Source organism: Brachycentrus maculatus, unplaced genomic scaffold (genome assembly GCF_059751285.1).
Source record: "Brachycentrus maculatus isolate JH-2025_06_01 unplaced genomic scaffold, ASM5975128v1 h1tg000107l, whole genome shotgun sequence".
Classification (NCBI taxonomy): Eukaryota; Metazoa; Arthropoda; class Insecta; order Trichoptera; family Brachycentridae; genus Brachycentrus; species Brachycentrus maculatus.
In genome coordinates this window covers 74,488-218,666 of record NW_028280860.1, presented here as the reverse complement: position 1 = coordinate 218,666, position 144,179 = coordinate 74,488, and the positions used below count along the sequence as shown (strand labels likewise).

At 29.6% G+C, this 144,179-nt stretch overlaps 2 protein-coding genes across 10 annotated transcripts in view; both read left to right on the top strand.

The window, feature by feature from the left end:
- The first annotated feature begins 36,623 nt into the window (after window positions 1-36,623).
- Window positions 36,624-139,538, top strand: LOC148310089 (uncharacterized). 8 transcript variants are annotated; one of them, XM_088259025.1, is made up of 7 exons: window positions 36,624-36,771; window positions 39,383-39,670; window positions 115,457-115,668; window positions 117,697-117,832; window positions 133,486-133,748; window positions 136,146-136,287; window positions 137,472-139,538. In XM_088259025.1, exons 2-7 carry the CDS (start codon window positions 39,619-39,621, stop codon window positions 137,564-137,566), a joined length of 900 nt encoding a protein of 299 aa, XP_088115151.1. In that variant the 5' UTR covers window positions 36,624-36,771; window positions 39,383-39,618; the 3' UTR covers window positions 137,567-139,538. The 8 variants fall into 8 exon arrangements, with proteins under 8 accessions (XP_088115151.1, XP_088115152.1, XP_088115147.1 ...); XM_088259026.1 differs by having other exon boundaries at window positions 39,367-39,670; XM_088259021.1 differs by having other exon boundaries at window positions 39,328-39,670.
- A 1,787-nt stretch (window positions 139,539-141,325) lies between these two features.
- The window catches only part of LOC148310088 (leucine-rich repeat-containing protein 40-like), a 15,647-nt gene continuing 12,793 nt past the window's right edge, over window positions 141,326-144,179 (top strand). Inside the window, exon 1 of one of the 2 annotated variants that reach the window (XM_088259030.1) lies at window positions 141,326-141,465. In XM_088259030.1, coding sequence (XP_088115156.1) covers window positions 141,456-141,465 — 10 coding nt within the window. In that variant the 5' untranslated portion in view covers window positions 141,326-141,455. Of the gene's footprint in view, window positions 141,466-141,759; window positions 141,897-144,179 lie in introns of those variants that run through there. The other variant, XM_088259032.1, reaches the window with a different exon arrangement.

Sequence of the window (144,179 nt, the reverse complement as noted above, 5' to 3'; positions counted from 1 at the left end):
CTAAATTTTTTCTGCTCCTTTTTCTAACTCAACTAGCCTAATAAATTCATTTTACCGTTTTTTCCTCACTTATCTACTCATTTTTATTTTTTGATTTGCCAAATTAATAACGTATAAATCAACCGTAATGTGTACTAATGTTATTTATAACCCTTATCCGCACCCAATGGTGCATAGGGCACTGCATCGAATTGACGCTGTGTTATCTTGATCATTACTTACATGAAGGCAAGGTGATCACTCTTGCGCTTCAGGAACCAGTCCAGGGTAATATTAAATAAATATTACAGTGTAAAATCAATAATATTTATTTTCACCCCCCTGGGAATCGAACCCGGGACCTCCAGCACGGTAGCTAAACACACTGACCATTACACTACGGAGGCGGACACTAATGTTACTGGTAAGTAATGTGACGACGGCATAGAAGTTTATTATTGTGAAAACCTGAATATATCTGAGTATATTTCTACCTTAAACATGTATCACTATGTGTTTAGTAAGATGTATTCCGTAATACATGATACGAATACGTGGTTCCAATAACAATTTTCAATCTCTAAGAATACTATCTTATTCCCGATAACCGTACGTGTTTTAATAATAGTTACCGGCCGTAGGTGTTATACGTTAAAAATTCCCAAGGCGCCGTGTTCCCATCTACCTCTAAAGTTATTAAGGGCAGATGTACACGTGTGATTGGGCAATCAAATAAAGGGCGGACTTCATTTTCCGACTGAATTGTTTCAATTAAGAAGCCCCGCTCTCTGCGGCCACGTCGGAGCATACGTACAATGCGAATGTCCACCATTAGAGCCGGCATTTCACTAGAAGTGCTCCATCTATTTTTTCCCTGGTGTTAATGGAAACTCGGCGGGGTAGGTTTGCTCATGAGATGGAATTAATAACTACTACAACACGAGGGAACGTTGGACGTATTCATTTTTCACCCTTTTTGTAATCGTTTAAGGAAGAAAAATGTTGTTACGTTACATATGATTTGTAAAGACGTACTATATGTATATTTTATGGTATCATCTGTTGAAATCTTGTTGACTTCTCTGCATTAATACAAATCGTAAGGATGATGTTTTATTTCTCGGTAATTTTATTTTTATTTTTTAGTATGAAGTCGTCAGGAACGATTTGAGTTATGAATATAAATTTATATTTTTATTTATACAACAAAAAGAATTATGCAGTCGGTTATTCATGTGAAATTTTTTACAAAGTTGTTATTTTATTCTATGAAATAGCAGTTTCACCAAGAATTGTAAGTACAAAACATTACATAAATATTATTACACATTTAATAAATATTTTATTGATATTAATATTGGAATAGATTTAGTATGTAAATAATTTTTTACAATATCCTGCTGTAAATTTGAGAATATTATAACTATTGTATAAAAAATAATATAATAAGAGTTTTTTCAATAAATATTTTTTACATATATTCTATGTATGTATAAAGATTTAAATTAAAGATGACATTTGTATGTGTGCTTCAATTATCCATGTACGAATTCGATTCTTTTCACCTCTATCGGTTAATTTTATACTGAGCGAATAGAGAATACATCTAAATACATTTCAAAATGTTTTTATTGAAATATGATTGTTTTAAGAGGAAAAAAGAAAATAAATAATGGTATTTGCGTATTTGGAAATTAATTATTCAATCAGAAGTAAGAATTTTTCAAGATGTAGCAAAATATAAAATTTTACTTCTATACCTTTATTTTACATTAATGAATATGAATTGAAAATTATCTCATTACTTCACCCAAAATAAAAAAATGGACACTACATGAATATTTCCACGATAAAGATATCAAAGATGGTTATATATCCTAGAAATATACTTATTGCCTGCTAAAGTTCCACATATTACCTTGTGACCGTAATTAAAATAAAGTGATATGAGGTTGAATCGTCTCAGCGGAGACAAAATAAACAATCTAGTTTACTCGAGCTTTTAGACATATAAACAAGACAACGTTCCTCTACGCAAACTCTTGGGAAGTATTAAAAGCCTCTTCAGACGGAAGAAGTTCCACTCTGCTTCATACAGCTAAGCTTTAATAGCTACTCGACAACGTTAAACACGGACTGACTGAAAAAAACTTTAAATGATCGTAATTTTCTTTTGCGTTTATCAACTTATAAAACGAAAAGAACCATGTGATAAAAGTTAACATTCACAAAGTTAACATAATTGCCAAAATACTTAATCTTAGAATTAATGACGGAATTCCAAATTATGGCAATCTTTTTCACTTAATTAGTAAGTAAGTTCAGAAGTTTTGATTCAAACGCCATAATGTAAAGGACAATTATTAAAATTTACAAGTGAAGGTGAATATGATTAACCTTGTAATTTTAATTTTAATTATTGATGTATTCCTCTTTTTTTAATTAATTTTCCCTCTTTGGTTTCATGTCTTAAATACCAATAATTATCTTCCCTCTAAGTTTCTTAACTTGTGTCATCTATATGTCATGAAATATATTCAAATACTCAATCTAATAATATGGACAGCAAGACTTGTCTTCGTTGTAATAAATTAAGAAAAGAGAGTAGAGTAAAAACACGAACTAGGAGAAAAAAGAATATTTTAACACAGTAAAATATTTATTTTAAAGAAAAAAAAGACACATCTAGAGTTGACGGTAGACTAAAAATATACTTTTATATACATAGTCAGAACAACCATAATCGAATTATACAAAACAAGGTAAAAAATAAAGTACCTACATTTTGAATAAAAACAAATAAAGCACAAATAGGTATAAAAAATAGAAAAATCTTTGAAGAAAAATAAGATTAAATATTTCAAGACGACTTTCACGTAAAAGCTTGTTTTAGAAAGACGTAATTTAACATTTATTTGGATTTTCATGTGACATAATTAAAATTGATACCATTAATAAAAAGGAAATTTTTTTTTTTGAAGTATAACTTGCCTACATACGAGTAAGTCCATTATTCGCATTTTAACAGCACGGATATTCATGCATTTATACGAAAATTTAAAAGCCCAAATTAAAAACTCTCGCTTCAAAGGTATAGAGAAAATTAAATTACTTGCAGTAAAAGCCCAGCTTAAAAGAAACTCGAGGGAAAATCAAAAATTCATCCCGTGTCATGACCAAAAATACGCTGGCCCTGGTTTCGAATATTCCGGCGTTTGACATTAGATCGGGAACATTTTAAAAGTCGCTCAAAGGAGGTCTCGCTTTCATTTATATCGTTTTCTTTGGGATAATAAAAAAACATCACAGTTTCTTCGAAGACGTGATCTTTTTTTTTAAAACAACTGTTTTATCAAAGCTGACTCCAAAGAAAACATTATTTCATTACCGGCTAGCTCATTTGCAAGAGAGTGCCTTAATGCGTCATTCGGAAGAAGCTTTATCGAATTCGCCATATAGGCGAATACAAAACTCCCAGAAGACTTTACGTATGTTTATGAATCTCTTTCAGCGCATATATTTTAAAAATATAATCGACTGAAATGTGTGGCAGGAAGAAATGATTCGGTAAGGTATGGAATACTTAATGTAAGATTTCAAAAATGAAATCGTTGTTATAAGGAGGAAGTAAGCAAAATTATGCGAAGAAGCCCGATTTTCATAAATATAAAAGGTCAAAGTTTTGGAGTAAAAATATCGGATTTATTTAAACCAAATGATGTTGACCTTTCCTGGCCAGCCGGTAAATGTCAGGAGACGTAATTTTTTTATTGCCTCTCGATATTTTTTTGGTATTTTAATTATTACCTTACTTCGTTATAATTAACGTTAGATTAATTACATTGGCTTTTGCTTCATAGAACGTAATTAATTTTTTTAACGGAAAATTTGATACGTACCGACATAAATGGGAGTCATTACTGGGAGCTCGGAAAATATTCGATTAATTTCACGTGAAAAATAATTCTTACAACCTCAAATAATTATTTAGAAACAGAAAAAAATTGGAATTAAAAAAGAAAGCGATTTTAAATAATATTTTACCCTGAATAATAATTCATCCACTCGAATTAATTAATGAAATTAAAAAGCAATCATAAAAGCTATGAAAACTTTGCCTCGTCTGTTTTCTTTTATTCCTTCCCTCTTGTGTAACGCTAACAGGCTTTACCTGCAATATCCGCCCTCTGGATTAGGCGGGCTCGGAGGGCGGGACGAGGAGAGAGGGTAGCCCCTCGGCCACATCTTTCTCACCTTTTCCCGACATCACAGAGAACCGCCCATAAAAAACGAATTTATTGCGGAGTAATAACAGAAAAAAAGATGAAGTAGCTTTCCAAAGTCTCGCAAAAATATATTCCCAGATGCTTTGTCTTCATATTGGAATATTTATTTTCATTTGGAAGTGTTGAAGAAGAAATTAAATTAATATACACACAAGCAGTGTTACTTTGTGAAGGTCGTAGAATGGAGTAATACGATTTTCTCTTTTTTACGGAGCTTTTGTACTTCATCTCGCCCTTTGTTAATTAATTTGAGTAAAAGTATTTTTTGTGCTGAGTAAGTGTAGATTTTGGGAACATATTTATCTTGCTAATTTACTGGCGTTTTACGTCAGGTGTAAAATACTTCAAAGGAAAGATTTTTCTAAACGGACAGTGAAATTTGTCGTCAGAAATACCACGAAATATTCAACTTATTTTCTCACTTTACAAAATGGTGATATTATTTTAGGATGTTTAATGGAAGAATGGTCCGAGCCCTTTGTATCTCTACCCTTTAAAAAATAATTGAGTTAGTACTTACACAGAATCCTATTTTTAGAAACATTGTTAAACAAATAATTATTTCTGAGGTTGTTATTTTTTTCAATTAAGTGGTTTAATACTAGTGTTCATTTTTTTTAATCAACATATCGTTCCACAAAGTTAATGCCAAATCAAAAGATAATATTATTTCTAATGTTGGATTACAAAATAAAAATGTTTTTAGTGAACTACATGCCAATAGAAAAAAAGGTAATTAAACAATGGATGATAAGGAGAGTGTATATAAATAAAAGTTTTATTTTAAGATGTTTTTGTTTGTGCATTTGATATACAAACGGAAGGTTATAATGCAAACATAAGTTTAAAAAAAAAATCTCGCGTCGCTAATGCGAGACGGAGCTAGCGGGATGGAATGTCACATTTATCGGGTGATAACTGCTAGTTGAGCTTTATATGCTTACTGTAGAAAATAAATATTTTTATTTATGTTACTAACGTACCATTCCCCACATTTCCCCGCAGGGGTAAGCAGAGAGAATTGAACGCAACGCCAATCTTTCTTGACAAACAATCTTTGACTGTTCCAAATTCATACATCTCCTCATACCGATTATTCCGACTTCTGATTTAACCAGTTTTAAGTATTTGATATTCTTGATCATGCCAAGTTTTCCTCATTCTTCCTTTGCTTCTATTACTAACCACATTCGCTTCGTAAATTTGTTTAACTATACCCAAACTATCTCACCAAATCAATCTTAATTTTACCGATAATGTCTACTGTATTTTCTGAAGATATCAACAAAAAATATAATTTACCGTTAGTTTATCAAAAACGCCTTTTTTACATTTCATACAATTTAATAACTTGAAGTAGGTATATAATAAATAAATAAACAGGTACAATTTTATTTTCAAGTTATTTTTGTAAAGAAAATCAGACCCGAGTGTATTTAAGCTGAAATAAATATAAATCGTAAAAAATTCAGATTTTCTTAAGATTCACGTTTTATTAATTTAATTTAACATTCATCCGAATTTTTTGGTTTTATTGATGTTGAGGTAAAACACGATGACGCACAATAAACTGTTTTCAATTCTTAAAATTCTAAGAAATTTTAAGAATCTGAAGACCCTTTTTTCCATGAACTCCAAAGCAGATTTTAAAGGTTGCTAGATTCCAAGCATGTAAAATTCTTGTAACGTAGAAATAAATGACATAAATAATATTTCACGTAAGTAATAATTGAATAGCGCAATATTCCAGTAAAGAGGGCAGGTAGAGTAGTTAGATTTCATAACTCTACCTCCCTTTCGCAATTAAATCTGAATCTGGGATTCCCGTGACATAGTGCTGTGCTCGCACCTCTGAGGGATGTAGAATTTGTGATATTTCGAAATCTCCATAAATCTGTGTTCATAATTCTCAAGACAGTCGGAATATGTTAGGATCCTTTACTGGATGTGATGGGTGGACTGAAAGTAGGCGAGGGGAAAATTTAAATGTGAAATCGGTAAGGGACATCCGTGAGCCACCCGCTGGTATTGGTAAATCCAATATCCGCCTTAATTTGTCAAGCCATGGGGTGGCCGCCGGGCTCCCATTAACAGTCGCGGGCCGGATTGTCAGCGATCGTACTGCGTCATCCAGTATTAATCGACAAAATCGCTTCGGTGTGGATACAATCGATCTAGTAGTGATGCGAACTTTAAAATTTTGAAGTCGAAATATTTTTTCGAGTTTGTTTGTGATCCGTGATGACGAAGACATTCGGGGAAAAATAAGAACAATTTTTCCATCAAAATATACTAAAAAATAAAGTGATTTCTCAAAACGAGTTCATTTATATACGGTTTTGGATGATTGTTCTATTGTTCTGGCAAAAAGAAAAACCAATACATTTATCTCACCATAGATTAAGTAAAAAAAATTAAGTGGTTTGTACGGTTGAAACACACTTATCTCAACCATAGATGATGCCAACAAATAGCGTGTGAAATAAGGTATCAATTGAAGAAATAATCCAAATTTTGAAATTCGTTATTGTCAATCATAAAATCACCTTAACAAGTTTATGATAGGTCGTTAACTGGTTAAAATGATTTATACATAAACCCTGTAAATACCCAGATTTCCATTTTATTTATTTATGTTGAGATATCACTATGAATAACTCACAAACAAACCCAGATTTGTGAACAAGGGTTTGGACACTCAGATTGACAATATATTTTTTTTAAATGTGAGTTGTGTATACCTTGCCTTGTAATTTTTTTGATTTATGAATATGAAATATTTAACGAATTTATTTTATTCTTCACACATATTGAACTTAACCCCCAAATCACCTATCACATGCAAAATTAATGTTCAAAAATAAAATTTATAAATAATTAATGATATATAAATAACCACAATTATTACCTAAGCTCTTCAATGACAGTGTTGTTAGCCCGGTAAATGCCATTAATTACATTTTACCTATATAAAAACAGACTTTTTTCCCACTGAGACATACGAGTATATTGATCGTTTCATTGTTGGTGAAGGGACTCATACGAATAACCGGTGGCTAGTGTATGGTAAGGTACGAAATTTACAACACCGAGTACGTAGGCATTGCAACTTTTTTAAAATTATTTTCTCAATAAACAAAAGATATAAAGATAAAGTGGTACTTTCCGAGTGAAATTGAAATAAAAATGGGAAGATGTTACCTACAATATTAATTGATGTTTTTTTTTAAATAAAAATTAACTGAATCATTTTAAAACAACGAAAAATGATACGGACTGCATCAAAATATGTATCAGAATTTTTTTAAGACATAATGGTATTTAGTAAGTTAATTTAAAATAAAATTGGATATATATATAAAATAAAGTTATCAATTAATGAAATTATTACTCTTCACCCTGATTTCTTTTATTTGGGTATATTTACATATGTCGCTCACTCCTTTCAACAACGTCATACATCAAAAATGGTCAATTTTCAATTGTGTATGTTTTCAGAATGCCCAGAAAATGTACTATATCCCAGCAAAAGCGGCATATGTGTAACATAATGTTTTCCCGCTACAGGGCAAAAAGTGTTGTTTTTGCATTAAGAAGAAAAGGTATACTTTTTTTAAATATACTTAATATTTTTCGAATGGAGAAAAAACATTCATGTTTTAACTAAAAAGACGCGTTGCACAGTAAAAAGTTCAATTATTTATTTTTAATAGATTTGATTATATAATATATTTTAAAAATCTCCGGAAAAATCAAGTTTTTTGATATATTACGTTGTTGAAAGGAGTGAGCGATATGTCGAATGCATTTAACGTCTATTTACAATATTTTTGTGACCAGTACCAATGATTTTTCATATAGTGAGTGAGATGATAGAGTTGATACAGCGTAGATCCTATGCGGTGTCATATGCACCATTGGATGTCAAAATATAATATTAAGTCATACATAAAGGCATGATTCTAAGCTTAAAATTCTTTTCATAATGATATAAATACGAATTCAAACAATTATTTTGGAAGGAAAATATTTTAAGTATTTTTTTTTACTATCATAATTAAAATAAAGTAGGTATATATTCCAATATAACACTTTAATTTGAATGTTTTTTTTTCAAATATCAAAGCTAAATTTGAATAAAGAGCTAACACGAAATTATTTTACCTAATGATGTTATCAGCGTTCCCTTCTATCGGCGCTTTTTTTCCAAACGATCGGTTTTTGCTTCACATGATTGGGAAATTCGCTAATGCCTCCGCGAACACATTCATTTTCTCCCTTTCTTTTCCCTCGAGTTTTGCGATTGTCTCAGACGACATCGTTGATGGAACGCCATAGTGTCAATCACAGGTCAATCTCTTTGACTGGGACGAGATGAATCTTCGGAAAAAAGCTGATCCCGACAAAATGAGAAGAGGGAAAGAAATGATTTAATTTTTCCGTCCGATATCGCCTTACTTCTTATTACCGATCGATCGTCAAGTCGTAGAGGGAAGATTAAGACATGGAAAATATAGTATAAATAACAGAGTCTTCATAAATTGATTGAGCCATCGACTATGGATTGTAAAATGTCGATAAACTTTAATTAATTTTTACGAAATTAATAAAATTACGCTTTGATTTGAAGCTCGCCGGAGGTAGCATTTTATAAAAATGGTAATGCATGTAGTCTATTATGTATAGAATGTATGCAATGCATCCAAATAAAGGGTCTCTACTTAGTAAAAGCTTTCTCTATCCAGCATTGATGACTCTTGTAAACTCATGTATACTGTGTCCTAAGATTGATAATATATCTAGGAGTTCTTTAAATTTAAGTAGAGTGATTGTTAATCATCAATTTCGCACATGTCTAAAGTGGTTATTTAACCAGCCTATGATATATAATTAGCCCTGTAAATACCTTGACTTCCATATTCTGCTTCATTTATGATGAGATTTCAACAAAAAAAACTCATATGTGGAGAAATCCAGATTTGTGAACAAGTATTTAGACTTACCAACATGCGAAATTATCACTTTATTTTTTCACATCTCAACAAAGATGAAGAATAATATGGAAGTCTGTGCATTTACATAGATTTCAGATTATTCATCCATTCATTGAGATGTCAAAAAAATGCTAAAATATCTTGAATTTAGAGAAAACCCAGATTTGTGAACAAGTATTTGGACAACAAAATGTTAATACAAATTTAAAACTTATTCAAGAAAAAAATTAATTTTATTCGATAAGCAAAAAAATTAGAGAATGATTTCAATTATTTAAATTTATATAATTAATTTTAAGTAAACACTACAAATTTAATATTAGAAGATACGAACATGTTAATTAGATAAATAAATCGTATTAATTTTCTGCCCCAAGTGATTAATATTGCCGTTAATTATAATGCCGTTTATAATAGAGCCTCTTCATTACATAAGTGGGCTAGAAATAATAGTTTATATCACGCATAGAACGAACGATAAACGTATTGGGGGCGATGGAGGGTGCAAACTTAGAATAATACATAATGCCAGTAATTTATTAATGTCACTGTCCGATTCAGGGAAAATCGTCCTGGTTAATATTATGAATTCCGCTCGGATAGGGAGATATGCCAAGAGATTGTTGGCGACCAGTGGATGAACACACCCCATTAGAATGAATGTGTGGGGCTGAAACATCCGAGTAATATATTTCCATATTAAAAAAAAGTGAAAACATATTTTGGGCATTGTGGAATGAATGAGTGAAGAAAGAAGGTAAAAAAATTATGAAGTGAATGGAGTTAGAAAAAGGAGCATAGGAAGACCGAGAAAAATTTGGCATGATCAGGTACCCGAAATATTTGAAAGCGGTCGATAAGAAGTTGAAATAATCGGCGGGTATGTATAAAGAGATGCATGAACGTGGAAGATAATGAATGAAGAATGTTTGCAAAGACTGAGTGGTGTGGCGTTCCATTTTCTCTGTCTACCCCTGCGGGGAAGCGGCGTTACGGTTAGTTAGTTAAGAAACATCATAAGCTTAAGTTAACTTTAAGTAAATCAAACAATAGAAAATGATCTAGTTTTTCTTTCAACATTTCCATCGAAAACATTATTTTCATTAAAAAAAATATTGAATTTTAACTAACACTGAAAATTTTATTTAAAAATCTTATAAAGGGATGAAAAATAAAATTTATTTGTATAATTTAAGATTTTTCTCATAAATTTCAACCATAGATGTCACTTCTTCAAAGAAAATATTAATTGTGTCGTCACTGAAATATTAAGTTTAATATGTTAATTAGTAAGCAACGAAAAATTGCATATCAAAAAAAGATAACTTGTTAATAATATCAAAAGGCAATTGTGATGGTATAACATCCAATATATAAATGTTTCGAAATTTTTAAGCGATTTTTCAAGAATTATGTGAAAGTACTTCGTTAACAATATTTTAGATGTATGCAAATATTTACTTAAAATTCTGGATTTTACTTTACCTAGGGTTTGTTTATTTAGGTTGCATAATACTATAATCATAAATTTTGAAGTTACAACTTGTTATTGGCAAGTTTTTGTAATCATTTTATACATTGTAAAACATGTACCATTCTGCCCATAATTGACGACCTCATTTTTTTTGTTGATCTATGTGTTAACATCTTGGAACTTTTAAAGCAGTTTCTAAGTATGATAAAATCCAGCATTGTGAACAAAAAAATCTTATGCGCACCCAATGGTGCATAGGGCACTGCGTCATAAAAACGCAGTGTTATCTTGATCGTTTACACATGAAGGAAAGGTGATCAGCCTTCCGCTTCAGGTACCAGTCCAGGGTAATATTGAATAAATATTACAGTGAAAAGATCACTTATATTTATTTTACCCCCCTTGGGAATCGAACCCGGGATCTCCAGAACGGTAGCCGAGCGTGCTGACCATTACACTACGGAGGCGGATGAACAAATTGTTGTGAACAAATATATCAGCAAAATGGAACAGGTATAATAAAATTCACAAATATTTATTTTTAGAAGTTTCCAAGCATATGCAGTGGCTGGAGATTAAAAATTCACTTTCGAGATCAAAGGTTTCTGATGTCAATTTTCATCCACAGATGTCTGCATCAAGTTTGTATTTTGAAGAATATGTAAAGTGTTTCTGTCACTTGAAATATATCTTACTTTTCAAAATTGTAAGAAAAGTGGTATGGTTGTCAATCATGGGTGGAATCGTAAATGTCACAGTATGTAAAATGATCACTTAAATCAGATATGGGTAAACAGTAGCGTATAACATGATAACAAGTATTGGCTTCATAACTGAATCTATCTTCATCACCAATTTGATCTGAGTACTGCCTTGAATTTGTTATATGTATTTACAACATTTTGAGTTTTTTTAACTCAAAATGTTATAAATAAATTATCTGGTCAAATTATAAGCTTAATAATAAAAATGAAAATGGTATTTTCTGGCGTTTCTCACGTGTGTGATTATAATCCAGGATTCGGATCTCACATACTAATATAAGAGTTTCTGCTTAGTAAAAATCTTCTTTACATCTCACCAATAGATGTCTCTAGTGAAGTTCTAGTGATTCATGAACAAGGTTTCTAAATTGGTTCATATATATAGAACTTCCAAGAATTTGAGTAGTGTGGTTGTCAATAATGGGTGGAATTGGTGAATGTTACACGTGTGTAAAGTGATCACTTAAACCAGCCTATGACGGTCGTAAGCCCCGTAAATGCCCAGACTTCCATATTCTTCTTCATCTTTGATGAGATGTCAAAAAATAATTGTTATATGTACGTCAAAGATATTATTCTTATTTTTTTTGTAGATAAGTGCCCCAAAAATATGTGTTTTTTAAATGGAGTATATTGTTCAATTGAATTGCGTGATCAAATTAAACAATATCTGGTCATCTCAGACATCAATATTGCCCGTTTAAAAAAAAAACTTTTTATGAATATTGAGACGTTTATCAAATTTTTGGTAAATAGCTTTAAAAAATCTCCATGATGCATTGAACATGCACATGATAATTTTGTATTATTATGATTTTTGTAAAGAATTAACACAATTAGACTTTAATTAATGGTTTTATATTTTCTTTCTACTTTAATTAAGGGGTCGTATATTTCAACATTAAAAATTATCATGTTCGAAATGGTACTTTTTGTTTCAAAACCACGTTCGGTAAATTAATATATTGGTTGTAAAACGCTTTCATAAAAAAATATTTTAATAACTGTTTTTATCTAAGCTCGTAATGGTCATTAGCAAATCGTTAATATTGTATTGAATCAATAAGGACTCAACAACAAAATATAAATATTCCTTTAATGTTACTTTTAATCAAAGCACGATTTCATATTTAAGTATTTGCTTATCTAAATAAATAAAATCTGAAAACATTACGGAGAGATTTGATATTGTACACAACATCAAATGTAAATATAAGGGAAATTTCGTATTTATGTAAATAAGAAAGCAGAAAATTATTAAAAGTTCGGAAAGTTGAACTGCGCGGTAACCGGTTGAATGCCTTCGCGATGAAAAGTGGCTGTCATTAACATGTGAGGGGGGTGAGAGAGAGGTACGAGGATGAGACGAGGGAGAATTCTGAATCCAAGTTAGCTGAGGCCGGGGCTAAAGAAGAAGTTAGAGACACCCTCAGGGTGAGGACTTTTTCCACCATTTATATGAAAGCGACGCTTTCGACAGTCTGCATAATTCACTCAAGTCTATTCGGATTAGCCGGGACATGAACTTGCGCTATTTCCAATATTCGAGGTGAAAGTCGAATTTTTCTTTACGCATTATGAATGAAAAATTACAAAATAGCTTCAAACCCTTATCCGCACCCGATGATGCAAAGGACATAGACTCGTATAAACTCGTATGAAGAAAGGGTGATAAACCCTCCGCTTCAAGTATATGTCCAGGGTGATATTGAACAAATATTAGAGTTAAAAAATTACTTTTATTTATTTGACCTCCTCACCTAGCATATATTATATATATATATATATATATATATATATATATATATATATATATATATATATATATATATATATATATATATATATATATATATATATATATATATATATATTTATATTTACACACATATATATATATATATATATATATATATATATATGGGTTTATACATATGTGTGTTTAAAATTCAGCTTGTTCATTTTATTTGATCAATCACAACCATAAATCCTAAAAACCTATACAAATATTGTGATAACTTGCGTACAATATGGATTTGGAGGACAGTGTCCTAGCTGGCCTGCGGCGGAATTCATACGTATGTAGTATAGGCAGTTGGGGTGGCACGCAACAGGCTTCTAGTTTACTAGGATTACAGTGTTTGCGATAGCCAAATTTATGCAAAGCTTCAGAGCGGAATCTCTCAAAACTTAAGGGGCGACCTAAAAATACAGGAATATTTCTCCGTGAACATGATTTTTATAATGAAAGAAAGAGGTTCCAAATAGAATGTCAACAATATTGTAGATATAATCACGATGCTTTCATTTAAAAAATCCTTCTTAAATTTTCATGTTATTTATTTTAAATGTTTTATTTTTAACTTTTTTTAAAAAAAAACAAAAATACAAAAACTACAGATAAACTGCTGATGAATCAGTTCGTCATCAAGTTCTTGTAATCGTTCAAACGTTTAACACATATGCGAGGAAAACAAAAGAAATATATAACATCCGTCCCTCTTGAAGTAGTATTTTACGAAAATGGCGCTTATAAATTATCCAAATTTATTGTTATTATTATTGCTAACATCATACCGTACTTGACCTTTAAATACATATATATACACATACATATACAGGCGTATGCACATAAACATATACATATCTTCTTTCAAATGCCGTAATAATAAAAATAATATTATTAAAAATATTAATACACAGATATAATCTTTCCCAACCAATCTCGCAACAAATGTTTCATTCAATTTAAATTTGCGTATATTTTTATGATCCTCGTGATTCAAGTTCATAATAAAATAAACCTTAACAAAAAATCTTAAAAGTTAGTGAAATTTTATGTTGTAAAGCAAATAACGATGATTTGCTTTTTTTTAAATTTTTTTATATAAAGTTTTTTTTATTGTTAACATAATAGTGGAGCATTTTTTGTTAATTCATCCAAGATGGAAGATAATTTCTGTTACTTAATTTTTCTGCTTTAATATTTCGTTTGGGCACTAATGACCCCAATCAACCATTAAATGGAAAATAAATATTCACTTCTAAAAAACTGTGATAAAAAAGGTGCTTTACGTGATACGCAGAAACTTTCTTCGTGAAAAGTAAATAAATGATAATAACAAAATTTAAATAATTTCCTTGATTCTTCAGTAAATTGTGCAGTTTCATTTATTTTGCTCAACCCAACTCAAAAAGTAATCACAGTTTTTGTTATGTAATTGCGAAATCAAAAATTTCAGCTGAAAAATGTACGCGATGAAAAAACGATTAAGAGGTCCGCGGTTTGTCTGAAAAAGAAGACCTCCCGTTGGTTGGTTTTACTTTGTTTTGTTGCCGAATTATCTTCCGAGCTTCCGGCCTCGGCGGATCCGGGTTAATAATTCAACAATTATTCCGTGGAAAGAAAAATGCCCCTGATACAAATTCCCTCTATAAACCGAGAGGGGGTGAGATAGAAACGTTTCAGGAATTTTTATTGGAAAATGTGGGATTTGGAGCAAACTTCTGGATATTCTGTGTGATTTGAAAATTTACATTTTAACGGTTTTATCTAAATTAAGCATTGAAATCAGAAAAAAAAGTCCTTGATGCATATTTAAACACTTCTGCCGATACCTTCGCAACTCTCTAGAAATAGTGTTCTGAATATAAAAATAATTGAATGTTAACTACCTTACAAAATTATTCAATGTTAATAATACTTAAATTTAATTTTCATTGCGAGAAAATGATGAACAAAATAAGTTGACGGAAAGTAAACGACTTACATAAAACCAATTCTTTATTTTAATAGTTCCTTCTTTGGTTCAACGGAAATAATTCAATCTAAATATATACTTTACGTGTTAGTATGTTAATTACTTATCATATAAATTCAAAATTTACATCGGTGAATTTCAATGATGTATTTTAACAAATTTTACAAATTATTATTTTTTTTTGCTCATTCATTCTGTTACTTGGAATAAATCAATGGATTACTAATCAGTTGACTGCCCTTTATTTTGGTTAAAAAATATTCTACCGTCAAATTTTTCGAGCACCATAATGCTTAAATGATCGCCATATTTTAGCAATTATGTAAACGGATACGTAAACATTCCAAAAATATTGATAATCGATTATTGTTGAAAACGGTGGTGTATTCGATTTTTTAATAATATGTTTCGGTAAAGCTCAGTTCGTTTCATGCTTAGTATAAACAAACATTGTGAGTGTGAACATTATCGGCAAAAGTAGGTACAAAATCTATGAATGTCATTTTTTACATTCTGGATTTGAGACTTCATAAAACGAGGCGCTAACTTTTTGATTTGATTGATATCTTTTTTCATATTGTAAATCGTAAGTGAGATGAACAACACTTCTACTTAAAAATATATATATATTTATTTACTATATAGTACAATGGATTATTTACCCTACGGATGATTTCAATTTTAAAGGACAAAAATTAAAAATTGACATCCCTTCCATAGAGTGAAGAATCCAGTATCCGATGTAATAAATAATATTACTTTAATTAATAATTAACTGGTTAAAATAGAAGTATCTAAATAATTGAATAGTTTTTTCAGGCTGTTTTCTTGAAAAAACAAATGTGAAATTATAAGGAATAAATCTCATCTGTGTTTCCAAAAGGAATAAGCTAATATTTCACAAATCCCACAAATGATAAAATCAAACGTAACAATTGGCCGACTTCACGAATGTATCGAAAACCTTATCGGTATGCGGAAAAATCTAAGATGCATGTATACTCGTATACAGGTTTCAAGAATTAATGCAATATGGATGTCCAATAATGGGCAGAATGGTGAACGTTACACAAGTGTATAAACGATCGCTAAAGCCAAACAATTGGCAGGTCGTAAGCCCTAGGATGCTCAAACTTTCATATTCTTCCACGAAGAATGATATGTGTTCAATTTCAAGTTGAGACATTTTTAAAATAAACTTGTACTTGTTGCGTGTAATTCGATTTATTATTTCGGAAATCATGGTCCTCGGGTGGCCAGAGAGGTCAAGAAGGGAACGTGGGATATTTTTAATTTACGGTACTGAGCGCCTCTGGGAGCGGGAAGTTGGTAAGTTACTGCGCTGGGTATAAATGAAACGTGAATAATGTAGCCGAGAGGGAGAGATCTTGGAGCAAAGTAAAGTGAAATAGAACGCACTGTCTAGGGTGTTACAAATTGGGCTTAGCTACGAAAGCCGGATTTATCCCGCGGTCTTCCCTGGACCCAGCTCAGAAGATGCAATAAATGTACAGCTTCGCAACTGTATATTATATAGCTTAATGAAATACATAGAAGACCCGGAAATACGATTGAAAAGTAGGAGTGTCATATAATCAGTAATATTTTATGAAATTTGTAAGATTGTGTTCTGTACAACGTTGACATTGACGTTGACAACGATTTGGTGATATGATAGATATGGAAGAAGTAGAAAATGTACGAGAACATAGAATCATAATTGGCAGTAAGAGTTTTTAAAACTGGACACTAAAATAATTCAGACGAAAAATATGACAAATCAAAATTACGATTCATATTTAAAAATGTTATAATTTTTTTAATAAGTACTAATATTTAACAATGTGATAAGATATTTCACCAAGTAGTGATAAAAAAACAATATTTATTTAACAATTAGCTTAAAGGTGGGTAATTCCACCTTTCCATTATAGTTCCTCAAACTGCATTTACTGCACGGTTCTGAATATAAATAATTCTGTTGGGGACCGAAGCTATTAGCTACAGATGGTCAACGAAGCATGTTCACTTTTAATATACGCTGATAGTGTCTATATTGTGTGAACATTATTATGGAATAAGGGATGCAAGGTTTACTACTTGTAAAAGGTGTAGATAACAATTGAGTTACCCTTGTCCATTGGATATATATTTTTAAAAGCGGGGCAGTTTCGCTTCCGATTCTTGATGTAAATTTATATATAGGGTGAATCGTTAAATGAGTCAGAGGGCTAATCGATAATTTTATTTGTATGTATCTCGATTTCAACAATGCGCCTTTATTTTATTATTTCAATTTAACATTAATATTTTAGTAAATCCATATGTGGCATGCTTTTTTTAATAACACGAAAAGAGATATATTTATTTTTTAATTTTTTTGAAACCGAATCATATGTCTGGTTAAATGGATAAAAATTAAAATATATGGCACACATTTTTTTAATATGAGTAATTTCACAATGCTTCTGAAGCGATGAAAATATTTTAAATATGCTAAAATCCGCCATTATATACTTGTTCACAAATCTGAATTTTCTCCAAGAGTTATCTTAACATTTTTTTTATATTTGTTGAAATGTCAAAATTTATAATTTCGTTTGTATAGAAAACAAAAGAAAACATTGTTTCAAAACACAAAGGCAATTTAATTTTGTATTTGTTTAAAAATTTTCAAAGTATTTGTATACATGAGTTTCTTTACACATATGTTTTCAATTAGAGTTGCTAAATCTGCAGGAAAAGAATTGATTGTTTATTTCAAACGGAATTTCTCAAGAACACATCAAATATATACATGTGTGTTTGATACTTGAAAGATAATTTACAAATTATTAACTTATTGCCATGCTAACCCAACAACACATTTTGTTGAGTTAAAATTCAAAACTGAAAAGATTCACAACTAAATCTTTGGGATTAGTTCGAGCTGGCAATTTATAAACTCACTTTCCTTTAGTCTACCTGAGTTCAGTCATAACACTGAAGTGTTTTGGTATGCTCACTAGTAGGTATATGCAACTTAAAAGCTCTCCAAGTTCTTTAAATTTATAATTACAGCTTCCCTAATTACCGGTTTGCTTTTACAACACGTATTTGTATATTTTTCAAATAAACTACTCTTGAATTAATTGGGTATAAAGTAAACATAGAATCACCTTTTGAAAAAAAAATATGGTGACGTTTGTGTAAGCATATAAATCACAATCTGAATAAAATCAACATTTTAATTAAGTTTTTATTCTTCTTCTTTGTCAAACCCTTATTCGCCCACAATGATACATAGGGCACTGCATTGTTCAAAAAATGTATTTTATTAATCGTAAAATATATGAAATATAGGTTTTCAGCTCTGCGTTTCAAATACAAATGTGTAATAAAAATTAGAATTAAAAACTACTTTGAATTATATTGCGTCCCCCTAGTAACAGCACATATATTTTATTGCATATATGGATATAATTTTTAAAAAATCAAATATCCTTTAACATTTTTAATGTATTAACTGGGCTTATTTTCTAAAGTGTTTAATGTAACATTTAAACAATTTTTGATATTTCAAATTAAGAAATTAATTAAATAATAGAAATAATGGTATCGAGTATTCAATAGAGTAATAGAGTATTTAAATAATAGAAATAATGGTATCGCTATGTTTTTTGACATGTGTATGTTAATATGTAACATAAAAAACCTTTATGCGAGTTTTAAAACTAATGCATTTAAATATATTTAAAAAGAGTGTATACTAAATTATTTGTGTTCTATTAAAAGTTGGCTGAATAAGGATATTTTTTGCCTTTAAAATAATAATTAATGTCGTATGTCACTCATAAAGACTACTGCTCCTCATACGATATATTTTAGTAACGCGCTCGGGACCGGCGTACGAAGGCATTAAATCATTTCTTATAGGGGAACTGTCAAATAAGGTGTCACGGGTGATTTTAAAAAGTAATTGGTAGCACGTTTCAAAGTCCCATCTCTTGTTTTCATAACGTCAAACCGGGTTCAATAACGAGCGGACAAAATGGTTTTTATTATCATACCTCTCTTGAGCACACAAGTACTACCTTTTGCGTACATTTTTGCAGTTGTAGCGGATTTCAATTTTTATAATATTTATATTTGCAAAACTAGGAGAAATCTAAAAATTAGAATCAAAGAACATCGATGTGGACTTTTTGGACACACTCAAAATGTTGTCTTTGGCAAATTTTGCATCAACAGCTGATACTCAAAATGTTCTCTTTGGCAATTTTTACTTGAATAGCTGATATTATTGATTTATTCGGCACTTACTTTGTGGAAAGACATGTTGATTATTTAAAAAAAATACTTTTATAATACCACTTAAAAAAATTAATATCCCGCGAAGCGTCTTTAATGACTTTTATTTCATTACACACAACTTAATTAAAAAACTACAGATATTTTCTTCCACGGTTTTTTTTCACCTGAATATGAAAACATCTGTAGTTTTCGAAACTAGTCGTGTGTGATGAAATAAAACTCATTAAGTGGCATTATACAAGTGTTTTATTAAAAAAATCAAATCATAACATTACACTATTATGAGAATTTTAAAAAAAAGTTCACACTGCTTTGGTATCGTCGCCTTTTTTGCTGTAAGGAGATTTAATACTTGAAAGTAGCTAATAAATTGCAGTTTGTGTAGCCGTGGTGCAAGACTCAATGTTGAGCTCCCTATCTCCATTGCAGAGCATAAAAATAAACCTAATCAGATTAAATGTAGCGCGCAAAGTGTTTCCGTCTAGCGTCTGGCTTTTCAACCGCATCGTACCTGTACTATAATTATTGGAATGCGATATTGAGTAGTGTATTTTTTCAATTGAAAGCTTTCGATTGAATTCCGTTGCAATACTCAGTAAAAAAAGTTTATCGATTGAATTCTATAAAAGTAGTAAAAATTGAAACAATGTTTCATTTTTTATTCTTCTTCTTCTAACCCTTATCCGCACCCCAATGGTGCATAAGGCACAGCGTCGTATAGAAGCAGTGTTATCTTAATCGTTAAATACACGAAGGATAGCCTTATAAATAGCCTTGCGCTTCAGGTACCAGTCCAGGGTCATATTAAATAAATATTAGACCGAAAAATCATTAATATTTTTTTGACCCTCTTGGGAATCGAACTCGGGATCTCCAGCATGATAGCCTCGCGCTTACCACTACACTATGGAGGCGGACAAAAACTACTTACTAAATTGAAAATTTTCCTCCACTCTTAATTTTTTTTTGTGAAAAGTTTATCTCTTGATATTTGCTCGCGTAAGGTTCTTATGTTATCATAACGATGAGATAGGAAAGGTTGATTTTTCGACGTAAAAAAATCATAATGTTCGTTTGTTGGACAAAAAAGGCAAAGTGGAATAGAGTAATCTTAGGTGAATGAAGGCAACATTTAATGGAGTCCTGAGCATTCATGACAACCTTTACATTAACAAGGACATAATTAATGAAGTCGGAAGGACTAAAATAAAATAAAATTAGAAATAATCTGATTTATCACAGCCTTTTATAATAGGAAAACTTATTTTTATAGATGAAAGATAGAAAGAATTTAATTAAAACAAGAAATATTTAATTTTATCATAACTACGCATTTCGTATCGTCAATATTAAATTTAAAAAAAACAATAATGTGCCAATATTTTGACTTATTTTCTGTTTTGGTGATACAAATATTATGAATAAATAACGTTAGTGCAATTATATTAAACCTATATTATATTTCATGATCCGCTTTTGAAAAGATCTGTGTTATTAGTTAAAAAATTCAAAGTCATTTTTTTTAAATATGGTGGCAAAGTATCTGCCATCTGCGTACTAACTAATTATTTATTAGGTAAACTAACCGCCCTTAAAATTTGTGTAGAACAATGTTAATGGAGGCCATTATGAGACGCCGATTTATACAATCGACGGTTCAAACTGCCATTTTAAAACGAGACCTTTTACTTGGAAAAAGTTGGTTCATAGCAACGTTCAGATTCATTGGACGGCGGCAGTTTGGGGAGCAACTTTGCCCATTTCTGTTACACTAATGGCCGCTAAGTATCGCATTTCCTGCATAAAGTATATGCGCCCTTTCATGTTACTCCGTGCACCGCCGCGTTATTTTCACACTGCCAGGGTACGTACTTACACCTGGGAAGAGCTGTTTTCCTGGTCGCTCTTAACATTTAATGAACTTTGAGATGTAAAAAAGTATACCTTTGTGTCAATATGATATGAAATAAACATATATAACGACATTTTCAAACTTTACTTCATTTAAAATTGTGTTTCTACGGCCCATCATTAAAAGTGGGATAAAGAAAAGGTACATTTTGTAATATATAATATTAATTTCTGTTAGGTACCTACTAATGCGAAAAAAACGGTTTTTAAATATTCAAATTATATATATAAATAAAATAAATATAATAAAGGCATTCTATACATTAAAAAATAGATTTTGACATTACAATTTATTTAATGTAAATTTAAATACCTTAAATATGGTAAAAATATAACGGGTCTACAAAATGAACGCTTTCAAGTATTTCATTGTATCTGTATATTTTTAAAAACTTTAAACAATGTGTAATTTAAATTTGCGCATATTTTATCATTTATTTTTATACAACATTTATTTAAATGTTATTTTTAACATTATTTTTATTATTTAATAATTGTTTCGAAATTGTGCATAGATACATATTTTATATTAGCTTCAAAAAATATAAAAAAAGTTTATAAAAAAATACGAAATTCAATTTCAATGTGATTTAAAAAAAAAGTAGGTTAATATTAAATAAACATGATAATTAAGCTTTTTTATAAAATTCTGCTTTTAATTCGTAATGTGCCCTATCAATATATTTATATATTTTTAAATAGTATGAATTATCCATAATAAGTTGTGACAGAAAAAAATGCAACAATATGAAGTAATAATCACAGAAAAAAAGAATAGTTTTTTTTCCTCCTTATGTTTTCCTCTTTCAAAATAGTTCTTACTTGTAAAACAACGTATTAAAATTAGAAATCTCGTGTAAAGATATAGATAAATTACAATGAAAAATTGACAAACACCGAAATACTGTGTTGAAATTCTAACTCTGTTTTTACGTTACTAAGAAATAGTTTCAACATATATATGTGGCACAAAGAATTTCGCAATAAAGCTTATTGTGTTCATTTTATTTTGGGATCAAAACCTCATCTAAAGAAATCATTAAAACTTTGATTTCAATAACATGGAATATTTTCATTGAAGTATTTTAAGCGTATGACAAAAAAAAGAGAAATATTAAATATAAATAAAAAGGCGATTAATAATAATTTACAAATAATAAATATACAAGTAAATGATTTTGCTAATAGCCCGTTATTAAATATGTTTCCAATCACTTATCATCCCTGATCCCTTTTGACTGTGACTGCCAATCAACACAAAAAAAAATAACTTGAGATCTACCTAAGCTTCTTTTCCTAACCATCAAAATATTTTGAGTATTGTTTAGTAGATAGTGTTTTAGTATTATATATAACGAAGCGGTTAACGTCGAAACCGGTAGACATTATAATTGAGTTATAATAAAATATTTAAAGCGATTTTAAAACAAATTTACATTTTGATCATATTATTTAATTATAAGAAATATTTGAGTTCTTATTAATTACAAAAATATGTTTATTTCATGCTATTTTTAAGGGATAAGTAGCCCGTGTTAAAAATAAAAAACAAGTGAGACCAAACTCAGAAACGTTGACTTAGAATCCGCGAAACTAAACACTGGACCACAATTTGATTAAACGATACGCTAAAAAAAAGATATTTTATCATTTTTTTACATCTCATCAAAGATGAAGAAGAATATGGAAGTCTGGGCATTTACAGGGCTGACGACCGTCATAGGCTGGTTTAAGTGATCACTTTACACACGTGTAACATTCACCAATTCTACCCATTATTGACAACCGCATAACTCGAATGCTTGAAAGCTCTATATATATATATTTTTTTTTTTTTCAAACCGATTTTGAAACATTGTTGAAGAATCACTAGAACTTCACTAGAAACATCTATTGGTGAGATGAAAAGAAGCTTTTTATTGAGCAGAAACTCTTTTTTTAGATGTCAAAAAGTGATATGAAAATAAATCTTGTTGGATTGGAGATAATCCAGATTTTGTGAACAAGTATTTGGAAACACTCAAAATGTTGTGGGAAGATATTAAGTTAATTTAAGAGCGTATAATTTTAGCAACTCGTGTAATTAACCTTTTGTTAAGAAAATATTTACAGAAATGAATATTCCTATTGACATTTTATCCTTTGTATCCATCTGTCTTAAAGTAAGTAGTATAATGTGTCTGGTAATAATTGTGAGGTGTCTATTAGTACACACATTGACTGATCGTGTGCTGCCCGCGTACGCACTGAGCGCAGGTTAGGTACCCCCCATTAGTCAACGCTTAGCTGATGGATCGCCTACACTACTTCTGGGCTCCTTAGCATTGATTTACTCCCAGAAAAAGACTTTTCTATTCCATTCGACGCCATCTGGAAGTGTCGGACAATTGATATTTAACAGCGCTCGAAGACATTTATCATAAAACTCATAATATGATATCCTGTTAGAAAAATCCCTGCGTATAAAAATATTCCTTATGATAATTTGAAAAACTTAATATTTATCGAGTAAATCATAAAATTTTTTCGTTAAAAAGTACATTTATCCCCAATAATACTTATTTTTTTCGAAAATGAACAACCGCTTGGATTTATTCAAAGTACTGAGTGGCCTAAGAAACAGAAATTAATTGAATCATGCCTTTTTTGCTTGGAAACTAATATTGTAAATGGAAAAGGTTTATTTTAATAAAAAAAATTAAAAAATGGCCTTTAAATATTTTAATTCAATAATTTTCTTAAAATCATCACCATATTTATATAAAATAATAGAGAAACACAAACACACGCATACACACACATACACACACATTGTTCAATTAAATTAAAATGTAAATTAAATGTAAATTAAAATAAAATTACAATGTAAATTGTTTTATTTTATTTTTTTATTTCTTGTTTGCATTATTATTGTATAACATATAAGTGTGTGCGTCTATCTGTCTAATGTACCTTAAATATCAAAATAATCGTTTCGTTTACAGTGAAATAAATTTGATACATTTTTTTTCTTGTTATTAAAAATGATCATTAATACATGTTTCAAATATCAATATCTAATGCTGTAAAGAAAAACACGTCGGTTTACAAAGCCCCTGCGTACAAACATATGAATCAGAACGAGGTATAATTCACTACGGGAAAAACTATTAACGTTTACCTTATTCAGTAGACCCATTAATGATTCATATGATATGGAAGTACGTTTAACTCCACGAACTGTTGTACTGAACACAAAATATGGGAACACGTTTTTTATTGCCTGCTACGTTAGTCATGTTAACCCAATCATCCAAAATGGCTTTAAATGCTATTAAATAACTGAACGGGGTAGGTCACCCCACTATTATTGGGTATATATGGTATACTACAAGCAATATTTACATGGTCTTTCGCACAGGGGTGATGATTTTTTTTTTCAAATTGATATTTTTAATTTTCATGTAACGGATGATAAAGGTAATTTAATATGAATTAAAATTATCAATCAGTGTAACATGCTTTTTGTAAAATATTATTGTTTTAATATTTATTTTCAGTTAGGTGAATCGAGGACCGTCGAGACGGTATTTAAAGCTGCCCAAGACAAGGACAATTACTCTCAAGTGATAGTCGACGTCAGGTCACCTGATATGACACGAAAAGAAGAAAAAAGATGCTTTACTTATTTTTGAAAATTCTTGTTTTAAACAAAGAATTTTGTTTTCATTCAATCCATTCAATTTGACTAGTTTTTAGGAACATATTTTTTTCTTGAGATGCATAAAATACAATATTTCAGCACAAAATGTTTTTAAAACATAATACAACCCCAAATTAATTTTAATACCTGATTCTAGAGACTTGTATTTATTTTTAAATAAATACAACTCACTTTTACATAAAAATTATTTCATCTTTGTGTCAGGATTACAGGTCTCTGGCCTAAAATCTCACCACCAAGTCAGTTAACTTTTCCATTCCTATAAAATGGTATGTTGTCTGTCTTCTTCCTCAGTTGCACTGTTCAGAGCCCAGAGATACCCACCTCCTCAGTTAATTGTTAGATCTTTTAGTGCTTACACGAAAACTTTTCATAGACCTTCAAACATTTCAGGCCTCGCGACGTCATTAAACAAAAGCAAAAAACAAAGTATCTTTTCCTCAAAATTGAGATTTGACTATCTAGTTATTGTGATAAATGTCATAAAATATGATGCCATTGTAACCTTTTATTAAATTCCATTATAATTAAGTCCAAATTATTGCATCATACGATGTGGTGTACGTAAATTAGAGAACAAAAACGAGGACTGCCAAAAAAGACTTGGCACGACCAGATCAATCAGAACCTTAAGTTCGGTGTAGTCAAAATTCTGTGTAATTAAAGGAGATGAATGACTTGATGTATGGATATGAAAGCATCTAGAATTGTATGTCAAGTCAGATGAGTGTAGCGTTCCATCCTCTCTACCTACCTTGCCCTATATAATTGTAATATTTTGAGGATAATTTAAGTATTTTTGTATTATTTTTCATAAACAAGCTTTTATACAAATACAATATTTGATAATTTCTTAAATGAAATTTACTGTTAATATTTACTGTTAACAAAATAGTAGATAGGAAAGGCTGGAAATTAATTAAAGACTATCAATCATCATTTCAGGGCAAGCAATCAGCTCAATTTTCATTACATTCCGAAAATCAAAGCAGTAAATTCATTAATTTAAAAAATGCCCATTCCTTCAATAGATCTAGCATTTTCCTGTTGGCGGACCGCCAGCTATACGGAAAAGCTATTACATACATCAAAGTTTTATAATAGCCTAATGATACAGTTTGCCAGTCGTGTCACTGTTGTGTATTGTGCCTTCAAACCGGCCGTTATTAAATTTCAAAGTGAGCATCGGCATTGGCTTCTGCCCCACCGAAACTTCCGCAAATGAAAACGAACGAAGGGAATTTAAACATTAATGAGAGAAAGTTTTAATTTGTATTTAATAATCCTAGCAAACTTTTAATGAAATCAATAGCTTCGTAAACGTTGTTTTCTTTTGTAGAATTCCGAAGGTACCTGAAGCACAGCCCTGTAATTTTACTCGTCACTCTTGTTCAGCCTTGTTTACATTAAGGTTTCGATTGTTTCCTTATTTCATAACGGAACGAAGAGGCGGGTATAATGAATTATGATAATTAATTCAGCGGAAACAAACAGAAGTAAATTTGGAAACAAATTGTTTATCTGAACAAAAGTTCGATCATGTAATTGCCTTCGTTTTGTATTTCGAGGCCATTTTATGGGAGTAACTAATTGAAAGAATGAAAGAAACGAGGAATTTCAATCAAAAGTGAAAGAATCCCGAAAGCGTTTTTTCAGTTGATTTTAATGAACATACAATGAAGAACATTGCTGCTGAAACGATGTATTAACAAAGGTTTATACGTTGCTGTTGACGATGAAACGAAAATAAGATTTAATTTCAAGCTTTGCCACTAAGTTAAGAGGTTTCCGTTACTTAAACGGAATGTTGAATAATCATTTTGCAAGATGAAAAGGTGAAAGATCATTAGTACAGCTTTTCACTTAGGAAATTTGGAAGTTTCAAAGCGATGGTTATTAGAGTAAAACTTTACACTGAAATAAGAAGAGAAAATTTCCCCTAAAGCTTCTCGCTTGAGTTCAAATTAAAGACCGTAAGTCTAAATTTTGCTTTAAGATAAAATGAAAATTAATATAATAATTTAATAGATAAACTATGTAAGATAGCTAATATAAGAGTTTCTGCTTAATAAAAAGCTTCTTTACATCTCACCAATAGATGTCTCTAGTGAAGTTCTTGTGATTCAAGAACAAGGTTTCTAAATTGGTTCATATATAAAGAACTTCCAAGAATTTGAGTAGTGTGGTTGTCAATAATGGGTAGAATTGGTGAATGTTACACGTGTGTAAATTGATCACTTAAACCAGCCGATGACGGTCGTCAGCCCCGTAAATGCCCAGACTTCCATATTCTTCTTCATCTTTGATGAGATGTCAAAAAATAATGTCAAAAAATAACTATGTAAGAGATGAAAATACTACTTAGGAAAATATATATATATTTAAGTATATTTTACTAATTTATTGATAAATTTTTGGTTTCTGAGTCCGTTTTATTTTTATATTTTTCAAGACTTACTTATAGTTAGATTCATATCAGACAGTTAAGGGGTACAAACTATTTTCTGAGTCACTGGCATAATTGTTGTGAATAAATACAGGCACTGTATTTAATAAGAAAACTTCAACTTTTGTCAAACATGCTTACCTACATTTTTAACAATATCTTTTTTTTACTTATCGCATAAAAATAAACGCATCATGTTTTTTTTTTAAATGAATATTATTTAATTGCATCATGCTTCTAGGGTTTAACTGAAAACATGATATGCATTCTTCAAGTAATACTTTGTCTACGACATCTATGGTTGAAATTAATGAGTTAGTAGAGACTTTCATGAAATACGTGTATATGTGGGGTTGATTTTCTAATTATTTAAGATACTTTTTCTTCTTCATCTTTTTCAAACCCTTATCCGCATCCAATAGTGCAATGGTCACTGCATCATATAATTTCGTTTTTTTTCTTCATAAAATTCAAAATTTAATTACACCAATTCATATCTGCACATTCAAATTATCGTTTTTTTATATTTGGTTAATATTTTCAAAAATAAATTAATGACATTAATTATATTTTTTAAACACTCACATTGTCTTTTATGACATACAAATTTAATTTATAAATTAAGGCAATCATTTAAACAAATTTTATTATTTTTACATGTATATGACCTGCGATATGAGAAATTAAACCTTTTAAAAACGATCTTCAGATGCACCCACAAGTTGGGCCATATCGCTCCCAGCCATCTGGCACCTAATTGTGAGCCACGCGATTACTTCCGCGCGAATGCAACAAATGACTTTTTTGTTGCATTTCAAGTTACAAGCCTCTCGCGTGACAAAAGTTCGCTTTATCACAAGTCATGAGTCAAGCCCGTCCTGTTTGACTCACTGTTGATTTTGTCCTGGGCGTGACGTCATCGCGTGTCTGCGACTCTTGAACTAGACTGTTATCGGCGATCTGGTACAAGGCTGATATGTAATTTACGAAGAAAAAACAAATACATCAAATTATATGGGGAAGACATATAAGTCTTTTAAAAAAATCTTCTTTTTTCTACAACAACCAAACATGTTAGACCGCCATGAGGTACGTATAATCTATACAAGAAATTTCATAAAAAGAAAATTTAAATATTTAACTGTTTGAAATATCTTAATTTATATGTTATTGTATCGCTTAAGGAAGCAGATATTCTTTTGAAATTCAATATGTGCAAAAACATTTGTAAAAAATGTATATTAATTTTCAGTTAAATATGGGAAATACTTGTCTGGAATTTAATTACACATATTAAGTTTTAAAAAAATCTTGTACAAAAATAAGAGTTTTTCTAAGTAAACTGTTTTTGATTTATTATATAATATTTTCTGATGAAAACTTGTCTCGGTTTTTACAGTAAACTGATAATAATGTATTTTGTGTTGTACGTTTTTGTTATCTGATTAAAAAATAATAATTCTCTCTTGTCGACAACAATAACACTACAATGTAGCAACATCGGATAACAGTTTAATATGACAGTATTTGTTCACAACGTTACTGATAAAATAAACTAAATACTTTTGAAATATTATCCTACAAAGCCGATTTTAATCTCGGTTTGTTGGAACATTTTGCATAAGTTTAGCTGAAATCTTGTTAGCGCGATCGTTTACCGTCCAGTACTCGGCACTGTATGCAGTAACTCGCGAGTTGCCTTCGATTCACTTTGCTCTGAGATGGGCTCCAGATAACCGGGTTTATTCTTAGTCCTTGATTAAAACGGAATGGCAGCCAGCTTCATCCTCTTTAATGGGCAAACAATGGCCGCGCTCCATTTTCAATAGGTTTCCAGAACTTTGTATCGGTATAAGGTACTTACAGCGAACACCAGCGCTGTGCAAACTATGGCTCGCTTATGGCCCGCCGTAACCGCGAACGTAACTCACTGGAGATTTATTTATAAAATAAATATATTTAAAATAAATATCAAACTTTCGTTTTGTTTTCATTATAACCACATTATAAGCAAAGAGAATAAACACATCGCTCACTCCTTTCAAGAACGTGATAAATCAAAAAACTTGATTTTTCAGGAGAACGTTTTTAAAGTTTAAAAATATAACACAATGTATTAAAAATAAATATAAAGTCACTTATTGAACTTTTTACTGTGCGACATTTTTTAAGGTAAAACCTGAAGGTTTTTTCTCCATTTGAAAAATATTTCAAGTATTTAATAAAATAATAAAACAATACCTTTTCTTCAAAATGCAAAAACAACATTTTGTGCACTGTAGTGGGTAAATAGTAAGTTGAAAATATGCCTCTTTTGCTGGGATATAGTACATTTTCTGGGCATTCCGAAAACATGCTCAACTGAAAATTGACAATTTTTTATTTTTGATTTATGACTTTCTTGAAAGGAGTGAGCGACATGTGAAATCATAAATTTTATCTCAATTTGTTTAAACGCCAATATAGGTTTTACAGTGTAAAATGAAAAGTCACACTAAAGAAAAATAAAAAAAAGAAGTAATGTTACTAACCACATTGGGAAAAATATTAAAACAAAATGCTAAACAATAAATGCATGTTATTTAAATTAACTTTTTTTTTCTTTTAACCGCTATCCGCATCCAATGGTGCAAAGGGCACTGCATCTTATAGAAACAGCTTTATTTCGACCGTCAAGTACTTGAAGGAATGACGATCAGCTCTGAGATTTTAAAACCAGCCCAGGGTAAAATCAAACAAATATTTAAGAGTGAAAAATTACTTCTTATGTAACCGAAACATCGGGATAATTAGATTGATACATGCAAAATACACACACATAATCATAATCATGCAATGTATTCCATGTACAGTGTGACAAAAAAGAAATTTTATGAAATGCCTTTTACCTTGGAGCATATTCTTTCATGCTAAACTTTTCAAAACGGCTTGTAACCTGAAATAATTGCCTTGGGATTTTTTTCCCCATACGGTTCTTTGTTCACGCATTTTGGCTACCATTCAATCCATTTGATTTTAATGTTTTCGTATGGCGTATAATACTTTTTCGACTTCATTTTAAATTGTTGATTTTCTGTATTGTTTTTCTAGCCTTGGTTAAACATACTTGTTTTGAGCGTTCAAAATTAAATAAGTAAAAGTATAATAAAACGAAAAAAAAAACATACATGTTTTTAGTAGTAGGAACTTAAAAATGTCAAAACTTGCATCGAAAACATTCTAAAGTAAAGTGAAACGATTAGATCTAAATACTTAAAATAAAAATGCCTATTAAATACTTCTTTCTAAGAATGTTAAAGATTCGTACTAGCACATGTTTTCATAATAATGAAATGTCTTCTCTCTAGTAAAAAAAAAGAAGGTTGGATGAGTTATAAATACATATATATTTTAATATTATTTCCAATGGGATTTATTAATAATAATATTCTCTGTTGAATTCAGCATTAAAATTGGATCGTGCTATTAACTCTTACACCACAAATTAATAAATCTTAGTATAACATACAAACCTTAATAAATTTTGACTTGTATCGTTTTATGGTACAAATATAGAATATAATAATAAACTCGATTTCATTTCTTATTATAAACTAGTTGAGCCACTCGTTGCTGTAGCTTAGACTGTTTAAATGAGAAACAAAAAAAAAAGAAAACACACATTTATAATGTTTTATTTCCCAATGCTTGTAAAGCAAAAAAAGATATATTTTTTTTAATCTTTGAAATCACAATGCAATCGTTTTTTTTTTAAATGGTAAACATCAGCAGCTGTCAAGAAACACATTGTAGGTATGCTCTGGGCAATCCTTACTGTAACGTTCAACAGATGGCGTTGCCATTCCGGTAAAAAAAGTTTTTTTTATGAATATTTATATACTGATGTAAATTTATACAAAGCAACAGCAACGTTGAATAAAACGATACGAAAATCGGTAAATAACCTAAGGACATTAAAGATTTTTAACAAACAAACATTGACGTTGTTATTTATGAAGTGAGTATTTTTTTTTATATGCGAGGATATTGATTCATATCAATGACATTCCGGATCGTAATTGAATACAAATATTGATGATTCCTCCGCAAGCCAGAAAGCGGAAACCATATTGATCACGGTTGAAACGATGTGTACAGAAAGCATTTACATTTTACTCGTACCAGGGGAACAGACAACCACACACGTATCGGAACAGCCACTATTCGCCAGTAATCATATTTTACCATTAAGTGTCGGTAAACAATAACGGAATCATGGAAACTTGCTGTTGAAAGCTGTAAACTATTATAGCCATATAATTAAATGAATTTTACTGTCGCATTTAAATTATGATTTACTAGCTATTGAATTGTGGTAAACGCAATCTAATTTACCGCGCAATAATGAATCTTTGTATTCAATTTTTAACGTTTAATTTGTATATTAATACAAAATAGTTTAGAGTTACTAAAAGTGGTTAGTATAATATTCAAATATCAAATTGAAAAGTTAATAATACCAATTTAAATTCAAAGGATTTATTTCAATTGACAGTTAGCTTTATTATAAAAATGAATACTCCCAAACTGATGATAATTAAAACAAAGATTTGTAAAAACATTGATTTTTTACAAAGCATGGATTTTGGAGATTTTATTAAAAATCTCCAAAGTTTTTCATTATTTTTAAATACATCTTCAATTAACGCTGCTTTTTTTCGATCGCTTTTTGTTCATCGACAAGTTTTATTTAAAAGAAATAACCTTGTATTATTTCCGCTTCTTAAATAAACAAAAATCATAAACTTTAATTAATGTATACACACGCACATGCACATACACACGTACTTATACGAGCTTATGTAAAATTTGACACATCGTGTATATAGTATATATGTCAATTCTCTGAGGAAAATAATATGCTTTTCTGATAAAAATCTTGGTTAAATACCATTATTTCTTCAAATCTATTATGACATCATTACGTATCGTTTTCAAACACCGTATGTATGTAAAGTAAGTCTCAATTTTAGAGTCGTGTCCCTGGAACGTTAAAAGATGAAGAGATTTTAAGAAATAGTGGTATTTACCAAGTAAAACTTCCATTCAAAAATTATAGATATATAACAAGGTAATTAAATTAAAGAAAATAATTTTCGCAGATACACCACTTGTAAATATATTGTAACTTTTTTCTAAATGTACATATGTTTTTTATATTGTATGACATGTACTTTTTTCACATAAATTTAATAATACCGTAGCATTTCAGCAGTAACAGCTAACCAGGAGCGAAATGATTTCATTTCCGTAAATGTTCCCTTTGCGACGTCAAATAACAACGGAGATGCGATTAATATCGGACTTCACTCTCTTGAAAGGACGGAACGTGGAATAAGAGGGAGACGGAACTCAAGTCTAGGGACGGAATGATTAATTGAAACACATTGATAGAATAATCTTTTCGATCTCGAATAAAAATAAATCTCGCCTTTTCTTGTACACACTGTATTGAAATATATTTTCAATGAAATTTATTCATTAAAAACGCAGTGAAAATATTATTAACAATGTTACCCTTTAATGATCGGGAATTATTGTAAAATAAGGAAATATATTAATTTATATTTTGATGCATAAATAAGAAATCACAACTTAAATAATAAATTTTGTTTATTTAAAAGCATTAATAACATTGTAGTATGGTAATAAAACACTCTCCTTATAATACATTGCTTACATTTATCGTCAAATTTATTCATTAAAAACGCAATGAAAATATTATTAACCATTTTACCCTTTGATAATCGGTTTTTATTGTAAAATAAGGAAATATATTTATTTAAATTTTGATGCATAAATAAGAAATCACAACATAAGTAATATATTTTGTTTATAAAAAGCATTGATAACTTTGTGGTATGGTAATTAAACACTATCCTTATAATACAGTGTTCACTTTGTGTTATACCACTTTTATAAGCACTTAAATAACAGTCCACTTCCTAAAATAGGAACGTTTATATAGCTATTTTTTTCTTAGCTATTATGCTAGTTACATTGGGTTCGATTTTAAAGGGGTCAAAATAACTAAAATTGATTATTCATTATAATCTTCTTAGAATACCGAAATAACAAAGCTATTTTTCAAACAATAATTTCATTATGTGTATTTACTATCAATATAGATACAAGATAAAAAGCTAGAAATACTATCGAACTATATCTTTATATAAGTTCAAAACACAATTGTCACTTATTTTGATTAAAAAAACTTACTCATACCTATATTACAATCATTCCTGTGCGTCTGAAATTGTTCATGTTATATTTGTAATAAATATAATAATTGGTTTATTAGAACACCGAGAAAATGAAGTTTTTTGCAAAGGTTTTGTGAAGTTTAGTATTTTTTGTTAACCTACACAAAACATGAAGGAGAAAAAAAAGTTATATACATTTAAGGCATAGTTTCAGTCATCTAATAATATTTTCGTTTTGTCCGTGACAATTGTAGTTGGCTAATATTTTCACACGTTGTATTAAAAAACCTAACAATGTCTTCTATTCAACGTTTTTGAACAATCTTTTTACGTTAGTTTTGTACGTACTCGTACAAATAAGTGTTCCATTATACAGACATTCTCGTTATTCAGCGAAATAGCATTAACTTTTTTACTGTGAGAAAAAGCAGATAACTATCCAAGAAACTTGTGCTGCCATGGATAAAAGTATCATCAACGGAACGACGTCGTTTCCGCGTGATTTGTTAAATCATACGATAAGCAAGATGCATTCATCCAACGAAGCCATACAAAAAGGCGCTTTGTTGATATGAAATCAGTAGATTACCGCTTTGTCGCTCCGTAGAGGGCTATGATCATTAGCTAATGAAATACACAAAAAAAACAGTCGGAAAAGTTCTCTTTAAAGAAAGTTGAATAATTGTGTTTTCCGGCGGCCAGTCTTTTTCTTTATTTTATTTACGGATAATTTAACAGTAATTAAGTTCGGAAACTCGAGATCTCGATTGAGCAGTTCCTTTCTGTGCGTAGAAAAACGGATCTCGCCAAAGTTATTTTGGTAGTAATAAAGAACGTTATTCGCCTTCTTTTGCAAATAACCTATTGACGATTATTGACGTTATTAATTTCTCGCTATTATTTTGTTCTGTGAGATCGATCGTTGATATTGCTTCCTGCCAATATTATTTTATGTGATGAAATACCACCCTCATAATAATAACTTATTGAATCTGTATTGAAAATATTGAACGACTATACCAATTCCGTAATAGACTAATTTCTATGTCCAAATTAAAATTGTTTCTACTAATACGGGTATGCAACTCTGGGTGCCCTAACCATTTCTGATATTTTAATATTCCTGCATTGTATTCCCCTCCATTTCCTTTATCATCTGTTTTTTTTCACCTGAGCTCCTTCGCTTACGTCATCCGTAATTATTCGATAGGACTTTATTGTTCAATATCACTGATAACTTTTGATTCAAATAATAAACGATGAAACAAATAACGCGTGTATTTGATGCGGTGCCCTATGCATCATTAGTTGTAAAAAAGGTCGAACAAATATTAAATGTAACTATAAAAACAAACAAAAGTATCAAAATTATTATAAGAAATTATTTGTGGGGATGTATGTATATATCAACATTTTTCATGTTAAAAATATTCAGTAATTTGTTTGAAAATCAAACAGCTTTAAATAATAAACAAATGGCTATTATACACAAAAATAAACTTGGTGCTTTAAATGATCTCTATTTTAAACTAAAATAAATTCAATGTTTTATTAATATACTGGCAAAGTTTGAATGAAAATCTGTTTTTGTATTTATAGTTAGCAAATGAATATATTGTTTCGGGTTTGAAAAGACATTTATCCAGATTCAAATTCCGATAAACGTGACTAGAAATTGTGCAATTCCAAAGTTAACTATACAAACAGATCACGTAGTAAGAAAACGAGAAACTAATTTGTATAACAAATGTACCGGAATAGCGTTCTGTCTTACGAAACGCCTCACCCCCGCTGTATGCAACTGCATCACCCCGATTCGCTTTTCATCTAGAAGTCCGCGGACCTGAATAAGTTTTCCACCCTCTCGTTTAAAGAAATTGATGGTGAAAAAAATCCCGTACAATCGATTTCCTGGCTTATCTGAAAACATGAAAATGTAAACAAATATTTTTTACAACATTTTGAGTGTGTCCAAATACTTGTTCACAAAATCTGGATTATTATTAAGTAATAACAATGAAAATCGTATTTTCTGGCGTTTCTCATGTGTGTGATTGAAATCCAGGATTTGGACCTCACATACTAATATAAGAGTTTCTGCTTAGTAAAGAGCTTCTTTACATCTTACTAATAGATGTCTCTTGTGAAGTTCTAGTGATTCAAGAATAATGTTTCAAAATTGGTTCATATATATAGAACTTCCAAGAATTCAAGTTGTGCGGTTGCACTTCGTAGGACACAATAACAATATAAATACATACTACCTCGTCCTTAAACTAACTTAGGTGAACATCGTAAAAAAACTAACATATTATTTTTAAACCAGCCTAGAACGGTCGTAAGCCCCGTAAATGCCCAGACTTCCATTTTCTTCTTCATTTTTGTTGAGATGTTAAAAATATGTATACCATTAAAACACGTCAAAAAATAATATGAAAAATAACTCCTATAATTGGAGATAATTTTTTTGACACACAAGTAGTTGGTCACACACAGAACGTTATATTTGTATACATATTTAAAATAAATAAAAAAATATAGGCGGATGGGTTAAATGTAACGATTTGTACTGTTCTTCGAAAATAACGTTCACGATAAGAAGTGCTACTGCAACGCGGCGAAATGCACGCGGGATAAGGACGGTGAGGCCGGTACGGTAGGTGTGGGGGGCACTTTATACGTTGGAGAGAGAAAATATGCTTTTGCGGTCGGTTCTGGAAGCGGTAGAGCCGGGTGGGGGTTAATTCGGCTCGGCGTGGATAACGCCGTCAGTCCGATGGCGAACACGGCGCGGGAGAGTTGGCCGACCCGTGTCACAAGTCTGCCTCTAGATGTAGTGCCTGACAGGACGCGCGCGCGCATGACGAACCGCTGTCGGCTGTCCACGCTGCTCTCGCGGGTACTTTAAACCCACGCCGGTACTGACGCCATACGTCAAAACTTTCGGAAAAAATCAAACTTTCATTAAAAAAATGTAAATTTGTTTTTTTTTTATCAAAGCAAGCACGTGAATCATACTATATATATAAAAAAATAATCAAATAGTTTTTTTTCTTTTTAAGTTACAAAATTAAAATGCGAATAGGGGTGGGTTATTGTAATTAATAAAAGTGCAACGAATAAGAACTCCTCTTTTGAAACTGATAAATATAATGTCTAAACAATAATAATTTTAAAAAAATCTTTAAAAAATCAATTTACTGAAATATTGTATAAATGATTTCTTTTGCATCAGTACACTTACTAAATTGACTAAAATATCATAATAATATTATTTTAAAAAAAATACTGAATCATTGAATATGACATTTTATGTTTTATTTTATTTTTCTTTTTGTACTTTGATAAAGTTCAATTTAAAAAAATATTTGTATTTTTATGATTAATAAAATATTTCAATTTGTTTTTGAAATATGAAACAATTTGTGGCAGAGTAAGGGTCGGACAAGGAGCTTCTAATTTCGACACTAACCGCGGGAGCACACTCCAATCGAAATATAATAATCGAAAAATAACTTTCAACCGCTCAAAATATTTGCGATTAGTATCTTTATTCTATGACTTTTATAAATAAGCAGATAAAGCATTAAAAAAATACTTTTGAACTATAATAATATAAAATAATATGCAGGAATATGTTAGTTTCTACAACATTTTCAGTGTGTCTAAATATTTGTTCAAAATCTGGATTATCTCCAATTATAGGAGTATTTTTCATATTATTTTTCATTTAATAATACGAAAAATACTTCTATAATCGGAGATAATCCAGATTTGTGAACAAGTATTTTGACACACTCAAAATGTTGTAAATAAATTATCTAGTCAAATTATAAGCTTAAATAATAAAAATGAAAATGATATTTTCTGGCGTTTCTCATGTGTGTGTGTAATCCAGGATTCGGACCTAACATACTAATAAAAGAGTTTCTGCTCAATAAAAAGCTTATTTTCATCTCACCAATAGATGTCTCTAGTGAAATTCTAGTGATTAAAGAACAATGTTTAAAAATTGGTTCATATATATAGAACTTCAAGAATTTGAATAGTGTGGTTGTCAATAATGGGTAGAATTCGTGAACGTTACACGTGTGTAAAGTGATCACTTAAACCAGCATATGACGGACGCCAGCCCCGTAAATGCCCAGACTTCCATATTCTTTTTCATCTTTGATGAGATGTCGTAAATAATATGTTAGTTTTTTACGATGATCGCATAACTTAGTTTAAGGACGAGGTAGTATGTATGTATATTGTTATTGTGTCCTACGAAGTGCAACAAGGATGTTCGCCCAATGATTCTCTAATCACCCTGTTAACACGTTGCACATTGGATGTCGACATTGGGTACCGAGTATATTTATGTTGTGCGTCGCTACTACTTTATGCACTGCGATACTCAGCTCCGATCTCAGCTGATGAAGGACACTTATCCTATTGCCTAGGATGACATTTATTAGATTGGATAAATACAACGTAGGTGGACTATCGTGCTTAATACTCAATGTGGATGTGCTTTAGGTACAAGATTTGAGACGGAGACACACGGAATATAAAATTCATAAATATACTTTGTGGTACCATAAAACACTAAATTAAGTTTCATTAACGGTATTAAATTTTAATTTAATCAAAATTAACAAGTATTTAATTTAAAAACATTAATAGTATTTAAAAAAAATATTTTCGATTTGTTTTTTTTTAAATAATTTTCATTATCATTACCATTTTATAAAATAAAAAAAACATAGATTTAAAAAATGTTTGCTTAAATAAAATAGATGATACCTAACATGTATTAAAAATCGGCCATTATACAAAGAAAATTAACGAAGCATATATGGTATATTAATTTTCATATAAGATTTTTTTTTCGTTCACATTACAACTCAATATCAAGGACTATATTTCAGTTATTAAATTAAAAAAAACAGTGGCTCGCGTTATAGTATGGTTGTTTATTGAAGTGTGGTCATTGTTATCAAGTTATAACGTATATATTTTTACATTTAATTTGAGATAATTTTTGTGTAAATTTGCATCACAATATTCAAAATGTTGCCTTGATCTTGTACCGGAAGCGAAAAAGCCATTTTTTTCATTCATCGTGATAAATCTAAAAAATGCTTATGAGTCATTTTAAATTTTACTAATGAAAATATTAGAGATTTTTTGATATACAAGGACTAATTAAACCATATATTTTTTAAAATTTAATTAAATTATTTGGAAAATAATTGACCGCGCCCACCTTTTCATATCGTACATACTACTCTATTGATATCGATGAAAAATATTTTGAATACATATCTCTTATCATTCACAAAGTAAGTAACTATTAAATTACAACACATAATAAGTCATCTTGACATCTCAAAGGTTTATCCTAATTATTTAACTAGATTCCAAATTAACTACTGACGTCATCACTTCTCTGGTCTAAGCTATTAATTGTATAATTAAAAATGATTAAGTCGAGAGCTGAATGGATTACTTGCGTCTTTTAAACTAAGCGGTTTGAAATAACAGTGTTGACATAAAAAAAAACAAACGTGTCTGATACAAAACGTGTCCAATACCAACAAGAATGTAAAAAGTTTAAAATAAACTCTATTTAAGTATTTGCATGTTGGTGTAATGTAATGGAAAAGTGGTAAAAAATATAAGTGTTGCAATATCGAAACTATGTGGAAGGAGTCATAAAGTTCAAAAATAACTGAATCTGACTTGGTTATTCCTGAAAAGGAATATTCCATGAATCCACCATGGGGCGTTTCAGCATTTGGATATTTGGCCTGGCAGTTTTAATGCAATTCGGTAAGTTTATAATAGAATATTTTATTTATTTTTGCCTTATATTTTAACACATCAGGAAAGTTTATTTTTTTAACAAAACATTTAATAAAAAAAAAGTAGATAATATGATAGTATAATCATAAGTAAATCATTAAATATTTATGTTTAAAAAGTACATATTACTGATTAATTGAACCAGCTAATGGCAGGCCGCTATCTCTGTAAATATTTAAAATTATATAGTTATAATTTTAATTGCAGATTAATCTCCGTTAAGATGTAAATTATTAATTTTTTTTTAAATTTACGACAGTCATAAAATTGACTTAAAACTAATCAATGATTTAATTACATTATCGGGCTTTGGAATGTATTTTCAGTTATAAAACATCACTGTTGTATTTTTGGGTGTAAGTGTTTTACAACTTTTGTACACTTATATATAGTTTTGATAATTTCCTTAAATTTAAAGACAATTTTATTTTATAATTTATATATTATAAAATAATTTTTTACCCGGAATTATCAAACGATCACAAAATTGTATTCATAAAACTTGTTTATCGATGCAATTGAAAAATACAATATTTTAATATGCATACAAAGTATTTGTGCAAAACTATTTTAATCTCTAATATTATATGCTAAAATCAAAATAAATATAATTTTTAACGTTATATTCTTCACATGTAAAAAAAAAACATAAACACGGTTAACATAATGGTCTACATTACCTGTTTTCCGTCAGCGAGTCAACGGTTGAAAAATCAAATGCAGACATTTCCGAACCCCATTTCGTAAAGAAAATCAAATAAGAATCTATTGATTTATCCATTGGACTATTTCTATATGCTCTTCCAACATCTAAGTTTATTTTGCGGTTGTATAACTGGTTCAGTGTTTTTGCTTTTCTGGAGAACTACCATTTCCCGTTTTAGAGACAAGCATTTAAACTAATTGCATTACCTAAAAAATTAAATTATATTTGTCTCAATCTTATCACTTAAATGTGAATGTTCCCTAAAGTACAACATGAGAGAAACTAAATTATTCACATGAAAATTAATAAACCTAATTCAAAATGTATGCATCCTTCAAATAAAATTTAAATTTAAACTAAAATCAACATTTGATTTATTTTCAGACGATAAAGTTCAGTCGAATTACCCGAAAATCATATTTAATCATTTAAAAAAATTATTTTCATGATATTCGTCAATGTTAAATAACTATTCATAGAAAAGATATATCTATTTTTAAATAATTTTTAAAAAAAAATAAAACGTTTATTTGTTTTAAAATCACTGTAAATATTTTATTATAACTTAATTATAATGTTTACCGGTTTCGAAGCTAAACGTTTCTTTATCGAGACCGATTAATCGGTCCTCAAATATAAATTATATGAAATATCTTTTCATTAATTGATTCGGCAGTCACTTTGTGGTAAAATCTATCCATTTTTAATTAATGTTTTACTTAGTAAATATTAAACACGATTGATTGAAGTAAATATTTAAACACACAACTCTGTGTTTAAAAATGATGCGGAATGCATCGAAACACGTGTCACAGTAGATTTTAAGAAAAAGTGGTATTTACTAAGTAAAACATTAATTAAAAATGAAATATTTTTGACTATTTTAGTGCCTCAAATATAAAAATATGGAATATTTTTGACAATAACGAATATATTTAACTATTTTAAGTAGAAAATCAACAGTTAAGAGCAGACACAGTAATTAAAAATATAGGTTTGTCTAGAATTGAACGTACATTTTTCGATTACGCCGTCAATTAACAATTAATCGATTTTATAAATTTTTCATTTTTTTATTTAAACCAATTATCTTATTAGAGAACTACTTTTTAAAAAAAATATCCGTATGAATTTCAATTTTATAAATTAAAATACAAATATTTATTATATTTAAACATAAGAAATTTAAATGTCGTAAAAGAAGCGTTGAGATATATTAATTTGATGAAATTTAATAAAAATAAACGAAATAAAAGTGAATGCGAAAAATACTGAGAAAATGTCTGATGTAACGTTTTATGACAAAGCACAGTATCAAATTTCATTTCAACAAAATAAAAGTTTTGATTTATAAAATATCATAGGAAGTTAAACGGAAAAGAAAAAAAATATCAAGTATGTGCTTTTGAAGAATTTGACCAAAGTTTGTTCAAAACATGCCATATTTGGGAAACCGAAGGACTTACAAGTTTCACACTTTTATAGTTTTTTTCCTTTATGACAGCTGGCTTAGGAGTTTGCGGGTACTTTGGGGTTTAACAAAAGAAAAACTTGAAAGGAATCGAAACAGTATATATCCTTGTTGTACAACGCCATTAAAAGTATTATAAAATTACAACAAGATAATTATTTATTAGCAGACGCTTCTACATTTATTAACAAAATTTATTAAAAACTATAAAAATACAGTCTAATCTGTTTTCTATTGTATTTGTTTATTCTTTTTTCTACCTTTATCATTAAACATAGTTCATGATTTTTTTAAACTTTGGGCTTTCAAATGAAAAAAATACTAAAATATTAATATAATTACATTATTAATTACAGAATTTTCACGGACAACTGTTAAAACAAACCAAGTCTATGATATGTTTCAAAAAGTTTTTATTTTATTTTTATTAATATGTTCGAAGTGTGCCAAAATATCTGTTTTGCGCAGTTGACGCCATCATCCGATTTTCGATTATCGAACAGTATTATTTTTTCGGAAAACCTATCACTCAACTTCACTTCTGAGTCAATTTAAAGTTTTACTTTTCTCCTCTATTTTCAGCGCGTTCAAATTTGACAAGTACTGGAAATATATTACGATACGGAAGTAAATAGGTTCATCCTTTTACATTATAAAATTAAGAACGTTTTAATTTTTTTTCTCCTGGTAGGTTTTTTTATTAAAATCCGATGATCATAAATTTTAATGAGCACTGGAAAAATATTCTGATATGGAAATAAATAGGTACATCTATCTATATTTTAAAATCTAGAACTTATTTAAAATATATTAACTATCCAAAAATCATAAATTTGAACGTATCCATAAGACACTCTCGCTACATTAATCTACTTTTTACCGATTCTTATTTACGTGTAAAGTATAAATTTAACGAAAAACATTGCGCTTGACAAAAACTAGCGACTGTACATACAAATAAAATTTGTTTTTTGCACTGCAAAGTACTAAGATAAATTCCATGGTATTTTTCGCATTTTAATAAAACTTTATTTCGACTGTCTCGTTTTAATAATTTTTGAAGTCTCAAACCGATAAACTCTGATTTAGAGTCCACGACACAAACCACAGGACCAGAACCTGACTAACAAATGTATTAAGTATTCGGTTTACGTTATTCACGCACGCACTCATTTCATTCGAATTCACGAACACGTATTTACGAACCCCGATCACATCGGTAATCTAAGAATAAGTAAGTTCAAAGGGCCATCAGTGCATTCATACACATGTAATCGTTATCTCGTGTCGTGAAGACGGAGTACCAAAGTCACCGTCACTAATTTGGCGGAAGCTCCGGACCCCTCCCCCGACATACGAGGGTTGTCACGTTAGAGACGGGGATGATTTATGTTTCGCGGTGATTCATTTTTATCTCCTCGTCATGTTGAACGATCACGTTTTTTATCTGTAAATTTAACCAGATACCGGTTGAAAAGGACACCTCTCGCCTTGTCTTGCGATACTTTCCCAGCCTATAATGGCGGCAGGCGACAAAAACCAAAATGTTATCAATCAAAAATTGAAAAGTCAGTTCTTATAAATTTTACGTCGATGGCAAAGCGATGATAGATCAGTATTTTTTCCTCAAATTATTATTAATACTTTATTATTACATATAAGCAGAGGCGGACAGTGACTGAAACTGTCGTCAGTACATTTTACTTCGTAATAATAAAATTCTCTCTTGAGAAACATGAAATATAAACAACATATTGAGTGTGTCCAAATACTTGTACATAAATCTGGATTATCTTCAATTAGGAGTTATTTTGCCTTTGTTTTTTACGTCTCAACATAGATGAAGAAGAATATTGAAGTCTGGGTATATACAGGGATTACGACCGTTGGTTGCCAAGCCTATGATGATCGTAAACCCTGTGAATATCCAAAATTCTATATTCTTCTTCATATTTGGTGAGAGGTCAAAAAAGAAATTTAAATATATAAAATTACACCCGATTTATCATTTCAGATTGTCTTAGAAACTTCTTTGAAAACAGTTGCTTTCTGAAAATGTTTCTTCTTAGACAAAATTAATTTCAGTGACAAAATCTATCAAACGCACTCTTTCTTCTCTTTCATCGTGTGCTCTTAAAGCCAAATCATTTTTATCTCTACTCATTTTTAAATAACGATTAATTTTGAACAGCTTGTCACATTGATATGTCTTAGTATATGTACTGTCCGTCTTAGTTTCGCAGATATTTTCTACATTTATTAAATTCCTATCTATTCTGTATAGTTAATGTCACCATCCAAATGAATGGAAACATTTTCGTTTCATGAAAGTACAGAATTATATGTAAACTAAAATATGCACCGTAACTCGTATAGAATATAGTTTGGCAATAATTCTGGTTGAAACATTCTTTATACAAAAAAAATACTATATGTTATAACTGAATCTTAGATATTAGTTTATTAAATTTGTGAAAAAATAGATAGCGGGTAGGCCCCAGACAAGATGGTCTGATTATATTTAAAAAGCGGCCGACCTGCACTGGAAGAGAGTCGCGTCCAACAGGGAATTGTTGAAGTCCAAGAAAGAGGGTTGTTCAATACTGGACACAAAAGAAGGCTGAAGTAAGTGAGGAAAAATAATGCACAAATTCACACAATGAGAGACTAAGTTCGCAGAAAATTATATTTATTACTCTTACCTATTTTCTATCTCATTCTATGTTTATTTTTAGTTCAAAATGTATCGTTACAATTTAAGAAGATGTAGATTGCAAAGTTTTAATATAATTTATTAATACCTCTATGCATATCATTTCACGTCATGCAAAAAACGGTGAGTATATTTCTTCACTGATAACCAGCGACTGACCCTCGTAAGGTAGGTAAAATTTACATAATGGTAACCACCAAGGTGTTACAACTTATTAATGGATAAAACCTTCCGAGCTACGTTGGTTTCCAAGTAAATAGTATTTTTACACAGGGGCCATAAAAACGTAATTTTTATGAAAATAAATATTTTCTTGAAGGCGCGGATAGCTTTTCTTGAATCCTGTAATTCTTAATAAAATAATAAGTGCAATAAACATACGCAAAAAAAAAATATATTAAAATTCGAAACAAAACAAAACACACCATTCTTTCATTCTTTTGTTCTTCGTAACAGCGATTTTAAGTGTAATTAACTTATCAAATTTAACACACTTTTTTTTCTTTTTATAAAATGTACCATTAAATACGTTTGTTTCACTTGTTGAAATCAAAGCATAAACTGTTTTTTTTTGTTCAGAAATATATGGATATAAAGTCATATTTTTATTTTTTACATTTATTTCAAATCGTACGGTGATGTGTGCAATCCATAACATGAATTATTTAAAGAAATAAATGTATACCATATATATAAATATATATTTAAAGCATTTTTTACTCTCTGATATAGTAATAACATAATAATCTCCTTATCGGTAATCCTTCACTTTGTGTAATACCACTTAAAAGTTGTATTACACAAAATGAAAGATGAGTCATAAAGATAAATAATAGTCAATCGATCAATCAAATCATGTACTTACGTAGATACATTCTAGGTTTTAAAAAAAGGCAGTTTGAAAAATTATTTACCACTTCTTTTTTAAATTTTCACCTGAATAATCTTTAAGAAGATTTTTTCTTTTATGCTGAGTTCTTAAAAAAAATAACCAGTGATTACTTTAATATTTTATCAAAGTATGTAAATTACGAAATAACTCACGTATATCTCAGCCTCGGTATAGTTACAACGTTTAGCAGGTGGTTGTCTAAAACCAAAGGGCGATATTTCCTATTACTCGATTTTCCACTCCATAAACCTTGAAGTTGTGCCCTTCCAACAGCTTCTTTATTGGCCCCAGGATATGATCAGACTCATACTTCATGAAAAAATTCTAACTGGGAAAGTCTCGTTTCGGGCCGTATTTTCTCGTGAAATTGCTGTCGAATATCGGTTTCCATTTTATTTATCTTCCGAATGGTTGTTTCCCATAATTGATATTTCTAGATTATTCCGACAATATTGCGGCACGCGCAATAATCGTTTTAGAAACAGAATAAAAACGTTTTATAGGTATTTTTGGGAGCTGACTCAAGGTGGCAAATGGCGATACTTATTATTTTTATTTTTATTTTCAAATAAAGCTCTTTGGTTGGATTATTGCGAGTTTTACAATTTCTCTTTTTTTGTATAAAAATATTGCGTTTGTGGGTGAAGTTTTTATTACATTTAGATCATAGTTAAATTGTTATCTTTGTGTTACGTGAACTTTTTTTCTGTGAAATCAAAGGTTGAAAATAGATTTTTACACTCAATTGTATATGAGGCGCTACATCTGAATAATGGTCAACTGAATCGAGAATTGTTAAATAAATGGGAATCAAATCTTTTTGTATGTAAAATTATTATTTATATTCAATACAAAGTTTTATTATACAATGATTAAGACTTTCTACGAATAATATTTTTTTCCCTTATTTATTGATCTGTAGTTTAAAGTGGCAATTTACAAGTAAGAGCTAACCCCTTTATTAGCAGTGAAATGATCTTTTGTCCTTCTATGCAGTTAATTTAAAAATAATTATTGTGCAAGGCCTCATTTTGATCATAATCTTGTTAACTAATACAACCACATATATATATATATATATATATATATATATATATATATATATATATATATATATATATATATATATATATATATATATATATATATATATATATATATATATATATATATATATATATATATATATATAAACTCATCACAATACGGATGGTAGCAGTGTGCAAACTCTATCCTGTTAATTTCCCTAATGACTACAAGTTTGTGTTTTTAAAGAGCAGTTTTGTGTTTGTGAGCTTCTCGTATAAAAGTGGAGCTAATGTAAATAGTTTGCATTCACAAAACCCAGTGGTCATTCGACAAAATGGCTGCTTCCGTGATTCCTCGCCTCACAAAGCATCTGGAACATCCTCTTGTATGAAATGCAAATCACTAGCCGAGCGCTGATATAAACGAATAATGAATATATTTTCCCGAAAAGAGTATCAACGCTGTTCTTATTCGGAAGAAATGTTATACTTGTTTTATAGCTGGGAAAAAATGAATAATTTAGTCATTAAATCCTCTCATATTTTAATAAGGGATGTTTATGTATACTTAAATAAAAATATAACACACTGTATATTATGCCACGAAGCTTTTTTCACTTATAAATATTTTACGTAACATTATACGATAAAAATAATAAAATAAAGCCTTAAAATAATTAAAAATTAAACCATAATTTTATTAAAATCTTTAAAATTTTACATTAATTACAATACACAAATCATTAAGAGCAGAATTCACGAAGTCTTAATATATTTCGATGCTTGAACTGTTAAATAAGTTATTATTAAATTTATATAAATAAACTTGTTTTTTAGATAAAAAAATCTTTTCACAATTGTAGTGTATGTTCTGTTAGAAACTGCAGGGAAAGCAGAGAGGATAGAATGCCTTTATCGATTATACTGACATACATTGCTAGCTTCCTTTACATATATATAGTACCTTATCATACATATAGTAGCCCTCCGCTTACGTCAACTTCTGACGCAACCAGACTTTATCTTTTAATTATTTCTTCCATTTAATATTTATTTTCATTCTTACTTTGAACGCACAAATCTTTCAAAATTTCAGTTAAAATTTTGAAATACAAATTATAATGATTAATTAACAAATAACACCATCTCATGACTGACGTCAATGGGTCATGCTGTCTCTGTTGCTGAAATAAACCTTATTTGAAGATAAAAAACGTCATGAATATGTATCGTACGTAAGTATTGTTTTTCCTCGTATTGTATTTCTCTGAAAGCATATTTATGACCTTACATTTAAACTGTAAAATGCGGGAAAACCAAACATTTCCATACAACCACCCAACATACCGTTTTCATGCATTCGTAAATAAATAAAGGATCCGCGGTTAAGTTGAACGTTTCCTTTTACTACAAAGGGTAGAGAAAATATTCATCGTACTATCACTATGGAGACAGACACGTGACTGGGTTACTTATAAACTGCACTGTTCATTGGCGTGCTAAAAAAAAAACGCAGAAATTTATATTTGACATTAAACCATTCAATAATTTTGATGTAATAAATTAAATATTTGGAGCACATTTACCTACTTATATCTGAGAAGGGGATTCAAAATTCACCTTTTATAATATATCACTTAAAAACTTGAAATTGATTCTATCAATTGAATTCATATTTTTGTTCATATTTCATTAGTTATACTAGTTATCATAAATTTATTATTTTTATACATGTTCCCGCGTTTTTCGGTTGTCCATCGATTCTTGATACAATGTTACCGGACGTTATTTATGCTTGTCCGAGATATTTTATTTATTTACCTCTAACTACTGCGCGCCACAACTGTTGCGGAAACAAAAGAGCAGTTATGAACTATGTTCTTCCGATCATTCACACTATGATTTCCACATTCAATTTATGAACATGCCACTGATCGCACGTCGTTTGTCGCAAGCTGCATCTTATTATTACATACAATACTACTAAAAATAAAACTGGGTCTTTCAAATACGGAACATGTGTAATTTTTAAAAAAATTAAATGAAGAAAATTAATATATATAATTAATACATACTAAACATTTTTTCAAAACGGTAAAAATAACCCATTTTTTAAAGTGAACTCATTTTTTATTATTTTCTTTTACACATTTTACTCTTAAAATTGAGTACATTGCATTTATAACGTATTATTATTAGTTCTTTGTGTTGTGTTGTGTTTGACTGCTTAATTAAGAAAAAAAATACATTGAAAAACATAAATAAAATAATGTGGTTTATTATTTGCACAATAATACGACGGCTTTACTTTCCCCCCCTTCAGACTCAGCCGATATACGACGTTTTTCTCAAATATTTTTTAAAATAAAAAAAATATCTCTTATTATCATTTTCATATCATAATCCACATATGTATAAGCGCCCTTGTGGTAGTTTTGTTTTTACGAAAATGGCGCTCTATGAATTATCCAAAATTATTATTAGTATTATTTATATATTCCTGTTGCCACCTTTTTTGTGTGTCCAATGAAATTTCTCGCAAATATACATAGATTAGGTAACTTAATTTTAGATAAATATATTATTTTGCATATAAAATGACACATCGCCCAGTAGTACCGAAAAACATATTTTAAAAAAAATTTGATGTCCTCAGGCATACAGTAATTATGAACACTTTTTTAAATATTTTCCCTAAAACAACAATAAACAAATTTAGATTTACCGTTTTATGTACTTATTAACTTTATAATCATTATTTTTGTTTTATAAAAAATTAAATTTCCGATTTTTAACCTCCCTTAAAATTCACAAATTGTTGATAAGGATAATTAATGTACTGTACATATTATCTATCCATTTATGTGTTAACATAATAGTATGAAATATTGGATATTTTACATTTTAAATCTGATAATTCAGTACCTGCCTATGTTTTTTTTACTAAGGGTTGAGGCTTTCTTGTCTTCATTTCATGAATTCAATGTATTCGTAATGCTTATTGTAGTGTGTGTATTGTAAATATCTGGTTTGGCACCACATCGCAATAGTTTATATTTACAAAGGTCTGTGTAGTATACAGTATGTACTGAGGTTTTGTCTTACCTCCCCCTACATCTTGAGAGATGTATTATTTATAAAGTGGAGTATTTTCATCGAATTAAACTAACGAATTTACGGTAACGAGATAGGCAGAGAGAATAGAACGTCACACCAACCCGCCTTTGCAATAAGTTTTCACCTCTTCCACATTTATGCATCTCAAGTATTTGAAAAACTTGATCATGTGAAGTTTTCCTCGGTCTTTCTATTTATAATACTCGCATAAAAATTTAGAACAAGTAATTTTCACTGGTTGCTTTAATTATTACCTACTCAATGTAAACACATTTAATTTATTACAGTAACGTGTAAACTTCAACATTCTTTAAAAAATTGTCTTGAATACTATTAATAACGTTTTTTTTTATTAAATTATAACTTCGTCAATATAACTATTTCTTAAAATCTATTATGACACGTGTTTGCACTAATTTTAGATCATTTTGAACAACCGTTTTTGAAAATGATGAGGAATGTATCGAAACACGTGCTACAATGGATTTTAAGAAATAGTGACATTTCCAAGTAAAACTTAGATTGAAAATGGATAGTTATTACCAAAAAGAGACTGCCGAATCAATTAATGTAAATAATTTGTTTGGAATCAATTAGTCCCACTTTTTTGGTTTTAAAATATTAAGTGTATAGGCTTTTAACACTTTCTTTCACATTCATAAAATATAAAAAATTATATATCCAAAAAAAAAAATAAAAGGCTTTTTACTAAGGACTCTCAATATAAAACTCATTTTAAAGTCTACAACTTTTTTTAAACAGTAAAAAACAAGTAAAACGTACGCCAATGAACAAAAAGGATAGGTTTATCCTAGGATAATAGTAGCGGTTCCTATACCTTTCAGTTCATATGTTCAGTGTTTCCATTTATGTGTCTGAAATGGAGTGACATATATGTATGTACATAAAATAGGAAATATCGTTTTGAGAACAATTTCGTTTCTCAGATATCAGATAAAAGCCTCAATACGTGTCGGTCATATAGAAGGAAATTGGGACAATCTATTGCTTTTTCAGTAACTCTTTATCACAATGGAGTCCTCCTTCGGTTCTATTGAATTTCAGGCTCCCGAATTCAGCCATTGAAACATGTAAAATATGAATCGACTTTAAAAACTTATGAGGTATTTTTTAGGTGTTTTGTCGGTTTGGAGATCAAATTTACCAATTGAATTTTACGGGGTGAGAAAATTATATAGTTTTCCATCCCATAGTGTTAACCTCTTCAAACGCGTATCTGCACTCCTGTGGTAAACAGGGCAGTGCATCATATAAACGCAGTGTTATCTTAATCATTAACACATGAAGAAAAAGCGATCAGCCTTCCGCTTCAGGTATAAGTCCAGGGTAATATTGAATAATTATTACAGTGAAAATCTTTTGAATACTATTGAAAAAAATAAAAATAATAATATTAGTTTCTGCTTAATAAGCTTCTTTACATCTCACCAATAGATGTCTGTAGTGAAGTTCTAGTGATTCAAGAACAAGGTTTCTAAATTGGTTCATATATATAGAACTTCCGAGAATTAGAGTAGTGTGGTTGTCAATAATGGGTAGAATTGGTGTGTAAAGTGATCACTTAAACCAGCCTATGACGGTCGTCAGCCCCGTAAATGCCCAGACTTCCATATTCTTCTTCATCTTTGGTGAGATGTCAAAAAATAATATAATAATAATGAGTTTGTATTAACCTCACTTGCAAAAAAAAATCTGAAAAAATACTTAAAAAATAATTATTGATCACGTATTTAGTATATTACAAAATAAGTCTTATTGATAAACTAACTGGTGATTGTTTTTTTTCAATTTGTTTAAAAAAAATGAGTTACTTCTTCAAGGTGCATCAAAATTTGCTAAAATGGAGATTTTCCACATCCAATCTAAGCATGTAATTTTGCAATGTCAGACATGGTTTTTTAAATCTTTTTTAAATATTTATTTACACTTAGGTATACTGTAATACTATTAATTTCGATGTATATTGTATCTGCAGGACTTTAACTTTACCTCTATTTCAAACAAAACAGCACTTAAACATGGTGTCCGATAAATGAATAAATGAATTGAACGAAATATTTAAAAAAACTTATCTTAGAAAATGATAATGAAATGATTTATTTTAAATATTATGGTTGTTTTAATTTGAGATGATATATCTTTGGTTTTTATAAGAAAAAAGGTAAAACTCCGACCACCCTCCTGCGTAACGTTTAGTATTCTGCCCATTTTGAGCGTTCATATTGCACTTATTTTTGAGAATTGTGCTTTGCCAATAAAATAAAAATATGCAATGTACGTAAATTCCTTATAAAGCGTTTAGTTAATATGGCTGATAGTTGCACTATCAGTTGAGAAATCTGTGAAGCATACATTGCTCACTTTAAATGATCCCAAGTTGAGACACCTTCAATATAGTTATATCCATAATCCCGAGTTTGATAAATGATTAATAATAAACCGTTAATTTAACAATTACAGTTTTACAATTTTACAACACAACCGTTAATTTTTTCGTCCACCTCCGTAATGTAATGGTCAGCACGCTCCGCTACCGTTCTGGAGGTCCCGGGTTCAATTCCCAGGGGGGTCAAATAAATATAAGTGATTTTTTCTCTGTAATATTTATTCAATATTATCCTGGACTGGTACCTGAAGCGGAGGGCCGATCACCGTTCCTTAATATGTAAACAATCAAGATAACTCTGCGTTTATATGACGCAGTGCCCTATGCACCATTGGGGTGCGGATAGGGGGTTTATTATTTTATTTATTAATTTTAACCGTCTAGATTTTGTGATGTTCAATTTATATTTCATACCTTCTTTCATAATCCTATCTTTCTTAACTGCTAAATAACCCATACCGGTGTCGCGGATAAATCCTCAAAAAATACCTTCGCAATGTGAAACAAGAAAAAAATGTGATTAAAATTATCGTAACATTTTTGTACAAGATTTTCTTACGCTTAAAAAAGGGAAAAGCTTTTAATTACAGCCATAAATTCAAAACTAAAATCTATGCAAATATTATCTCAACTTCATAAATTTACTCACGTTTATTTTAATTTTATAAGGTGAAATAGGAGTTAAAAATATATCTACTATACTACTTTCTTAAATAAACTTTTTTGGGAAGTAAAGTTTGAATATAAGTTCATAACTTGAACTAAGAATAAAGTGATTCTAGCAAAGTTTATAATGTTTGAGTTTGTAATTTAACAAATTTGGAAAAAAAACATTATGAATATTTTAAAATGTTTTATAAAAATAACTGCTTGATGAATTTGTAAATGCTTCTTCTTATGTGTGTTCAAATATTTTTTTTTAATTAGTAATTTTTTTTAATGAAAAAGAGAAACATTTATTATTTACACAAATATTTCAATTTCATACTTTTGTACGTGGCTCATTATTAGAAATAGGTATTAAATTGTAGAAGAGCTGGTTCGAACCGAAAAACTCTGACTTGAGTCCGCAACACTAACCACGGGACCACAACACGACACAGTTTTGTTAACCTAAACAAGTATTTCGTTTAATAAGAAACGTCCCATATTTACCTTAAAAGTTAAATCTGTAGTACATGTATACTTTTTTTTCCTTAAGTTTAAAATCGATTCATAAAATCGTATATTTTAAGTGGAGTATACGTTTTGTTATTCATCAATGAAACATAAACAGTGACACAAAAATAATGTTAAAGAATAATCGAAATGAGGAGATTGGTGACATTGGATAAGTTTGGCAGAGGGGGAAAGTGCTGGACAGGTGCTAAAAACAAAATCCGGATAACGAAGTATCCTCTCCCTCTCTTCCTCGCCAGGCTACCAAATAGTCGTTCTATGCTATCCTCATTGCCACGGACAACGTTTCTAAAGAACTGAAGAATCAGTCGTATTCAGACATTGGCCAGAGTCAAGCCATTCAAGTGTAGTTCCTAGTGACGGGACTCGTTGGTGCATCTAGGTGTCCATGGAATTCGAAGTGTGCGCCTCCTACACCATATTTCGAAAGCGTCAATTTTTCTCCTAACTGCTGCTTTTACGGTCCACGTTTGAGCAGCATAGATGAAAATGGAGTTAACCAAACTCCTGACAAGCTTTATATTGGTATCGTTTCTCACACCCGGTCTTTCCAAATTTTGTCTAGCTTAGAAATGGCACTTTCGGCGAAAACGATACGACATCTGATCTCTCCTTCGCATACAAACACTTCGAACCGTAATCTGCACCCGATGGTGTATAGGGCACTGCACCATATAAACACAGTGCTATCTTGATCGTTAACACATGAAGGAGAGGTGATCAGCCCTCCGCTTCAGGTGCCAGTCCAGGGTAATAATAAATAAATATTAGAGTGAAAATATCACTTTTATTTAATTGACCTCCCCCTGGGAATCGAACCCGGGACCTCTAGTGCGGTAACCGAGCGTGCTGACCATTACACTACGGAGGCGGACGGAGGCGGAACTCGGGAAGAACAAACATATATGTTAAAATGCCATTTTACGTCTTATAATAGTCTTGAACAAAGATTATTGAATATTAAATACATCAAAGTTCGTTGTATCTCTCTATCCCACCAAGGAGTGATGCATCAATGGATAGTGACAAGTGTCATTTGAAATTCACTAAAATAAAGAAAAACGATAATTTAAAAACTTTTAGCGTTATAAGCGACATGACAGGTGACGACCGACAGTTCATCTGTCAGCCAATCACAGCCTTCATTGACGCGTGTTTCCGGTGCGCGAAATTTGAATAAAAAACTAATTCAAACTGATACGCTCTACTGAACGCCGAAACAAATTTGTTAGTGGACTATATGTGTGGGTGTAAAAAAAGTATTTAATAAAAGCTCATTTCAAATGTCACTACTATTTCAAATTTCATCAGCAAGGTTACATCGTCCGTATCTTTTTTAATTAAAATTAATAATATCAGTTAACGCGGGGAGAGGGAGTTAAAATACAATGGATTTATTCAATCGCTTTTCCATGATAAAATTTTAATCACAAAAATAAAATTTGGAAGAATGTCGAATCAGCATTTTAGTTGTCCGTTTATTTTTGTAATTTTCACCTCTATAGTATGAACAAAGGTTATCTCGTTAAGTTGGCATACATTACATCTCGAGTTATTTACACCTGTATAGTAATATAAATTGCAGATAGTAGTAAGAGAAAAAAAAGATCAAATTGTCTAGTGTCTAGTGATCTATTTCAGAACAACTAACCTCCATTATCCATTTATGAATAGCTTATTTCTATTTATAAAGACTTTATAGATAAAGTAAGCAGGTTATACAGCTGTATTGCAGAATAATCTAAGTTCTTTTAACCAAAAGAGGAAGGTGCCCATATATTTATATATATATATATATATATATATATATATATATATATATATATATATATATATATATATATATATATATATATATATATAATATATATATATATACAATGTATATATATATATATATATATATATATATATATATAGTCGAAAAATTGTTAATAAAATTTTTAGGTAACAAATGAAAATGAAACTGTTTAAAAAAAAAATGGATTTTGGTCTCGTATCCGGAAACTAACAAATTCAGCTCCATTAACTTACTAGCCATTCCATATTCCTTTAGGAAGGAATTATTTATCCTTTGCTCTGGAATTTAATGAACCACTTTAAGTTTTTCCGTACCTTCTTTAAATTGTTTATTTTATATATACGTAGCTATAAAATCCATTAACCATAATTAAGATATCAAATAACGAGCCTAAATAGACCCAAACAGTGAGTCCTTTAACCATAAAAACCCGTACTTCGTAGAGATAATACAATAAAATTTTAATATTATCATTTCCTTTAAAGAGTTGTAGGAATTTGACACTGTAGATAGTCTTACTTTACATTGATCTGCGGTTTATTTGAAATTAATCATACATTTAAACGGAAAATTTATTTCATTTATGAGATTGATTTCATTTTTCCACTCTTTTCTATTTATCTCCAATGCAGTTTGAGTTTGTTGTTTGTCATCCTAACAATTTTATCTCCCTGATTTCCGATCTTTCGAGAATCAACATCAAAGAAGATCTAAGGCATCTAAATAGACTCCACGTTTCCATCATATTACTGATCTTATCTTGCTTATATTTTATGATAGTGAATTTAAAAAAAATATGATATCAAACAAAAATGATGCTTGAAAGTAATAATAAGTTTAAAAAACTCGATTTTCTTGAAAATCCTCATTTTTATTAGGAATTTAAATTAAATTTTGTTATCGGTCTTAGAAGCGAGTTAAAAAATCATTCATAAAAGATGTTTAATTTCGATTCAAAAGCTTCGTTTCATACATGTATCTTTAGAGATATTACATGTGAAACTTATTAATAACAATTATAAAATATATTTTAATGAATAAAAAAACTTATTTGAAAATTTTCGTCTGTACTTTTTACATAAATTAATTTTGTTAGAATTTTTGTTATTATAAATTTTAAAATCTCATGTCGCCAAAAAGTTAATATTCAAAATCTATGCTAAATTTTTACTTTATTTTATTTTGCCTATAATTTTTGACAAAGAAAATACGTTTGTAGTTTATGACTGAAAAAAAAAACAATTCATTTCCATTATCATGTACGTGCTCTTAGGCATGTAATAAATATCGGTAGACTTTCTGAAATATTTTCTCTTGCCTCTCTTACAATGTGTTCTGAAAATTTATGAAATAGCTTCATTCCCATTACTTGGCCGCAAACAACTAATAAAGAGAAGGTGTTTCGTTTTGGGGTCTAGAACGATAATTCCATTAAATTTTATGGAAATACTCAAAGAGCAAATAACTATTTGAGGAGGTATTAAACCCCTAATTGGCAATATAAAAAAATAACCTCCCTCCGTCTTACAAGATCTCAATGGCTCACAGCTTACATAAATATTCAAAAATAAATCATTTATGAAAAAAAAAACAAAACAATTCTGTAAAAATTGTAAAAAGGTAAGTTTATAATGAAAAAAATGTACAACATTTTGAGTGTGTCCAAATACTTCTTCACAAAATCTGGATTATCTCTAATTACAGGAGTTATTTTCGTTTATATTTTTTCAAATACAAGAGTTTCTGCTCAATAAAAAGCTTCTGTTCATCTCACCAACAAATGTCTCTAGTGAAGTTCTAATAATGTTTCAAAATTGGTTCATATATATAGAACTTCCAAGAATATCAGTATTGTGGTTGTCAATAATGGGAAGAATTGATGAATGTTGCATGTGTGTAAAGTGATCACTCAAACCAGCCTATGACGGTCGTCAGCCTCGTAAATGCCTAGACTTCCGTATTCTTCTGCATCTTTGATGAGATGTCAAAAAATAATATTTAAAAAAATCTTCTCGAAGGGCTTTTTAGTAATATTTATAAAATCTGGTACAGTTCAATAAAAATCTGGGTTTTTAATTTAAATTTCTTATTATTTTAAAATATTTTTCTCTCAAAAAATAATATATTTTTACTAAGATTTGGAAATAATAAATAATTGCTTAATTTTATTTGCTTTCTGGTAGAATTTCCAGTTCCTTTTTTTATCTCATAAATATTTAAGTTAATTTCAATGCTTTGAGCGCGGACTCTCTTTTTTATATTTAAACCATGTTTTCCACCAAAATAAGTCTATATAAATATACAACATGGTACCTTTGTACTGTGTAAAGCCTAAAAATTATCTTTCAGTTTACCACATCTGAAATTCAGTACCTCTCGTAAGCGCCCCCCACGCAGAGCATTACGATTCCTACGAGTTCCTTGGAGATGTTGTGTAGGTTAGGATATTATATTATTCATTCAACCTAGCAATCATATTTTTTTATAACCAAAGCATGCAAAGTATTTTTCCCTTTTATCTCTTGTCTTCTTTTGGTTGAGGAAATGGTTAAATTGATAATTTAACATAAATCTACACTTGAATAAAAAATTGAAAAAATGAGTATAAAGGATAAGGATGAATTATTTTAAATAAATAATGAAAATCATCCCCGTTTTGAAATTTCGAATTGATGATTGCCCTATTAATGTTTTATAAATATGTGTGTTTCAATTTCATAAAATAAATCATATTACTAGAAAAATTTTAATGAATTGGCATGTTGCAAATATTTGCAACATGTAAAAATAATTATATCTCTCGTAAACGAGTGGAACCTTAGTAAAAAAAAATAAAAACGGTTCAAATATAAATTGTTTATTAGATTTAAGTTTTATACTAACAGACAATTTTTGGTGTGATTAAACAATAATTTTTGTTTTTTTCACCAATAGACATAACTTTACTCGTTTCCACCTTGTTTTCGTTGTTATCGAGATCACCAGGCTAGTGTCTGATAATGTAACCAGTTTGCCTAATAACTCAATTATGTCCTTTCAATGAAGGTATTTTATATTTTTTTTTATCGAAATCAGTAACTGTATTTACCAAAAAAAATATATTTGCTTTTCCCTTTACAAAACATACCTTTCATTTAATATATACAAGAAAAACAAGGAAAAAAAAATATTATTTGAAAGGATGATAATTTTATTTGAATCATTCGATTTAATATATTTTTTTAAATATTAAATTAAAATGTTATTTTAAATCTTTTTAATGCTACCATGAAATGTAGGTCAGAATGTTCTCTCCCATTACTTTCTGGAAATGCAGACCCTTGGATAGGTGTTGTGCCAAAAATACCGATAAGAGGTTGATGTATGTTATTTCAACCAGGAAACGGTATCCCCTATTACACTTAATTTTTATTTTTAATATATATGTATAGTATCAAAATAAAGATTTTTACACCGTTTTGATGAAGTAAATTCGAAATATTCTCAGAAAACTATCAACTTTTTCCTATAGACACACACTGTTTTAAACGATCTAATTTGTATATAAATAATTTGTTAACGATAAACGACCAATAATAATTCTAGGTCATAGGACTTGAAGGGTAATATACCTTAATTGGAACTATCGTAAAATTTATGACGAAAAACATTTTAAAAAATATGGCAACATGCTTTTTGAAAACTTTATATATAATACAAATTATATGATGTCGGTAAAAAAAATACGTGCCAGATATCACAACATTCTTTCCACGCGTTTTTTTTGTGCTCCTCACAGATTTTTTGTCCGTCGTATATTTTACGAATGTCCCGTAATCTTAGGTAAAAACGTACCAATTACAGAAAGCAAATTCAGGGCGCTTTGACATTAAAATTTTGTTTACCATTTCAGTATCGCAGCGCCCTCACGATGGCCCCAATTACAATGTCCAATACGTATTTTTTGATGGTTTAATTTATTTCATTTATGTATTTATAGTAGTGGGTTTATTTATTGTTATGACTTTTATTATTACGTTTTCTAACAAACTAAATATTCATATCAACGAAACACTATTGTTGATTCATCATAAACCTTAAAATAGTACGAAATTCTATTTTTGGACTAAAGTGCCATAGACAATATGTATTAAATACTTCGTTTATTGAATATCAAAAGGTGAAAATGGAATTTGAAGTCAAAAGTAAAAGTAATTTATTTTATTTCCTACCCATCTCTAACAAATTCAGTCATAAAATAAGTTAAGTGAAAGGTTCTGCTGGCCGCGTGTTCAATGCGATAATCAAATGGGTAGAGCCTTAGTATAATATATACAAATAAGGGAGAACTTGTCCCGGATCGCACCAATAAATTCGAATAACGGGCGCAAAAGAACCCTGCAGGGTTAGGCCCATAGACCCTCTTAATTATTGTGGAAAATAAACATGGGTTCGACTCTTCCCACTAACTTATTTTACGTAAACTAAATAAATACTAAACAATTTGAAAAAAAAACATGGTTCTTGTATTATTATTTTGGGTCAGTAGTTGAAAAATAGTTTATATTATTGGTGTCTCAACTTGATATACGATATGTATAATTATTCTCAAGATTTTCGGGCGTGTCCAAATCATTGCTCACAAATCTGGGTTTCTCCATTTGGGATTTATTTTTACATTTTGTCATCTCAACAAAGATGAAAGGGAAAATGGAAGTTTGGGTATTTACAGGGCTTACGACTTGCCATAGGTTGGTTTAAGAGGTGACTTTAAACACTTGTAACATTCACCATTCTGCCCATTATCACACTACTCAAACCACACTGCTCAAATGTCTTGTATAAGTTGTAGCCTGTATGTGTGTTTAACCTATATTTATATTATCCTATATGTACATAAATATTTATATTTAATTAGCCTTTTATTGATTTTTTCTTTCACGTGTGAGTTCTTGGCATTGTCTGTGGTTGAGTTGAGTTAGTTTTTTTTTAAACTTTTTTGTTTTTTTTTAAGCAGAGATTATTGTACTAATATTTGGACAAACAATATATTGTGAAATTATCAATTCAAATTTAAGGTTTATTTTGTAGCGAAATAAGCATAGGTAAGCGAACCTCAAGATTCAAGCCTTATACATAATTTAATAGCACTGAGAAGTCGTTTTGCGAACCTTTAGGTGTGAGCAATTTCAATGTTTTAGCAAAAAAATAAACTTGAATTGAATTTTTAATTTAAAGTATAAAAATAAAAACTCTTTAAAAAAATCTATGTTTTTAATATTTACAGTAAAAAGAATCTTGAACAAATAATGTAATTATTTTTGATAGTAACATAAACAATAATGAAATTAGATTTTGTGTTTATAAGTGTCATGGAAATACTACGTTGCTACACCCCTTAAATGTAAGCAACGAAGATATTGATATAAATGAAATATTGAATATTTTGGTAATACAGAAGATTCTGAGAAAATTATGAATAATGGAATGAATAAAAATTAAGAAAAACATGAACATTCGTGGATTCTTTAGTTCTCGAGAATTGAATTATTTTCATGCATATTATACAATCTTTTCGAGTTTTCTAAGAATTTCTCTTAATTAATATGTTGCGTTATTCAACCACAAGGACTAATGGAAAAATAATGTCGTGCCCAAAAATGTGTAAATTCCATTCAATAAAATTGAAATCTACATCTGTGACGGGCGCACATTTATTTAAATGACTTGAGGATTATTCAATTTGAAATTATTGAGGCGTAATGAAACAAAATGAATGGTAATAAAATTGATAATTTGACACTAAGCGATCGAGTTTCTCCACTCGACTAATAAATCAATCTATCATTCAAAACTTTGGCCGTAAATTGTATTAAACAAGGATTTAAACTTACGTTACGACAAATCAATTACGGTGCTTATTTAAAAAAAAGTAATGTCACTTTCACGTACTATATATACTTGTACCTAACCATCCCTGAAGAAGCAATGGTATTTGTAAAACCGCTGGTATGAAGTACCAAAAATAAAGTGTTTAAAAACATATTTCGTGTTGAAGCTTTTTTTATAAAGGAAAAGGAAATTGACAGCTTTTCTGAACCGACAATTTTTCATTCTATAAATAATAAGATTCTCGCCAGTATAAAGAATGATAATTATAATATTCTCAATATTATTAATATTTAAAGCATTTACTTTGTGGTTATTCATTTTTATTTTATTTGATTTTTTGCAAAAATGCTAGTAATATCAGTATATAAATAGCGTCCTTGGTGAATGTCCTCGGTGAGTGGTTACATACTGATATGATTAATATTTTTGCACAATGATAAATAATTTATACAGTAAAATATGCAATTTAGTCCACAGTTTTTTCATGTACCTATATAATTTTGTAATAATGTTTTTTTGAAATATTTTTTAATTGATTCGTGTATTTTGTACGCAAATTCTATAGATTCAAACCAATTACAAATGTATCTATGACATCTGAATACTTGTGTTTTGTATTTGGGAGAGTAACTCTCAAAGTAGATGAATAATATAATAGAAATATTAGCTTTAAAAATCATACTCGATCTATTGAAGTGCAGAATTCAAAGACGATAGAATTTCTCCGATAATCTTTAATATTTTGTTAACCTGTTTACAGGAAATGACCAAGTTTGTTATATTCAAGTTTGTTGAGAACATATAACTCCCTAAATATTTGATTTCATGCGAACAATGTGTATTTTAGTTTTCATGCAATAAAATCTCAAGGTGACAATATGGGACTAAAATGTAACTCAGTAGCTCAATACTCCCTGATTCGATCAAATTTTAATCAAAACTAACTGTTTACAACTTTCGTATCGAACAAATTAGATTTTTATTTAGAGACATTATTTCGTACAAATCGTTACACAGGCTGCAGCGTATTGAAAAAATACTCAATACACATCCACCTAGTAAATCTCCCAATGTATTTCCCCCAGCATTTCTTTGCGCGTATCGCTTCATACATTTTTGATTACAGTGTAGTTTGGGGAGCACTCCTGTTACTTTACAGTACACTGAAACCTGCAATTTCTGCTACGGTAAATATTGTATCAATGTTCTCGTATTTTGAGGAACTTGTTACGTACAACAAGGTGGTTTCAAATTGATTATTTTTTTAGAACCTCAATTTTTACATAAGTATTTTTTTAATAATTATAAATCAGTTTATATGTTTAAATAACCAAGTGATGATGAATGTTACTCAAGTGTGTAAATTGATCACTCAAGCCAGCCTACGAACGAAATACCCAAGATTTCCAAATTCCCTATACGTCAATATCTTCGTCTATGGTAGATCAATAATATAATAAAATCTGTATCAGTATGCCATCTATGGTAAAATCTAAATTAGTATATTCATCTATGGTAGATCAATAATATATTATATGTAATAAATCTCTGCGAATTTCAAGACAATCTATTTTTAAATACAATTGAAGTTTGGAGAAGTAACGAATTTATCGAAAAAAAACACATCAAAAACAGTGTATTTAAGGAAAATCTATTATTAAATTTCCTTCTTGACAATGATTCGCCAATGTATGGGCATGTAAAATAAATATTTTTAGGTGTATTTCGGTAAAAAAATGTTTTAATAGGATTTTTGTTATTTGGACCATGTTAATCTCCAATTACTCCGGATAGTGAAGATTAAGATAGAGCATTAAGAAGATGATTGAACTTTTTTAAAAAGAAAATTCTAAGCTTTCAGAGATTTTTTGGTACCCCAATTACAAAGAATAAGTTAAAATGAAAAAAAAAACACAAACGTATATTTATATATATATATAAATATATATATATATATATATATATATATATATATATATATATATATATATATATATATATATATATATATATATATATATATATATATATATATATATATATATATATATATATATATATATATATATATATATATATATATATATATATATATATATATATATATATATATATATATATATATATATATATATATATATATATATATATATATATATATATATATATATATATATATATATATATATATATATATATATATATATATATATATATATATATGTGTATATATATATATATATATATATATGTATATATATAAATATATATTTATAAATATATGTATATATATATATATATCCTCATTTCAATTTTTTTTTTTTTTTTTTTGACGAAATCGAATCCGCAACACCTGTTTTACCCAACTACACTCATCGTCTATCCAAAAAGGGAAAATAAAAATACCTTTATGTATGAAAATATAAGTGTACGCAACGTATGAATAAGCCTTTATAGCAATAAACCTGCTAATAAGCGCAGCTTTAAAAAATCGTTTAAATAAAATGATTTTATTTAAATAAAATACGGTCGTAACCCACATCATCAGACATTTACATATACACGTACAGATGCAGATACAGATATATCATCAGATGATGTCGGTTACGACGAAACCTGGTTGCTGGTACAATAAAATTCATGTAGAAAAATCTACATAGTTGTTTTTGAATTCTATTAAATAAAGTTCCACCAGGAAATGTCAGTAAAAAACAAATTTGTATTAAAACAATAAGGTTGATATTTTATTATGTTTATATTTTTATTTATATACATTCAGTAACAACTTATAAATTCTCAAGTATAACAGTAACAATATTAGAGCACTTAGTAATATCTTAACAATGTAAGAACGTAGTACCTTAGTACATTCAAACCTACGTACGGTTTATGAATATCTTCGCGTGATACTCTACATTCTATCATTCAGTTTACGACCATCTAAAAGTGACAAACTTTGTTCAATGTCCTGAGGTTGATAACCTGTTTTATAGCCCTTATCAAACGCGTCCTTGAGCCAGGTATTCAAGGGAGTATAAAATTCAGAAAAGGCGCCTGCTCCATATACCTTACTTGTGGAAGACCTCACCAAAACGTTGCATTTCCATTTTAAATGATTTTAAGTTATCGAGAAATTTAGCTCGTAAAATTGTTACGTTTTGGTATGATTTCATGATTTCATATTGGTTTAACACAGGATTGGTCACGTTTTGTCGCAACTTTAATTACGATTTCAATAGAATACAGTAAAAACTATCCTTCTCTGCATTACACACACACACACGTGCACACACACACACACGCGCGCACACACACACACACACACACACACACGCGCGCACACACTTCACACATGCACATTTGCCCTCTCATACGAGTAGATACGTGTTCATTTGCTAGATCTACACTAAATATTTTGTACTAATCTTTATGTTTCTGTGGTTAACTACAATTGGCTTGTTTAATGTATTTGTTTTGTTGTTTATGTCTTGCTGCTGTAAACCCAAATAAATAAATAAAAAATCAAACTAAAAAATAGAACAAATTTGGATCTAAATATTTTTTGTGCAATATTGGAAATGTAACTTTTTGGTGAGGACCTCCACCCTTCTGAATTATGCTGAAAGTCTACTAGGTTTAACCTCGGCTTGCATGTTTCGGTAATATGTTTTTGAAGTTAATCAATTGAGGCACTTCGCATAAATGTTCCGCGGGGCCTCCCGCGGCCCCAGATAATTAACCTTTCTAGAAGCATTTTTTTAATATCGTTAAATATTTTTGGCAGAATATAAAACCATCAAATGAACCGCTGTTTTAAAAAATAAGGATTTTTTTTTTACAAGAGATCAAATGACGTGGGTGTTTTTTTCTCCATTAAATACAAACATGTATTTTTAAAGATTTAATATTATTACTTAAAACTAGTATTGTTTGAAAATTGTTTTTTTTTATTTATTTTACTTGAATTTATATATTTTAATTATACTTCATAAAATATCAAAGAAAAGACTCACACATTGTGCTTACAATTTATAGCTTGTGGCACTGAAAATTTAAATTTATTTATCATACATTATAATGGATGTAAAACAACAATTTTAATTTCTCAAGTATGTATAATAGATATAAGTAAAAATATTTTACATTTTTATTTTATATGTTGTAATTTTTTTGAGTCTATGTTTTAATATCAAATATTTTTATTTTGGTATAATTCGAAAGTGCATTTTTGTATTTTGAAATCATTTTGGAATATCATGAATGTACTTAACGGTTTTTTATAACTTTAAGAATGTCCCTCTTTCGAATTACTTTCATAATCGTTTTCCGTACAATTTTCTTCAAGGCTTCATTGTGTTGTTGTATGCTCCTCCCTATACAGTAATGCCATACTGAAGTTGTGAATGAATAATGACATGTTACACTATTTTTAACATTCGGACGCCTAAAATGTTTTATGTCTAATATGTATACTCGAATTTAAATAAACATTGTTGGATTCCTCTCGTATATAGATTGTAATTTTGTACGTATTTGGAATTATGGCTAACGATAATGCCTTCAGTTGAAATATTGTCAAATATTGTCAAAACTGCCGACAAATTGTCAGCAGTGATCGTCCTGTGCGGCGTTAACCAAATGCCTTGTAAAAGAGGCAAGCTTGATTAAGGCTCTCGGGAGGCATGCGGAGTATGTAGCCCAGCCAACTGAATCGCCTTTTGAATCGACAGTTAAATCGACAGTTGTGACCAACATTTGCTGCGTCCTACGCCTTGTCTCTTCATTCCTCACAAAGTCAAACCACCGCATGACTAAAATTATTCGCAAATACCTATTCTCTAAGCTAAGTACACGGCTGCTCCGGGCCTTTGTAAGGTGCCATCTTTCACAGCCGTATAAGAGAATAGGAGCAAAGCAGGCATTCGGCTGTCCAAACTCAAAACACAGTAAGGGACATTTTTTTTGTAGTACGTTTTTTTTGTATTTTTGGACTAAGTAGATTCTACTTAGTCCAAAAATGCAAAAAAATGTCCCTTACTGTGTTTTAAGTTTGGAGAGCCGCATTGTTTAGGCGTTATGAAGTACATAGGTTTCTCCAATAAATGCTCAGACTTCTATCTTTTTTCGTATCAAAACGGAAGTTGCATATATTTAGTTGAGACACCTTTAATGTCTTTTTTTTGACATCTCATCAAAAATGAAGAATAATATAGAAGTCTGGGCATTTACGGGGCTGACGACCGTCAGAGGCTGGTTTAAGTGATTACTTTACACACGTGTAACATTCACCAATTCTACCCATTATTGACAACCACACTACTCAATTTAGAAACCTTGTTCTTGAATCACTAGAACTTCACTAGAGACATCTATTGATGAGATCTTTTTTTTTCATTAAAAATATTTTTTTCTTTCTTTCATAAGTCATCTCAATATATAAAGATATAAAATTCCTTGGTATATGATTAGTAATACACGACATTTTCATTCACACAATCAATTCTAAATTTACAAAGCATTGCTTGTAAAACTAATTCAACTTGTTTGAAATAAGAAGCCGTTTCCTAGAGAATCTTAAAGCGTCAAACATCTAATTAAAATGTTGAGATGTAATGCTAATCACCTGCAAGGCGTTATAATTCCGTTTTACTGCCGCAACCTCGCTTTACATCAGGCGAATCCAATTACAGCACACATCCTTGATGAAGGCTTCAAAATCTAAAGCGACATAACATTATGTGTGCGGGGCGAAAAGCCTTTATAATGTTTTATATTAACTGAACCAACCACACTTCGCGAACAGTTTTAATATAACGCCTTATACCAAAGCCTTAATGTTGATTGTTTCAAACTTTTCGTGAATACTGTCAGGTGCGTGTTGTAAAGATCACTTAATGTGTTATCATTGTTCAATCCTATGATTATTAATCGTAAATCGCTTATTTTTGTATATTAAAAGCATTGTTAACTCTGTGGTTTGGTAATATACACGCTCGTTATCATTCATTGTTCACTTTGTTGTATTACACAAAGTGAACGATGAATGATAAAATTAGTGCTTATTTTTGTTTGTACACAAATGCAATGTTTATTTATATTAGATTTCCATTCATATCTCAAAATTAATGAAAAAGTCTGTGGAGGTGGGGATATGGAAATATAGCCACACATTGAAATAGCTTTGAGCTGTCGCTGTCTGGTTTAAGTGATAATATTATATACTTTGAAATAATTGCTGATCTACCAACCAAAATTGAAAACTACATTGCTCACATTTCGGATAGTTAAAATTATGTTTAAATTAAAAAACTCCGACTCTTTTTTTATTCATTATCTATGTTGAGATATCAATAAAAATATTGAAATAAATAACTTCAAAGCGAAATGAATCAAGCATTCGTAAAAACAAACAAAAAAATTACTCGGTTTTTTTAAAATAAAAAAATGCTGTTCATATGTACTATGTCTGCTAATACCCGTAAGGGAGAAAAACGTTCATTTTTGGTCTAATAAGCATTGTAGAAATTGTCCGACTGGTTTTCTTTTGTTTTTATTTATGTACATCTACACAATATTGACGAAACGCAGAAGTCTAAAGAAACTTTTTTTTTATGAATTCTGTTCATTATTAAGATAGAAATTTATCCGATACATTTTTTCAAGAATTAGCCCTTGAGACATTTAAAGACAGACCTTATTTAGGGGCTCAATAATAATATTGGATAATTAACAGAGCGCCATTATCGAAAAATCCTACCTGAAGGGAGTTTTTATTAAATTGAAAAATATATATTTGTTATTCAATTAAGGAGGAAAATTAGAGAACGGATTTCGCGAGAAAACATCCTTAACATTTTTTCGTAAGTAACATCCCACTCTACTTTGTAATTTCTGGTGCTCGAGCTTTTCATGACTTCGGACTGGCAACCGCAACGCCACCTTCACCATAATAAATGCACTGGTTGCAAACATTTTAAACATATGGCAGTTGTGTTGACTGATCAAAGCTTGGGATGTCTATTGTTCTTGTGCCTATATTTTATCATGCAAAATGAAGTTTTACTAGTGCATTTGGTAAAATAGTGGAGTGATGTGGCTGAATACGGAAATTGCTTAGTTGAAAATTTACTACCGCGTTTAATACTAATAGAGTAGCGGAGAGTATATTTTAATACATTTTGACATCTCAACATAGATAAAAAAGAATTTGGAAGTCTGAGTATTTATATACATCATTTATATACATCAATTTTCGATGAATAATGGTTGGGTGGAAATGAGATGACTGACTATTCTCTGTAAATGTCTTTGCACTGTTCTGTGTCTGTCTGCTGTGCTGGTCGGGGTTGTGGGCGTCTGTGTACCGGCTAACGTCAGGTTGGAATCGGATCTAACTGACTAACTGAACTAAATACTTACCCCTTTCACTGCCTACACCGGGGTACTTCTTGAAAATTTTGTGACGTATTTACAAACTTCTATTCATTTAGATTGGCAGTGACAGGTATATTGAATGCTTTTAATTTTAAATTCACAGTAAAATCGGGATACAATTTTATTTTGTTTCATATTTTCAATCAATTTTGCAACATAGTTATAAAAAAATTTCTTTGCAAGAGCAGATCTGTCAGAAAGCCTAGATGCTTCTGTATGAGATCTGGGCATGCGGTGGGACAGCTTTCAATATACATCAATTGAACATCTTTCCGTTAACCAAACCCATTGACCACTCAATATTTTAGAACTGAAAGTAGCATATTTTTTACATCTCTGTTGATTTGTCTAAATGTACGTCATAAACCTTAAGTGGAGATACCTAGATTTATAAACCAGGTTTTAGACATACAAAAATGTTTTGAATAATTTCATTGTTCTAAAAACCATTGAGTATATTTTTTATTCACTGTCTTATATAACAATATATTATTCACAAAATCAATTGGTACTTCTACTTTCAGTAATTGAATGTGACTATTCTATTATTATTCTCTTACCCTGTCTTACCCCTAATGACTCGATTTATTCATTCAAACAAAAAGGGACACGTGCAAAAAGTTTGATATGTGACTTGCCTCCCTATTGGACTTTGTCCCGAAGGAACAATATCCATTGCTTGTCGCTTACAATTTGATATTCTAAGTACCTATATTTTCCTTATTCCTATCTGTATATATCGTGGCTGAAATAATTGTATTACATATTGTTCGGGCGTGTTACATATGACCAGCCAAAGTTGGGATGTAAATCGTTGCGAAGTGTCGTGTTATAATTTAAACACACTATTTGTGGCTTATTCAATTTACGTCTTAAACGTGACTTCAGATCAAAGATCGGTTGGCGAAGATTAGCAAATCCAGTGAAAACTAATTATCCTCATATGTTCAATTATACAGAAAATGCATTTTTCCACATGTTTTAATATAATAAGAATTTATATATCAAAAAATAAAACACTAGATTGAAAACACGTTTAGTTTAATTTATGTAAAAACGAGTAGTTAGATAAATACGGATATTCTCATTAAATAGTAAAATTACAAGTCATGAGTTTGTTTTTTCGCCTGTTTATGAGAATATGTTAGTGAGAAGTTTTCGAAAAAAACCGTGTGTACCTACATTTTTTATCTTCAAAGTGGTCTTAAACAAGTGTTAATATTTATAATAAATCTACAAAGTTGATACTAAATCAATTAACATATTAACGGGTGCCATTGATATTTAAATCACACGTGTAATATTTTTACTATTTTCACATACACACTCACAAAAGTAATCTCATAATGGTTTATTTTTACAAAGGTCCAGTAAAGACCAGTTAAAATGTTATTTTTGTAACGTTCGTTTGGACATATACGTACCTACTACGTCATAAGCGGCTACCAGTATATATAGTTGAAATCCGTTCTCATGTGAAATCTGTTCATTTACAATCGTGTTGTTTCATCCCACTAAACAATTCTATTTTTTTAACTACCTCAAATTGTAAAATTTATTCCAGTCTTAAAGCTAATATTCTACGATGAGCACTTAACTAAAGTTGTTCCTCAATGTGTAGCATCGACAAGGCAACACTGTTAATCATGAATATTCTGACCTGTATATGGGTTTAGTCTGAAATCCTTCCCCTGATTGAATTCGGAAACTAAAAGCAAGCTATCATTACCAATTCGCAAAGTTTGACGAATTGGCAAAACCAGAATTTAGCATGGATCGACCGTGGTTTTGAGATAATCCAACCAGCTTCATAGCTAGAGACTCATGTTCTCATTTTCAATATAAATTCATAAATTCCAATCCTAATTCAATTTAATAATAAATATATTCGTCTTTCATTTTGTGTTATACCACTTTATTAAAGAAGTGGTATTGCATAAAGTGAACTATGAATGATAATGAGAGTGTTATATTACCATACCACAAAGTTAACAATGCTTTTAATGTACGAAATATATTTTTATTCCATTTAAAAGCTCAAACCAAATAATTTGATCCAAACATATATATATAGGGAATTTTTGATGTACACGTATATTCAAATCAGTCTAAAAGACAAGCGGTTTTTTAAACTCCATAAACAAGCAGTGAACGCGTGCTTGTGCTATTTTCATGTAAACTATGATTGTTATCCTTCTACATTAAAATAGTGAAGGATATTGGTACCATTAACCAAACTAGGATACAAAGTATCGAACCTTATTCTAGTGGAACGGAAGGTCTGCTGACGACAGTCAATAGAGCGACTTCCTTGAGATGTTTTACGCAGTTTTTTTCCCAGCAATGAGCAAATGCTGAGAAGATCTTGATTGATTCACACTAGATTATCCCTATTGTTTAACACAGATAAAACATCTTTTTTTATTTAGAAAGAAGAAACAAAAATCCACTAAATGAACTATAAACCTTGTACATTATAAGCGACGTAAATAATAAATACAATTACCAAAAAAAAATTGAAAAATCTTTCAAAATTTTATCTTTTTTTTGCGACAAGAGTGATTTTTTTACTTCGGTTTCTATGTTTTTATCTTGAAAAAAATTATCCGACAAATTTTTTGTTTAAAAAAATATTTCTGTGTTGATTTGCTAAAAGATTCAAACAAAATAACCTTCTTTTTTTAACGTCCATACTAGGAAAACACTTTAGCGGAAAAAGATATTACCCATAACGTGCGGAACAGGATTTGAGTCTTTTGATTTATGCCGCAAGTTTTTATATGGCCACGGACCATTTCCATTAAAATTTGCGTTCACCTCCCTTTTGGACTCACACGTGGATTTAGGACCATAACTCTTGTTTCTGTATGATTATTTTCTCTGCTTTTTTCAAGGATATTTGGTTTATTGACAAATCACTTTTTGATTGATGTATTTAATGGTTTCCATAACATCGATTTTTTTATCCACTCTGCTGACCCTTTTTTAATTGAAAAATACTTGAATTACCCGTACTCTTTTCAAGTCAAGTGAAAACGAAAATTCAATGATAATCCTTTTTTATTAATCGAATCGCTAGTCACATTATATATTTTGATTTAAAATTTTACTACTTTCAAAAATATATTGCAAGTAAAATATAATTTTAATTTGGATATTTTTTAAATTACATTTTATTTGTACAGAAGTGAAGCAAAGAGTTGTCAAAAGAAGAATGAAAGTAGACTGAATGTGGTTAAAATGGGTTCTCTCAGATGAAAGTGCAGAAAAACACAGTACCTATGATAGATCTTTGAATGCTGAAATAAGGAAAAAATAAAAGGTTGAGATAAGCATTATCGATAATATTAAGAAATGCGTGTTGAAATGGTTTGGGCATGTGAATCGAATGAGTGAATAAAGGATAGTCAAACAATTTTTTTCTAGGTGAGTATGGTTACGTTAGGTTAGAAGCAGAGGAAATTTGAGGAAAATTTGGCATTATCGAATATGTATTGAAATACTTAATGAGTTAAGAGAAATCTTTATAAAACTTTACATTGAAAAGGTAAAAAAGGTCTTATTTACAATGCTTTATGGAATGAAAACGATAATGTTTTATTGTTTTCATACGAATTTTTAATTTTTTAGTGTTCACCTTCGTAGTGTTATGGTCAGCATGCTCAGCTACCGTAATGGAGGTCCCGGGTTCGATTCCCAGGGAGGGTCAAATAAATATAAGTGATTTTCTCACACTAATATTTATTCAGTATTACCCTGGACTAGTATCTGAAGCGGAGGGCTGATCACCTTTCCTTCATGTTAATGATCAAGATAAAACTGCGTTCATATGATGCAGTGCCCTATGCACCATTGGGGTGCGGATAAGGGTTTGAATGAATGAATTTTTTTTAATAACAATCATAATTTCATATACAAAATTTGTATAAAAAATCACCTATATTTATTCAAGTACGTACCAGTACTTACCGAATCGATAGGAACCGGTGGCAGAATCTAAAAATCTTTGATATCTTTCCGATCAGTTTCCCACTGAGTGGCTGAGTCAGCTTACCTGTCTAATGTTCAAAGCTACCATAAAATTAAGTCAAAAGGTTTCCAAACGTATAGCGTTGGTAACGTCTTGGGTTGCTGCCACAAATGACCACACTATCGACTAAACATAACTCCACTCGAGCACACGACGTACTAACCCGTCTAGAATATCGAATTTATTTATTACCGATATTAATTACCTCAGAAAGTTTAATTAATTAAGGCATTCATAAATATTGAAATATTAACAAATGTGATGGAATATCGCAACGTTTTATTATTATTTTTAATCAAAACCACATATAAATTAATGTCAAGTTGTAAATTTCAATCATAATATTAGTTTAAGTATTTAATGAGTGAAATTTGGCTTACATTTGATGGACATGAATTGATTATGCAAATGCGTACAGCAATTTACTCTCCTATCCATATTTTTAATTTTTAAGCATTTATTTGTTAACAATATAATAAACACACATAAAAAATACATATTCTAAATACATTTATCTAGAAATATATAAATATTTTAAACATTTTTTTTGCAGAGAACCACCAAGCTACCGTGTGTGTCTTGTCGGTGGAGTTCTCTTACGTGGGTTTTTGTTATTTTGATCTATTTTAACCTAATATAAACACTAAAAAAGAATGAAAAAAAATATTACCATAGAATTAACTGTTGGTCATTTACCCATTCCTTTATTTTGCGTTTGTTCCATATTTTATTATGACCTCTTACCTCCATTGGCAACAAATTAAAAATGTTTGGAACGACATATTGAAGTGTTGAACTCCCATATTTATGTATTTTTAATTATTTAAATGTATTGACATTTCTATGACAAGTCGTTATCCCTGTAAATACCCAGACTTCCATATTCTTCATAATTTATATGGTGCTGTCAGAAGAACATAGCTCCTAAGTGGAGAAAACCCAGATTTGAGAACATGTATAATATTTGTACTTCAAATTCTATTCATTTATGAAGAAAAATATTGGAATTGTCTTCTGTAAATTCAAATGAATTTTTATATGACTGGAACCCGTATAAGTTGCTTTTAATTTAATTTTAATGTACAGGATTAATTCAAAGCACGTAACACCTGTATATTAAATTATCTTAAGCCAAAATTGAATTTTAAATCATTTTTTGTACGTTTTTGCAAGTTCGTATGATCATTGTGTAAATCGTATCTAACACTATTTTTTTTTCGTTAAAATTAATTATATGTTTTTTTTTATTAGCAGAATACGTCATGAAATAATTGATAGATGCTTTCCAAATTATTTCATATACTAAGTGAAGTAGTAGAGGGCTTGTGCACCACACGGAATTTTACCGGCCGTTTTTTTTTTTAATAAAAGCGACTACGACAGTTTAGCGTGATCGAATTTACGCGCATCGTGATCACGCACCGAGTAAGCTTACCGATCTGAAGAAAGACGGCCAAAAGCACAAACCAATTCAAGCCAATCATCCGTTGTATCATGCTAATCGGACTGCCGGACGGTAAAATTCCTGAAGTGCACAGGCGCCCTAAGTTGTCAATTATGATTAGAGTAGGGCAGTGTTCCGCAAACATTTTCTGTTCAAGGTACATCTACCAAATCGAGAAATCTTAGAGGTATGCCAAATAAAAATAAAAGCTTATTTAATATTGATTTATTATTAAAACTTTAAGCCTGCTTAACTAAGCACAAGCAATCAAAATTTGTAAGTTCCAAGTGTTATCTTCACAAAACTAGACTTTTTTCCGGAGCACACCACGGTACACCAGTGTGCCGCGGCACACACTTTGCGGAACACTGGAGTAGGGAATTTTACACGATGTACAAAGTGATATATTTTAATTTATGTATTAATTTTAAATCAAACACAGATTTTTTTGAGTCTACTAAGTTGTATTTTATTAACAAAAAACACACAAAAAATTATATTGTGACAATTGTTTCGCCTTGTTAATGCCCTAACAAGGCGAAACAATTGTCACAATATATTTTTTTATGTGTTTTTTGTTAATAAAATACAACTTGGTAGACTCAAAAAAATCTGTGTTTGATTTAAAATTAATACATAAATTAAAATGGAGTTCTACAAATTAAACGCCAAGTCAATAAATACAAAGTGATAACTTATACCAGACAATGACAGATCAAAAGCCCTGTCGATGCCCAGACTTCCATATTGTTTTTCTAAATGTGCGATATCAATAAAAATTCATGACTATTTTAAGGGTGTGATATTTACAATTCTCATCAATTTTCATTAAGCTAAGCATTCCTTGGTAAACGTTTACAAACAACAATTTATTAAAGAGTTTTAGTCAAAGGATATTGACTTAAATCCCACTCTATTGAATATTCTGTTACTCAATACCGTCGCTAGCAGACATTAAAAATTTACTGCTTGGTCACTTGTTTGGCTTCAGTGTGTAACAAAGGATACTTCGATTAATTATTCGCCAAATACGTACTAAGCAAGATAGTCCAATGTATTTGGCTCAGAATATTTTGAGCCTAGACAAAACTTTGTTTACAAATCTAGATTTTTTAACGTATTGGTTATTTATATTGATATTTAAAGATAAATGGAGAATAATATGGAAGTCTGGGTTTTAACAGAGCACATGATCTGTCACTTTTAACAGGTATAATATTCACCATTTTACCCATGGTTGACAACCACACTACTCAAATTTTAGAAGTTGTATTTTTCCTTCAATTTACACTTTCTATCACATACTAGTTATCGGTACCATTTATGGTTTAGTTGCGTTAGTTTTTTTTAAATCAAAGATCTTTGTGAAATATTTGTTAGTTCAATAAATTTGAAAAATACAAAAATGATGAATATTGTATTTACAGTAAATTACAGTACAGTAAACAATTTTGCTGTCATACTGAGTGCCAAGAACTAGCATTTGAATAAAGGCGTTAATTAAGGAATAAAAACAACCTTAGAAATTTGAATAGTGTTGTAGTCAATCATGGGTAGAATGTTACATTTGTATAAAGTTATTACTTAAATAAGCCTGTGATAGGTCTAAAGCCCTATAAATACCCAAACTTTCATATTTTTCTTCATCTTCGATAAGATATCAGCTTTGTATTAAGTAGGTATTGGAAATTGTCCTATATTTTAATTTTCATAATGGACAATTTCATTAATTTTATTTTATTTTCATTTTTAATTTTCATAATATTTAAGTTGCAATTTTATATTTTGGGTATATTGCTGTTACACTCAACAAATGACTCTACCATTACGGTAAAAAAAAAGTAATGAAAAAACTTGACTATACATACTAAAAGTAAAATACAAATTACAGGTATGTATTTAAAAACACACCTGTATTTGAATAGAATATTGTGCTAAATTTTTAAATCAATCCACGAATAACTTCAGAAGATTTAGGACAAACTTCATTTACATTTTTATTTTTAAAGATAAATTAAAATGAAATAAAATCTCAGGTTGAAATTTTCATCCCTGAGTTTAATATTTTCATTCAGAGTACAATGCTTTAAATTTTATTTTATTTGTATAAATTATTAATATATTTGCGTAATTTTTTACTACAAATAAACATTATATGCAAATGTTTTCACTGCCCCGAAAGTAATTTCAGTATTCAAATAAGGAAAATAAACATTGGTTGACATATGTATCACGCTCGTTTTCATGAATGCCAAATAAATATGTGTTCAGTTTTATTAAATGTTATAGTATTTTCTATAACCCTGTAGCTGCCTCTGCAGAGAAATGAATAAAACATAGCCTGTAAAGTTTGTATGGGAAAAGAGAGCTAACGCGAGCTTTTCATACAGGCTTGAATGCCGTGCCGAGCTTTTGGCGAAATCGACCATTTCGTAGTCCTGAAACCTTTAATTATTCGATGCAGTGACTTGAAACGGTATCAAAGGAGATTATTGCGCTTAAAGGACAAAGATTTACATTACTATACATTTTTCTATCTTTATGTAATATGCTTATTATGTATGTAATCAAATATTTACATGTGCTAATATAGCTTCATAATTTGCAAGCATATTAAAATAATTTATACAATATACAACACACGTTTTTTTTATTGAAAAAAATATATCTAACACTTTCACCATAAAAATTTAAATTTTCAAATATGTGTAATTCTTACCACGGATATAAAGTTAAAGCTTTTTTTTGTTTAAACGACAACCACACAACAGTTTGGTATCATTAGAAAAAATCAGGCTACAAAAAGTAGCTCAATGTTTGGGTGCCACATAAACTAACGCAATTTTTTTAAAATTTAAATACAAAATTTCTTGGTATTCAATGAAATAATAAAATTTTGTCAAATATTTTTTTCGTGACATTTCAACACAGATGAAGAAACTTAAATAGTAAAATAAAAATGATATTTTCTGGTGTTTCTCACGTATGTGATTATAATCCAGAAATCGGACCTCACATACAAAATAAAAGGGTAGTCACTCAATAAAAAAAGCTTCTCCATCTCACCAATAAATGCCTCTAGTGAAAATTCTAGTGACTCAAGTGATTTAAGTACGTTATTTTGAAATTGGATAATATATGTAGAAATTCCAAGATTTAAGTAGTGTGGTTGTCAATCATGTGTAGAATTGGAAAATGTTACACGTGTGTAAAGTGATCACTTAAACCACCCTAAGGTGGTTGTAAGCCCCGTAAATGCACAGACCCCCATATTCTTCCTTATCTATATTGATATGTCAAAAAAATATAATGAAAAATAACTCCTATAATTGGAGATAATCCAGATTTTCAACAAGTATTTGGACACACTTAAAATATTTTCAATAAATTTGTATTACATATATCATGTTTCCATAAAATAATCTATAAGCAAGTTACCCATTTCAGGAAAGCTGTCACTATTATATACCCCCTCTCAAGTTGTACCAGGTACCGTTGAATTGAATAGGTTCTCAGGTCAGTTTGTCCCGACATTAAGCAAATTGACTTGTTCCGGCGTTAAAGCACCTTTGGTCGAGCTTCTTGGTTTACTGATTCCTATTGCATTACAGCTTTGAACTTACAGGAACTGACATTAATAACTACAAATATTGATTCTCAAATACCTTTGTAGCTTTTAATAAAGCCATTTAATTAATTATGTATGTATGAGGAGATGCATGAACGTGGAAGAGGCAAACAATTTTTGCAAGGACAGTGTGGTGTGGCGCTCTATTCTCTCTGTCTACCCCTGTGGGGAAGCGGCGTGACGGTTAGTTAGTTTTTTTTTTCATTTAATTAATTGTAGAGACAAGAAAATGATCTTTTCAGACTAATTTAGGTATTTTTTCTGTTCTTTATATCATTCACGTACTTATTTTTAATATTAATTGAAGGATTCAGGTCCAGTAGTAAGTATCCAGATTCTGAGTCTTTTTTTGACTTCGGAATTCAAAACTACACTACCACAATTTGATACCTATTTTAATAATAAACCTCTAACGTTCACGATAATCAATTGGCAACGCGGCGCTTATTTCAGACTTGAGTGATCGTACTAGATAAGATATATTAAAGGTTGATTATTAAATATCTTAAGATGTAAACAAATCAACTTGTAATACAAAAAATATAAATACTAGATAAAATAAAAACAAAAACGGATGAAATACCTGACCTATGCATTTTTTATAAAATTCACACCACAATTCTTGTATACTGACTGGAATTCATAAACATTTTTTTTAACTTGTACCACTACTACTACCACACCACGCTATTTCCCTGCAGGGATAGGCAGAGAGGATGGGACGCCACAATCTTCTATCCTGACATACACTCTTCGCTTTCTTCACATTCATACATCTAGTCATACATGCCCTCCGATTACGCAGACTTTTGACACCACCAGATTTCAGGCTTTGATTAATTTGATCGTGCCAAGTCTTTTTCGACTGTCCTCGTTCTTTTCTCCCGATCACATTCATCACATATATTTTCTCAGTCATTTTCTCGGTATCCATTCGCTCCACATGTCCATACCACCTTAAAAAAAAACTCTTCTAAATCTTTTCAATCATTCTTTGTTCAGCCTTAAATTCATTATTTTTTTATATTTTCATTTTTATTTATGTCATACAATGATTTTCCACACATTCATTTAATTCAAAATACAATTAAATATATGGAATTGTTTTGTAAGAATAATTAGCCAACCGGTCACTACAAACTGTTTTCAGAGTTTGTTTTAAAATGTAAATCCCAGACATACATAATTTGAATAATTACGCAAAGTTCATAAACTGCATAAGTTAAATATGACGAGTTGAAAACAGGTAAAAAATGTTCACCCAGCTGTCGTCCTTTTTACCAGCATATTTATTCTCTCGGTATGGCAACAGTGTTGCCTGGTCACTTGGCATAAATAAATAATAATATTTACAACATTTTGAGTGTGTCCAAATACTTGTTCACAAAATCTGGATTATCTCCAATTACAGGAGTTATTTTCATATTATTATTTTTATTTTTTTTTGACATCTCATCAAAGATGAAGAAGAATATGGAAGTCTGGGCATTTACGGGGCTGACGACCGTCATCGGCTGGTTTAAGTGATCACTTTACACACGTGTAACATTCACCAATTCTACCCATTATTGACAACCACACTACTCAAATTCTTGGAAGTTCTTTATATATGAACCAATTTAGAAACCTTGTTCTTGAATCACTAGAACTTCACTAGAGACATCTATTGGTGAGATGTTAAGAAGCTTTTTATTAAGCAGAAACTCTTATATTAGTATGTGAGGTCCAAATCCTGGATTGTAATCACACACATGAGAAACGCCAGAAAATACCATTTTCATTTTTATTATTTAAGCTTATAATTTGACCAGATCTGGTAAATACTAAAAAAATAATGAAATATTCCGGTATTTATTTTTGTATGTCTAAAAATGTCGAATTTAAATTAACTAGACTGAAATTCATCATTCGCAATATTTTTTTTGTATTTAAATAATTTGAATCTAATTTTTAATAAAAGCAAGGTGATCACTCCATGTAAGTAACGATCAATATAACACTGCATCAATGCGATGTAGTGACCTATGCACCATTGGGTGCGGATAAGGTAAGAAGAAGAAGAATATTCAATATTATTATTATTTTAATATTAATTTCAATGTATTAAAATATGAAGAAAAAAATATCTCATTTTTTATTTTTCGTAAAAGTATGAGATTCAACATTCTGAATAAATGAACATTGGAATTTATATAGACAAAAGATTAAAGAATTAATAATTTTTTTTAAGGAGCAACCTGTAAAGCTTCTACTTTTAGAGCCTTGTTTGCAGTAGGATACTGAGAATATAATAATAATAATAATAAAACCCTTACCGCACCCCGATGGTGCATAGGGCACTGCTTCATATAAACACAGTGTTATCTCGATCGATTACACATGAAGGAAAGGTGATCAGCCCTCCACTTCAGGTACCAGTCCAGTGTAATATTGAATAAATATTAGAGTGAAAAACTCACTTATATTTATTAAACCCCCCTGGGAATCGAACCCGGGACCTCCAGAATGGTAGGCGAGCATGCTGACCATTACACTACGGAGGCGGACTGAGAATAGGGAAGGTAAATCCGAAAAATATACCACAAACACCTAGACCAATAGAAAATTAATATTTCTTAAATTTATTTTGCAAATGGCGGGAATCGAACCCGTGACGGCAGTTTTGCAGCTAAGCGTCTACCCAACTACGGTACCAAAAACTATAACATGAAAAGCAAAGTCAATATTTAATTCGAATCTTGAGAATGAAATGCCTGAAGCTGCACGATTCGATGGTAAACTATAAATAAAATTAGCGATATTACAATATATAATGTCAGGCATACTTGGCGAAGTAATTACTAACTGTGATATTCGCTTAACGACATGAACTAAATTAATGTCTACATATGTATATTCGCACCCCTAGAAAGCAATATCCCTCCGAAATATTTTGCTAATATGTTAATTCAACCCCAAGGGATTATTTAATTTCTTTCACTCAGAAGTTAAAACAGGAAATTACGTCATTCGGCTTGAAGCATAACCATGGGCGTTTGAGGCTCCATTCGTCCCTTATTGTGTACGAATATGTGGCATTTGGGTATCCCTTAATCTAAACTTTGCCAACTAAATGTCACGATTAGATAATAACCCTTTAGATGAGGTCTCTCGGTCTCCCGTTACATGGAACGTGCCAACTTTGATTACACCGTTTTGATTTTTAAATGCTTTTGCTTTATCGCATTATTAAAATATCAGTAAGAGTTTAAGTTCAGTCCGCCTCCGTAGTGTAATGGTCAGCACGCTCGGCTACCGTTCTGGAGGTCCCGGGTTCGATTCCCAAGGGGGGTAAAATAAATATAAGTGCTTTTTTCACTATAATATTTATTCAATATCACCATGGACTGGTACCTGAAGCGGAGGGCTGATCACCTTTCCTTTATGTATAAACGATCAAGATAACACTGCGTTAATATGACACAGTGCCCTATGCACCATTGAGGTGCGGATAAGGGTTTTATTATTATTATTATTTTAAGAGTTTAATATTTACTGCCAAATATTAGATGTATTTCAATAAGCATATTTAATTTTTTATTTATTTATTTAAAACCATATTTGATTAAATAAAAGAGTTTCTGCTCAATAAAAAGCTTCTTCGTCTCACCAATAGACGTCTCTAGTAAAAATTCTAGTGATTCAAGTACAATGTTTTGAAATTGGATCATATAAATAAAGAACTTCTAAGAATTTGAGTAGTATGGTTGTCAATCGTGGGTAGAATTGGTGAATGTTACACGTGTGTAAAGTGATACTTTAACCAGCCTTTGACCGTCGTAAGCCCCGTAAATGCCCAGACTTCCATTTTCTTCTTCATCTTTGTTGAGATGTCAAAAAACAAAATGAACCGTATTCGTATTTATTATATCAATTGTATTTTTTTAATTTTCTCAAAAACACTTTAAATATATTAAATAAACCAATGTTTACAGTCAAATAAGTAAACAGCATTTCATTGATTTTGAATTAAGTAGGTAGGTACATAATAATTATCAGGTAAAATTGAAACTGAAAATCGTACTGTTCTCCGGCAGTACATTCTGTCCTGTCGAAATCTGTGTAGATCGGAAAGTTTCTCGTTTATAAAGTAAAACAGCCGATTTTGGATAAATTTTCAACCGATTTTCATTAATTAGAACTTTGTAAGAAGTTAAAGATTCGAGCCGATAGGTCTGAGGTGAAAGTGCCTTTAACGTTATTAATTAACTCTGACAGGTTAACCAACCGTTTCAGCAATTTCCTTTGGGAACTTGTAAGAAAATATACTGAATTTTTAACGTTTATTTAGTGCCAGGAAATACTAGATTTTTTTTGCATACTTGTGAGAATTAGGACGAGAGATAGCGATTTTTCCTTCTTGGTATTTGACCCAATTGATTTCAAGGCGTTTAATTGAATTAACGTACCAAGGGGTACTTTGAAATACATATTCCTTAGCAAAAAAACCTCCTTAAAATTACCTCCTCGTGTTTTTATAAATAATAGACAGAATTCATATTTATGGCGAACTTTTTCCAAATTTAATTCAATCTCGAAAACATTTAATATAGACTTGTTTAAGAATAAACACAGTAGTATGCGGCTCTTGCTCTCTGACTAATGTTTAATTTTGCAAATGTATGTGTAAGTGTGTGTGTGGGGGTGCATGTGTGTATATGTGTCTAAGTGTGTTCATGTAAGCGTATATGTGTGTGAGTATCTTTGTTGGGGAATGAATGTTTTTTTTATTTATCATGTATCTATTTGTTCCTGTTATTGGCTTTGTGTTACTTGTTTTGTATTTGTAGCTGTAGGTTATCCTAAAAATAAAAATAAATTAAAAACTAAAAAATGATTTTGAATAAAATAGTTTATTAATTAAATTAGAGTTTACACACTGTATTTACGTATTGAAAATAATGAATCTGTGTTTTTGATTGACAGTAAATACTTTTTTGTCTTTTTGTTATTCTGAAAAATGTATGAATCTGGGCTTGTAGATTTTATTTGCCATTAGTTTTAAACCAAAAATAGTCACTTCCCATTATAGACCAAAAGAAATCAAGTGCCTATGGAATAGAGAAATTATTTATTCATACATAAAATCTTTTGTACGTGTATGTAGATAATAAAAGAAAAATATTTTCATTTTATACCTTTTTACATATTTTGTTTAAAATAATCGTTTATCAAGGCTTATTACGGCGGTTTTGGATATAATATCCACCTCCTCACAAGCGAAATTATTAAAATATGAAGAATATGGGTTTTCTATTTTCTTTATGTTTTATTCAACAAGGTTGAGCCATAGCAACGCTAGTTGGATAAAGCTATTAGTTTAAAAAAATTGGTTCTTATACCAGGGCTTAAAAATAATATTATTTGCTTAAATTTTTGCAAATCCAAAGATAAATAAATAATGTGATGAACTACATTAGACTTTAAACTTCATATATCGCTCACTCCTTTCAACAATGTCATATATCAAAAAACTTGATTTTTCAAGAGATCATTTTTAAAGTTTAAAAATAAATATCAAGCCACTTTTTGAACTTTTTACTTTGCAACAGATCTTTTTAGGTAAAACTTAAGTATTTTTTCTTTATTTGAAAAATTTTAAGCATATTTAATAAAATTATTGAACAATACATTTTCTTAAAAATGTAAAAACAACATTTTCTGACCTGTAGCGGGTAAATATTAAGTTACAAATATGCCGCTTTTGCTGGGATATAAAACATTTTCTGGGCATTCCAAAAACATGCACAACTGAAAATTGACGATTTTCGATAAATGACGTTGTTGAAAGGAGTGAGCGATATGTTTGAATATTTAAATTCGTTTTCTCTTGACTGTCTTTTTCTCATTATTAGATATTCATTTAAGAGCTACAAGCTTAACATAGAAAAGGGTATGTTTATTACCATTAAACGCGTAAAATCGTTTGTGAACATTCTTTCTCTGCCATCAAATGCCGATTATTTATGAGGTCTTTACTTTAAATTTGTCGCCGCGGAGATGGAGCTTAGAGCAGCGTTTAATGGTGGATAATGAGCTTTAAATAACCAGATAATAGTTCCTTGGCACGCTAGCAGGAAATCCCAGTTACTGTCAGCCAAAGAGTGCCATAAAACACCTTGAGTCCGATGGCCGGATGGTGAGGTATCTTGGTAATATGGTGGTGCTCGTTTCTCGACCAACAAGCAAGCTGGGTACGTGTATTTTTAATTAAGTGAACCCAACTAACAATAAAACGTCATTAATAAGTCTTAAAATCATTGCTGCCCGAATATCCGTCATGCAAGTTCTCAATGGTTTTAAATAATTTAAAATAATCACGCTTGGAATAATTTGTCAAGTGGCATTTTGTTGGTAGACATTTTACTGAATTGATATTTTAGCCGATTGAATAGTTTACTGAATGAAATCACATATCGTATTCCTTCAAAGTACCACAATTATCGCTCAAAAGTTAATCATCGACATATGTGTTCGAGATTAGTAGATTGATACGTTTTATAAATATACATTTATTAACACATCCATGTTACATCAATACCAGTAATTGTTAAAAATTTACAAGAATAAAAATTATTATTAAGTAAAGTAGATTGATAAGTATCCGTCTTTGTATATGTTTTTGTTTAAATATATTTTTCATTTTCATACATTTATTAACACTTCCATGTTACATCAATGCCCGTGATTGTTCAAAATTAACAAGGATAAAAATTATTATTTTAAAGGGGTTTTCTTACATCACATACATTTTTGAAGTAACGATGATACAAATATATCCTAGAGGGCTGATTTTATGCTGTTTAAAAAAAAAATACTTGTCGACGATCTGAAATAAAATTTATTTAAACCACTTCATTCTCATGGTATAAAGTAATTTAGAAAACTAGAAAATAAATTTTTCGCATATTTTAACTTTTTATATACATGTTTTACTAAAAAAAAATAAAGTTTTTAAAATTTTTAAATTGTTGTGATTTTTTATTACGTTTTTTGAATATTGTTGTAAAAATTTTATTTCAATAGGAATATTATACAGAATATCAATTTGCTCCAACTTCACAATAAAAACGTTGGGTTACGCGAGATAGATAAAAAAGTCTTTGTGAAGAACGATCTCAATATAAAAATGCGTCAAGTACTTCATAAAACAACACTTATGTTTTTTTATGTATCAAAGTTTTTGATACTTCCCTTCAGTATCTTTGGGAACTTCGAAATACATAAATCTGTTTTATCTTCAGATTTGAGATATTGGTCGGATTTCTAAAATATAACAATGTTTTTTTGTATTTAAATTTAGGTATTTTTTCTGATCTTGTGCTTGAACCACGTTTTTGACAATACAAATACATTTTGTCATAAATCACTTTTTAGATATACTATATTAATGAAGAAAAACAATAATCGATCGTGTACTCTTCAAAAGTGGTAAAGTTTTTATTGATAGAGATTCTTATTGATTAATAAATGTTACCATATGGTTTTCTCTGCCTCCGTAGGGTAATGGTCAGCACGCTCGGCTACTGTTCTGGAGGTCCCGTGTTCGATTCCCAGGGGGGGTCAAATAAATATAAGTAATTTTTTCACCATGCGGAAGGCTGATCACCTTTCTTTCATATGTTTACAATCAAGATATCACTGTTTTTATATAATGCCGTGACCTATGCACCATCGAAAGAAGAAGATAAAGATTTTCTTATAAATATTGTTTTTGTGAAAAGTTTTTCTCGATTTGTTTTCATTAATAGATATTCAGCTACTCGCTAATCAAATGCCAAAAGGTGGTGTTGGCGGAAGAACGTGCGAATTGCAAATAATTAAACACATCCCTGTCAAGATCAAAATTAATTGAACTCTGGTTCCTCCGGAAGCGATTAATCAGATGTACACAAGAGATAGTGCATGTAAGACAAAACGCGGATAGAGCATGTGTAGCGAGTCCATTGTTTGCTCACTAGTTTAGCGATAAGCACCTCAGCTTCTTCCGTGATAACGGGTAATCCATTCCACTAACTCGGCATATAGTTCCTTCGCTTCATATTTCCGTTCAGTTCAGGCGACTCGCTCTGAAAGGACCAACCCCTTTCCTGCCACAAATCTAATCGTACTTTGGATAATTTAACCCCTTTTACTGCAGTGCCCCCATGTTAAAAGAACAGGAATTTAGGTTCGAGTCTGAGGTGGGATTTATGATATTAGCAGCAGATTGTGTGGAGCGCAGATGGCGCCTGCTGTTTTGTGAAATCAACTCCAGGTGGTACTTAGTTAGAGACTAGAGGCGTAATTGCTTTATTTATTGTACGGAGTATTGTTACATACCTTGTAAAGTTTAAATTTAAAGCAGAAAGGACAACAGGTTTAGCGTTTGTCGTGGTCTGGTTTTGCTTAAATTAACAGATTGGAAATTTCAGCATCCACCAAAATATTTTACGCAAATGCAGACTTTAAATTTTAAATGAAAACACTTGTTTCATACCATTTGACAGGTAATGTCGATGAAACCACTTATAGCTTACAAAATTAGTCGTTAAAAAAATATAAAACTCAAATGCAAAAAAAACAAGTCTTTTCATTTATAATTTAATCGTGTCTTGCCGAAACAATAAATAAAATAATATAGATTAAAAAAATAATGTTTTAAAATAAAAATAAAAATTCAAACAATCTAAATACGCTTTTTTATATTTCATCTTTATTGATAAACTCATTCTGGCATTCTTCCTTTATATCTAAACATTATTTATTCGGCTTCAGTAAAAAAAATGTTAAGGCGACATGATATTGTACGAGTCAGCAAGTAAGCATTTATGAAAAAAAAAAAAATTTTCCTAATGCTCGGGGATTATCACGTAATACATCGTTTATTTTAAATTATCTGGAGCAAAATGTAGACTTTTTAAACGAAATAATAATAAAATTGTATTTATTCCTAATACTTTGAGATTGCAATATAATTTTGGATAGAAATTCACTAAATTAGCATAGTCAGTGATGTGTACATTTAGGCTCCCAATCTTCTTCGCACTATGCTCCTATGTATCCTGTACTTAATTGAAATACACAATGCATTTCCATTTCCATCCAGAGCCTCCCCACAATAACTCCAGTTTATACATACCTATAATACGCTATATCCATGGTACATTAGAATTTTCGATAAGCACCTGCGAATAATAATCAACTACCTGAAATCTATTTAAATTTACATTATAATGACTTGTCCGATAGATGCACATGCAAAATGAGGTTTTAATTGAACGGACTAGTTTAAAAATTGCATTTGAAATTGTTTTGAGTGATGACCACATTATTCAAATCCGGATTAAAACTAGTTTCTAAAAACTTTGAGCATCAGCACTTGTATAGTTATTAACAATTTATAAATAATGGTTTTTCAAACAACAATATATATTATTAGGTCCATAAAATCAATCAACTGACAAAATCATTAAAAAATAATGAAAAATATTAATCTATGATTAACACGGCATTTGCCGTTTTTCGCGGACTGTCGGTCAACTGCGGGACACGGCAAATGCCGTTTTTGTCGACTGTCGGATATCGGCGGGAAATGGCAATATACGGGTTTGTTATCAGCGTGAAATAAAACGCGTTGAAGGGTAATCTGCTACCTGGTTGCTAGGCGACAGTCTGTTGACGTTATTCGAGATGCCTTGTCCGGATTGGCTAGTGTGTCGCTTGTAAAGGCATCTCCAGTTTAGTTTGTCATTTCACGTATTGGACTATTTTCCATACCGCTCGCACTGTTTTGTTTACTGTTAGGTATTTTATTATTTGAATATATTAGCATTGTATAGGGAATGATACCTCGGAGGGGAAGACTATTTTTTAGAGTTAACAACGCTTCTAACATTGTGAAATATGGAATACTTTATTAAAAATTTGGATTATAATTTATTTTCGATGATCAAATGTCATATATGATTTCTTTGAAAATTTCAATCCAAAATATTATTTGGTTTAGAAATTGTGTCAATTTTAAGAAAGCGATAAATTTTTGCGCTAATCGCGAAAAACGTCCGCTATAGGCTAGAGTCTATTGTTCGAAGCGCCCGACTACAATGTGTTAATAGGTTTTTTGCAAGATTTTTTTCATATTTTTAGTTTATCCAAATACTGGTTCCCAAATCTGGGTTTCTCCACTAAAGAGTTATTTTACATTTTCGACATTTCAACATGAATGATGATGATGATGAAAAATATGGTATTCGAAAAATATAAAGCAGCGACCTGTCATAGCCTGGTTAAGTGATTGTTATATGTGTGTTAAGTAATGGTTGAGATGTCAAAAAGTTGATATTTGATACATAAAGTGATTAGAATTTAACATCAATTCTAAATGTATTTCATCATAAGCTCACATTTATCTTTGATGCTTTTTTTACATTTTCAATATTTTTATTGATATCTTAACATAGGATAAAGAAGATTATAGATGTATGAATATGAGAGTCTGGGTTTAAAACATGCTGTTTCTAACTTATAGAAAACTATATTTGATTTTGTAATTTTTAGTAGTAGGAACTTCGCGATGCAGAAATAACTTGATAGCAATCTTTGTACCCTAGTTTAATATTTACATAAATACAATATGTTTAAAAAATAAATATAATATGTTTAAAAAATAATATACAGAATAGAAACACACTTATTAATAGATTTTGCCAGCTTTTCCAAGAATCGTTCCATTTCCTAGTCAGGCAAGCTTCCAACAACATATCCAAACTTAATTTCCGTACTCAATATGATCCTGCAGGATTATATCGAGATTTTCCTTCTAATTTCCAACGAAATAGCCATGTTTACCATGTACGTGTGTTTTCCGTTCCGGTTCACACGCAAACAAATAAAAACCCACATAAGATCAAACGCCTGTTAGAGATAAAAGGAATATTATCTCTCTTTATTAAAGTACTATATTTTCACTTTATTTAGATTTTTTGTAATGGAAAATTTAGGCTCCCAAAATATTCTGTTTTATGAACATACATGTAGTGTAGGATATTACATAACATACATACGTAATGATCTTTCAGAATTGAGCAAAAAACACTTCCTTTGAACACACATTTAAATTACTATTTTGAACATTTTGAGTGTGTCCAAATACTTATACTCAAATCTGGATTATATCCGCTTAAGAGTTATTTTTTTAATTGTTTACATCTCAACATAGATGAAGAAGAAAATGAAAGTTTGGGTTTGAGTATGGGTGCTACAAATATTTGTTCACAAATTCCTGTAAATGTCCAGACTTCCATTTTCTCCTTCAACTACGTTAAAATGCCAAAAATGTACTATTATGAATGTTGAATTTGTGCTAAGTATTGTTAATTAATGCTATTCATTGTCAGGAAGTGAAGCATGAAATTGACAAAAGATGTATGAAAATAGACTGAATGTAGTCAAAATAAAATGACAGATATTTGAATAGTAAAATAAGGACAAATGCAAAACTGAGATCAAAATTTTGGATCAATTAAGGGAGATGTGTTGATATGATATTAAAAAGTGTAATGAATAAGTGTAGAAATGATCAGTAAAGCAAATTTTTGGGGTAAATGTACTCGAACATAGGTTTAGAGGAAGACAAATAAAAACAAATAAGAAAGGCATAATCAAGTATGTCAAAAATTATGAGGAGATGCATGAATGTGGAATTGGAGAAAAATGAAAGAAGAGAGTGCTGTAGAATTTATTTATTTTTATTTTACCGTTCGTTCTAGTAAGTTAGTTACTATAAATGCTTATTCATCTCATTATTAACTTGATAGGTAATTTTATGAAGGCAACATGATAGATCCTGTGCTCCTCGTCTTTGAATCTTGAAGTAAAATTTAACTGAGAAAATATGTACAGATGTCGTATGTAAAGGAGCAAGAAAAATAATGGAACAACAATATGAGAAAGGAAATGAAGAAGGAATAGCGAGTATCTTCACACTAGCAGTGTGCACATAGTGGTCCAGGAGTTATTCACACTCGTACGTATGTTGTAACTATTATTATGTCACTGGTACAAATAAAAATTTCACCTTTATCATTTGTCATCGAGAAGATTGATAAACCCTTAACGGTTGCTTACTGTGAATTTTTTTATTTTTTTTTACACAGCTACTGAAAATTCGTATTTATTCGTGAAAATGATTTGAAATTATTTATCAAACCTCATTTTAACTTTGCCAATGCTTAAAAGTTGTTCTTGCCAATGTTCAAGGAAAATGTTTTTAGTTGAAATTTAAATTCTAAATATTTTACCATCTTCAAAATAATATTTCGTAAAATTTTGTTTTCAGTTGAAAATTTATTAAAAACATTTATCAATGAAAATTTAAACCAACGCGTAACTTTTTGCATATTTGAATAAATCATTAAATATTTCCAAAACTGAGAAGAGGCTCTTCAATGTTTAATATTAAATATGGTCAACTACACGCATAAAAGATTGAAATCTCAATCAAATCAAGATTCCAGACACCAATATTAGTTAGCTTATATAAGGATATCCTCTTTTTTCTTCAAATGGTAATTTGTATTGGAGATCGTAGTTTCAATTCTTAATAATAATAATAAAACCCTTATCCGCACCCCAATGGTGCATAGGGCTCCGCTTTAGGTACCAGTCCATGGTAATATTGAATTAATATTACAGTGAAAAAATCACTTATATTTATTTTACCCCCTTGGGAATCGAACCTGGGACCTCCAGAACGGTAGCCGAGCGTGCTGACCATTACACTACGGAGGCGGACATATTCAATTCTTAGGGAGGTCAAAAAATACATAAGATTATTTTACATTTTGAAATTTGTTAAATATACATAAGTATCCCGATTACCTAAAGCGCAGGATTATTGCTAATTTACGTTGCATAACTAACCGAAGTTATTCGTTAAAAAAAAACAACGAACAACGCCTGTGTTGTGGCAATACGCATATCAATATGTTAACGATGGAAAGATTGCTTAGCACATTGTACTCGTGAGTAGCTTGCATACGTGCTTTTTATGACTGAATTTTCGTCCTTCGGAATCTCAAATAAATCAGATCCTTACTAAAACTATGTACTACGCACATTCGTTTCATTCCGAGCGAAAAATATTTCCGATTCAGAATTTTTGTATATGTCTCATTCATTTGGATATCTGAAAGCATTAAATATAGAATAGAATGACACGATTCCAACTTTTGAACGTGATGTACAAAGAATGTTTTGTATTTTTTTTCAAATTTCACAAAATATTATTTTATTTTGTTGTCTCTTACGAATTTATTTAAAACATGAAGTCTAAACCCTTTGAAAAAATTATGATTGAAGACTTCAATTGAAAATGTTAATTTATTTATGAATGCGAAATTTCAAGTAATTTTTTCCGCATCTGTTTTAACAGAAAATTTCTCTTTAAATATTTCTCTGAACTCATTAACTCATTTTCATTAATAAAAATACCTTTGTATTTGAAACACTGGTTTCTCTGTTTTTTCATTCCTGATTTCTGTAAACACGAATAATTCAATTATACAATTCAGTCAAAATACGCCTACCATCTCTGTTGGCCAGTGCCTACTTATCCAGGGTCGGTTCTGGATATATTTACATAAACGAAACGAGATCCTACAATAACACTGCCAAAAAAATCATTTTATATTAAAAGCGGAATAACATCCGCCTTATGGATAATTTAGAATTGTTATTCAATCATTGAAACATTTTTTATTTATTCATTTAAATAAATATTTAACATGAATAAAAATCCATAACATTGAAGTGATTTATTTACTAGTGTAACATTCACCAATTCTACCCATGAATGATAACCACACTACACATTTTTTAAACCTTGATCAAACTCGTAATACAGTATGTGCGAGTACACAATATCTATGTATAGTGGGATGAAGAAAGCTTTTACTAAGAAGAGACTCGTTTTCATATTTCTATGTAAGTTCCGAATCCTGGATTATATTTACATGCTTGAGAAACGCCAAATAAATTTATTTTTATATTTTTTTAATTTAGATTATAATTTGACCAGTTTATTTATCAACAATAATTTGTGAATGTGTCCAAATTCACAAATCAGTATGTTTTTTTGGGCTTGTATTTTTTTTATATTATATTGCTTAATGCAAAAGAATTTACAGTAAAGAAACAAAAAAATTGTGTACAAGTATTCGAACATACTCAAAACGTTAACTAACAACTTTACTCGAAGGATAGTTTAGTTATCTAGGTTTAAGATTTATCATTATAATGATTGGTTTATCTTTTTTTTTAAACTATTTTTGAACCTCGGTAAATTTCATATTGGATTAATGAATTTATGGAAAACTTTGGGTTTATTTGCGGGATGCGCGGTTACAAAAGTGGTTTAGGGATAGTGCACATCGAATTGCTTTTTAAAAATTTAAATCCAAGCTTTTGCGCAAATTGTTTTGGGTATTAATTGAGTCAATCAATTTTTGATGATTGGTTGGTCAGCAAAGGTCCATAGAGAAGTGCAAATCGGATAATTGGACGAATAACGGTTTGTTTTCGATGGAGCGATGAGATTGCCTGGCATCCAAAATGGCGAAGATTAATTGCGAGTTCTAATCGAGAACACGTTACGTTGTAAAATTTGATACAATATATAAAGGTTATATTAATTATTGATTTGGCATTAACATTGTGGAACGACATGTTAGTTATTTTATTATTGTAAAATTGTATGCATATGAAAAGGCCGTGTGCTGATAATTGCTAACTCTAATCAAGAACATGAATATTGATACAATGTATGTATGAGGGTTATATTTAACAATAAAAGTATTTTAGTTTGTTGATTTGGCATTAACATTGTGGAACGACATGTTGATTACTTTAAGAATTGAAAACTTGTAATATACCTATACTTATATGTTTTACCACTTATTGAGTTTTGATGTTTTCATAAAAAACTAACGAGCAAAACAAAATCAGGTATATAAGTGGAAGGTGGGGTAAAGGAGGGGGCTAATTTTCCAATAAATAATTAAAAAAATAAAATAAAATAAAAATAAAAATACTTCACAAATTACTCAACTATGGCGTAAGAATCGGCCATAATTCATGAATATAACGGAAAAACTTACAATTGCATAAATGCAAGTATCATAAATGAGTGTAATATGGATGTTCAATGCCAGAATGGTGGACATTACACAATGTATAACGTGATCGCTTAAGCCAGCCAAACGCCAGGTCGTAAGCCCTGGAATGCTCTGACTTTCATGTACATGGTCACATCAAGGATAGTTTAAGGTTTATATTGTGCTAAGTTTATTTCAGTAATAGAATATTCAATGTTTTAGGTTAAATTGGGATCCAACATATTTTAGAGTTCTATTCTATTTTTGTTCGAGAACCTCGCATAAAAAGGAAACCGATCCACTTTTATTGGCATTAATATTTTTAATATTATTTTTGGTATATGAAAACTGGGTTAACTTCCATTTGAATTTTTAATACTCGGCAGCTGAAAATAGAATTTATCTCTTGAATGAACATTTATATTTTTAACTAACTAACTAACTAACCACCACGCTGCTCCCCCGCAGGGGTAGGGAGAGAGAATAGATCGCTACATCACTCCATCTTTGCACACATTATTCGCTTCCTCCACATTCATGCATCATGCATTTCCTCATACCTACCTGTCGATTATTTTGACTCCTGACCTGACCGTTTTCAAATATTCGACAAACCTGATCATGCCAAGTTTTTCTCGGTCTTCTTTTACTCCTTTTTCCAACTTCTTTCGCTTTATAAAACATCTTTCACCGTTTTTTCTCACTCATTAGTTCCACACTTCTAACCACCTCAATACACCTTTCTTTATTTTATCGATAATGCTTATCTTAGCTTTGCATTATTTCCTTATTTCACCAATCGAACATCTATATGTACATCGTTTAACAGCACATTTGTCTGAGGAATCGCATTGCCACTGCATTTAGTCTATTTTCATATTTTATATTTTTATTTATGATATGTTGAATTACAAAAACACGTGCATATTAAAATGTAGGGATGTGTAAAAATTTCACAGCCATCGGTGAACGACAAGAAGTTTTAAAATATTTAACAAACTAATATTTAAATTTATTTATTAAACGAAGAAATTAAAAACTGAGCTTTAAAGTCTTCTAAATTGTATTAATTGTTAAATACACATTTAAATAAAATTTGTGACAATCGTTTCGCCTTAACATCCGCCTTATGGCATAAGTTTGAAAATGCAATAAATAACAAGGTGAAACAATTATAAGTTTTCAACAATAAAATACAAATCAATTTGGTAATATATCCAAAACGGACACGGTTTTGGATCGAATTCTACTTTTATTTACATATCGCTCAACAATATAATATTTCAAATATCGTCAATTTTCAGTTGTGCGTATTTTCGGAATGCCCTGAAAATGTACTTTATCCCAGCAAAATATTTTCAACATAATATTAACCCGCTACAGGGCAGAAAGTGTTGTTTTTGCGTTTTGAAGAAAAGGTATTATTTAAATTTTTTTTAATTAACTAAATTTTTTTCAAATGGAGAAAAAACCTTCAAGTTTTACCCAAAAAGATCTGTCTCATAGTAAAAAGTTCAAAAAGTTGCTTCATATTTATTTTCAATACATTTTATTTGATTCTTAAATTTTAAAAACGATCTCTTGAAAAATCAAGTTTATATTTCATATATGATAATATGTGACGCGTTTTGTCTTATTAAGACATTATCAAACTCATTTTAATTCTTCTAACTGTCTGCAATTACAATAAATACGTAAAATCAGTGTTTGATTTTAACATATAATGTATAAATTAAAATTAATTTCTACACGGTGTGGAGGAACAAACACACGATAATAGAAAGTAAAATGAAAATAAACAAAACATGTATTCGACCAATAGCCACTTATGGGATTACGGCAAGAGCAGATACTTCGAGAACAAAATCTCGACTTCGAACCTCCGAGATGAAGACTCTCCGATCCATAACCGGAAACACATTGAGAGACCGAGTAAGAAATACCGACATCCGGAGCATGTGTAAGACAGAGTATATCGTGAGGTGGGGACGACAATGAAAGCGATACTGGAATGATCATGTAAACAAAATGTCAGATGACAGACTTCCACGTATCGCCCTTCAATGAATCTTTGAAGGACGCAGACCCCCAAGTAGACCTCTAAAAAGGTGGAAAGACAGCTGGGAGTCAACATCCCAAGAGCTACAAGCGGAGGCACTAACAGATCCTTAGGATCTAGAAAAAGAAAAAGAAGAACAAGAATTTCTACAAATTAACGCCAAATCTATAAAAAAAAGTTTACATTTACATTGATTGAAATAATAGATAAACTTACAACAGAAGGTTCACTAGCGTTTGCAGAAGCATCAGTACCCTATAATTCAGCTTAGTATCGGTTCCTTCAGTCAACATTGTTTTATTGAAAATGCTCAAATAATGGTTGGCAAACAAATTGCGGTCTCGTTAACAATCGGTGTATTCAATGCCCCTTAAATATCCATTGAGCGTGCTTTCAGCGAATTATAAATCAATCACTTTTGTGCATACAATGATCCGTGCAATTATTTTACTCTGTCCACATAAAATAAAACGTCACTGGAAAACCACATAACGGTAGAAACTGTTTTTAAAAAATAAACCTGAAATACATTTGGCAAGCCTTAAATTCGTTACATAGGCGTTGCATTTATGTAATAAAATTATGCATAGGTATTTTTTTAATACATATAAGTATGTAGATAATGTATGGATAAAATAATTCAATCAAAATATGAACAATGAGTATTCATGTAAAAGTTAAATCATAATATTACAACAGTATTTTAAATATCAAAAAATAATATGTATTTCACTAATATAAGTTTTGTAAAATGTGACTCGGCATTTTTACTGTTACATAATCATTCTTTATAATTCTAAAGAAATTACAAATTAAAACAATATTTTTTTAGTTAATAAAATACTGTTTGGTTTTCTATTTTACCCAAAATATTTTTAAAAAGTACATATTTTAAATGGCTATAAAATCATTTAAAATATGAGATTTATGTTAATGTACTTTGTCGTTTTATTTTATTGAACGTTTCAATGAATTTTATCTAGTGATTTCCGAGAATTTTTAGGTTTTTTAAAAACATTTTCATCGTTTATATAAAAATATCAATTGTTCAAAATCTTAAATTTCCTGTATTTATTTAACGCTTTTTCCGCTCTAAATAGCAGCGCCATCTGTTGAATGTAACTTAAGCAAATCTAAACATCGCTCATGGTGAACCGTATACTTTTTATCAGCCGCTGTAACATACATTGTTGCTTGATAGATTTTTTAAAAATTTCATTACTTCACACATTCAGGCAAATTTCAAAAGTTTCGCTTAAAATATGGGAAATATTGTTGGTCGTAGGCATCATATTTAAATAGTTTTACATAGAGCTCAATTTCAAGAAAATTGACATTCAAAACGAAAAGCAAGTGGTTAAACATGAAGTCGTTTTCTCGAAAGGGATTTCTAACAAGCCAAAAAATATACGGCTTTTCTAAGATTCTTCCCAAAGCATATTTTCCACGGAAATCTTCCTTTTCTGAGCGCTATGCAAATACATTTTTCCACGCATGTCGGAATATATAATGGGGCCTCTTTATTCGAACGCATCATCGTCTTCTGATGCGATGTTTTTATAAAAATGTATTATTCATCAGATTATGTGCCGAGGTTATGAAAGAATGAAAAGGAAGGTTCGTATTTATTGGCGAAAGTAAATGACTTGTTTATTCGTTTTAAACGACTTTGAAGGATTTTACTGCAGGAAAATATGCCGGAAAACGGGACATTTTTACTTGTTCTGGAATCTTATATGCACGTGGTAGTGTCAAAGTCATCTTCTCATTATTCAAATTCAGAGGGGTGCGATGCTAAAATGAGGAAGTATTGTGGTGAACACTCGCATTTTGTAAAGAGGGCACCCCTTAACGTATATATTAGGGTGAGATCTTATTCATGTTCCGCATTTCATAAGATAATTATCTCTTTTTAAAAATATATCCAATATCATAATACTTGAGAGCAACGAAATTATAAATTCGATGCCACAAAAATGCAATAAAAACGCAGCAATCGAAAATCACACTCTTGCAAAAAAACTGTTGCTGTTGCATTCAACTGATGGCACTACCATTGGGGTTAAACAGATGTTTTTTTTTATACCTTTAATACGTAAAAACGCCAGACACATGCATTTAAAAAACTTGCATGTATTCAAATACAACTCCATGTCAAAAAATGCCAAAGCAATCCTTTGATAATGAACGATATTTAATATTTGAACAAACAAAGATTTGTATTTTTATTTGTTAAGATAAATATATAAAAGACGTTTATTTTTAATAATGTGTTTACAGGAAATATAAAAAAAAACGTTTCTGTCACTGTAACCACTAGTTTTTTTGTACTTATTTATAAATACGTATTAAAAAAACTAGTGGTTACAGTGACAGAAACGTTTTTTTTTATATTTCCTGTAAACACATTATTAAAAATAAACGTACATAGATATTTATATAAATAAGCCACATAGATATTTATTTGTACTGTTATAATAACGCTTATGTACACTAAACGATTGGATGAAATTCATCAATAAAAAAATAAACACGCTTATTCAAAAGTTTTTAATTTATAGAACTTTCAGATACCATTTTGCAAGTAAAAAATTGTTAAAAATTACATCAGTAACTTTAAAAAGTGTGGAATTTAAAAAAAAATGGCCCGGCACCGTACTTTGAATATTTGTTTCTAGTAAAAAGAAAGTAATCTGCCAGCCAACTCGAGTAATCGAATGCAATGTAGATTACTCGAGATTAAACCATATAATACCGCAACCAAAGCAGTAAATTTTTATTAAGTTCCAAGTTTTGCAGTTTTAATGCGAGTTGTAAAAGTTTATGCTTAGTCAGCAAAATAGGTCGCTTGCCAGAAGGGAGAGATAAATAATTCAACAAGTCGAATCGAAAGGAGTTGTAATGGGAATACAGACTTATAGGGCTTACTCGGAGGAAATTATATAAAGAAAATCGTTTTCCTGCTTCTACTTCCATTTTACTGGCGATATGTAATCGTATTATCCGTCTGTGTATTGGAGGAATATCATTAGAGTATTTGAAAATAGTTGTATCGAAAGTATTTCAGGGGGCATGCATATTTCATTAGAAGGGTGATGAATTGCGCATCGATTGATGGTTTTATATCTTTGTAAATAATATTTAAAAAAAATTGAATCTTTTTAATAGCAAGGATTGGAATCGATTAAAATGTATCCTTGGTCAACAGTAATTTTCAATGGACTTATGTAGCTGTTTCTAAAGTACTTTGCTTAGCTATAGCCAAATAAAACCACATTAGTATGTTTGTTTTAAAACATGTTTTTAGGAGTCTCCCAGAATGTACAATAATTCAGTAAGAATTGTGCAAATATTCTAATTAAAAGGTCTGTGCTAAATTAAAGCATTCTCAGTCCAACAAAGATTGTTCTTGTAAACTTACACGTACAGCGTCGTAAGATTAATGAAATAAATAGGATTTTATTCTTTGATATCTCAACAAAGATGAAGAAGAACATGGAAGTCTGGGCATTTACGGGGCTTACGACCGTCATAGGCTGGTTTGAGTGATCACTTTACACACATGTAACATTCACCAATTCTACCCATTATGGATAACCACACTACTCAAATTCTTGGAAGTTCTATATATATGAACCAATTTAGAAACCTTGTTCATGAATCACTAGAACTTCACTAGAGACATCTATTGGTGAGATGTAAAGAAGCTTTTTATTAAGCAGAAACTCTTATATTTTGTGAACAAGTATTTGGACACACTCAAAATGTTGTAAATAAATAGGAGTTCCAAAAAATAAGAAGTGTGGTTGTTAATCATGACAAGGATAGTGAAAGTTGCACGTGTGTAAAGTGATCACTCAACTTGCCTTTAACAGGTCATAAGACCTGTAAATACCCAGATATTAATTAAACAACACGTGTATACTTTCTCGTACAACAAGTCTTATTATGTTGAAACCATATTTCTAATCCATTCAACACTTATTCAGTATTTAAAATACTTTATGATTTGGCACGAAGTTATACGAATGTTTGACATATAAATGTTGAGAATATAAAAAAAAATTCTCCGAAGACAATTTTCAAATTAATTTTAGGAGAATATCAAAATAAATGCAATGTTATATTCATCGCTTATTATAAAATGGAAAGTCCCACTGTATGAACCAGTTTTGTCTCTTCTAATATATATTTTTTTATTTGTTCGGGAATTGTACAGCTTTACATTTAAAAAAGTATATAATAAACAACAGTTACATTAAAAATAATAAACATTACATTATTTTTTGACATCTCATCAAAGATGGAGAACAATATGGAAGTTTGGGCATTTACGGGGCTGACGACCGTCATAGGCTGGTTTAAGTGATCACTTTACACACGTGTAACATTCAACAAATTTACCCGTTGGTTTCTAGTTTCTCATGTGTGTGATTATAATCCAGGATTCGGATCTCACATACTAATATAAGAGTTTCTGCTTAGTAAAAAGCTTCTTTACATCTCACCAATAGATGTCTCAAGTGAAGTTCTAGTGATTCAAGAACAAGGTTTCTAAATTGGTTCATATATATAGAACTTCCATGAATTTGAGTAGTGTGGTTGTCAATAATGGATAGAATTGGTGAATGTTACACGTGTGTAAAGTGATCACTTAAACCAGCCTATGACGGTCGTCAGCCCCGTAAATGCCCAGACTTCCATATTCTTCTTCATCTTTGATGAGATGTCAAAAAATAATATGAAAATAACTCCTGTAATTGGAGATAATCTAGATTTTGTGAACAAGTATTTGGACACACTCAAAATGTTGTAAATATTACATCATATTAACAAAAATAGTTACATTAATAAAAATAAAGCCAATTAAACAATTCCACATTTATGTTATAATAACTATTAAAAACATTAAGAGATAAACAAATATTCATAGTGTTTTGCAATTTTTTTTCCATTGAAAACTATGGACTGTATACGAGTAAATCATACGTGCATATGATCTTTATTATGCCATATGTCATATGAAAGAAAGGTCGCTGGCGGTTCGAAGAGCTGTTTGCGTGACTTGATGATGAAGCCAGGGAATTCAGCACTGAGCTACCGTGACACCTGACAGATTACCATCCACGGAGGCGTAATGTGGAGGCAGTGGACGCTCACTAAGGGGGTGGTTAGCAGGTGGGTAGCATCCGGATATCCGTAAGGTTCTAGTAGGGTGCGGTCACGTGCGGAGAGGGTCGGACAGGTAACAAAACACCCCGGGTAATGAAAGGAGACACACTTCTTATTTGATCACACGAGGCAAATAATTTTAATGTTGATTTTAATTATTCCATCCAAAAATTATGGGGTAATTGGCGTTATTTTACCGCATTAAGTAAGGTCTTATAATATTAATGTTCTAATTTGCAGAGTTAAATTATCGCTTTAAAATTTTAAGCTTGTTATACCAAACCATTGTATTATTTTTATTTCCAAGTTATGCCTAATTTGTAAATTGAATGAAAAATTCCATTTAAAGCACAGTTTTTTATTATTCTTTCTTAATTCCAGTTACAGTAAAATATTTGTGAGCAAGTATTTGAACACACTTAAAATGTTGTACTGTTAAATATTTTTGTGTTTTCAGATTTTCTTGTCCAATGGAAACCAACTCTTCAAACAAAAAATAGTAATTCAAATACAATCACAATTTCTTAACGTATTTTTTGTACACTTTTTTTATAAGTCCGCATTCACCAATACAAACCTTCAACATAAAAGACGAAATAAAAATATATTTTTAACACTATGTTGTTAAAATATTAACTGCTTCATTTTTTTTACATTATAATTTTAAAATGATAAACTTACTTTTTTGTCTGTAACTGTGCTTAGGTACACATTTTAATTACTTTGCCGTAAATTGCGTAGTTTTTTTGTTAAAACACTAAAGTAAACACCTTATTCGAGACAAAATGACATACTCTTTGTGAATTATATATGTTTCTTTAAAAAAAACTGTGAAGAAACACGTTGTTTTAATGATGCTTACAGAAAAGGCTAAATCATATTCTTTGTGGCATGAAAATATGTAATTAGAGCTGAGTCTAATAAATTATTTCACCGAGTGAATGAAAAAATTCTCGCATAACGTGAAATTACACCAAGGTCCTTAAAAATGCCATTTCTCAAATTAAATCGGCCATCGTGTGGCGGAAATGATAAATGTGTGCACCAACGCGTAAACATTAAATTATAAAGTAAAACATTCGCCATCGCACAAACGTCGTCCTTTGTCCGTATTTTTTCGTACCTAACAATACTTGTAATTTGACGTTAAAGTTGATAAACAGTTTGGTACATATGTTTTTTTTTATTAATGACAAAATAAATTCTATAATAGGCATAAAGACAGAGACCTTTCGTTAAGAGTTACACTTGGATGGCTTGAGTCTTGCCAGTTTCTGCAAACGACGCATTTTTCAGATTATTACGCGTGGCAATGAGGATAGCCTGGAAAGACTGGTTGTGATTGGTAACCTGAAGGGGAAAGAGAGGAAAAGGAAGACCCTCCACACATTGGAATGTGTGAGGAATCTACCGGTCCACCGATCAAGAGACAGCAGCAGGCACCTCGGTGGTTGAAGCGCTGCGTGCAACACAGTCAAGGGATAACTTGAGAAGAGTCATTAATTCGACAAAGGTCACATCCCCCAGTAATGAGGAATAAGACGGAAAAGAAGACCTAAAAAGCTTCATTAATTGATTATTAATACAAACTTTCACACCATAAGCTCATTCCCAAGATAACTTTTTTTTAATCATCTAGTTTCTAGATATTTTCAGCCTATTTTTTTATTGTGTGTATATTATGTAAAATATATATTTTTTAAAGTAATTTTAAAAAAAATACTTAAAATGAGCTCCACCGACAATACACATAAGGTGGCTTGGTGAGTCTCTGCAAAAAATGAAATATTCATTTTTAAGTTTTTGAATAAATAAATTAACGTTTATTTGTATGTTTATGTATATGTAATACATACTTTGTATAATACAAAATACTAAAAATAAAAAATAAAAATATTATTTACAACATTTTGAGTGTGTCCAAATACTTGTTTACAAATCTGGATTATCTCCAATTATGTTACACGTGTATAAAGTTATAATTTAAACTAGCATTTGATGGTCAGATCAGATGACCAGATTTGTATATTCTTCTTCATCGATGTTAATATGTCAAAAAATTACAGAATTTTGATTAAAAATCAATTGATATATTTTATTGGTAACATTACATATTATAATAATGTCCCGCAAATAGGTAGGTATAGTAGAAAGTGACCCAAATTTACTGTCAAAATTTTAGTTTCAGATCACACAGACTATTCAATAAATAACTTTTTTCAGTTGAAATAAATCAAACATTTCAGTTGAGAAAATTGTTTAAAACTAATATTATTTTAAACTTATAACCGGGTTGAAAACTTGTTAAAATGATGAATAAATGAGCTTGAAAACCTTTTTAAGTGCGAAATTGATGTTATATTTCAATTACGATGTGATTGGCACATTTTGTCGCCATAAAAGAAGAAATATAACGAAGCACAATTTCAAGGAATTAAAAACACATCATAAAGGGAAATACTTCATTTATAACGTCAATGTGACTGAATAAGGCTTGGAATATCTGAAGTCTGGGAAAGACAGTATTTTAATTACAAACGATAAATGTGTAACAAGAAATCTAATAAACATTAAATCTGCTTTTTATACTGTTTTATACATGTTTCATAATTAAAACTTTCTAGGTAATTAATGTCGTATTAAATATTGCTTTGTTTGGTGGAAAAATATAAGATAGAAATATTTATAAGTAGATTTTTTTTTATAAAGCGAATCAATATTACCTGAATCAACATTATTTTTCCATAAGCTGTTTTTAATATGAAAATAATTTAATATCATTAATTTTTCGGAATTTTATAAATTCAATCAGAATTTAAAAAAAAAAGTCAATCAACTTATTTATACGAGTGTCGTACGCATATAACAGTTAAAATTTAGAAAATTGTGTAGTCACTAAAATTTTCCGCGCTAGGACACATTTAAACAAAAAAAGCATAAATAACCTTAATTCCAAAGCTTTAGATGAAATGTGCAAGCCTCTATAGCCTTTATTAATATAGTTATTTAGTAATGTATGACATGACCGAATGACACGATGTATTTAATTTATATTTACCTCTTTTATCCATTTATTGATAGTTTTTCATTAAGTGTTTGGTTTTTCCATGACATTTTGATGTTAGTAGGTTATATAACGTTATTACATAACATTCTTTCTTTGCAAAAATGTAGTATGGGTTTGATTTTGTTTGTTTATTTCCTCCGATTGCATTGCAATCTCAATCTTGCAGTTTTATGAGTGTTTTATGTTGTCTGTTTTTGGTGTTTGTATGTCGTTTAACTGGAACGAGTTTTCCTTTGATTTGGGTTAGAACTTTTCCTCATTCGATATTTGTTTCGAATGGTAATCACCTTACTTATTACGTTTAGTTTTTGGTGTATTATCTCACTATTTCAAGGATTTTTACTGCATATTATTCAATTTTAAGGGTACATTTTTTTCTGCACATTTAACTACCACGCTGAAGATCTTGGGTTTGATTCAGTTTAAATAGATACAAGTGTTTTTTCACTCTTATATTTATTTAATATCAACTTGGATTGATACCTGGATTACAGGACTGCTCACATTGCTTTTATATAATAAACGACGAGATTAATCTTGCACCATTTTGATGCAGTGTCCTAAAGATGCACTACTGGGTAAGGGTCATAGTCATTAGTAGAAAGATTTTATTAAAAATAGATATATAATAGGATAAGTCACATTTTTAGAGTATTATAATTTTTAATTTAATTAATTTATTCTGAGTATAAATTCTTCCCAATAAGTCTCCCCATTATGAATTTAAGTCTTACTCGGTAAATACCATGAATTTTTAATTCTATTGTGATACGTGTTTTAATGCATTTTGCATCATTTTCATAAATCAATACGGTGTTTGAAAATGCTGCGAAATGCTGTCGAAATACGTGTCACTATAATTTTTTGTTTTAAAATAATGACATTACGATTTTTTTTTAGACAGAACTTTTTCTTATTACAATGAAGGTTAACATATACTTGTATGTTGACCTCATTATATAGTCTCTTTAATCTGTATACCTATTGCATGTATCTGAAACCATCTGAGTATTAAATGATGACTTATGACCGTCCCAAATATTTAAGCATACAAGAAACCTTTACTGTGTAGGTACTTAATATTATGTATATAGATGATATTACATTTCCTTAAGTAGTGCTAAGGATGGTAGCTACCTAGTAAGGTCGGAAACGTTTCGGATATTTGTGTGACAGCAAATTACTATAAATCTTCCTTGACCCTCTGACTAAATAATATAGGTGGCGCTTAAAATCGATTGCACCAACAAAATAAATTGAGTCGAAGTTAAGTATACCTTAAGGAAATACATAATACACATTGATTATTCGTCTCAATTTTAAGACAGTTTTAAATTTTTTCACTTTATAATTACAGGTTACTTTACTATCGCATTATTTAATTCAGCAGTATTTGTGGTAATGTCTATCTATTTGTAACATTAGTTTTACTGAGTTAATATCAGTATTCAGTTTAATCTTGTGGAATTTACCAATTAATAATTTAATTGTAAGTTAAATGTTATGTTGTGAATTTCACTTTTATTTTCAATTTCTTCACAAGATAAGGACTAGTCCTAGAATAAAAATAAGCATTTTTTGTTTGGAAAATGGAATATCAACAAATTTGCAACAAAAAAGCCAAGATTGTAAATTTTCAATTAATGCTTGAGAATCTATCATTTTTAAAAACTTGTTTTACATATTGTGAAATGCCTGAAAATATGATTTTCATTTTTTTTAAATAATTGTTTTGGCGTGTCCAAATACTTGTTCACAAATCTATGTTTCGCCACTTAGGAGTAATTTTTAGATGTTTGACATCTCAGCATGGACAAAAATCTTCATATGTGTTGAAATGTCAAAAATATAAATAATAGTCCTAAGTAGGGAAACCTAGATTTGTGAACAAGTATTTAGATACACTCAAAATGTTGTGAATATATTTTTAAAAATTATTGTTTAATAGTATTTTTTTCCTTACAGTTCCCAGTTTATACAATTTCTACAAAGCCTTGTGAAGCACAGAATTTTGAAAAATGAGTTACTCGCAATATTAAGTAATCGAGTGTGTGTTACAAGCAATTCGTTGAAGAAATCGATTTTAAGATAGTTCTTGTAGCTAAATGAGTAGTTCTCAATGTGCATCAATAGTTATTGAATGCTACTAACTTGAACATCTGGGTAACTCAATGAATATAGTTCGGGAACTTTGGAACCGAACATTGGCAAATGGGTTTATTAAAGTTATTTGAGATTATTGGTTTGGCAGACGTAAATTATCTCACTGAGGTTAAATAATATTATATTTCCCTTGCACAGGTAGGGAGAATTTTGTGATGGTATGTATTGATATCTCAATTCAATTATTATTGATAAAAAGTTATAGTTAAGTATTGACATATATTTTTTTACCTCATCTCAATATATGAAGGCTAAAACTTTACCAGCCGACACTTTATGTTTTGGGAGTCCCTCTCAACAAAGATTAAGAAAAATATAAAAATCTGGGCATTTACAGGGCTTACGACTGTCATAGGTTTGGTTAAGTGATCACTTTCCACGCGTGTAACATTCACCAATTCTACCCATGATTGACAACGACACCACTCAAATTCTTGAAACTTCAAGATATTTTGATCAAACTCGAAACACAGTGTGCGAGACTTTACTAGAGAAATCTGTGGTGGTATGAGGGAAGCCTTTATTAAACAGAAACTCTTTCATTTGTATGTGAGGTCAAAATCCTGCATAATATTCACATACTTAAGAAGCGCTAAGAAACATCATTTTCGTTTTTTATTTAAGCTTATAATTTGACCAGGCAATTAATTTACAACATTTTGAGTGTGTCCAAATACTTTATTTTTTTTTAAATATTTGGATACTTAAAATGTTGTATATGTTCAGTCTCATTGTATGCATAAATTCTGTTCATGCCTACTGCCTTCAGAAAGGTCTGACGTCTCGCCGTATTTCCAGTCTCACGCGAAACAATAAAAATATTATATTCTGCAACCTTTAGCGCTCGGGCCGAGCGAGCTGGCTCAGAGTGAGCGTAGTTGCTCGTACTGCGAGAATGCAAATTTTCCATGCTGTGAACTACACCAGTAAAATTTTCTCGGCACGTGAACCTCCCAACTATACAATTTTCCCAGATGTGAACTGCGAAGGAACACAATACATTTTTCAAGGGAACATTCAACGGGAAATGAATAGGTAAAACCACGTGCACAAGAAAAATCTCCTCGGAATATGAGTTCGAAAGATTTTCTCATTGTTCTTCAATACACACACAAATATATTTTTCCATGTTGCGTCAGCAGATTTAGAGAATAACTATTGTTGAGTTTTTGTGTGTATCAGCGTTTTAATTTTTATTTTTTACAAATGTTTTTACTCTTTCAACATAAAATCACATAACATTTTCACAATCTATTTATTCAATTATTATCAGACACTGAATTTTTTTCCCGAGATTCCATCTCGATATTTTCTCAATAATGGTGACATGACCCGATAGATGGGAAAAAATAAAACCCTATCCAAAAATGAGAATTTTCTACAAGTTTTAGTACATTAATTTAAAATATTTAAGTTTTATGCTTGGTGGTTAACTTCCTTTTTTAAGAATGAAATAACAACTTTGTTGTTTTTACACGTGAATTTTATTTTACCAGCAAACCGGGTTTCATAGTAACCGACATCATCAGACTAGTATCTTCACCAGACAGACATCACCAGTCTGATGATGTCGGTTACGACGAAACCCGGTTGCTGGTCAAATAAAATACATGGGAAAAAACTCCATAGGTGATATTTTATTCCATTTGAATTATGTAAATAATATTAAAATATAAAAAATAATGGAAAAATTCGGATGATATATGTTATATTATAGGTGCGTATATGAGACTAGGCATCTTTCGTTTTTTCGAAGCGTACAACACAAAATTTGTCTGGTTTAAGTGATAACTTTATTCATTTCTGCACTTATTATTTGGCTAAATAAAATGATCACTTAAGCCAGCCAAATACTTGATTTAAAGCTCTGGAATGATCAAATTTCTATATTATTTCGTATAAAAATGACAAATACTTTATCTCATTTGAGCCACTTTTAATATATAAAAGTACCTACCTATATTTTTAACAGTTCGGTTATTTTTTTACCTTTAAAAAAAGTGAAAGAAATTTAATCACAACTTTTAAGTTGGAAAATATTATATATAAAATCTTGTTCTAAACATATTTAATTTAAACATGATTTGAAACTTACAACTTATATGAAACATTCTACTTTAATAAAATGGAAAGAAGTTCTTATATTTGATCATATCGAAATCATCTCTTTAAGGTTGATCACTAGACAGCTACAATATATATTTTTTAATTCGACAAAAGATAAAAAGTAAAAAACATCTCATCGTAGAATTTGTTTTGCAAGGAGCTCATTAAATAATTAAAATGTACATACTTTAAAAATTAAAGAGCTAATACGTTTAAAAACAACACTAGATCAGCACCTTAGTTCCATATAAGTCAACTTTATTTTAAATGTCACGTATTACTGTTGTTTGGTTTGGCGAAACGAAGGAAAACAGAATCCACATATTTTCAATAGGCTAGATTTTATACTAAAATACTTGATGGCAACAACTGTAAAGTAGCGCCATCTGCTATGAGCTATGTTAAGTATTGCGGTTTTTGCTGTTATGTTCAAAAGATGGCGCTGCCAATGGGGTCAAGAAGTTTTTTTTTTCAAACATATGTTTTATCTGTGAATAATTTCAGAGATGAAATATTTTTGACAAACGAAAAATTCCATTTTTATTTTGTTGAATTAAATTCTTCTTTTTTTCACAACATTTTGAGTGTGTCCAAAATACTTGTTCATAAATCTAGGTTTCTCCAATAAGGAATTCCAACCAGACATTCATATTTTCCTTTATCTATTTTGATAAGTAAATTTTTTTATTGCATTATTATTTATACATATTTAATACGTTCCTGATGTAACAACTAGTTTTTTACTCGATTTTACATTACCTCTTTGTAATATAAATTAAAGAGATAGATATTATTATTCTTCTTCATTTTATAAATACCTGAAAAGCTTTTAGAATCATGAAAGCTTTTATGTAAAACATCGCTAAATTTATTTGTCAGCTCCCTCACAAAGGGAGAGGGAGCATTTTGCATTCCGTGCGACAAGCAACAACCTTATTTGGGTTATGCAACCCGTGACTCCTGGCGCGTGCTGGTTTCATAAAACGAAAACTGTCCTTCTGTTTTCCAACGTCTTCACGGGAGATATCCTCTACTTTCAGCTGCCCCACAAAACGCAAACACTGTAGCCTTTTACTGCCAAATAAAGTGTTTTATGCAACAAGAATTTACATTTAAATCGATTAATAAAAGTGCAATGTGGGTGTTTACTATTCTTAGAACGCCGTTTTCACTCCTTATGGAGAATAAAAATACGGTATAGAGTAGATCAGGTGTTCGTAGTTCTACGAAAAGGACCTAACCCACAATTTTAATTTTTTTTGGTTGATGGATTTAAGTGGTGTAATTAGTTTAATATTGCACTACTTTAAAATATTTCTCACCGGATATAGCAGAATTATTCACGATTTATAAATGTATGTGATGTTATTAGTTCAACATCACACTGCTTTAAAAAATTTCCCACAAACAGATGAAGTAGTATTAATTACGATTTTTTACGGAAAATAGCTACAGAATACTTATACATTAAAATAAACATATTGTGACGTGAATACAGTACTATTCTTCGTTGCAGACAAGTCAATATATATTTTTGAAATGTACAAGTTATGTATGGCTATTACTGTGGCTCAGTCTGATGAAATAAAAAGAAATAAAATAGCACATGTACATTTACGATAAGCTGAATTTCATAATGCTTGTAAGGCCATTCCTCTACCTGATTAGTGAACATGGGTAAAAAAAGAAGAGAAAAATCCTGCAATGATTTTATACTAAATACAGGAATGAAAAATCAGATTTTAAAAATCTTTTAAGTATTTATTACTTCAAAAAATAAGAAAAATAATGTAAAATTATAATAACTTCTAAAGTAAATCATATATGTACAAAAAAACATTCGTTAACGTTGTAACAAGAAAGCAAAGTTTTTTTTTTTATTTATATTTTAAATATTAAAATCAAACACTAATTTTTAGAGTCTTTGAAATTGTATTTAATTATTAAAACACGCTTTTTGTTTCCCCTTATTGTGGCATTTTCAAACTATTGTCACAGTATGACAGCAGTTTGGAAATGCCATAACAAGGCGAAACAATTGACACAAATTTTATTTATATGCGTTTTTAAAAATGAAATACAATTAAACAGACTTTAATAATCAGTATTTGATTTTTATATTTAAAATAATATAGAGTTCCACAAATTAGACGCCAAATCTATAAATATTCTCATTTAATTCATTAGCATATTATTTTTAAATGATTCATTTTTTTCAACGCCTGTTTTCCCGATATGTTAATCCTTGGACGTTTTGTGCAAAACTGCGTCCAGGTGAAGTTGGACAGGTTCTGTCTATCTCGTCTGAGTAGGGTGTAGATTTCCCTGCATAATTCATCCCCGCTTCGATGCCTGCTACCGTTGACTGAGCAATATGCCGACTTATTACCCCGTTTTCCCCGAAAGTCTGAAATCCTCTTACAGATATTACACGTTAAATCAGTCAAATCGCATTCATGGTTCGCATACTATCAAATGTGATTAATCGGAAAAAAATAAGTTAGCAAAAAATATTTAATTAACGATGTAATTTCAACTGAATCTTTAAGTAAAATATAACTGCCTTAAAAATATTTTCCTTACTCGTTTTCAAAGCAATAAATACATTGGAACCACTGATAACGAATATAATTTGTTCCAAAATTTTAACATTTTTTTAAAACATTTTTATTATTATTTTACTGGCACGAAAGTCCCGGCTCACAAGTAAATGAAAAGGGGACTTGCCTTTTCTCAATAACTCGCTATGCGAAATATTGCTCGTTAAGGGAGACACTTTTTTATAATTTTTTTATCGCTTTACGAATTTCTCATTATGAGAAGTTCCACTGTAATATAAATATTGCATTATAATGTACCATTTAAATTTAAAGCGTAACATTATCATGAAAACTATAATATAAAACAATATATTGCTATCTAACCAACTAACCAAAAGGTTACTTCCTTGCAGGGGTAGACAAAGACGCCCAACCAATCTTTGTTTGCAAATAATTTTCGCCTCTTCCACATTCATGCATCTCCCCATAGTTACCCGACGATTATTTTGATTTCTGACCTGATCGCTTCCAAGTATTTGAAATACTTAATCATGCCAAGTTTCCTTTGTTTTTTCTCTTTTTCTTAGTGAAATATGTCATACCATAAGTGCACATGTCGCTCACTCCTTTCAAGAACGTCATAAATCAAAATACTTGATTTTTCAGGAGAGCGTTTTTAAAGTTAAAAAATATAACCAATGTATTAAAATTAAATATCAAGCCACTTACTGAACTTTTTACTGTGCAACAGATCTTTTTAGGTAAAACCTGTAGGTTTTTTTTCCATTTGTAAAATATTTAGTTTATTTAAAAAAATAATTAAACAATACCTTTTCTTCAAAATGCAAAAACAACACTTTCTGCCCTGTAGCGGGTATATATTAAGTTAAAAATATGCCGCTTTTGCTGGGATATAGTACATTTTCCAGGCATTCTGAAAACATGCACAACTGAAAATTGACGATTTTTGATTTATGACGTTCTTGAAAGGAGTGAGCGATGTATGAAGTCTCTTCTCGATATTTTTTTTCATATAGTTCAGAGATATCTAAGAGACAAAGTATCTTTTTTTTATAAATGGAGAGAATGTGGAGGTCTCACAAGGTATTCACAAAGTTTACGATCTATCATTATTTGGTTTGCGATATCACTTTGTTACATTGATACACTGTGTTTCATTCGACATTCTCTTTATCTTTTAATATCCATGTCTTTGGTTTCAGAAATTTCTGTATATTCATATGACAAGCGTCTGTTTTTGTCTTAAACTATGTACTTTATTTAATCTTTTTATTCGTTGATTTGACTTTAACTTTGTGGAATAAAATGATGATTTTATATTAAAAATAAACATTTTAATAAAACTTTTCGATTAGTAATCTTATAAACTCATATTTAACCATTTCAAAACTGATATTATAATATGTTTATATTTAAAATGGTAAATTTTGCTAACGATTTCTCTTGAAGGTAAAATTGAAGATATGTTTTGAAAGAGTTTGATACATTCAATCTTTTGTTAATAAACTCAATTCCTAATATATAATCATTGTGTACTACCGCTCATTTTTCTCTTCCACAATGTTTTTTGTATTATTTATTATTATTTTCTTAAAATATATTATTAGTCACATATTACAAAACCAGACTACGAGTCTCTTGTCCCTTTACTGTAGTGTTATAAACTCTGGGTCTTAATTTCCTGAATGTTTTTATACATCAAATTTTTTATTAAGCCTCCACTCTTTTACGACTGCTTTTAGAAAATATAACATTAGCTACTCAAGAAACTAAAATTTATTAAAAAATTATTTAAAATAATTTTTTTATGATAAAAAAATTGGAATTTTATTTTACTTTTACTCTACCCGTTTTGAAATGAATTTTTTCAAACAAATACAAATATGTAGTTACCGAATAATGATGGCTACTTGACTATATTTACGTGATAACGTGAAGTGGAAACCATCAGTAAATTGTCTCATCTTTATTCAGAGACGATAAAATAAAACTAAACCCTAGACATTTGTATGAAAGTCGCCATATGCAGAGAACCGCAATCTCCCATGAAATACCCAATTTTCTACCACTGCTTAGGTACCGCAATTTATGATCTAAACTATTTTTCTCGCTTTATTCCGCCATTTAACATTTTCATATTCGGAATTTATTCCAATGGTGGTTTTTATTGGCTCGTTATGCTAATGTCTCCCCCTCTACGGGCCGGCGGGTAGCCAATAAAAAGCCTCCGACAGCTGGAAATGTAAACAATATTCGCAAACAATACGATTACATAGAAAATATGATGGAATCCTCTTGCTTAGTAAGTAAAATAATAATTTGAACAGTGCGGAAGTAAAATTTTATGCTTTCATATAATTTGTAAATATATTTTATTCATCGACAAACCTAAGGGCTGGATTTTGCGGTCTTACTGTGAATAGAATGAAGCTTTTCATGACATTTAAAATACTTCACATGATTTCACAATTCAGCTTGAATAATTTACAGAATAGAATTACGCTTTTTCACAACTTTTAAAACATTTTACATAAAGTTTCGATCCAGGCAGTATAATTTATAAAATAGAAATAAGCTTTTTATAGCTTTAAAAATATTTTTCACGAGTTCATTATCTGTGGAGGATAATGTAAAAATACAACAAAAAATGGATATGAGACGTAATTGTGTAGGTAAGTACCTAGATGGATAATTTTATTCTTTCCGTAGCGTAGGAGGGTCCATTAATGAGGTTTTTTGTTTCTTGCTTAGTTTCTAAGTAAGACATACAGTAAAGAATAAAACAAAATGATTTTATTCTCTTGTATTGTGGAAAAAGAGAATGAATCATAAAATCAAATAAACGATTAAGATGACGCTATATCAATTCATTTCTTGAATGTGTTCTAGTCAGGAGTCGAAATAATTGGAAGGTATGTGAAAAGAGATGCATGAATGTGGAAGGGGCAAAGATTGTTTAAAAATACAGATTGGTGTGGCGTTCTATTCTCTCTGCCTACTCTTGTTAGTTTGTTTTTATTTCAATTAAATTGAATTTCAAATAAATTGAATTCACCTAATCATGCGTATGGAACTATATTCAATCAACGCAATATTACTTAAATGTTAATTCAATGAAGATAAAGTGCTATATCAGAGTATGTAGGTACTAATTTAGGGTTTAATTCAATAAAAAGTGAGAAAAAAAGCACTGTAATCTCAGGTTATTTGTTGCTACGGTAGGAATTATTTTATTTATCTATTTTAAAATTAAAACGCCTCTACAGTTTCCATAGCAGGTACATTTTTTTAAAATCCACACATATGTACGAGTTGGTATAAAAAAATAAATAAAACACTTACTAAGATAAAAGTACCTACATGTTTTGTAGTTTTATAAAATAAACAATAAAAAAATTATTAATGGAAAGTAAAAATAAAATCAGAAAATAAACAGATTATAAGTACAAAATTTTAAGACCCAGTATCCCCTGGGAATCAAACCCAGGACCTATACTAGGGTAGTAAAATGTGCTGACCACTACTCTATGGAGGGATTAATTCCCTACACATATAAAAAATAAACTTTGGTCACTTGCTATTACCAGTTTGTTTTTTAATCGTTTGCAAAATATTCCTGGAAGTAGCCAATATACATTTATTGTGTGCATTTTTTATTTTTAATTATATTAATTTATATATCACCAGATCAATAACACGTCCATTAATTATTTGAGTATTTCTTAAATAATTTTCCAATTAAGGTATTCATTCCTGAGAAATTGAAATATTTGAATATATCAGAATATTTCCTTTTGACGCCCGAATGAGATTTAGTTTTTATTATTGGACGATTTCTCGAGCCTTCCGGGGAAATAAATAATGAAAGGAAAGATCAAGAAAGCGTAGATCGCCAGATGAGACTCGGTCCTTTGATGGGATAAAGTATCACTCTGCAGGTAAATTGGGGAAGTCTTACGTCATCAATAAGAAAATTCAAATGTAAAATCAGAAGTATAATCTCATTTCTAAAAGTGTTTTAGTATAAACTACGTCTAATTAAAGCCGATCAAAATAAATTAGCAAAATCTTTTGAATCATGATTCAATTAGAGAGTTAATTATATCGTTTTTACCATTCATATCAATTCCGAATACCTGTTTTAAATAATCAAATGAGAGAGAATGAGTAAACGTTATTTACTTACGATTTATATCTAAACATTACCTTGAATATTCATTTAAAGTATTGAATTTAATTACTGTAAGACCTTGCTATTATAATTAATGTTGATTTATCTAAACACGTTTTTAAACTATAAAAATAAAATAACAAAAAAAATGTCTTATGATGTTATTTTATAACGCGGTTATGAATACTATAAAACGTTGAATATACAATGATATTATTTTTTGTATCATTTCTTAATTCTTATTTATCACGATTTTACACATGTGAATCAGAAAAATTAAATTTCCCGCAATATGTAATATGTAACGCATTCGACATTTTGTCCTCTGGTTATAAATAATATGGATTAATTTGAAATAGTGCAGTATTTTACTAACTTGGCCACAAAATTAAATTTAATCATAATATTTATAACATTTTGGGTGTGTTGAAATCCCTATTCACAGTCCTAAGTTCCACCATTTGGGAATTATTATTACATTTTAACATCTCAACATTGATGAAGAAGAATATACAATTCAGGGTATGTTATTAATCATAGATACTGCCATGGTATCAAATACACCATGTAGATCCAAAGCTTTATAAAGTCCTTAAATATGAAAACTATTTTTAATAGAACTTTAAAATATATTATTAAGGTAGAAACGAAAATAAACACGTCATTTTCACCCACGATTGCAAATTGCACTCATTGCAAATAAAAAAAAGAATACAAAATTCCACAACATTTTGGTTATGTATAAATCCTTGTTAACAAATCTGGGTTTGTCCATTTAGGAATTATTTTTACATTGATGCTTAAATCATAGATGCTGCCGCAAACTCAAACATTAAGTGACATGAGATTTACAATATATGTATGAGTTCCAAAAATTTGAGTAGCGTAGTTGTCAATCATGAGTTGAGTGGTGAATGCTATACCTGTATAAATTAATTACTCAAATCAGCCTATATATATATATATATATATATATATATATATATATATATATATATATATTTATATTTATATATATATATATATATATATATATATATATATATATATATATATATATATATATATATATATATATATATAAATATATATATATATATATATATATATATATATAAATATATATATATATATATATATATATATATATATATATATATATATATATATATATATATATATATATATATATATATATATATATATATATATATATATATATATATATATATATATATATATATATATATATATATATATATATATATATATATATATATATATATTTATATATTTTTTTTCTTTCTTACCTTTAACTAAACACACACACACACACACACACAGACACCACCCTCTCTTCTCTTAATGTTCAACAGTCAGTATTCATAACATAAATGTGGAATTATTTAATTGGCTTTCATTGTCAATGTCACTGTTTTTTTATAATTTTTTTATTTATAAACAAGCTGTATAATTCTCAAACAAATAATATAAATAAACCAAATTCATTTTTCCACATGCAGTCAAGCATTTTCAGGATCTGATTATTTTTCTTTCCAGATGATTCCTGGTGTCTGCACCTGAAGGAAATAAGGATCCCCAGTCATGTCCTGAAAGGAAATATTACCAGACTGGAGTGCAGGTACGCGCTGGACCCTGGGGAAACCCTTTACTCCGTCAAGTGGTACAAGGATGGAGACGAGTTCTTCAGATTCGTCCCCCGAGACGAGCCGCCGGTTCAAGCCTTCTCTCTCCTTGGGGTGGATATAATGGTGAGAAAGATATTTCGATAAAATAATTATTTATCTAACCTCTTTACCCCTCACAATACTAGTAAAGAATTAAGTGATATAAAAATATTAAAGCTCAGAAAATCCTATATTTTATTAAAGCTTTAAGTCCATTGTTTTAAACAAGGGTATCTAGAGATCGCCTTCGTATTTGGTGGAGACCAATTGCCGTTTATATGATGCTTGTTTCGTTCCTATTTTCTATTAGACATGTTACTTTACAAGGGCCAAGAGTAGCCATATACTCGACTTATAATAAATGCCATATAATAGTTTTAGGCGTGTGGTGGTTTGATTCGTAACGTGGGATGAGGAAATAGAAGTTTTTTTAATATGGTTACCAAACACTTAAAAGAACCCTTGTAAGGCAGACAACGATATCATTATGATATTATATGGCGTTAAGAATCAATATATATATATATTTTTTTTTAATATGTGGATATATCAACGTAAATGAAGAAAAATATGGAAATGGAAATCCGAGTGATAAAAGGCATTTTGAGCTGTCATTAGCTTGTTAACATTATCACTTTATTATCCTGTGTAACATTCACCGTTCTACCCATGATCGATAACCAAACTGCTTAAATTTCGTTGAAAGTTATATTTATGCAAAGTTTAAATTAGTTTGTTTTTATAAGACGAAAATTCCGTCATGAAAAAATCTTTTTATAAATCACTCCTAAGTATGGCAAGAAAATATTGTCCACATTGTCATGGACTTTGTTTTGCTATGGACCCATCGTGATACGAAAAAAACCTGAACCAGACACGCAGCGGATCGAGAAGAGACTCCGTACTTCACTTAACAAAAACCAAGATGGTTTTTTTGTAGAGGCACTGCCCACTACCCACCCCTGGGGGTTGCTCCCAACTGGGGTGGACAATGACGTGACTAGCCTATCGAGTGACTCGTCCTTTCTAGTATTCAGGTATCACTGGTCTCGTTGCAGCTAGGGAATTACTTCTATCAGAATAACTCACCTGGTATTCAGAAAATTCACTTTGCCAAATAAACCATTTTTTTAAGGGTACTAGACCTACAATTCGTTATTTGGATTTATGGTACAGATTTAATCTACACCAAAAATATTATTTTCAAACCTAAAATACGAAATTTATTTCATTTTACAGCTCAAAATTTTAAATTTTAATTTTAAATTTTAAAATGAAAATCTAAACTGAAATATCAATCAGAAATACAACATTTGCGAACGAAAAATTTGACACTAAAATAATTTCAAAAAATATATATAAATCCAGGTTTCTCAACATATCATGATAGTGTGAATTTAAAAATATTCAATTATGAACTCAAAATCCCAATAAAAATAATAAAATTATTACTTTTCGAAATTATATTTATTAAAAAAAAAAAACATTTTTAATACCTTTGTCTTATTTTTCTCTAAAATCAATTCGTTAACAGCATTTTTGTTTCCATTTCAAAATTTTTTTCAAAACAAGTATAATTTGCTTTATTGTTTAGATTACTCTACAAAATTTATCATTTACATTTTAAATATATGTACGCTTGGATAGAATAATTTATTTCACGTAAAATAAATTTGTGAATATGTGAATTAGGTTTTAAATGTCACTTCAGATGAAATTATTTTTCGGCATAGAGTTACATCATTAACCCTTAATTAAATCGTGTCTAAATAAACGACAATGCCATTCATTGAAATATTTGTTAGTCCTAATGTCGCTCTACTATAGAAAAGAAAATTGGCATTAATTGATACGGATGTAAGGTAATTAATGTAGGCCAACGTTACAATTTTCCATCCCAGGGTAATAAAATAAAATGAAAGAATATCCAAGTACATATATTTTCTGGATAAAATGCCAGCTTTTAATTGAAATGATTGAAAATCACTCTGGATAAATTGCTGAATCTATAAAATGGAATTAGTGAAAACCAATTTAGATTTTTATTGAATTTTATACTGAAATTGGGTGGCGTTTAATGCTGCCATTTTTAATGGATGTTGTGTTTTTTAGGTCGAAAACTGCACAGAAAATTCAGTGACCCTAGCTCCATTGACCCTCGCATCATCAGGAAGATACCGATGTGAAGTGTCGGGAGAAGCACCTCTCTTTCAAACTGTATCTGATCACAGAGACCTCACTGTTGTTCGTAAGTAAAAAATATTTCTTTAAGAAATAATTATGTTGATAAAACATTGTATATACAACATTTTGAGTGTGTCCAAATACTTTTTCACAAAATCTGGATTATCTCCAATTACAGGAGTTACTTTTAAATTATTTTTTGACATCTCACTAAAGATGAAGAAGAATATGGAAGTCTGGGCATTTACTTAAGACTAGTAAATGCCCAGACTTTTTCTTCTTCTCTAGTAAATGCAGAGAACTTCACTAGAGACATTTATTGGTGAGATGAAAATCATCTCACTAATAGTTATCTCTAGTGAAGTTCTAGTGATTCAAGAACAATGTTTCAAAATTGATTCATATATATGGAACATCCAAGAATTTGAGTAGTGTGGTTGTCAATAATGGGTAGAATTGGTGAATGCTACACGTATGTAAAGTGATCACTTAAACCAGCCTATGACGGTCACCAGCCCCGTAAATGCCCAGACTTCCATATTCTTCTTCATCTTTGATGAGATGTCAAAAAATAATATAAAACATTGTAGTGCAGTGTCTGGTGACCAGTATTACTTTTATAGTGTATAGTTATGAGAACTTCAGACACTAGTTGTGTCATTGCATAAATTGGCTTATGGGGTGAAATAAGTCAGTAGATGATTATGGAGTCAGCCGTATTACTGGATAAAGTCTATAGTTTTTATCGAGTCAATTTTATTTTTACGCACGCCTAGGTAATTTTTTTGTGATGAGTATTCTCTCGTTAATACCTACGGTCTTTTTCTTTTATGTACTATAAAAACACCGAACAACAGGTTTTTTTTAATATTAATTTGGTGTTTTTATTATGTCAAATCGACAATGTCCTTAATAGTGTACAATATTTTGTTAAGATAAAAAAATACTACAAGTCTTTTATCGAATTTCTCCCCATGGTTTTTATAACTCCAAGTAGCACTTAAGATTTTAAGGGTTTCCCTCAGCCAAAGAGGTATTTAGCTGATAAGCCGAGGTGATTGACGCTTTCAGTACTTAACTGCACTACCACAAACTCCTCAGCTGGATAGCTAGTTATTTCACCACGGGTAATTACATAACACCACCCAGATTACTATCGCTGTATCCGAGGTATAATAGTTATCCTTATTGTACCGCGGGAGGAACAACAAAAGGCTTTCGCCGAAACCGCTGTCCCGACATCAATCTCCACCGCGCTGCCGTTATACCAGCGAAGTCGTAACTTTCTAAACGTACTAAAATGAATCTATACAAACGTATGAATTGTACCTATACACCCAAAGCTAGATTATACGAATTCAGTCTTCATATTCCGAGCGCAAAGTTCTGAAATTTTAAATTATCTTTGGTAATTTGGTTTGCCTCGAGGAAGGACATCCTACAAGGCATACGGCAAATGCTAGCCTTCTCGAGATTATTGTAAAGTAGCGGAACGTGTTTCGTTAGAGTGAGATCTCCATTCGCAAACAGCGTGCGTGTTTCGAGATTTTTCATAGCGAAATTTGTGTGTTTTCTCTTTAGTAATATCTCTAAAAGTTGCTTCACCATATTTCTCGTGATTTCTTTGTAGCACAACAAAGCTAAGAAATGTTTCTTTCATTTAAAATAACGATGATAAATAACAAGTTTGCCAAAGCGTAAATGAATAAAGAAAAAACACTCGTGTTCTTTATAACTATTTGCTTTGAGCATTGGATGACTCTGAACCTACAAGCAATTTGTTGGGCTCTTGTTAGTATTATTCTGACATTTATTAATTCTTTTCTTACTGTTCCTGTAAAAATACAGGTAAAAAGTATTTTTGTCTGATATATAACAATGTTTTATGTAGCTTTTCATGGTGATATTTTGTTTTTGGATGATACATTTGAAACTCGTTTTTATTTTACAGTTTCAAAGTCCAATAAATTTACAACCAGAACGCCGTTAGTTAAAAATATACTGAATAATTGTAATTACATTTTTTTACTCAAATAAATATTTGAAGTTTGTGAGAAATAAGCAAGACTGGTAAAATACTCGTAAATGTTTATTTGAAACTATCTGTACCCAGCCATGGATTGCTATGGTTCAGTCTGGTTAAATAGAAAAAAGGCAAAAAAAACAAATATTCCTTAATATGATATGTTTAGTTTTACAATGCTTGTCAAAATACAATATTTTACCAGCTGTCAAGAAACACGCTGTTCTCACTTAGCGATGATTATTATTATGTGTATTGCAGTTATATTCAACGCTATAATTGAGGTTAAAAACAACTGTTTGAAGAAACTCGTTTTTATCTATCACATATAAAACAAGAATGTATTTTAATGCGAAGATGTGTGGAAATTTCAAAGCAAGAGAGAATAACTTTAGGAGATTTAAGATTTAAGATTTAAGATTTAAAACGAAAGGTAAAAATATTAGCGTTGTCAAATTCAACGTTACGTCGAAATTTTAAAACAAGCGATTTTGAACAATGAAATATTTTAAAAAATTCTTAAGCTGATTTTAAAATAAAGGTAATTTGAATTTTTTTCAATATAGTTTATTGATTTGATATTTCAAACGTTTTTCATATTCATGGAATATTTTTTTAAAGCTATTAAAAAAATGAAAGAAAATACATGTGGACAAATTATTTCTTATTTAAATTTTAAAACTCATCATTGACTTTAATCCACACACTTAATGATATAAAAGGTACTCTAGTCAATGAATGTAGTATAAGTTAAATCTTTATTAATATATCCTTTTATATATTTAATGTGGTCACATTGTTTTTTACAATTTTAATTAATTTTCTAACAATCTTAAAATTAAAAACGCAGTTCTCTCCAAAAAAAACCTTAGTTCTTGTGCTGGGAGAGAGACTTACACTTGTTTTACAATTTACAGTTTATTTTTATTGAACTTTTTTTTTCTTTCTTAGATTAACATTAATAAAATTCATTTCGTCTATAGGAAGGTTGTTGAAGTATTTACTTCCCAAATATTTAAAGTTGTGATTGAATTGTTTGGTATTGCATTTTGGTATTGTAGAGTCATGTTAATATCTCAAAGATGAGCTTTTATTCAGATTTAAGTAATTTTCACCCTTAAAGAGTTGGAAAATAACGTTTTTTTTAAATAGTTTATATTTTTGGGACCTTGAATATTGAAAATAATTTTATTCGATAGGTTTTTTTTTCTTCTTAAAATTACTTTAATAATGGTTCTCTGAACTGTTTTTTATAGGGATCAAGGCGTTGTTGTGAGTCCTCCCCCCATCCAACAATGCCATAATATAGTAATGAGTAAACAATGGCATTGTCAACTCTTTTTAAGTTTTTTAAGCCTAATAAATATATATATATATATATATATATATATATATATATATATATATATATATATATATATATATATATATATATATATATATATATATATATATATATATATATATATATATATATATATATATATATATATATATATATATATATATATATGTATAAATATATATATATATATATATATATATATATAAATATATATATATATATATATATATATATATATATATATATATATATATATATATATATATATATATATATATATATATATATATATATATATATATATATATATAAATATATATATATATATATATATATATATATATATATATATATATATATATGTATAAATATAATATATATATATATATATATATATATATATATATATATATATATATATATATATATATATATATATGTATAAATATATATATATATATATATATATATATATATATATATATATATATATATATATATATATATATATATATAAATATATATTATAAGTATATACATTTCCCTATTATTATTAAGTCCATTTATCTGAGTATGGAATTTTAAATTCTATTGATATACATCATAAGTATTATTTTACTTCGTCAACAACAAACCTGGGACAACATACAATATATTGGAACGCGTTTACCATCGAATTATTTAAAAACAACAAAAAATAATGGAAAAATATGTATATATGCCAATGTATAACAAATAGTCCTGTATAATAATATGAGTTCATTCGTTTGTATGACATATATAACGAAACAGAGCTCAAACGAGTAGAGATTGTTCAATAACTCTTTAAAAAAATGCTTTTGATTTCGTTTACATGGTTAACAGGCAGAAAAATACCCTCAAGGGATCGAAAAAATATACATTAGGGTAAAATACTTTCTCTTCTGTAGACAAATATTCTGATGTATCCAAACCAACATTTTTGAATATCGACAAAATATGTTAAATTTTATATAAATTTACAAAAATTTCGGATATCACTAACTAAATACGAATCAAAGATGTGTTGATTCATGTTAAGTCATCCGTTTTAAGTAATTTCTCTGAGTAAACCTTTTAGCAAAATCTAAACTGGCAATGCACATTCTGGTTTCAGCCCAATCGTAAGTTAGCAAAAGAAGGATGAAATTAGTCTGAATGCAGTCAATATGCGATCTCTCAGTCGAAAGTGCTGCAAAACGATGTATGATAGATATTCGAATGGCGATATAAGGAAATAATGCCAGGCTGAGATAAGCATTAATGATAAAATTAAAAAAGATGTGATGAGATGGTTTTGGAATGTGAATCGAATTATCAGCGAGCATATATGAGAAAATGCATGAATGTGGAAGAGGCCCTTTCAGATCACCTTTCTTTCGTGTATTTAACGATCATGATAACATTGCTATGCACCATCGGGTGCAGACAAAGGTTAGAAAAATATATAAATGATATATTTTTAAATATTTTTCTTTTAAATATAAATATACACATGTGACTCATAATAAATATTAATGTAGTCTTTAAAGAACACCAATTTTACAGCACAATCGGTGATATTAATTACCAAACTCTTACATTGAAGACCTTGCGGCTAAGGGGGTGTCATTTGGAGCTTTAAACGGACAGATTTCTTTTAATGCGGTGGCCTATTTAGCTGCTCAATGGGCGGGAAGCATGGGAAAGTGTGCAGATGGTCCTCGCGCTACCCGCCATAAGGCCATCGGATTAAAGGCGGAAACATTTGGTGGAAAGCCTTGCGGAATACGTTTATAGCGATATCTCCACTGTTTGAGCAAGAGCTCAACGCGAAATGCACACTTTAACACTTTGATCATTTATCAAGATGTTCGTGTTGCTAAATTTTCATATCCTGACAGAAAAACCTCAAAAATGTCCCGGGATTATGAAAAAATCCAGTATTCATGTTTTCATAACGCTTTGGTACGCTTCCATAGTTTGTTTGCCAGATGGAAATGACACGATTGTTTGTTTGCATTGTTTTGTTGCGAAATATTTTTGCCTTGCAAATTATGTGATATTTTTAATTTTGATATAAATCCTGCAAGATATTCTCGGTAAAGGTAAATTGTCATTCGTAAACGGTCAATTGTTGTCAACGTCAAAAATTGATTTTACTTATTGCGTCGGCATTTCCGTTGCAATGCTTGAAATGGTTTATAATGAAATTTATTCAAAATATAGTTTCATTAAAATTATTGGTACATACATACCTACTCGTACTTAAAAAAAAGGTTAAATATATAAATTTTTTTCAAATAAATACTACTTGTTTCGGAAAAGTAGTCTCATTGACAGGAGAGTCAAGACTTTGAACGTTTAAATTCAATTATTAGCTTCCCAAAATAGAGCAATATTAAAAATACTTGTGTGTCTATAAATAACTGCCTTTAGTAAAATTGATTGAAATTTGTGACAAAGATGGCAAGACAAAATCACTTTTATTTTAAAATTAAAAATAAGTGAAAAATTGAAGAATATTTAGAGTGATACTTAGTGTTTATTTATTTATTCCTTTAAGTATTAACTTTAAATTATTTTAAATATATCGCCGTTTTCAAAAAGTCGATTTTCTGTCTTTTTTTAGTTTTTTTAATTGACATCAAAATTGATATTCGACTTTAATTCAGTACGGAAAATGTTCTTTTCTTTAAGTAAATGTGCACGACTTAAAATAAATACATATTATTAAATATATTTTAAAGTGATATTTGAAATTGTCTTACGGATTTTTTTTAAAAATAGAATAGTTTAATTGCTTGTAATAAATCGCGTTGTAAGTTTGTAAATTCATGCTGACAAATTTATTGTGAATATTAACGTACAGTAACACAATTTAATGAAATGCGGGTAATGTTTTTTTTTAAAAGCAAATCAAACAACAAATATGCACCGCTTGACCATTTTTTAATAATAAAAATCATCGTCTTGTTCTCATTAATACAAGCAACAGTAGCAAGTGTATTAGTAAAAACGATTTGTTAAGTTTATTTTCCTTTTTTTTGTAAGAGTGGATCTAAAAAAACCCAATCTGGTATGGTCGACTTCCGGGTATGGTAGAAATCTTTCATAAAAAATATCTCGAAGATTACGACCGCTTTTTGTCTGAAAATACGCACACAGAATTCATTAGGACCAATATTATCAGCACAATATTAAAGTCAGTATTATGTGATTCCATCTGATTTAAATGATACACTTAATAATTAATAAAATTCTTCAGAGAAATTGACATTTTTTATAACTTTATAAATTTATAAATTTATATTTTTTGTAAATATATACAAGAATAAACCCATAATTAACAATATGACGATGACTAAAGACTCTCTCCTATTGTCTATGTTCCCACTGATAAGAAATAAAAATTTAAAATTCAAAAATAAAATAAAATAAGAAACAGCTCCAACCCCCCCTTCAACCTTCAACATTCCAAGGACCCAGCTCTAAATTTTGGAATAAGCTTCATATACGGTGTTTGAAAATGATGCAGAATGCATTGCAACCGTGTCACATTACATTTTAAGAAAAAATGGTGTTTACTTAGTAAAACTTAAATTAAGAACAATTCTAGATCACTTGTCATATAGTTTCTGATAATGTGCCTCCCGATTATACAATATCATATCTCTTAAGAGGAATCGAAAGCACGTATTAGAAGGTATGGTGTGAATTTATTAATCCGTACGTAATACGTCCCGAGAATTATAATTCAAAGTGTGTTTCCGAACCCGGAACTTTGGACGAACGGAAGACAGGGACGTGTTCATTGATTTGTAGCAGGTGCAACGAGCGACGCGGAAAACAAAGTTTTAAAAGCAATTTTCTGCTCCATATTGAGAAAATACATTGTCGTATCTCGTCGTTTTGCGAATGATCCTCTTTGTTTATTGAGAAACGATTATCTTTAAATAATTTGAATTCGAGTCAAACATATTTTTCATTACGTTTATGTTTTGAGGTATAATCACATGTCGGACCCTCTCCACGTCAAGGGTACTTTATTTTTTTTTAAATATTGTTTTGTGATAAGTATGACATTTTATAGACTGAAAACTGCTGCAGTTAAAAAGTTAATAATAAGCATTCGGAGTATATTGCAGTCTTCCGTGTTATTTATCTACTCATATTGTCTATCGTAATTCATTTAAACTACCTAAACACGAAATGCGACACCTTTTCATATGCAATTTTACCCGCCCTTGGTCGGAAATATTATCAAAGTTTAATTAAAAAACTGTTACATAAATTTCTTATAAATTAAAAGCAGTTTTCTTCTCACTTTGATACATTGGACTTGTAGCACTCTTGATGTAGGGATGCTATATATCTTTAAATGGCTCGTACAACTTACATCATCTTTTTATGAATAGTCTTTTTTAAACTTAATATTTTCTATAATTATTTCTTATATATTAATTATATTGTTTAAAGAGTTTTATTTTTAAAGTTACTAAAACTGTTTTTTTTATATCTGATATTGAAAAAAATCTCTTATTAACAAAAAAAAAAAAATAGTAAAAAACAAAGACTCAAATGTAAGAAACATGTTTTTAAATATTTTTATCTGATCGAAATTTATTTAGGAAATGCTATAAATATTTTAATTCGTCATAATACTATTGTCAAAGGATTGGAATGATTTAAAATGATATTATTCATGTACTCTATTTCTGCTTTACTCTTATAAACTCTTATATTTTACACTACGTACAGAGACATTTAATTTAAAATTTAAAATCCAAGCGATGTTCAAAGACGTGTTAATTAATTTTTAAGATTAACAATTTTCCCTCTTTTAAAAATGAAAAATTATATTTTCCTTACGGACGTCCCTTGTCACTTGTTTTACAAAAATAAAATAAGAATTCAACTTCATTCGTAAAAGCAGAATATCAAGAAACTAGTATTGGACCTTTTCCGTGAAAATACGCAAAAAGAATTCAATTAGGTATTTTCTGTCTCTATTTTCGTATATTATGTTTCTTACCAAAATGAAACCGAAATATCATTATCCAAACCAAAAATTTGATGTTCTTATTTGAAAAGGTCATGTTAACAATTTGTATTTAATCTTAATAACGTCCTTTCATTAATATAAAAAAGGACTACTGCCTACTTAGAGTTAATACGGAAACTTTAAGCGTGCAAAAACGTACTCGTATGTGTATTTATTATTTAATATGTATTTATTTTTTAAATAAAGATTTGAAAACACATAAAATATTGTAAATGAATAACATTTAAAAAAAACGGATCGTTAATTCTTTAGCTGTTCAAATTTTCATTATTTCACTCCCAAAAAGTTTTGTGACTTCGATTTAATATCATTTTTTGTTTTGAATTGTTTATCGGAACAAAGTTTGTTTGCGTTCAGTCTTCATCCTAGTGGTAGGGAGGTTTGGATTACTCCAGTACCGCAAGCAAAGTTAGCACATTTGGTTACCGTGCATGTGGCCTCCGGTTCGATTCCCTTGGGGTATAGGAAGAGCTTTATATACTATATATATATATATAGATATATATATATATATATATATATATATATATATATATATATATATATATATATATATATATATATATATATATATATAATATATATATATATATATATATATATATATATATATAAATATATATATATATATATATATATATATATATTTAATATATATATATATATATAAAATATATATATATATATATATAAATATATATAAATAAATATATATTTATATATATATATATATATATATATATATATATATAATATATATATATATATATATATATATATATATGTATATATATATATATATATATATATATATATATATATATATATATATATATATATATATATATATATATATATATATATATATATATATATATATATATATATTTTTATATATATATATATATATATATATATATATATATATATATATATATATATATATATATATATATATATATATATATAAATATATTTATATATATATAAATATATATATATATATATATATATATATATATATATATATATATATATATATATATATATATATATATATATATATATATATATATATATATATATATATATATATATATATATATATATATATATATATATATAATATATATATATATATATTAATATATATATATATATATATATATATATATAAATATATATAAATATATATATATTTATATATATATATATATATATATATATATATAAATATATATATATATATGTATATAATATATATATATATATATATATATATTTTTATATATATATATATATATATATATATATATATATATATATATATATATATATATATATATAAATATATTTATATATATATAAATATATATATATATATATATATATATATATATTTATATATATATATATATATATATATATATATATATATATATATATATATATATATATATATATATATATATATATATATAATATATATATATATATATATATATATATATATATATATATATATATATATATATATATATATATATATATATATATATATGTATATATATATATATATATATATATAAATATATATATATATATATATATATATATATATATATATATATATATATATATATATATATGTATATATATATATATATATATATATATATATATATATATATATATATATATATATATATATATATATAAATATATATATATATATATATATATATATATATATATATATATATATATATATATATATATATATATATATATATATATATTATATATATATATATATATATATATATATATATAGATAATCACTTTTCATGGATTTATTTAATTATTAATTAAATAATAATAAAAAACATCCAATTAACAAAAGAGTTATTTTGCACTAGATGTACCTGGCCACGCGTTGCTGTGACTCAATCTGATAAAACGAAAAAAAAAACACATAATTCAAATGTGTTTCATTTCCCAATGCTTGAGAAGCAATGAAAACATTGTTTCAAAAATCTATGTAACAACAATGCGATCGAAAACATTGAAAAAGCGCACTCTCCGAAAATGAGTACTATTTAGGATTGTGTGATTTGCTGTTACCTACAACAGATGGCAGTGCCATTTATTTCTAAAGATCTCTTTAAAAAAACATGTTTTATCCATCACAGGTAAAAATTCCAATTATAATTATGTTTTAAAAAACATTCGTGTATTTTAATGTGACTATTTGCTAACTTTTCAAAGCAAAAGTTGAATAACTTTTTGAACTACTTCACATGTATTTATATGGATAAACATATTATTGGCACATGGATATTCAAATAAAATATTGTTTAATAAGGAAAACTAACATCAAACATTTTTTTTCAGATCAATTTCTCACCAAAACTAAATAAATTATTTCTAATGGAAAACTTATACTGTGAACGAAAGATGGATATTTGTACATGAAGTTATATAAATATTAAACTTAGCTTAATAAATATCCATTGCTTAAGGGCAAAGTTCGGATATTAGAAATTGATATCTTATACTCGTATGAGTGTAGACAATATTGAATAAACACAGTTATTATGTAGAGGTGGATACCTATTTACATTAATATTATATTATCAATGTCTCCTAGGCCAGGAGTCGGTAACCTCTTGGATCAAAAAAACCAAACGTGAAAAGCAAAATGATTTAGAATTTTTTGGGGAGCCAATTTCAAATTAACAATAATTTAATAAAATTTAAAGAATGTTGAAAAGAACCTGTACGTATTTTTAGGTTAATAATTTTTAATCAGACATACTTTTTATGTAGATTAATACATCTATCGTACATTTATAAATCAGTGCAAAAAAAGATTTTGATTACGCCATTTTCTATTAAAATAAACTAAATATATATTTTTTAAGGAATCTCTGAAACTAAAAAAATATTTAACATTCAATGATTTATGTATTTTATTGTGCACTTTTATTTTATTAAGTTAATAGGACAGAATAAAAATAAAGTACATATTTAAAAGTTAATTAATTTCTTTATGTATAGAACATATTTTTTTAAATCAAAATTTCTGTAAAAAAATGTCATTTTGAATTTAACAAAGAGCCACACAAATTGTTTAAAGAAACACATGTGGCTCGCAAGCCGCACTTTGCCGACCCCTGTCCTAGGAGCAGCGGTGAGCCTTCTACATATTATGTGTGTTGTCAGCGGCGACGCCTGAGCCTAGGCAATCGGGCGGTCACCTAGGGCGACAGCTCCAGAGGCTAGATTTCAGGCGTCAAAACAATTCATTAAAAAAGAATCCCAAAGAATTCTGAAGAATCTTGAAAAATAAAAATGAACTGAAAATCCTTGGCCTTTTGCCTAGAATTTTCACTCATAAATTACATGAAATTATAGTAACTTTAAACATACAGAGTAAATCCACTCACGAGTGGGCATAGGCTATGAAACTTAAAAAGTTGAAGCCTGAGTAGGGTCATGATAAGCGGTGTTGCATAAGCCGTAGCTAGATTTCAGAGTCACTAGGACGTTAGGTTATTCAAAAATCCCATCGACTTTTTTTCCTGAATTCTTTTTTAAAATCTCAGATCTTCTAAAAAAGTCCCGAAAACCATCTCGAATCTCAAAACCAAGACCTGTATAAGAAACATATATTTACTCTTTTTTATGTTTTTAGAAAGACGGTGTATGTAGGTATGGATGTGAAAAAAATAAAGATGACAGTAGACTACATTCAGTCAAAATTCCTTCTCTTAAACGTTGTGTAATAGATGTTCAAATGGTGATATAAGGAAAGATAGCAAGGCATAGGCATTATCGATAAAATAAAGATGGTCGTGTTGAGATGGTTTGGGCATGTAAATCGAATGGGTAAATGAATTTATGAAGTGAATGTGGTTGGTAATAGAAGCAGACGAAGACCTAGGAAAACTTGGCAAAATCAAATATTTCAAACAATTGAATGTGGTCAGTTCAGTACGTATGAGGTGATGCAAGAATGTGAAATGGACAGATTGGTGCGGCGTTCTATTCTCACAGCCTACCCCTGCCGAGAAGCGGCGAGATGGTTAGTTAGTAAGTTTTGTTAGTTAGAAAGGTGAACTTATGGTTTGAATGTTTGCCTAGATAAATATACTTGGCGGTACTGGATATCGTATGCAAAAGTAATATGGTTAGCATACAGTGGTTTTCTACTATATAAACCACCGTAGGTGTTGATATAAAATGCAGATTCTGTTGGATCTTGATAAACCAAAGCTTGACACTTCCATTTTCAGGTAGACACGGGTCAAGAGAGAGGAATAAGATTGAAACTCTTTCGCATTTTTATACAGTATTTTATTTATTATAAAAACTTAAATGACAACTCACGACATTTTAAATGTCTTCAAATCAAAAATCTTTGTTCATATTATATCAAGTTTAACATCTCGACATAGATGAAGAAGATGTTTGAAAATTATATGTATTTAAAAAGTAAAACATTAATTAAAAAAGAATGTAGAAGTCTAGGTATTTACAGAGTTTACGATCTGTTGGTTTGAGTGATCACTTTACACACGTGTCATATTCACCATTAAGTAGAGATCAGTACCTTTTTTACCACTTTTATTACCCTTATCCACACTTTATGATGCATAGGGCACTGAATCATATTGATGCAGTGTTATTTTGATCGTTTCTTACATAAAGGCAAGGTGATCACTAATGCGCTACAGGGACCTGTCCAGGATAATATGAAATAAATATTGGAACATAAAATCACTAATATATTTATTTTCACACCCCTTACCCTGGGAATCGGACCCGGGACCTCCAGCATGGCAGCTAAACACGCTGACCATTACACCGAGGAGGCGGACAAAGGCGGAGGCGGTTTTTTACCACTAGAATATGAATATCGGGAAATGGTTTTTTTTCTCTTAATTTTTGGTCTCCAAACTGAAGTGGACTGAATTCTATTTTTTATTATTATTTTATTTTATTTTATTTTATAAAATTTCAATGAACATTAATAACAACAGTTTACTCACTTTTGAGGAGGGATAATTGTTATATTATCTGTGCTGTTAACACTATTTGCGGTCGTTTCGGATTCAATTCTGTGTCCATGATTGCATCTGAAGATATTAGGCAAATTGTACATTCAAGATTACTATTAAAATGGTATTGGCATGTTTAAGATATACCTACATACTCGCATAATGATTCCATACACGAATACTGTTGATTAAAAAAATCGGTCTCGGATAGGTTTTTTGTCGCTTCGAAGCAAGGCATCAATATTCAAATGCTTTCGTAATACGAGATTTATAAAATATTCGACAAAAAATGTTTTCGTATTTTGTAAATAAAGAAATTATTTATTTTATACAAACCCTATCTGTAAATAACAGTATCTGAGCACGATACTCAGCAGATGTACAATAAATTGGAAATTTACATATTTATTCGGTTCGAGTATTTTCAGTACAACTCATAAAATACAGACGAAAGTATTATCCAGTAATACTTATACAAGATTACCTTTAAGCCACAGAAGAAAAAAGATCTTTCTTGGGATTTCCATGTTGTACCTACCCATACAAAAAAATACACCGTGTTCGTGATTTTTTATCTTACTCCGCACTGTCTACATATGTATTATAAATGTCATATAAGTATTTTTTACTAGATATTGTTTTTTTTAATTTTGTTTTGTTTTGAAACAGCTATCAATTTGAAAATCTGCACTGCGTCACATAACATCATACAAAGTCTATAGATAGTAATTTAATATGTTCAGTCCTCGAGTGTGGAATAAAGGGAGATTGGATTCTGGAAATCAGAGATGTGAGATAAGAAAGGGGTCCGTTAGATGCTTGTACCGCTAGAAACCTTATTACCATAACTCATATTCCCTTAATAGGAGTATTGTACTACATTTCCGCTTGTGCAAAGTTTATGCCAAAAACAAAATTATTTCTGATTCGTGATGCCTTTGTGATAGTAATGAAAGGGATGGTTGGAATTATATTCCTCGTACCCGATTGCTTTCAGTTATTATACGAAGGTCGTAGTCTGATTACGAGATACGTAATTTAAAGACGAAAAGTCTTTGTAATATTGTACATTTTACGACATACCAATTTTATTATTCGCTTCAAAGTAAAGTAAAATATCAAAATGTTGCAAATAATTTATATACCTCGTTTTATGCTTATTTTTCTAGTTGCCGAGGTTCGATGTATCGTGGTTTTATCGAGTTTTCGAGATCCTCGAAAAAAAAATCCATGTAAAAATCCTCAAAAGAATAATAATTGAAACGTTACCCTTGAAATCTTCACAAAACAAACGTATCTAAATAATCCGAGGGAGGTTTAGGCAAAGCCATTGTCTTAACCAGTAATAAAATCCAAAGGCCAAAGTTTCTTACACGATACAGCGAAGGGCGTGATATTAACGGAGCGCTGGGGCGCGTGCTGTGGTTTGCACCATATCGCCAGCCCCATATATGAGATTTGTCTCCCAACACGTGACAGATTTACGAACAAGATGAAGATGTCCCCTGTACATTACAGCTGGGAACAATGTCTCGTAAGTCGTGTAATAGCGCCTGGACAAATTTCATATCATATTTCTCACAGAGCTTTTAAATGGAAAACGGCACACCGCGGTATATTTATTGCCACAGTTTACAAATACACTTACTATAGCTATTAATTTACTCAAATTCAAACATAAAATTTAAATGACAGATCTCTCAATCAAATATCGAGCTTTATAACCGTAGCAATAATATATTTCAAATATCGTGACTTTTGAATATAAAAAAGGTATCTTATTTTATTTTATGTCGACATTAATTAGAAATTCTCATGACGATTTCAACGATCAAACCCAATTTAATATTTTTATTTTTTTAGACGCATGGAATCGAGCAAATATAAGTTTAAAACATATTTTCGTATGAACTATTCTTTAATAATCTAAATGTTTTCCTTATCTCTTTTTTAAAAAAATTTCAGCTTTATTTATTAGCTTTATTTCAGCTTATTCAGCTTTATTTCAGCTTTATTTTTAGCAAACGAAAAAATCTTCAATCCTGAATGAATTTGTTTTACGTACAAAAATGATGATATAACGTTCTTTGACTAAAAAAGTGATAAATCAAAATATGCAAAAAATATATTTTTCCGTCTCAAAACAGGCATAACGTCACGATCTTAGTTTTTCTCTATCGGAACACTGTTAAATAAACAAATAAAGTAATATTTATTGTTCCAGATCTCCCAGAGAGTGACCCTATTATAACTGGAATACGTTCTCGGTACCATATCAACGAATTGGCTCGTTTGAATTGCACTGCCGGACCCTCTATTCCTGGAGCCACCTTGGGCTGGTTTATAAACGGAGAACCTGTGAACAATGAAGCACTTCTGGGACCAGCACGAGATATAGAAGATGAAGATGGAATGCACACCACGGTACTGGGTCTTCAATTCAGAATTCTGGAAAGGCACTTCATCAAAGGAGACATGAAACTGAAGGTGAGAAAACCTTTACTTTTGTCCCCTTTACATACTATTTATTAATTCAAATTTGGCTTTTTATTATAATACTTGTAAATCATATATAAATACATAAGTATGTATTTTAAAATTATTTATTAACATTGGTACCATAAACCAAGTTGGAATACAAAATGCCGAACCCTCTTCTAGTGGAACGGAAGGCCTGTTGACGACAGCCAACAGTCCGGCATCTGCTAAGGAGTCAAACGTGGTTTTTCCCGGCAATTTTGAGAAATTCCTGATTGATCCACAATAGTTCATCTTCTTTTCGTTCCCAAAGCAGATGAAAATAAAATATATTCTTTGCCAGAAGAAACTAAAATTCACTAATTGATCTTTAAACTTTTTACATAATAAGTTAGGTAAATAATTATTTATTAAAATTATACACTTGAATATATTACTTTAAACAAATTCATTATTATTGGTTTTAATTTGTACCAGAAGATGAAAACATCTGTCGTTTTCGAAACTAGTCGTAAATAAAAATAAAACTCATTAAAGTGGTACATTCAAGTGTTTAATTTTAATAAAAAATCATGTCATTCCACAAAGTTAGTGCCGAATCAATAAATAATATAGGTAAATAATTCATGAAACTCCCATCTAAAAAATAACATTAGTCATAAAAAAGAATCTAAGTATAAAGAAGCTATTCATAAATGGATAATTGAAGTGGGTAGATCTGAAAGAGATTGCATCATTCGCTCATGTCGTATTTAATAGCATATTATTAACAATTTTCATTCATATAATTTTACAAATAAATATTGCAAAATGTGCCATCGGCACGGGAAAACTCAGTGGGAACACGTCGTAATTTGTAAATGCATGTAATAAAATAAAAATAAAACATAATTAATTAATTATAACTGTTTTTTAATATCGGGTTCCAATGATCTGATTTACTTTGACATAATCGTTTTCAATGCTCATATTTCCATCACCTTCAAAAGTTGGAATCTCAACTGATCCACCATCGTTTGAAAAATTTAGATTTAAAAATAGATTTAAATTCGTAACCTTTAATGGGTAAAATTTCTCGCTTCTTCGCGAATTTATTTATATTATATCACTTTGAATCTTCCGTAACATTTTTCATTAATTTGAGTTTTGTGTTTGCGTCGGATACATAATAATGTAGGAATTTTAAAATCGGAGCTGAAACAGCCGTTGGCGTTTGAAACAGAATATGAGATTTTAAAAGATCGTTTAAAATGTAATTTGATCTACTATATAGGAAGATTTTTTTTCTAATAATGAAATCGTTGTTTATAAAATTTGAAGAGGAGTGAATTCCACTAAATAATATTTTCGTAGATGAGGCTAAAGAAATATAAAAAATTAAAATAAAAAAACAGCGAAAACTTACAAATTACAAATTGTGTACAAATGTATGAATTTAATTTTTTTTTGTACAAAAATGTGCTTATTTAGTTTTTAACCATTTACCTCGGCTGATTCATGAAAACTACGCGAATATCATAGAAAGATGTATGGGACTCCAGGATTCAGGATTCACAACTAAATTTCTTAGAACGGGAATCTTAGATTGTATTTTTTTTTTCAATTATATTCGAACTGTGTATTGGGGTCTGTCTAAATAATGACAAGAAAAAATGCCTTTTTTGATAACGATAATCGGATTAAATAATTGTAATAATAATGGTATTGGTATCTCTCCTACAACAAATTCATTTTTTTTTGTGTTATCCCATAAAACTTAAAAAATGTCGATTTGAATATGAACGAAATCTTTAAATGAAATGGCTCTGAATCTGACTGCCATAAGCCATATCACTATTCTGAGTTTATATGACTTTATACATATTGCTGGTTGAATGCCAAAGGGCCACAACACAAAAAAAAACTGTTTATTCCAAAAGTGGTATCTAAATCATCAACATTTTCATATTTGAAAAAGACACCCATAATTCTAGCGTGAGAAATGTACATTTCATTTAGAATCATGGGTGTCTTTTTCGAATATTAATCTGTCCGGGAGTATAGCCGTACATGTACGGCCATACCAAACATTCCTCAAAGGAGTATGGCCATTCATGTACGGCCGATACAAAACAAGATTTGTGACATGATTTATGTATGTATGTATGTATGTATGTATGTAGCATGTTTAAAACATGATTTATGCCAAATTATAGATGTTTCGATAAATCATGTTTACTGGAGTAAATATTTTTTATTCAAGAATATTTGTTGCTAACCTATATCACATAAATTTATAAAAAGTAAAAAAAATCGCTAAAAAACTCACATCCCAGATACAGTTTTGTCAGATACCATTTTTGGAATAAAGAGTTGTTTGGCATTTAACCAGCAATATGTAGTTTAATTGACTTAAAATGCTCGCAGTGTTCCGCAACGATTGAGACGGTGTATTCCAAGAGTTACGAGGAGTGCGTGGAAGGAGAACGGCCGCAAAGAGCACCAGCAATGGAAAGCAGAGATATCACAGCACAAGCAGCTGTCAATTCCCATGCAGATAGAGTACAAGGTATGTGAGCTTTGATTTGTATCTATTTACGGCAGTCGAAGGCGACGAAAGGTTAAGTCCAAAATTACATTTTTATTTGATTCGCGTATTTATCCCTAATCGTGACAAAATAGGTTGTAACATAAAACGTATGTCAATCATTTCATCCATAGGTTAAACGATTGAATAAAAAATGAAAAGTCGACTGCCATTTCCAATAAACACGTTAGCAGTGTATAAGTTCAACAAGCTAATACAAATACTGGTATGCAACCCGGGTAACCTAGACATACTGCTATTTCCCTTTCTTAACCTATCATTTCTGCAAAAAAATATTGGAGTTATGTCATAGTTTTATCACCTTTATACCATCGAATATATTATTTTGATAAATCCAAGAATCTGGAGAACAGAACTGATCACTTAGCCTTTATATAATAAATGATAAATGTAACACCGCATCGATCCGATTAGGTACCCTATGCATCATTCGAGTATGGTTAGTGGTCAAAATAAATAAATAATTTACGAAAACACAGCATTCACTCAAATCCTTGATTCTTAGCAAACATATGTTACTTATATGAGTATGTATATAGATATAAAAGTTTTGATGTTATATAATCTGTATGTTTCGTCTTGTACATACATTTTCTTTAAGTTATTTTTCTCCTATTTTGGACTTGGCCCTTCTACAACCTTACATATTACTTACTCCGTATTAAGTCATAAATAAATAAATCTAGAACTTGTCATTGACTGCGCTTGATTCACTTTTTTGTTTGTTGGTAAAATGTATTCATCCAAGTTTACAATTGATTTTAGGCAAGTAACTGACTAGTTAGTTACTATTCTGAGTAATTACTTTGGTGTAAATGTCGAAAACGTAAAGGCAGTAATTTGAACCCACTGTTCTAAAAACAAACAATTTTTGTTATTGTTTATCATATTTTCAATTTCGCTTAGATTAAGCTAAAAACCGTATTGAATTTAAAGATTTTTTGCCTTTTAAGGACATAATGATATATGTTTTTAAATAATGAAATCATGATCATAATTTTTTTAACAGTTATTGTAGCTTGCTGAAATCGGTGCCTTTATTTCATAATTTAATTACATATCCGATAAAAGTTCATTAATTTAATAAATATACTCAGATTGCAAACAGTTAGAATATAAAATATTTAATGTACTTTTTTTTCCAGCTGGCAGCACTGCGATGTCCAAAGCAGACCACATGCTCCTAATAGCTCTTCTCATCTCGACTCGCTACCTTACACTTTGTCTAAGTGGGAGATAACCGCTACATATCATTACTACATAAAAGTTATAATCGAACTAGACTAGTTAAATAATGCCAAAGATTGATTTCATTTCATGAATGCTGTTTTTCATCTTCCACAAACCCTGTAATTTTTGCACAGTGAAAATGTTACGAAAGTTAATTGAGAGAAGAAAATTTACTCTTACTTTTGCTTTAATAAAATACGTTACAACCAGAAGCATGATATTTTTAAGAAAGCTTATTATGTCTCATATCCCTACAGCTAACATCTTTCTCAAATTCAATTATAATGTAGCTTCGACAATCTACTTTAAAGTTAAAAACACTTTTGTAAAATACAATATTTGAACATATAAAAAAAACACCCTTTTTCCATAGGTAGGAACACTCTTTCGTGAAATTTTATTCGTTTTTCAAGCAGCTATTTTATTTATTTCTATGCAATTTTAGTTATTTGTTAGATATCAATTTTTCTTTGTTTTTGTAATGGTCATGTTGGTGAAAAAAATCATTTTTGTGAACTCCGGTCAGTACAAATAGTTTAAAAAGAGAATCTAGGAAATGTACATTTATTGTTTACTACATAAAATGTTCATACATGTATTTTTTTAAACATAAATTCACATAAAAACCTGAAAATTTTTGGTACCTACATATGTGTATTGAAAAAAGGTGAAGTCATTTTAAATTAACGTACGTGAGAAAGCAGTTTTCTCACAAATGCCACAAAAAAACTATTCTTTGTCTTGTCAACGATACAATTAAGCTAAACTTTACTCACGTTTTAGTTTAAGAAAGTAAAAATATTTTCTAAAGAATGCGTTGTCAAAAAAAGGATTCAACGATTATATCGTACACAAAATGTCGAAACATTCTTCATGTAAACATTTTTTTCTCTGTGGTCCAGTTGAAGAAGAAAAACAGCTTCATGTTTCTAGAGATCTATTGGGGATGTACCTTTTATTTTTAATGTTATATATTTCAAGAAGAGATTCGAAAATGTGATCATTAGTTTGGATAATCATCCGTTAGAAAAGGTATATGGAATTACAAAATGAATTTTCATAACGATTCCAAGAAAATATCAAAAATATATTGTAGTTAGGTAAAGAAAATTAAAATAGACATATCTTATTCTCTTAATGTGTAGCAATAATGTAATTTTTAAATATTTACCTACGTGTTATAAATACATACGTATTGATATGATAAAACTATTTACTTTCATAATTATAACCTTCATTTGATGTAAAATAACATTATATGTCTATATATGTCTATATAAACTTGTTATAAAATGTTACATAAACCATAAAGATTAATGAAAGAATCACATTTGCTCAACGCAAGTGTAATGAAATCAGTTCAATATTTTCCATTGTTTCATTACACTCGCAAAAATCGGCATGATAAATTTCAAACTGGTACTAGTATAGTTAACTAACGTATTTTCATTAATGTAAGCTTTATGAATTGTTTGTTATAACTTACTGAGTATAAAATTTGTACAATATATAATATGATCGGTGTCTCGGAACTCGTGGGTGCAACTTGAATAACAAAATGTATCATTTGTAAAACATGATAAAACATAATATACACATTCATATACAATGTCAACAATCGTTATTTAAGGAGTACATATTATATTTGAGCATGTAACAAAATTAAAGCCTGAGTGAAATGATCGCCGTCTGGTCTTGTTTCATAGTTTTTGGTTAATTTTGAAATAACAATAATGAAATCAACCGAACGATTTTTATAAGTACCTACCATCAATTTCTGTTTCGATACTACTCTCTGTTTTTTTTAAATATTTATGAAATTAAGGTTTATATATCAATGATATGATCAGACAGGATATTTCCATCTTAATAATGAACATAAAATATATTTTTCAGTTTCTTATTTTTTTTACATCTCCGAATGAGAAAATGTTAATTTGACATCCAGTCAGTTGAAAATGGTAGTCTTATTTAGACCACGAGTTACGGTCCACCGTATATTAAAATAATATATATATATATATATATATATATATATATATATATATATATATATATATATATATATATATATATATATATATATATATATATATATATATATATATATATATATATATATATATATATATATATATATATATATATATATATATATATATATATATATACATATATATTTATATCATATATATATAAATATGCACTTTTTTTCTCTAAATGTACTGTTCCAGTCCAGTTATTTGTAAGCGTATTATATTCTTAAGTATTTAAGATAATATTAAAATAAAATATAAAATAAGTCAGTATAGTTATATAAGTACATATGTACCTACGCCATTATGTGATTATTAGATTTATATTTGAAATAAATTAAAACACGATTTAATCGTTTCGTATAATTTTGTATAACAATGGAAAATTGTCTCATAAATATAATATGTTATTCTAAAACATTTTGTATGCAATGTTGTTCTACCTTAATAATAAAATTAAAATAAAAACTTAATGAATGTTTTTGTTTTGTTCTTCAGTAATTTACACTTATTTGTAATTATTTAATGTCAAATATTATTTGTAAGAGAAAAAATAAATTATTGTATCTAGGTTAATTTGTAAGGAATGAACTTGTATAACTAAGTATATGTAATTTCCGCAAATATATTAATGTACCTATATCTATTGAAAAAAATATTGCGTATTATTTTATTTACTCTTCGTATTGACTTTCCAACTAATCCTTTTTTTCCATCTGTTGAAAATCCTTTGATTGTTGCTCGTTGAAGTCAACCAAATATATAAATAAAACTAATGTATTTGTACTCATTTATGTATTTGATTCCTATATGAAAGTAGGTATTCCGATTTATTTGTTTTTACCAAACACGTAAGTACATAATTTTTTACTTTTTTTAATCTTTGATTAAACCCTTAGTAGACATTAGTTGCTAAATATGAAATATAAAACTATTCCTTATGATACCGTTTTTGTTTGTAAGTAAAATCAAATATATTTTGGTAAGTATTGGAAATTGAAAATAAGAGATCGTTTTATCATATTTATCAAAGTTATATATTTTGACTGAACCATGGAAGAGTGTGGATCAGATGTGATGTTTAATAAGTTACTGGCTTCCTTTCTGTATGGAAAAGGTAGTTGGAATAATGAGAAATTGATAACCGTTGATGGTCATCGAAAATATTTTCTGGTTGAATCTGATTGAACGAATAAACATAACATTGTATTTTTCGTATTCACAAATCACGTTAATATTTGACAAACAAAATGATATGATACACAAAAGGGAAATTAGGTCTGTCCTGATATCCCGTATTCAGTAATTCAGCCAGTTTAAATCATCATATACGTATTCTCCAGTAAAATACCGTCGCTTCGAACCTTCAAAAACCAAGAGGGAAATCAGATTTGAAGAGAGGGTGTGGACCGCCCTAATATCTATTTATATATACACTTCTCGTTACTGGGTGAAACATTAAAAGGATTTATGAATACGGATATATATGATTGGGGTGTATTCTCTTCTAAATGTAATACAAAATAAGTAAAATGTTTTTCACATTTTACTAACAAATAAATAAGAAAGTATTTACTTATGTAAAATATGTAAGTGAGTACCAATTTGTAATTCATAATATTACATCCGTATTAAATAAATTTATTATTGGAATGTTTTGTTTAATTCAAACAAACAGACGTCAAAATTCGAAGTGGAACTGCAATGTTTGCAAAATTTAATGTGAATAATTTTTTTTACGTATTAGAGGAAAATATTGATTTTGATTTAGTATATACAGTTGAAAATCAAATTTTAATGAATTTGACAGATAAATTTGCAAAATATTAATACAAGTGTTGGCTAATACAATATTGTTAAAACATGTTTAAGGGTAAGTTTCGTGGCTTTATATATTAATCATGTTAGCTTGAAGCAGTTGACTTGAGCTGCTTCAAACTGCTCATGTATTCTCGTACTGAGGCTGTGTTCATAAAAAGAGCGGATGTGATAGCCGTAGTAAACTCGCAATATCAAATTCTAACGTTTTTATGTTCCGCTATATTTTTTTCACATTTGCATTCTCTATCGACTAGGAAAGGCAAATGTCAAAAATCGCGTCCTTTATGTGACGCAATTTTTGACATTTGCTCTAACTGAAGCGATAAAAACAGTAGATTTTTGTTTAGGATTCGCTTCCGTTACTGCATCAGTACGTCAGCACCCTAAGGCCCCGGTCACGATACAAGTGTCCATCGTCAATTACAAAAGTAGCGACGAAGCTTCATCAGTGACGCGCCCTAGCGAGTATTTAAATGGCGGCAGGTAGGGTATAAAAGTGGCACTTAAAAAAATAGTAATAAAAGCGAATGTTTTTGCCTAGAATTTCACTCATGAGTTACATAAAATTATAGTAACTTTAAACATAAAGAGTAAATCCTCTCACGAGTAGGCATAGGCTATGAAACTTAAAAAGTTGAAGACTGAGTAGGGTCATGATAAGCGGTGTTGCATAAGCCGTAGATAGATTTCAGAGCCACTTGGACGTTAGGTAATTTAAAAAAAAATATTTGATATTAGTAATGTTAGTAAATAACCACTCACCGACTACTTCTGTCTACCGGTTTCGAGACGTACCCGTCTCTTCGTCAGGACATACACTACAATTTAACAATCATGCGAACAACACTACACCACACCCACTTAGTACTATTCACATACACTATCACTACACATGCAAAACATGCAGAGCGAGAATATCGGTAAAATCTTATTAAATAATAAAGATAGAAATGACATATTAAATAATTCGGGAGTATATCAATTACAGTGTGATAACTGTACGTCGGTATACGTCGGTAAAACGACACGAAATTTCAATACTCGGATAAAGGAACACATAAGATGCTTAAATAATAATAATTTTTCTGAATTTGCAAATCATTTGATAGAGTCCAATCACGAATTTAATAAAGAAACAGGGGTAAAAATACTACACACAAATGATAAAGGGTTAAAATTAAATAATATGGAAATGTTTCACATTAGAAAATCCATTAAAAATAACATCCAATTAATAAATAACCAAATAAATTTTCCATACAGCCCTTTATTCGACGTAGCACTGAACCGATCAGCTCCTAACTCAACTCCTCCCACTTCCCAGAACCTACCCCCTTCTCTTTGAATCCGAATATAGTTTCCAACCTGCGTATATTTATATTACATTTTTACTTTATTATTTAGTTTCCCAAAAGCATGGTGGGACTAACAACTCGCTCTGCATGTTTTGCATGTGTAGTGATAGTGTATGTGAATAGTACTAAGTGGGTGTGGTGTAGTGTTGTTCGCATGATTGTTAAATTGTAGTGTATGTCCTGACGAAGAGACGGGTACGTCTCGAAACCGGTAGACAGAAGTAGTCGGTGAGTGGTTATTTACTAACATTACTAATATCAATTAAAATGTTTGACCACAAAGTAAATGCTTTGAATATAAATAATATTTTATCGGCGAGTACGGCCTTAAAAGCAAAACATTACAAAAAATTAACAATCAAGTATAGAATCATTTGCCTTAACATATATTTTTATCAAAAATGTATTAAAAATAACATTTTTCCTAAATTCATTGAATCTAAATTTGTTTCTTTCCAAAAATCCTCAGATATACCTAAAAAGTCTATCCTTAAATTAAAGTTAACTTTGTTGAAAGAAGTTTTAAAAAATTCATTTAAACAGAGGAATGATACTAAATTAATTCTAAAAGTTTTACATATGGAGTTAACTTTTGCTTTACATCCCGTTGAATGGGATTTATTTGATGATAAAATAAGACATTTTGCATCCATAGAAGCTTATAACAAAAAATGTTGTCTTGATAAAAAAGTTGACGAATTGTTGAACAAAAAATTTTCGAATTCGGTTAATAATAAACCGTTGTTAAAAACTCATAAATTTCATGATAGGGTAATCAATCTCTCATCTCATGTATTCGAACCTAAAGAATCGTCAATACTCTCAAAAGGTCTAAAATTTAACCTAAAATATCATAATAAAAACATTAATCCAGCCTTAGAAAACTTAGCTATGGATATTGAAACAGCACTATTTAATGAACAAAAAACGAATCATTATAAATGTGCAGAAGCTCTAAAAAATGATATAAATAACATAAAATTTTCTCAATTGAAAGATAGTGATTCCTCTCAAATAATAAATATTCGGAAAACAATAAATGAAAAAGACCTTATCTTTACCAAGGCGGATAAAGGCAATTCTATAGTAATTTTAAATAAAAACGATTACATTTTGAAAGTAGAAAACTTCTTAAATAATGATAATTTTAAAATACTTCCTAAAAATCCAACCAATAAATTCCAAGACGACATTAAAAGTGCAGTAAAAGTGTGTGGGAGTGAACTCTTTCCAGATGACAAAATCAAAACACAATTAATAAATACAAACCCTCAAATTCCCAAATTATACGGCTTAATTAAAATTCATAAGGACAATAACCCCATTAGACCGGTAGTATCCTCGTGTACTTCCCCATCATTTAAATTAGGTTCTTTTGTCACCAAAGTCGTAAATAACTTAAATATTTTTC

Coding starts and splice junctions, on each gene's coding strand:
- LOC148310089 (XM_088259025.1), top strand. CDS start 39,619: ATGGGGCGTTTCAGCATTTGGATATTTGGCCTGGCAGTTTTAATGCAA. Junction 115,669..117,696: donor TCCTTGGGGTGGATATAATG/GTGAGAAAGATA, acceptor TGTGTTTTTTAG/GTCGAAAACTGCACAGAAAA. Junction 133,749..136,145: donor AAGGAGACATGAAACTGAAG/GTGAGAAAACCT, acceptor AAATGCTCGCAG/TGTTCCGCAACGATTGAGAC.